A 121,896-nucleotide genomic window follows, 5' to 3' on the forward strand; every position below is an offset into this window, starting at 1 on the left:
ACAGGTTTGGAATGACATGAATTTGAGTTAATGATGACAGAATGCTACCATCATTTATTTTGGTGAACTATGCCAAATGAAACAACTACTATGACAGCAGGATCTTTGATGCTGTTGTTTGCGACCGCTTACACAAGTTGTTTTGTAGACTGGCAGCAGCTGCCGTCCATGCTGACGAATGACTACTTTCCCCTTTTTAAGTGTGTGACACATGAAATATGACTGGGATCATCTATACCTGATCCACTGGGAGATCACCAGAGGGAAAAAAGCATTAACCATGACCTTGAGTTTCTGATGTGCATGCACTGAGGACTCTCTCTTGAACTCTGTTTAACATACGCACACACACCTACACACACATTTGCGGTTGTATATCTGTTCCATTCGCCCCCCTCTCAACCATCTGAAACCTGACCATAAGACTGAGCCCTTTCAGGCACTGAATGAAATAAATAGATGGACCAGGTCTATTTATAATCCTTAAGCGGTGTTTATTCTAAAGTAAGATGACTTAGAAAGACACTTCTCAGAACACTAGTTCAATTTCAGCCATGCACCTCGGAGGCCAAATCCAACTGGAGATGTGCGTCAAGTCTCATACACCCTATGGTGTCTGTTACATTTTGGACCCTCTCAGGCCCTGGCATCCACCCTAAATCCCACCCTCATCACAATACTGAGTCCTATGCATGCAGAACTGTTGCCTGGCTGAAGTTCAACTTCTCCGACATGCTGCAGTTAAGAAGGAGAATGACATTAGTGGGGTAAAATTGCACATTTAAGTAACAGAGCCACATTTAAGTAACCAAGGGAACATTTTGATTGATGTTGACCTTAAAGGGCACAACATTCAAAGAAAATCACCTATAGTGCATGTTGAGCTACTGTAAAAATGTACCTTGCTTAGTTACGTATAATTTACTCTTTTAAACAGTTATCTATAAGTCACTTAAGGGGCAGTAACTTTTTAAAATATCTATGCAATTAAGAGGGGTTTTGAATAAAGTAACAATGCCAATTAGGGTGACAGAATTGAACTGAAAAAAGTAACACAAATGCTACTAGAATGCATATATACATTAATTACTGTTCAAAAGTTTGGGGTTGTAATTTGTTTAATGTTTTTGAAAGATGTCTTTTATGCTCAACAAGGCGGCATTTATTTGATCACAAATACAGTGAAAACAATATATATATATATATATTATGTGAAGACTTCAGATGCAAAAACCTCTAAGTGCCATCTGAAATTTTCTTCTAAAATGAGCATTTTTATCAAGCTTGTATATTTAAGTTCAGTAATTTCACTTAAATGACAACTAATAGGTAACTTTCATTGCCATTTAAGTGAAATGACTGAACTTAAATATACAAGCTTGATAAAAATGATCATTCTAGAAGAAAATTTCAGATGGCACTTAGAGGCTTTTGAATCTGAACTCTTCATATATTATGTTCATAGTATTACAATGTAAGATAACAGTTTTCTGTTGTAATATAGTTCATATAATTTATTTCTGTGTTGGCAAATCTGAATTTTCAGCATAATTAGGCTACTCCAGTCTTCAGGGTCACATGATCCTTCAGAAATAATTTTAATATGCTGACTTGCTGCTCAAGAAACATTTATTATTCTCATCAGTGTTAAAAACAGTTGTGGTGCTTGATATTTTTGTGGAAACAGTTATTCATTTTTCTCAGGATACTTTGATGAATAGAGAGTTAAAAAGAACAGCATTTATTTAAAATATAAATTATAAATTACATTATTAACATTATTAGCAACATTATACATTTCTTTACCTGGCACTTTATTGTGTTTAATTTAATGTGTCCTTGCTGAATAAAAAGTATTAATTCATAAAAAAAAAAAAAAAAATAAAAAAAATCCTACTGACCCCAAACTTTTGAATGGAATATTAGTGTTTATTCTAGTTCTATTCTGAGTAGAAAACATGACTGAAAAGCAAATGTTTACAAAACATTTCACTAAACACACTACACAGAGACTCTTCGGTATATATATTTTGAATCCATTCGTGAACGGTTTGAATGATCCATTTCACTAAGATGTTTCAGACTTTTCAACGTTAAGTAGTGTCATTACTTTCAGTTAGTTACCCCTAAACACTAGCCTGACTACGTCAGACTTCCTACTTCCGCTAATTTCATTTCGCTCCTGTAGTCAGTCTGAGATAGCAGCCTATCTTTCAGTTTTCCACCGGCCTGAAAACAGCCGGGCCAATCAACGAACAGAGGGCGGGCTGAGAGCCGTGACGTAGATGCTGATTGTACCGTGGATGCGTAGATTTACTTCACATAATCTGCAAAAGTCATTCACAGCCATGTTCACTCCGGTATTTCGCTCGATGGTTTAGTTTTTGCATCATACTTGCGTTTACAGTGGAAGTTAGATGCGGCTGAGCATGCGCATAACACACGCCATAACCAAACGTTATGTGATTGGCTTACGGGTAACCAATGATTTTAAACTTCAGACAAGCGCCCCCCCGCGAGAGAGAAAACACTTCTCTATTATGCTATGCCAGACTCTGTATACGAAGCAAAGTGAAGTAGCAGAGTCTGGTATTACCAGGCTACCTAAACACTGCCTCTAGTAATGAAGTCTGGTGCTGTACTGTTTGTGCATTGGTGACAGAAGGTCTGAACAAACCACTTGTTTCTACCTCATATTTCCTGTGTTTTAATTTCATTCAGAAATATTTTAACATCCTTAGCCTAACTCAGAAAGTCCTATTCAATATTCTCTTGCAAAAAGTTTACCATCTGCACTAGTGTTTTCACAATATTTCACTCACTGTAATCATGTCACACACTAGTTAAGTGTCAGACTCTCTATGGTGGATTAATTATCATAACATTGAGATGACCAATGGTGTAGAGCACAATGATTTGGTTATCTCAATGGTATATACACTCTCTTCTATCTGTACACAGATTGAAATAGCTTAATATCTTTGTACATGATAAATAGCGTTGACACAGAAAACGAAATCCACCAGATCTGCCTCTTCTATCTCTCTTGTTTCCTCTTTTCTCTTTTGCCGACCCAGCTGTGGACAGCTGCTCCAAATTACCTAGAGGTATTAGTAAGGGCTCCCCCGAGAACGTGTACGAGCAAAAATTACGTGTCGGTTCCGTGTGGTCTCAGTTCATTTTCAGCTGCGATACAATTCAAACCTCTAATCAACTGTGTCCCCATTCAGACAGGCCAGAAAGTCCACTAACCTAACAAACTGCTTACATTCCCAGTGCTTGACCACATGAACTTTGTTTTTCATGCAGCTTTAGGATAATGGAGAAGAAGTAAAACGAGCGTGAAGAAAAAAAATGCATAGCATGGAATGTATTCATTTTTGGCACTTCCTCCATCACCCACGTTTCCCACCATCACCCTCTGCCTACAAATTAAACAATTTATAAATGTCATCCGATGACAGAGGTGTCACGCCTGAAGCCTGTTTAAAAGAATGTGTTTCTAAGAAAGCCTGAGCACATGCAGACCACCTGGATACAGACGTCAGCCCACCTGAAAATACAACTTTTGCCAATGATCAGAGCAGCAAAAAAAGGCCTCTGTATACAGAGATGAAAATCCAACATAAACCTGCATGAATTCCATGTTGGTCCAGGCTGGTTTATGCTGGTTAGAGCTGGTATAGTGCTGTTCTAGCCGGTGGACCAGCATATGAAGATCTAAAGCAAAACAGAGCTGCTAGAACTCCTGCTTCCCATGTTGGTGACCAGAAAACCAGAAACCAGCAACCAGCATCCCATGCTGGTCCAAGCATGAAAAACATACCTTATGCTGGTGACCAGCAATGCTGGATTTCATTAACAATGGCAATGATTAACTAAAAAAGATCACAATGCGGTCACATTTAATGTGAAATTTTGCAATTTTAATGGAAATTTACATTTATGCATTTGGCAGACGCTTTTATCCAAAGCAACTTACATTGCGTTATCCTATACATTTATACATAGGTGCAATCCCCTGGGATCAAACCCACAACCTTGCGTTGTTAACGCAATGCTCTTACCACTGAGCTATAGGAAAGCGTATGGAAATTGCCTCAATTAAGTATTTTTCCTGATGGACTTCCAGTGGCAAAGAAACTTCCCTATGCAAATTTCGCAATGGTTTTTCGCATTGGGTTCTAGTAGCATTAAACTTAGTGTTAAGTTTGGTAAAATTTGACACATGAATTTGCAGAAGAGTCCAATAGAAAGCCTTTTGGTCTGACAGTGAGCTTAGTGTGGGTGGGTGTTCGTAACAGCAACAAAATAAAACTGAAGATCCACAACTGATGAGGCGCTCATTCTATTTACTCAGGTGTCTAAGCCAGTTTTGTAAACGCTACAATGCAATGTTATGAAAAATAAAAATCGTTATTTAGGGTTGGCTCATTTGCTAGCCAGCGGAATAACTTTGGATGTTAATTTCATTGTCATTACTTCATTCATGGTATTTGGTTGTGTCACGTTTTGGGTTTTGTTTCTTGTTCTTGTCATTGTCATGTTTCTGTGTCTTGTCATGTGATTCCCTGTTTGTAAAGTGATCCTGCCATGTGTCTTGTCATTGGTTAATCGTCTGATCATTGTTCACAGGTGTTCATTGTCTTGTAATTAGTCTGTGTATTTAAGCCCTCATGTTTGCCCTGTGTCTTTGTTGAGTATTGATTGTTCTTGTTCTTGTTCTTGTTCTTGTTCTTGTTCTTGTTCTTGTTCTTGTTCTTGTTCTGAGTTTCCAGTTTCATGCCTTTGTTTTATGTTTGATCATGTTTTGTCAGTGAATGGGCTTTATGCACAGCTTCACTACTTCCTGAACTTCAGCCAGCTCTATGTTTCCTGTCTGCCATTATTGGACAAACTGATTAATCCAGGTGTGTCTGATTATTGTTACTGAGGTCAGGCACACCTGGATTAATCAGTTTGTCCAATAATGGCAGACAGGAAACAAAGAGCTGGCTGAAGTTCAGGAAGTAGTGCAGCTGTGCATAAAGCCCATTGCATTTGGGTTCTCACTTCAACTTGCCTCCAGTGGACTAAATCATCACAGACTAATTACAAGACAATGAACAATGTGAACAATGATCAGACGATTAACCGATGACAAGACACATGGCAGGATCACATGACAAACAGAGAATCACATGACAAGACACAGAAACAAAACCCAAAACATGACAGGTTGCATCTGTTCCCTCTTTCTTTCACCTGTGAAAATGTGACAGCACATTTAGACATAGATGACATTTTCTGTAATACAAAGCTGATATATAAACTGATATGCTACTGTATAATAATTTTACATTTAAGATATACTTTTTTTTTAATATGTAAAATAAAAATGGACAGACAGCTAGTTTGGGTGAGTCAGAGCCCTTCACATAAGACACGTTCTTGCATCTGTCTCACATTTTGGTATGCTGTATTAAATTAACAACAACGTTCTACTCTGTTTTATTAAAAAAGCTATAAAAAAAAAAACTTCCTGTGGCCCACTATGTGAGTGCTTATTGCTGCGAATTTATCACTGTCATTAATCTGTTCTTTTGTTTAAAATTAGAATATAACATGTATTAATTTCAATTTAAGAATCTAAAACAGGACGAAAAATTGACTAGTGTCCAAGTGTTTTAGCACCTGAAGTCTTGTGAGAGTAATAAACGTCAGGAGGATATTTATAGCGTAGTATATGGAGAATGTCCAAATCCCCGCTCTGCAATAACGCACATGCATCTGCTAACCACATCAGACCTGCCCTCTCTCTTTTTCATTTGCTCCCTCTCCTTTCCTATGACAGTAAGGTGAGCTAATAGAAAAGTGTATAGCATCAGCCCCTACTGATCTCCCACCATACACTTTCTATTCATTTACACATTCTCTGGCAGCCCAGCAGGCCCCCATCGCAGGATAAATTTAGCTCACATTCACCTTTAAGAAGTCAAATGAAGTTTGATATCAGCTTTAGATTACTACTGAAACCATTAGATGACAGGTCAGTGTTATCTTGCAAAGCAATGCCACATACACAACGATTTACATGGTGCCCTTTCAATCTCAAGTGCCAAGCCATCACTTCTATAATGATTTGTATCCATGCAATCCTTTTCAGTTACACTTTTACATTATTGATTTCACATTTTACAGTGCTCACAATCTATTTGTCTTCTAAACGATATCCTTATATATCTAACAATCCCCTATCCAACAGGTTCACCATCTGAATGTTGAAAACAAATTAACCAATGTAAAAAAAAAAAAAAAAAAAAAAAAAGATGATTTAAACACCCATGTTTAAGTTTAAATGTTTTATTTATATCCTTAAAAGTATGAGCACTTGTTATTACAAGTATGTTATTACTACTAATAACAGAAACGTTATTGTTTTACGGGAGTAACTTGCATGCAGCGCTATGTTATTGGAGCACGAGGACTTGTTATTGGTGTGAAGGAGTTGTTGCACGGCCAGTTTGCTGGTGGTATTTTTAAAGATTCATCAGTGACCACAACTACTTTTCACAGCCAGCCTGAACCACACAAATCAAAACTTGAAAGTATTGTGTACAGTAGTCCTATGTCTGCCCACATCCAGGGTGTTGAGAGCATGTTTAGAGAACATGAAGAGCATACATTTGAAATAACTTTGCTTGTAAACATGTGAAAAAGAACGAATGAGGGAGTGTGAGAGAAGGGGAAAGAGCAGTATTGAGTGTGTTTGAGAGAGAGAGAGAGAGAGAGAGCATGAGTGTGTTTCTGACCATATAAATCATTTCAGCGCAGCTGCAGCCTGCTCCCCGATCTATCCGAAGATAAGCCTTCTCAAATCTCCCTCCGACATCATCTGGCTCTTCACGGAGTTCTCAGGTTCGTCTGGAAGCATGTGTGTGTGGATTGCTGCAACTGTAGATGGCATTAAATATAAATATACCCAATTAAATTAATGTATATCAGTCTCAACTCATAAATAATTGCTGATATTCACATATTACATTACAAATTAAATACTAAAATACATACATTTCAGTGTCAGTGTACAGTATATATACTGTGTGTGTGTGTGTGTATACACATACACACAAACATTTTTTTATAATATTTTATATAGCACAAACTAAATAATATAGTCTGACTGAAAAATGTGTTTTCTAATTATCACTTTCAAGTCCTGTTTTATCACCTCCAATTTGTCCTGCTTCAGAAAGGACGGTTTGTTTGACAAAAGTACAGAGAAGATTTTAAATTGAAATAGCTTTATTCACATGTAAAGGGCATGTGGGTGGACAGGGTGATTTTAGCAGGGGGGATTGAGAGAGTTCAGGGAGTAAGAAGAGAAGAAAACAGCAGATGGACTTTGGATCAGTCTCACAGTGACTTGGCAGTCAGATTTCATACTTTGCACGTATGAAGTGATTCTCTCTTTTAGTCATACACACACACACACACACACACACACACACACACACACACACACACACACACACACACACACACACACACACACACACACACACACACACACACACACGCATGCACACACACACACACACACACACACACACACACACACGCACACACACACGCACGCACACACACGCACACACACAGTAAAAGTAAAAAGAGACAGAACTTGGAATAGCCTTAATTTGACAAAAGTTTTAGGCAAAAAAAAATCTTTTTCAAGACTAAATTTTCTGACAGCATTTGTGCCATAATGTAATGTACCTTACTGTAACTGTGACATTTGCTAAAAGGTTTATTTAATATTAAATTGTCTATTCTTACAAATATTCTCAGAAATTAAGTAAAACTGGCCACAACTGTCTAATTATTTAATGAAACACAAAAACATAATCAACATAAGGGCTGATACTCACAAGTGTGAAAAACAAAAACACCATGTGTGTGCTTATATTATCAGCACAGGGTTTATAACTGGTAGAAGCATCAGTAATCATATTTAGGCGTTTGTCATAATAAAATGCTGTGCAGTGATTTGTCAGCAGCTCCATGGGCCGGGCTGGGCAACAGAGTGTGTTTTTTGGAGCCTGGCCTTTTGCACGGGCAATATAACACAATAAGGCTACATTAGCCGTTTCTTTTCCCAGTAGAGATATGCTTAATGAGCTGGAGACATCTCCAAACCCAGCGCCAACACTCGCACCTCACACCTCAGGCGACAAGAGTGTGAGTGTTTTTGTGGTCAGGCACATTATGGCTTTAAACCAGAGTGAAATACATATTAATCCCAACATGTTTACAGTCTTTGGAGAATGTTTTAGAAGAACGATTAGAAAAAGAAAACTAATTTTACATTACAATTTTATATTACATACATTTACAGATATACATTTTGGCAGAAATGTCTGTCCAAAGCAATTGAATAAAATGCATCAATAACCTTGCTGTTGCTAACCCTATACTTTAATAATAATACTACTACTGATAATAACAACAACAACAAAAATATAAAATTAAATCTATTAAACTGAAATAAAAGCCATTAACTTAAATGCCATTACATTTTATAGGTTACATTAAAAAAAAAAATTACTAAGTAATGTAGTATTGATTAAGCTACAATGTGAGCATCACTTTGGCTGCGTTCACAGTCACACTGTCCAGTTCAATCCGATATTTGTGTACCTGACTGGAATCTGATCTAAATAATTGGCTGTTCACACTGCGTATTCAACTGTTCAGATGTGATTTGTTTGTCTCGTTCATTTTGTTTATCCCGGCACTCTTTCGTTGAGTTGGTTTCTATGGCAATGATGTTTTTGCAAGTTTTGCAAAAGTGCAAGTTTTTGAAAACGAAACCGTTACTGTCTCTGTGTAAACTACAAAAACGAGAATTTGTGAAAATGATGTTATGCGAAGTCTAGGAGCGTAATTTGTCTTTACAAAGTGACATCGCCAACTACTGGCCTGACATGCATAATACAACGTTTTAATAGTTTTTGCAGATCAGTGTGAACGGGGATCGTTTTGACAACGTTGTCGTCTGTACGCGGAAAAAATAAAGGAAAAACTTTTCCATTTTTAGTGCATCGTTGTTGTGTAAACGTACCCTGAAACAGATTTCCCGAAATAAGATTTGAAGATTTGATTTCAAACTACATAAACGTAGCTTGAAACAGATTTGTAAAAACAGATTTAATGTGATTTATATTTATTTATTTTGCCGTTAACACTTGCTAAATATGATTAGATTCCTATCAGATATGCACAAAAATCTGATTTGGAATGAAGTAAAACAAGGCCTTTTGTCTGCTGTTTCTTTGACTTCCTCAAACAAATCATTAACACCTCCATTTGATGACAACTGCCCAGCCGCTTATGTCTCTTCTACTGTGTGTTCATCTCAACATGCTTATGTTCAGGTCCATTTGCCCATATTACATATGACCAGGAATGCCACTGATCAACACAAAGTCTCAAGACTTATCACAGTACATTTTTAAACACTGTGTGATCAGAGTTACTTTGTCTGTGCCCACAGGTGGCGGGAGATATTACGGGTGGTCATGTGATGGGCGTGAGATGCCAGGGAGGACTGGGCAGCCGAGAACAGAACCAACGGCCTTCAGCCCAGTCTGGAATAGTAGTGTTAACAATCAACATGAGAACAGTGATGTAACCACAAAAAGCATTTATGTCACTTTACTGTACAACTGCAGGAATACACCGCTGACCCAATTCACAAGGATCTCAAATTGCAGTTAAAGAAAGACCAAAGATCAGATATGAATTCATAATCTAATTCTAAGTATTCCTGCACTCAAATTGTATTTGTTTGCTCGGGACCCGGTGACTCTCGTGTTAGCCATTATGACAGATCTCGCAGTCACACATATGCCAGTCTAATCGTAGTCACGGGTTGAGGTGTTACTTAATACTATTTAGTCTCACATGCTGTCTGGATTGATTCTTAATCAAACATATCAAGTATTGACCAATTTGATAATGACACCTAATTAACCTATTCTCAGATCATGATGTAACACTACAATGAATTTTGTTATGACAAAAAAAGGGAATGTTCAAGTGCATCTGCATATTCAATACCTGTACAAATAAATAAAAATGTAATTAATTACATTTCTGATCTTCAAACTGACGTGCTCCCCTGTCACTTCTCAATTTTGTCATGACCAAAAAAAACAACACACACAAAAAACAACAACATGTAATTGTTTTCTAAAATGCTTGGCATAATGGTAATGACAGCAGTATTTGGGACAGTGATTCTTTGTCATTAAAAACATTTACATGTACATTTATATGATTTTTTCTGATTTTTATTTATTTCAGGGAAATTATCAAAGTAGAATTTTTATATAATATGAATTTTATTTAAATGTATTTTACAGGAAGAACATTTAACATTTCGAAACTTTCAGATTAGAAATAAGTCATTAAAGATAGAACTAAGAGTTTAAAGCTATTATTATGTATCCTTTAAAATTAAAATGATTGAGTTTTTAATGAAAAGTATTGCATTTTTCGTTTAAAACAATCTCAGAGGACAGAAAAGCTCCTCTAAGATTGTTTTATACGAAAAATGCAATACTTTTCATTAGAAACTCAATTTTAATTTGACTGAATAATTACACATACACAGACAAACACACACACACGCACACACACACACATCTAGGTGCCTTGATTGTAAATTCTGCAACAACTGTTGGGGGTTGTAATGGGCTTTCCAGGCTAAATTACATAACATGTCTTCAAAAATAAGGTGTAGAACACACTTAATGTGCAGGAAAGATGGCAGAAAAAAGAACATAAAATGCCACCTCTGGACTGTCAATAATGTCCAATCATAATGTGTGTAAATTATTTTAAAAAAAAATTTTAGAAGTACTTGGGGTTCCAAAATTGCACTTTTAATATGCATTTCCTTATGCCATAATTTGGGCAGCAGGATTTAGTGATATAGACAGAGAGAATTTAGTGGGTCAGGATACACGCACAAACCCCAAACATCCACTGACTGACCTCATTAACTCAGAACAGACACTAGGAGAGCTACCGGTCATCCCTCTCGTTAACACGGCCCTGGGGCATGGACAAGGAAAAGAGTGGCAGCTGTCCATAGGGAGCTGAAGCATTCTCAGAGCACAGACTCATCTTCCCTGAATTAGCTTCCGTGACCCTGCAAGACCCTCTGCTGTAGGGAGGTGACCTCCACCTGTCCGGCCCAGATAACAATGATGCTGAATGCCTGCTCAATTGAATCAGATCTGGCAGAGTACATAGCTATTACAGAATATGGCTGGAATACGGCTGAAGCCGTATTATGATTATGTGTTCTTTGAGATAAAAATAGGCCCAAGTGCCGATATGACTTGCAGGTGCTCAGAAACATCAAAAGAATTTCACTTTTGGAATTCATCTGACCCTTCAGGGCAACTCTAATGCTCGCCAGCTTGAGGATTCATTCACTTGAAATGGTCAACAAAGTTTTTTTGAATATGCATAATGTAATAGCAGACTATATGGCTCGGTTCCATAATCTAATAGGGAGCCTTGCTGCCAACATAGAAACCTGCATAAATAAGGCCATAACTGAAATGGAGCTAAATAACTCATTTGGAACACACTACATTATCAGCAACTCATATAAAAGTGCATCATATTAATAGAACTCCTGTTGTGAAGCAAATATGAGACTTAACTCACAGTTTATTCCAATAGTTTGTTGTTAGTATTGCTAAGCTAACAACAAGATATACTTTAAGCAAAAAATATAGCTAGCACACACAAATAGTGGGGAAAAATACCATTCTTCAAAAGAACAGTATTATATGACTTGTCTATAAATTACTATATCACTTATTATATGAGCATTATAAATGTCTTTACTGTCAGTTTAATACCCCAAACTTTTGAATGGTTTGTATTTTCAGCATTTCTCCCATCCACAATTTTAAAATAAGGTAGTAAGGTAAATAATAATTATGCTGCCTACCCTTCAAAATAGCTTTTGTGGGGGAATTACGTCTATGATGCCTTAAAATTCTGCCTAGGCAGCTCACTAGGGTTTGGAACAGAGCAAGTATGAAGAAACTAAGTGCGGGCACAGAGGAGCACCATTAATGGTAGCTGTTCAACCAAACACATATAGGTCTACACTAGCGAGGCCTTTCATTCGAAGAGCTCTTCATTTATAAAAATGATTATTTGTTTCACAGATGCCGCAGATTGCATGTGTCCCTATTATGTCATCCAGCCCACAGAAAAATTCATTTCCTCTTAAAAAATGAGAAAAGCAGGAAGACTGGTTTGTAAAAGTGAAGAGGGCCTCACATGAACCATACTGTGCCTCTCACCACAAATAAGAAATAAAACTTTGGTATAAGAACAAAGCTCAAAGACACAATAAAAGGTTGAATAAAAAAAAATAAAAATAAAAAAGCCCACAGAGCATCACTCTAAATTGGAATTATAATACTTTGAATAAGGGTTATACCAGATTTTACATCCAACCACGTGATGTGTCATATATCAAAGTTATATTATAAAGCACATTTCCATCTCACAGGCCTCAGAGGGATGGATATGGACAGCAGTGCCAGAAACTCCAAGCCTATTACAGACTTTAAATGGTGAAAGTTCATGACCAAAAAAAGAGAGGTTATATATAGATGTATTTCATGCTTTATTAAACTAAATTCAAAGATGAGACTCTACAAGAAGAACTGCACAGACTCACTCTCTCTTTTTGGTCTAGATGTTACAACAGATTCACGGTACTTTTACATGCCGTGCCAGCAGAGGGAGTTTTGAGTTTTCCTTTCACACAGAAGTCTTACTGAATGAATTTCCCCCCTCACAAACTGAGTACAAATATGCAGAGATTAAATGAAAAGAGCTCCTTCAGTTTTGCCTTTCTTAATTGAAAATTTTTAAGAACTATTATTCTAAAATATATTTATCTAAATATAAATATGTATTAATCACTGGGGAAAAAAGGATAAACTGGCACGATTTATGAACATTTCTCTAGTCAGTTAAAATTATGGTGAAATAAAATAAATGTAGATTTAAACTCACAGAGTACAGGTGTTAAATACACCTGTTGCTGGCTGGGAGCAGCGAACACTGCAGATGAGTTTGGTATGGTCAGTTCAGATCACGGGGGCCCCCCTGGTCTCTGTGGATCTCCGGTGTGAATCCGCAAGGATTGCACGAAACCTGTCAATCACAGAAAGGAAAAACATCTCAAGTTAGCTTCTCAAGCCTCTCCGAATCTGAAGGATGGATGAGCATCACATTGGGCTGATGCAGTGACATTCTCATGGTGGTGTTGTAACAAGATAATGATCTTACAATATTACCCTGACATTGAGAGAACATTTTGCACACTGGCACGTCATGAAGTATAAAATTCACAGCATACCGTAATGCTTACTAACTTCACATGATGGTGACCATCTACCTCCTTTCTAGCAGACCACAGCTTTGTAATATTCTTAATTATTTTGCACATTTAAAGATGAGCAAAAGACAAAGAAAACTGTCTTTTTTACGTGTGCTGTAACTAGATGCTTTAAAAAAAAAAACTCAACCAAAAATAAAAAAGTGACATAATTTACTCACTATCATGCTGTTCCAAACCTGCATGACTTTCTTCATTGAACAAACACACACACACACACAAATATTTTGATATGTTTTTTTTTTTTTTTGGTCCATACAATTAAAGTCAATGAAGGCCAATGTTGGGTTTTCTTGGACCCCATTGACTTTCATTGGGACAAAAACAGTTGCTTTTGTGCTCCACAGAAGATAAAGTCATTCAGGTTTGGAACGACATGATGGTGAGTAAATGATCACTTGTCACTGATGAATTTTCATTTTTGGCTGAACTATGCCTTTAAGCTTTGAACTTCAAAATATATTTCCTATAGTTTATCTGTGCAAGAAAATAAACCAGTAAGAAATGTTTATTTTTCTTGAGATTGGCGAGGTTTAGCACGGCTGAATTGGACTGAGCTCTGAGTATACATACGTCAGAGAGGTCTGCTGCCTTCCTGAAGTTAAGCCCAGATTAGGAATGGTTTGGCTTCCCCTGAAAAACAGGGCATCCCACAAAGTCAGAGGCCACGCCACGTGGGACTAACTCTTGACCTCCTTGTGAGCAGAGTAGAGCGTTTGAGGGGGTGAAACAGGGAGAAGATTGAATTTTGTTTCCCCGTCAGAGGAGGTTAGAGGTTTTAGGCCAAAATCAACTGTCCCTCTTTATCTCTCCTCATCTCCTTATTTTTCTCTGCACCAACCCTTGTGCAAGAGTGCAGTGCAGCTGTCCCTTTTCTCTCTAATTTTTCTCTGTCAGATTTCAGCCTATAATTAGCAGAAAGGACCTCAGTGACTCCTCACGAATGTGAATAAGTCTGTGCTGTCCAGAACTAATAGAACTAATCCCCCCTCCCCTCCGCCTGGACATCACTGGGCTGACAGGTTCACAAGTGTACACTGAGTGTGATTTGGTTTCTCAACACCACTACATATCCCCTTAAACCCCAGCACAGTGTACCTTAGCAAGCCCCAAAGCCACAAATCACCGATCAGTTACAGACTCACATGCTCCCCACGCGCTTTGATAAACAGCTTTACGCACTGGATTTACATCTGTGCTAAATGATAATCAATTTTTGCAAGTGAAAGTTATTTTCATAATGAAATACAGTGGCAGTGCTGAATAATATACAGTAACACAAACATAAAAAGAAGTGAAACATTCTATTTGAGAAAAACTTGCATGTGACAACCTGAAGGCAGGGTAGTAGGGGAAAAAGTGCTTAAAAAAAACTTTGAAATAATGAAAATATTTGCCATTTTTACATAAATAAAAATGCTACAGTCAAAACCTAATTATCACTTAACTAAGTTACATATACAGTGGGAAACTGTAAATGATTTAACATCACATCATGCAATTTTACTGTAAAATACTGTCAAAATTATGTTTTTTGCTTGTAAAAATATGAATTACAGTATCATTTATGGTGAAAAACAGTAAAAGGATATTCCTACTCCCTGTGTGACATGCACATTTTATTACATCTTGTATAACTATTTTATATCAGTAAGGGTGTTTTTATTGCAGTGTTGTGTGTCAGTCTGATGGTGTTTTGTCTTCATGTGTGTGACGCTGCATGTGCACTGTATATAATTTGGCTATGTTTTATGGACAGGCTGCTTGAGATCAACTTTAATTCCTTATGTGACTTTCAAATGTGCCATCTGTATTATTATAGTGGTTATCAGTGCATTTTAAGATAAAAATATTTACCTTAAAATATATAGTAAAATATTAAGGCAAATATGTCACACTGAAAGATTGTTATAAAAAAATGTATGTAATTATGAAATTAATGCAGTGTATCACTAAAATATCTCAAGCATGAAAGGAGCTATAAGTTAATTTGAACTTAATTGTTTTATTGTACTATTTTTATTTTTATTTTTAATCATTATAGCTTGTAAGCAAGGTAAAATAAAGCTGTGAGAAAAAGTGTTTCCTTTTGTTATACTGTACTCATCCAGTCTCACACTCAGCTAATAGTATACATAAACTTAACTGAAGGTCAGTAAGGTGATCAAAAAATCTGAAATCCTACCACAGCAATTTCCATTTTGAATACAATTGTGTAAGTCAGCGTGAAAATTTCGACAAATGCAGCAAGCAGTAATATTTCTGTTGAAATGTGATATTTATCCCTGTGTAAACCGTGTCATTCATAACATTACAAAGTCATACTTATTTTCCCCTTTCTCACACTTCGTTTGGGAATTATCCAGGGTTAGGATGGCTTTCTTCTGTTCCACAGGCTTTGTGTGCTTTAGCCGTGTCTCCTAAAGCCTTTAGCTTCGATTTCTGCAGCTAAATTTCACATTTCTGCAAGCAGATGCAGTTATCCACCATGACAAGCAGCGAATGTACTTTAACTTAAGTTCAGTTGCCTTTACCCAGGGTTATTTTAATAATAAATGCAATTAATATGCTAATACAAATACACCTGATATGACTGGGTTTGTTCTTTTGGCACAAGTCATGCTTCTCAATTGCTTAGCTTGTGTAGGGAGCAATGTATTTTAATTCATGTGTCTAAATATAGTATGGAATGGTTGTAAACAGACAAAAACCATTACACTTGTCACAGCAATACAAACTCAATATAAATATAGCTATCACATTTTAAAATATATATATAAAATAATAAAAAAATATATATATTTATATACTATTTATTAATTATATGTGTGTTACTGTGTACTGTGTATATATATACACACACACAGATGCAGGGTTTCCTAGCAGTACATTGTCCAGAGCTTCACACACCCTCAACCGGCTTGTCGTCGTCCGACAGTGCATCCTGGTATCATCACTTCCCCATGTAAACAGCACACAAGCACACGGACGTCCACGTGATGTAAAAGAAAACAGGACTCATCGGACCAGGTGACCTTCTCTTCTGCTCCGAGGTCCAGTTCTGACACTCGAGTGCTCATTGTCGGCACATTCGCTGGTGGACAGGGGTCATCATAGGCACTCTGATTGCCCAGTGGCTACGCAGCAAAGTGTGATGCAGTGTGTGTTGTGACACATTCCTCCCTTAAAGGGATAGTTCACTTTGAAATTAAATTTTGGGATGTTGTAGCTTACCTCAAGGGCATCCAAGATGTAGGTGTCTTTTTTTCCGCAGTAGTTTCAATTTTTATATTTTTAGGTCAAACCGTTCTTGTCTGTCAGTCATATAATGCAGGTCTATGGTCACTGTCTCAAAGAGCATGCACAGAGTCAAGTCAAGTCAAGTCAAGTTTATTTGTATAGCGCTTTTCACAATACAGATTGTATCAAAGCAGCTTCACAGTATTAAATTAAAATAATACAACAAAGTTTGTTTCAAGAGGAATTTATTGATTGATAAAATTAAATTAAGTCCAAAGACAAGAGTCCATTGCATGAGCCGCCCGTGTCCAAATGATCTGAGAGCGCGGGCGGGTATAGATATATACACTAGATGTCGCATTGGCTACTGCGAAACCGTAGCCAATGCGACATCTAGTGTATATATCTATACCCGCCCGCGCTCTCAGATCATTTGGACGCAGCTGTGTTCAAGAGGTAAAAACGATATAAATACTGTTCGTTTTCTCACACAAACCGCTCGTTTCGTGTCTTGGGCCATCAATGTGTACTTACGATGGGGAATTGTTTAATTTGGACGATGGGGAATTGTTTTAATTTGGACTCTGTGCATGCTCTTTGAGACAGTGACCATCGACCTGCATTATATGACTGACAGACAAGAACGGTTTGACCTAAAAATATCTAAATTGAAACTACTGCGGAAAAAAAGACAGCTACATCTTGGATGCCCTTGAGGTAAGCTAAAACATACCAACATTTAATTTCAAAGTGAACTATCCCTTTAACCATCATTACAATTTTACCAGACCAGACGGGATAGCCTTCGTTGCCCTCATGCATCGATGAGCCTTATCGATAATATTCGATTCACCTGTGACTGGTCAAAATGTTATATATGAAGAGTTCAGATGCAAAAGCCTCTAAGTGCCATCTGAAATTTTCTTCTAGAATGATCATTTTTATCAAGCTCGTATATATTTAAGTTAAGTAATTTCACTTAAATGACAATTAATAGGTCATTTGCATTGCCATTTAAGTGAAATTATTGAACTTAAATATACGAGCTTGATAAAAATGATCATTCTAGAAGAAAATTTCAGATGGCACTTAGAGGCTTTTGCATCTGAACTCTTCATATATATATATATATATATAGACAGGGAAAAATAGGTCATGATACTTTGACTGACAAGTTCATATGGAGAGATCTGTACCATGGTAACCAAACTTTGATTGGTAGGACAACATGAGCAGATGGATGGAACGGCTGATTTTCCACAGTGACATGAACAACCCCCACCTGCAAAACTAGCCAGTCTTGAATCTCCCCACACGAGTAAGAGAGCACAGCGAGATGACTTGGCACTGAGAAAATGTATTAGATTCAAGGGACGAATAATTAACTGACGTCAGCTGGAGGATAAGAGCAAAGGTTGAGCTGCAAATATAGCCGAAGTTTTTTTCCTCAATAAATCGTCCGTGGGCATGTAAGAGCGTTAGGAATGGCTGAATATGTCAAGTGGACGGGTCCAGCACTCTGATTAATGTGACAGAAGTCAATGCTGAAATAGAACATCAAACACACATCACAAACAGCAGATCATTCCTCTCTTCTGGGAGAGAGAGCTCCGAGGATACTATAAACAGACGTTATTGGTGAAGACACACATCAGGCGAGATTTGTACCAGTAACCTGTGGTTTTAGACTAACATCTGTGAGAGTCAAACTGTGCAAATCATTCAGGTGTGGATACTGCTTTCATCTGCCAACAGCACTCTTCATTCATGTGATTTTTCAACAAGTTATGATCTGTTACAGCTGTATATTATTGTAGATGAATTGACCTGACAGTTTTTAAAAAAAACTATTTTGCTAAATTTTAAGTAAAAAACTGACAGTTGGCAGAATTTAACCATAAATAAATAATACGGTGAGGCATTATGGCATGGGCTTGGTTGTTTTATTAACAGTTACATGCATTATTCAATATTCAAATTAAGTGATTAAAATCTGCTTTGCTTGACTTACAGTTAAATCTCAAGTGGCCAACTGTAAAGTAAAAAAAGAACACGTAACCTACTGTGACACAAATCCAAAACACCATTATAAGATAACTAAAACATTAAAACAATCAAAATTAAACATAACTTTTTATTTAAAATTGAGGTTGCCCCTTTCCCTATAAATTATGATTATAAAAGTGTGATTCATGTCTTTTAATAATTTTTTTACATTTTACATTTATGCATTTGGCAGACGCTTTTATCCAAAGCGACTTACATTGCGTTATCCTATACATTTATACATAGGTATGTGCAATCCCCTGGGATCGAACCCACAACCTTGCGTTGTTAACGCAATGCTCTTACCACTGAGCAACAGGAAAGGAAATTATAAAAAGTTTTTGAATACATTTTAACAATATTTGGTCCCACTTTATATTAAGTGGTACTATGTATTTACATTGAAATTATTTATATTTTGAAAATACCTGCATGTAATTACAGCTGTAATTAATAATTACATTTGTAATTACACTGTTGACCCTTCCCTTACACCTTAACCCAACCTTAAACCTACCCACACCATCACACCTGTCCCTAACCTTACCCGTATCACACCTCAATAGCAGCACAAGTGTTTTACAATACATCATTAACACAATGTACACTGTACTTATTTTTGATGTAAGTACATAGTACTTAAAGCCACTTAATATGAAGTGGGACCCAATATTTTACCGTAAAAAGTAGGTAATGCACATAATAATCTAATAAATTACAACATTAAATAAAATATAATATGATATTTATAATATATATTTAATACAAAGTATTAATATGTTTATGATCAACTTATCATTGAGTCCCTTTGTGGCTATACATTAACATATTTGGTTGACTAGGAACAGGATACGTAATAAATCTGAGCCACAGCAAAACCGACTGGAATAAGAATTGACTTCAAAAGCATTTAGTATATGTGGCTTTGAGCGGTCCAATACCGTAAAATTAGCACCTTTACGGAAAGACGTAAGCGTCTGGACAGGAACCAGCCAGAGACTTGGGGGATATTTTGGCAGCTGCCGAGGTAGCGGTTAATGATGGAGCTGATAATATTTCTGTTTTTATTGACCTGTCAGTTCTTATCAGAGACTTTCTCTAAAAACATCCCTCGCCTTTCAGCGCCACTCTTCAGAGGTCGAGAAGTGGAGGAGACTGCCACAGGGGTCAAGGTTCAATTGAATTGTTCTGAATTGGCAGGAGAAGATTTAAAGAATATACAGTTTGGAAACATGGAGAAATTAAAGCATACAATTTGAACAAAAGGAGTGTTGTACACATTTCTGACCCAGTGCCAGTGACCTCATTCTTGTATTGTGGTCCTAAAACATCTTCAAAAAACAAAAACAAAAAAAACTGTAGTTTAGGTTTTTGAGTGAAGACTAAAATGAGCAAATGTATCTAATGGCACTCAAAATGCATATTGCTATTGCAAGAGGGCTACTCATGTTGACAGGTCCAAAAGAGAAGACATCATGCAGATACAAATGGCTCAACCCCAGTATACAGGTTGCAAATCCTGACAACTTTGCGCATGAAGTTAGGTTCAGTTTTAGCCTCCAAAATAAACCATCATTCCTTGGCCAGCCCTCATGCTTCATAAAGACCCTGTGTAGTTATCACCTAAAGTGTGAACCCACTGCTCACACTGTGTTTTATAAACAACAGGGCACTGCCAAGTATAACACACACAATTCCAACTATTTACTATAAAAGATTTGATCTCTGACAGTAAACGTAAAAAATATCCTCTCTGCCAAAGGGAAAAAATAGCTCTCTGGCAGGTCCACCTTTGTCCATCTCACTTTGACTCACGAGGGGAATGTGCAAACTTATCAGTTTACGAATACCTTTCTTCTTTCCTCACTGAGTTTTCAAATTATTGTGATTTCAGGTGACGCCAAGAGTTGCTAAGACTCCAGATGATGCAATCTTACAATACTGTCAAATATTATCTTTAAATATATTGTAATATCTTTTTAACATTGCACATTTGTTGTGTCTGCTCAACTGAATACACAACATTAACTAATTATGACACTGAACAGACATTAACTAATTATAACACTGAACAGTTTCTGTAAAGCTGCTTTGAAACCTCTATGAAAACCTCAAAAAATGTGTGGTGAAAAGTGCTAAAAAAAAAACAACACCTTGAAATTAATAAATGTGGAACTGAAACTAGACACTAATATATCCATAATTTTTTGCTACCCAATTGTCTCTAATGATAGTAGTAGTAAGATAAATATTTCAAAAGTCGTATAAAGATGTCTATTTCTAAAAAATATACACTGTATCTATGCATAATAAGTCCATCTTGGTATCTGAACAGACTGAACTTTCCTTGATATCACTGCAGTGGTAAACAAATATTACCAAGCTGCATGACTGAAGAGCACCTCCACCCTTTGTTCCTGACACCGTACACACAGTAAAGATGACCCCTGCAATCAGCTCCCGCCGCTTTGTGCTGAAGCCAGAGTTCCACAATAAATCATGCAGGCAAGAGATTGGTGTGCGCGATGTGGAATCTTCATGTGATGTGATGATATCTAGAACACGTACATGTGCTAGGTGCCCTCTCACATGCCAAGAGGAGCTTCTGTCTCTGCTTTTAGACCATCCACTCACCCGGACCTTTAATGTGAAAAGCTCTTGCCGCTGTAATTTGTAGCCTGCTGAAACTGTCAAGAGATTCAGTGTAGGAAAATACATGGTGGAATGTACCCAGAGGTTGGGTAAATATTCAATATATAAGTGTAGTTTTGAGGGGGACGGGGAGACATGACCCCCTAAATGAACGTTCTTAATCCATGCTGAAAAGAATTGAGCATGAGTAAGTAATGAGCCAGTAAATGAAGCATTGACAGCTACAGGCCACATGCAGGGCAAAAATGAAAATTAGAAGTGACTTAGAACCTTAAGACAGTACAAGCTGATGCTTAGATGCTCAGGTCCAATTAAATTGCAGATTAGATTCCAAAGGCATTCAACTGGATTTGGAGAGGACTGTGGAGGCCACTATCACATTTGAGGAGCAAGCTGAAGCTGATGTGTTTTATTTTTTTGGGACATTGTGGTTTATTCTGATGGAGGCAGCCACTAATAGGCCTTGGTTTATTTGTTTGTTTGTATATAACAATATTGGATATTGTTCATTTTATTTTAAATGCCTCAGCCTACATATTCACAAACATTCAATGATTGGGTTTGGTATGACTTTAAAATGTAAAAAAAAAAAAAAATATATATATATATATATATATATATATATATATATTTTTTTTTTTTTTTTTTTTTTTTTTTTTTTTTTTCTCACCAGGGCAGCATTTATTTGACTGAAAATACAATGAAAACAGTAGTATTGTGAAATATTTTATAATAATTATAATTATATAATAATTTATTTCTGTGATGGCAAAGCTGAATTTTCAGCATCATCACTCCAGTCTTCAGTGTCACATGATCCTTCAGAAATCATTCTACTCAGTTTACCAAAACATTCTAATATGCTGAAATCATTCTAATATGCTGATTTTGCTGCTCAAGAAACATTTAGTATTATTATCAGTGTTGAAACAGTTGTGCTGCTTAATATTTTTTAACAATATTTTTCTCAGCATCTTTTGATGGACAGAAAGGACAGCTTTTGCTTGAAATATAAATATTTTGAAACATACTAAATGTTTCACTGTCACTTTTAATCAATTTAATGTGTCCATTCTGAATAAAAGCATTAATTTCTTTAAAACAAAAAAACAAATTACTGATAAATCAACATATGACCAATAATCCCTACACTGACTCTCACAATCGGCTCACTTCTGGCCATCACGACTGTGACTTTAGCTCAGCAGCTCCACTGGCTGATACTCATCTCCCTCATCATCACTCAACACCAACCCTGAAGCACAGTAATTACTGGCCCTAAACTCATCTCCACTCAGACTTCAGACAGAGACTGTCCACATGCAGCTCTAAATCCCTAACCAGATGTCACAGTGTACATCTTACTAGGTATCTGCATATCAAATAGCCAGCCAGAACTGTCTGTACCAGGGACAGCAGAAAGGTCATATTAGAACAGCTGACGACAGGAGTAGCATTTTTGAAGTTTGAAGATATCTAGGTCTCTGTTGCCAATATTATGATCTGATTGCTTTGGTCATTCAGTGGGCGATTGACTGGCTAGCCATCTTCATAAGTTAAATAATGTTTCTAGACATATTTTGGTATTCAGAGCTGCAAAACATATTAATTAAACAGTGTCATCAGACTGATACTGTCTGAAATAAATGTAACGACCTGGTGACACATGTATGGTGTAAACTATCAGAAATGTGGCACCAGGACAGAGAGAAAGATATCCTCCGATATTAGATTACATTAGCCTTCTCTCAAGTATGGCGATTGCCACATTGTGCCGTGGCCTTCTTACTCTGTACCGTAGTGCTCATCAGAAACCAATGGAGTTTTAATTATGCTGTTTGGATTTAATTACGCTCTGCTTTGCATGCCCGTAATGTTATCTCTACAGTCTATCCATTACTAATGAGATTTTAAAAAATTACAAGCCAGCATAGTGACATAATGATTGCAGAAAATAAGTCTCCGAACGTATAGCTTCTCCGCAGGGCACCGCGCATCGTACAGAAGATGAGAATATAGCAATTTGTCAAGCTGAAGATAATGAGTAACACCTGCTTCTCAGTAAAATGCTGTACACAACCACAGTCACACACTGTATGTGGCCGCATACGCAGCGAGGGTCAGTCGCATTCTCTTGTGACAGAGAACACAGGTGCCAGGTTCACTCAAGCCCAAATATGATAATCCCCACATCCCATGCCAGTTTGTTCCAGCATTAGCCGGCAAGACTGAAGACCTTGCATTGTAACAAGACAATTACAACAAATTTACCTTTGACTTATACGTTGCATTCATTCTAAGCATTTTCTGTTGTATTTTCACTCTTGTGTTGCAGCTGGTTTTAGGTTGTGCAATATAAGCCGATAAGATGGGCTATAAATGCACAGAGAAAAACCATTAATGTAGAATGAACTGATTTTTATCAAAGATATATGTTGATCATCCTGCTGAAGAAGAAAGGTTTGTCTCATTAAAAGTCTGCTGTTCCTCCACTGCCCCATGGTGCTGAAACCGAGGTGTTAAAATGAGGTCTTGATTTATTAAGTACTAATTGTTGGTGTGAATGTCACTGCTCTAGTCTGGTGCGGGTTACTGACAGTCTCCACTGAGTGTGAACTTTTAGCGGCTGGCAGATTCATGGGATGAACCCCTGCTGAGGAAAGAATATTTTTGAAAAGTTGCAAAGTTGTTGCCACCACCCGAAAATCGCCCCTCACGTCCTAGGGGGGTATTGTTTATTTTTTTCACCTCCAACAGGCTAGTGATTGATGAGAGGGGGGCTGTCTGTGAAAAGAACAGAGAGATAGATTGGGGAAGTGAGCAGGACAAGGAGGTGGAAGAGAGGAACAGGCCTAAAATAAGTCAGTCATGGGTTTGGACTGCTCGCAGGTCAGTGGCGAAGATGTGTTCACAAGCCAAACACATAGGCCACATGACAGACATGGCAGGACATTGCTGGAGGCCCAAAAAAAGAGGGGCCCGCAGCTCTATTTATGGAGCAGAAATTCAGCCATGGACACGCACTGTCAGCTCATGATGGATCAGTGAGAGGAGGCCTGGGATGGGTGGGCAACAGGGTTATATTATTGAAGCACTGGGGTTTTAGGGACAACATTTCACCAAGCATGCACCAAGCCCCGTTCATGGTATAAACTTATCATATGTGCTATTATAGCTTTACTAAAAGAGTGTGATCATGTCAGCAACCTGTGTAAAATTAGCTTTATCATATGTGTGAGTATGTGTGACCAAAATGTCCCCCTTGTGGGGACAGTTTTTAAACCGCTTATAAATCAACATGATGGAAAAATTTTCTGTGAAGGTTGTGTTTAGGGGTCGGGTTAGGGGATATAATATACAGTTTTTGTACAGTATTAAAATAATTATGTCTATGGCAAGTCCCCATAGAACATACAACTCTGTGTTTGTGTGTGATCTTACTGTATTTTTGATCAAATAAATACAGCCATGGTGAGCATAGTACATGCACATAAATCCATACATATATATTTATATATATATATATATATATATATATATATATATATACACCTGTGTGTGTATGTATGTAGGCTATATCAATGAGTCTAATTTAATAATTGATTATGATAAACAGATTCCAGAAGGTCATGAATGATGTCATGCTCAATGTGTTTGAGCACAGAGAAGCAAGTTGTTTTCATCGAACAAAGCAGGGCTTCCTCTTACAATCCAGCATTTAATACTCTACAGAACATCATTCTAAAGGCTGCTGAGTCTGTCTCCCAGCTTTCTCCAGCACAGCTGCTGCAGCGGGTCGAGTGCGTTCTCCAAGATTGAGCCAGGTTTGGAATAGCAGTGATGACCCCTGTAGTGAAAGTCTGCAGATCCCGTTACGACCCCCCTTCAGCCGTCCGGCCATTTGATTTATTTATCTGCTCAGAATTTACAGCTTGTGAAATAGTCTCAGTTAACAGCACAGAGCGGGATGGGGTGCAGAGCAGTGCTGGGGGGCAGGTGGAACAATAGTGTCCGCTTCACGGGAGGCGCAAGATCAACCTGTGCGCGTACCAGCGTTAGCAGCTGGTGTATGCGTTCCTCATGTCTGACACACCTCACTCAAGGAGGAGAGTATAAATCCAGTCCGTAAGGAGGAGGGGACGTGTCACATAACTGGTTGTCGTTTTTTTAAGACGTGAGGAAACATCACTCGGCTTGATTTCGTTTTGAAATACAGCAATACCATGAAAGCTTGAGCAAACATTTATAGATAAGAGCACACTGGGCTCTATTAGTGTCACTGACCACTACAAAGCTTCAGCTCCGGCGAAAACAGAGTATTTTAGGCTATGTCTAAAAATGGCGTATTCGTTGCAAAACACTCAACACTACCGTTCAAACGGTCAACACTAGAGTTTTCAGGCATTTTCCAAAAGTTTATTGTCCACACTGAAACGTCAGAAAAGGTTTAAATCGTTTTACTGCGCATACTGTAAACATAATAAAAACTCACTGAGATGATGCCAAGAGAGAGACCAGACATAATCAAGTTATCACGCTATTCTTCCGGCACGACAACTTTATTAGCAAAATATCCCACCACCTCCTGGTGTGTTCAGGTCACACTCAAAATCTCTATCCCATGAATGGTCTAAAATGCAATTGTCCTCTTGCATCTTTGCAGGAATGCAATATGAAGATTGTACAAAGTACCATTTATTTTGAACAACACTATGGAAATGGATACCGGTATAACCATAATATGCTTCACATAACTAAACATGCGTCATTATTTTCGAATACCTCTGTTTTCAAAGTCCACACTACAATGTGAAAACATCATTTGTAATTTACCCACTTAGGAGAGCAACCTCAAAAAGCTCAGTTTTTGCAGGACAAAGACACAGTCTCAGTGTGGACGGAAGACCAAAAGTAGAGAAAAAGATGCGTTTTCAAATGTATCGGTATTAATGCAGACATAGCCTTAAAGGTTAAAAGTGCCATTGTTATGCTATTTTAAAGGCTCCTGATGTTGTTTTGGAGTCTCCTACAACAGGTTTACATGCATCGAAAGTCAATAAACAGTTTCATTTTCTCATAATATATACTGCACATCACCACATTTTTCAATGATTCTCAAACAACTCGACTCGTTTCCGAGCCTGCTCTGATTGTGGTTGGTCTACCGCATATAGTGCCTTGTACACACAGTAAAGACAGCAACGATGATGACAATTTTTTCGGTACTTTAGGCATGTTTACCTCAATAACAAAAAAATAACAAAAAAAACTGGAAGTCATTTATAGAAGTGTTATTGACATTATGCCAGAGCTGCCTTGGTCGCTGTCTGCCATTTTCTGTGAAGTTTGAATATTCATAAAAACAACCATTTTAATAATAAAACAATTTCTATGAAATGTTTTGTTTTCCACAAATTCACAAAAGCAAGCGTTTTGAGAATTCCGCATTGAACTCCGAGATTTGAGAAGCAGTCGTCAGTAAAACGACGTGTTGTGGGCTGGTCAAGTTGTTCGCGGGCGGACAACGTACAACATAACACAGGCGGGCATTATGCAAATGTTTCTTCTAGTGATGTAGAACTGTAAAGCAGTAGGATTCTAATGAAAAACAACTCGTGTGGGCAGTTCAGAGTCGATTCTTTCTTTTGGGAGACAATAACTTTATTTTTCGTGCACTTTCGACTTTATTACTTTGCAGAACGTTTACATTGACATAACAGCTATTACACACTGCATGAAAGGGAATATTCGAAAAACCACAATAGGGGCACTTTAAAGCATTAAATATACACAGACACTCCTGTCCCCTTTTTAGTTCTCCACACTGTGGTTTATTTTGCTCTAAAACTCAGGCCTCTCAGAAGCATAAGCACAGAGCGTGTAGGTCTTGTAAAACACCCCCTCCGCATAACAGTGCTCTTCCATTTTCTTCACTGATATCACACTTTCCAAATGATTATCTCCTTAATTAATTGAAAGGATATGCCACATCATAATTTTACATTTGGTCAATGGGTTTAATTTTTTTATTTTTTATTGGATGGTTTAGAGCAGGGTTTCTCAAACTCGGTCCTGGAGGGCCACTGACCTGCACAGTTTAGCTCCAACCCTGATCAAACACACCTGAGCAAGCTAATCAATGTCTTCAGGATCACTAGAAACTCACAGCTAGGTGTGTTTGATCAGGGTTGGAGCTAAACTGTGCAGGACAGTGGCCCTCCAGGACCGAGTTTGAGAAACCCTGGTTTAGAGAGTGCCAAAGAGAGGGTGTGACAAACTCTTCTTTGACTTTGTCCTGTTGTGAACTAGGCTGAGGTGAGTGTTTGTGCTGGTGGTTGTGGTCTGGGCACTGCGGGGGCCAAAGGTCATAAAGACTTTTGCCTCATAAATGTCTGCTTTGTGCCTGCAGGTCATAACCTCATGTGGCGGTAGGAACGTCTGACTCTATGCATATATTTTAATGTAGGGGCTTCCACTGTTAAATATTTGTCTTTCTGTGCTGTTTGGCAGAAGAACGATGCTGTTTGGGAGTTGAATAGCTGTCAGGGGACCTGGGGATGAAGCATTTGAAATAACAAAGTACCATGTGTTACCATAAATGCCCCTGATCTGCTGGCATAAAGAGATCCTTTAGAGTTTTAGTGTGAAACTGGGACTTTTATGACGAAAATGTTCAGCAATATTTTATATAGATTTTACATCAATAAACAGGCCAGCCAAAATAATAGTGTATATGTTCTGTAATAGCCAACAAAATGCTTTCAGTAGTAATAATTATTTTATTGCATAATAATAATGATAATAATAATAATAAAATTTATAATAATAATAATAATAATAATAATATAGGCTCCAGCATCCCTGCAACCCTGGATAAAGCGGTTTGGACAATGGATGGATGGATGGATAATAATAATAATAATAATACTATTATTATTTTAAGTAAAACAATATTTACGACAACTTAAAATACTTGGATTACATTCTGACACCATTACCATAAATAAGCCATTACACATTTTAACTGACCATATTTTCTTAATAGACACTGCAATTTGATCTCTCTACAAGAAGGTAGTGGTCACAACACTGTAAAAAAAAAAATGACATCCCCAAGTCAAAAATTTCTAGTGACTGGTCAAATCTTTTATTATTTCTCATTGAGCCAATGTTAACAGACTATTGCAACAAGAATTACACTTGGGCCAATTAAAAAATTTAGATGTGAACAGTCACTAGAAAATTTTGACTTGGAGAGGTTAGAAATTTTTTACAGTGAAGGGTTATTCTTCTAATAAGACATAAAATGACTCATATGAGAGGAAACTGTCTGATGAAAGTAAGGAGTAAACAAACAACTACCCACCCCAAATGCCATCAACCCAAAGTGGGGGAGAGTTGCAGGGTTGGGGGGTAGACTAAAGGGAAACCAAGAGTGGAAATGTCATAAATCAGCTGGATTTTAGAATCTGATGACAAACCTAATTCCTGTCTGAAAAGAGCCGAGCCATCCCCTCCTGACTGTCATCGAAGCCGGCCTATAAACATCGCAGCTGTCAGCCAAACTCGCGAGGCCCGCGAAGGACATGCCATTGTACCTCTCGCATGCTCTCTTCCTGGGCCAATTCTGGAATGGTGCTGCTGCCGAATTTCATTTTACATTTTGTCACATTCAACCCCTTGCTCAAACTCCACAAAACTCCACCCCGACAACCCGATCCACTAGCCAGCACCTCCAGCCCCCACTTCATTTGGTTGTGTCTGACCATCTGTTGAAGGGCATTACTTCTTTAAAATCACTTCATCCTCCTATTGCTTCTAAAACAGGTTGTGAAAACTTAATATGGAAACATGGGTGATGGTTGGATGCTGAGAAAAGGAAAGGGGGGATAGTGCTGGGGGAAGGGGGTATACATACAGTGCTAAATGTTACCACTGCGAAAGGTGAGTAGAGGAGCTTAAGAGGCCATTTTCCACTCAACAAATGTCCCCCACTGCTGCCACACACACAGTAACTCTCCAACACAGATCATGGTAATGAGATAGGCCTTCGCATATATGTTCTGTAATAACTAATACAATAAAATATGATATGACATATAAAACTTCGGCTAGAGTTTAAAGAACCTATAGTAAAATGGTAACGTATATAACCTTATTCAGGACAAAGGGAAAGATTATCAACAACTATAATTAAAAATCAATATATATAATAACATTAAAATTGTGGAGTCAGTCAGTTTCTTAAGCAGCAAATCAGCATATTAGAATGATTTCTGAAGGATCATGTGACACTGAAGAGTAATTATTCTGAAAATGTAGCTTTGCCATCACATGAATAAAGAAAATGTTAATATATGTTGAAAAAGAAAACAGTTATTTCAGTTGTAATAATATTCCACAATATTAGTTTTGTGAACTAAAGTTTTATCTTTCTTTTCAAAAACGAAAAAAATTGAACAGTAGCTATAGTGTGTTTGTAATGATGATGATGATTACATTAGTTAAATAATAACAAATATTTTAATACATACAAAATGTATATATATACTTCATTTGGCAGGAAGCAGCCCCAGTGACATTTTCCTGCTTATTTGTGACGTGTCACATCCAATGTAGAGGCCAAAGAAATTAGTAAACGCAGCCTTGGAAAAATCAAAAATCAAAACAAAAAAAGCACCCATTGTCACTACAATCAAACGAAATGAAAATCCAACAGAGCCATTCTGTTTCTGTGGACAGACTTTACAGAGAAACTCTTTTTCGCCTCACGCAGAGGAAGTCTAGAGACCCAACTAATTGCAGCTTCCTTCAAGTTAAAGTGGGACATAAATGCTACGAAGAATTATAGCTTGAAATAAATTTGTAACAAACTCCAAGAAGGGGGCTTCCACCTCATCAGTTTTTTTGGCCTCTGCATTGGACGCGACACATCATAAATAAGCAGGAGAATGTCACAGGGGCTGCTTCCTGCCTAATTAAATAAACGTGTGCTGTGTGATGCTGTGAATGCCTGGTGTTGTGTGTGTACCATACTACAAATATACACACATATTGCCACAACACACATGCACAGGTCACAAACACAAACACATCTTTCTCTCTCTTTCTCAATCAAGCCCTGACAAACATATGAGAATAAACCAGTTCCTGATCTCTTAAGGACTATAATTCAGCCTCTTCTTCAATATAAGATTTGACAATTCATGGAGCAGATTTAAAACATCAGCAAATACCTACTTTATACACTTTTAGCATGCAATAAATATAACCTAACGCTAAAGCTGAATATTTGATTGATTTGCCTCCATATACAGTGTACACCTCATATCCTTCTCCAGTCAAAAGCAATCTAGTTAAAATGTTAAACTCTGTTGGGTAAGCGGTCACCAGACCTGAAAAAGTTGAGCTCAAAAGCCTTAAACTCACACCCCAGGCTCAGAGGATGTCAGTCAACACCTAAATACTCTTGTCTAAGCTCAACGTTAATTGTATCCATCATCACCTGCAGTGATCGAGACATCCGGCCAACACAAAGCCGGTTTTGCCGAGCCTGGAAAGACCAGCACTAGGGCAAATGGCTACCATTGTTTCCATTCTCTACCACACCAACTCCATTGTCATTTTTGGGAGGGTGATTGCTGTAATAGCCTTGTAATTGGCTTTAAATGGATTAGGACCGAGGCACAGCAGTGAGAATCTGGACCGCATACAGCTACACACCCACCACATAGGCTGAGCTGGACACAGACAGTCTCTACATGCCAACTTAATTCAGTGGTGGTTCAAACGGTTTGTAATGGAAACGGTGCAGAATTTAAGTTGATCATTTGCAGGGTAAAAATTTGTGAAAATGATACCATATAAAAAGTACCACTGTACAATTTTTTTAATTATTTATCAAAAGGAGGAGTCCTTTTACCACTACCACACTTACACACCACTGTTAAGAGGTCTGGGGTGAACCAGCCTGATCTTATTAGCATTCAGGTACACACATTTTTTGTGAAATACACTGAAACATACAATATGGACATACTGACAGGATTTATAACATATAATATTTACGAACGCACAGCGTTTTTTAAAGTATATATATATATATATATATATATATATATATATATATATATATATAGGCCCATGAATACATTTGTATTACATTTAAATTTGTTACAGTTTACTATTATATAGATATTTTGGATACCCTAAACTTAAAGGCCTACTGAAGTGCCCTGAAACGTGCATCATTATTCAATGTGTTGACGTAATTTCCACTGAAACAGGAAGACGGGGTGGGACATATTGAACAGCCCCTCCCCTTTTTAAAAATAGCCAACAGCGTGTAGTTTATATTACAGCTCGGCCAGAGCCGTTGAGCTCGGTAAAGCTGCAGTTTCCTCCTAATCTCCTCCATATTGCTTTAAAATATAGCATTCTGTGCAGAATTCCAATGGGTCCAATACTTTTTCTGGTATGTGCGACTCACGTAAATGATCCGCTCTGTGCTATCATGTCAGAGCAGACTGTGTGCACGCTTTGACAGTTCGCGTGACACTGACATGAAAGCAGACTTTATTCGCCCCAATGGAAAGCAAATTTACACTGTCTGAATCATTCCCTACCCTCTATATAGTGCACTATGTGCTATTCACCATGTAGAAAATTGTAAAATTATGTGAACATGTGACCGATTTTAGCTGCAGTTTCAGCATCTATTTATAATGTGCAGCATCTCTTTATGATGACTCGCTGAATTTTGTCCTAATTTGTAAGTCGCTTTGGACAAAGGCGTCTGCTAAATGACTAAATGTAAATGTAAATGTAAATAATGTTAGGGTCTGGATGCTTTAGATTCTAGAGAGCATTTGATTGGACCGAAAATCTGATTAGAAGCTGTACAGAGTGATGTCATCAAAATCTTTGATCCACATTGGCAGAAGTGAAAAACTGCAAGTTTTGAATGCTTATATCTTCTGAATGCAAATTGTGTCATTGTTTTGGAACACACTAGTTTATAGATAGGCTAACATATTCACACTAAAAACCAAAAAACTTCATGACCATTCAAAACTTCAACTTTTTGATGGACTTTAACCACTTTTCAACAATAAAAACACAATTAGGCAAATAAATGTACAGTGAAAATACTTTGTTACATTATATTTCGGTTACTATTATATTCAACATTACGCTGGTTTAAGTGATTTGCATATTCTCCTAAATCTGACAGATAATTACTTATAGTTGTGACCATAACATGCAATACATTGAGGATAATGTCAACCACTGAAGTATGAGATTTACTCATTTCCCAGTTAGTTTTATTTTGAGAACACAACTGAAGGGGTGAAGTTACAGGGGCAAATGTATTTTCCCTCATAATCATGATTCCAAAATGCACATAATAATTATCATCCAGTTGCATTTTTTCTTATGCAGACTAAAGTTTGAAGTATTTTGTTAATTAATACTACAAACATTTATGAGAATGATGCTGGTTAATGAAGAGGAATGATTAATGTACATTTTCAAACATCTCGGTTACAAATATAACTGTAACAGATCAGCCAGGCTCCACCGTCAGCCAATCACAACTTTCTCAATCACCTGAATACTAATCACCCGCACCAGCATTTCATTCCCTCAACATCCCAACCTGCATATAAGCACACACAGTCACTTTGTCTGGTCTCGTGTTGAGCTAGGACTCACTTACCTGTTGACTCGAGATTCCTGAAGTATTGTTACCTTTCTCCAGCGTTTCTCCATCGTCTTTCTATTACACATTGTCTCCAGTGTCTCCTGTTCTGTGTTGTGTTCCATTGAATACTTTAACTATATTGGCAAAAGTTTTGGGACGTATGCCTTTCCAGACACGTCTCCACTGCTCTAGAGTCCAGTGGCGGCATGCTTTACACCACTGCATCCAACGCTTTGCATTGCATTTGGTGATGTAAGGCTTGGATGCAGCTGCTCGGCCATGGAAACCCATTCCATGAAGCTCTCTACACACTGTTGTTGAGCTAATCTGAAGGCCACACGAAGTTTGGAGGTCTGTACAAGAAAGCTTCTGGTGGCCCAGCATGGCAGCCTCCCTCTGATGGTAACACATGTATCCTAGTCATTGTTGATCGTTTCTCTAAGTCTTGTCATCTGATTCCTCTAAAGGGTGTGCCCATGGCCATAGTCACAGCTGAACTCCTGTTTAACCCTTTTTTTCGGTACTGTGGAATCCCTGAAGACGTTGTATCAGACATAGGTCCTCAGTTCATCTCCCAGGTACTGAAGGCCTTTTTTAAACTCCTAGGTGTGACCATAAGTCTTTTATGTGGTTACCATCCTCATTCGAACAGGCAAACGGAGAGGAAGATCCAGGAGATTCCTGAGAACCTCTGCTATGGCCACCAGAACTTTTGGAACCAATTCCTAGAGTAGGCCGAGTATGCGCAGAACTCCCTCCGTCAGCCTCCCACTGGACTTACTCCCTTCCAGTGTGTGCTCGGCTACAATCCTCCACTGTTCCCGTGGTCCGGGGAACCATTAGATGTCCCGTCAGTCAACAATTGGTTCCGAGAGAGTAAGAGGTTCTGGGATGCTGCACTCCAGCATCTGCAGAGAGCAGTGGGCAGGCAAAGAACTCAAGTGGATGCCCGGAGAGCCAAAACACCCACATTCCAACCAGGACAGGTTTGGCTCTCTACCTGTGACATCAATATGTGCCTGCCCTGCAAGAAATTGAGTCCCAGATACGTTGGCCCCTTCACCATCACTCTTCAGATCTACCCAGTCACCTACGCACTACAGAATTCACCCATCATTTCATGTCTCACTGTTAAAACCTTACCACTCACCTGTGTCTGTTTCCCCCACAGAGCCTGGTCCGACAGGGGAAACCCCCTTCCATTGATCCAGGAGGATAGAGAAGTCTACACAGTTAGTAAAATCCTGGACTCCCGGCACTTTGGTGGCTGTTTAGAGTATCTCATGGACTGGGAGGGCTATGGGCCAGAAGAACGTTCATGGGCGACGAGGACGCAGGCAGAGCTCAGGGCCTGGTATTCTTCGGAATACCTTCAACGGAATATGGCCAAGGAATATCCTACCTGTCAATTCAGGGGACACTATACCCCTAACCAGGGCCGGCCCGTGGCATGGGCGTCATAGGTGGTTGCCTAGGGTGCAAAATGACAGGGTGGGTGCCGCAAAAGGGGCAGGTCCAGTTCTACGGTGGTGCTAGATGGTGCTAAGCACCCTCAAATGAAAGCAAGAGCACCCTTAGGTTAATTCTATAATAATATCATATTGTAGAAACTGATTAACACTCAAGTGCGTATGTTTGCGCTCTGGAGAGCATCAAAGGGTTTCTATTTACAATGTGTTTTTGCAGTGTTGAGCAATGAAGCCAGTCACAGACATGTCTGTTGATTTCTTGAACGCCATGGCCAATCAGAGGTGTTAGTGGTGTAAGAGGTGTAAGTTTCAACTCCGTGATCGAACCTGCCTGGCACTATGGTTGCTTCAGGACCCGAACCACAGGGTGCAGGGTGCAGGTGCTCTATTTTCAACCCATTCGAAAGAACAAACAACAAAGGAGCTTATCACAGTGACCGAATCAAAAAACGCGCGCTCAACTCCCTCGAGAGCAGAACATGCTCCACTCAAACGCCAGACTCTATCACTAATCAAGAATCATGCATAGAACAGTCACAAACACATCACTGTGAGTGCCTTCAACTCATGGAAACACTAACTACTATCCCTCAGGAGAGAACAAAGAAGTAAAAGCTTCTTACCCGTCTCTTTCAGTCAGTCTTATGAGTGCATCACAAAGCATGCCTCACAATGAATGCATTCAGTTCCCTGGAGAACTGAACGCGCATGCTCCTTATCCAAACACATAACACACAAATCGTGTGTCCTCAAGTGTCGTCTCTGATACGGGGGCACATACTTCCTGAAGCGCTTGATAGCCTTCACACATACATAAACAAACGGTTCCTGAAGACAAAAGATACTTTTATACTATGGTCGCACCGGTAGTGACGTCATAGGCTGTCACCGGCCAATGATATTGTCGCGCTTAGACACGTGCTAAAGACACCAGTCAAGCCGGAGGCGTTCCCCAAAGCATAGGATGCAGTGCGAGTAGTCAGAGTACCCATTCGAAAGGGAACTGAAAAAGTCCAATGTAGTTGAAATAAATAAGTTAAACAGCCATTAAAGGACAAGTTCGGTATTTTACACTTAAAGCCCTGTTTACAGATCGTTTCTGATGAAATAGAATGGTTAAGATTAAAATTTGGACACATGCTGCTGTCCCGAGAATTTTAGGTTTCTTTCGAAGCCTTGAAACATGGAAGAGAAGTTCTGGAAGGCCGCCTACACATGTTGCTAGGACTGATATGGAGGACTGAAGTTATTCCTACTGCTTGGAAACGGGCGACCATCATCCCGACTTTCAAGAAAGGGGACAAGTCTGAGTGTAAAAACTATCGTGGCATCAGTCTCCTGTCGATCATTGGTAAGGTGTTCATGAAGATCATTCACCGGCGGATGCTCAAACGCCGCGAGGAAGCGGCTAGAGAAGAACAAGCGGGATTCCGGCCAGATCGCAGTTGTTGCGATCAGATCTTCTCCCTTCGCCAACTTCTAGAAGAGAGGATCCGATGTGGCAAAAGAACAGTGTTGGTTTTCATTGATTTCTCTGCAGCCTTCGACAGCGTGCACCGCCCAGCCTTATGGAACACACTACGAGCGGAAGGGTACCCCCCAAAGATCATACGCCTCCTCCAGAACACCTATGAGGGGTCGACCAGCCATGTACGAGTTCAAGGAGGAGTGACAAGCGACTTTCAAGTGAATTCGGGAGTTAGACAGGGATGCAGTCTCTCCCCCAGCCTGTGCAATATTGTCGTGGACTGCATCATGAGGCGGGTCTTCTTTGGACGACGCGGAGTGAGATTTGGAGCCGGGTTCGCCGAATATGCCACTGACCTGATGTATGCTGACGATAGTGTTTTTCTCACCGATGATGATGCCGAAGCCTCCACAATTATCCAGGATATCGTCGAAGAAGCTACAAGATTCGGGCTTAAAATCAACGCTGCCAAAACAGTTGTTATGACATCAGACAACTATCCGGCAGCTGTATACCTCAATGGGATCCAGCTAGAACAAGTCGAGACATTCAAATATCTGGGGTCGACCATTCCAGGTAATAAGATCGCAGCATCAGTCGACATTACCCACAGGAATCGGATCTGCAACTTCGGCCTTTGGTTCGACTTCCTGGTGCATCTGGAAGAAGAAGACTTTAACAACAGCAACGAAGGTCCGTCTATATCTCACTCTGATCCTACCAATTCTCCTATATGGAGCGGAAACTTGGGTACTCTTAGAGGCAGACGTGAGAAGACTGGAGGTATTCCAAATGCGCTGCCTTCGCCGGATTCTTGGAATCACACTCCTCGACAAGATCCCGAACGAGGAAGTCCGCCGTCGCTGTTCTCACCAACTGGAAATCAACGTCTTGATCAAACGTGCCCGCCTCCGATGGTTTGGACATGTTTGCAGGATGGATGAGCACCGTCTCCCATACCGCACCCTATGGCGAACCAGGCCTGACGGCTGGAAAGTATTAAGAAACGCACCTAAAAAGACGTGGATCAAACAAGTGGAGATGGACCTAGCAGCGTATGGTATTTCACCCGATTATGCCAACAAGAATGCGGCTCAGGACAGGAAGGGGTGGAGAAAGATCGTGGAGTTCGTATGTGAAGGCAATTTCCGTTCAGCACCCATGGTTCCATATAACCTATGGCCACGTTAGGACTATGGAATCTCGGGAGAGAAATAAAATAAAATATAAATAAATAATATAAATAATCATTTAGCCTTATAATAGGGTTGCATATACAGAATTCACAACAGCGCCTCAAAAATAAGCATTTCTTACATTCAAAGGCAGTAATAAATTAATAAAAGTGAGTGTTTGTTTTAGAGGAAGAGAGAAATCCCTTCAATTAAAAGAGCGTCTCTCACTGGAGCTCTCCTTACTGCAGTAAATTTAACTTGGCATTCCTTTGTATGGAGCAGGTGTTTGGGATTACTGAGCAAACCCTCTGTCTGAAGAAGGCTTGGGAGGAGGGAGGGTGGTCACAGAGATGGAAAAAAAGGTCCAGGGTACAGTTGTTGTGGGACATATGAACATAAACTTCATGCCAGTCCTATATTAAGATTGGTTTCCTCTCTCAAACTAGTCCACAAACAACCTGGCTTGCTAGAAATGTATAGAGGACATACACTGATTAGGTTAAGAGACAATAATGGAGCGCTTCATCTATATTATTACATTTAAAACTTATTCCACAATGGAAAATTTCTCTGTTCATGCATTTACAATTGACTCCCCTGCACCCTTTCAGCACCTGCTTTCTGTACCAACAGAACAAGAGTGTAACATAAGGATGCTAAGCTAGCCATAACGTTTATTATTTCCTTTAAAAGCCTGTGACACTGTGAAACAAAAGCTGCTCACTAATTCCAGTCATCCTCCTGCTCGCTGCTGTGGTAATTGAGGTGTTAAAGGGTTAAACTCAAAATATCCTGAGTTATAGAGGCACATGGGTTGCCAAGCAAAAGGGCACATAGGAACACACACTGCCTGAGGGGTATTTTCATGTAGCAATCATGCACCCTAACAACTACCTACATTTCATGGACTTAGAGGAGCTTTAAATTGCAAACACAAAGTAGCCCTGCAAAGCCGTATGAACAAAACCCTCAGAGGTTAAAGATCTAAAAGGCTGTGCCATGCCATAGGTGTAGCAAAATTAGGGCACAGCAATTTAGTCTGGGCCGGCCTGTAGGCCTGCACTGCCAGAGAGTTTTCAGCAGGCTCACTACTATGGATTAGTTGTGCAACGATAGTGTTTTGCGAAAATGTTAGAATGTCATTTTTACCTACTCTGAAAGGAGATTAACGTGGAGCTTTTTGGAAAGGTCAGCTTGAAATTTCCATGAAAGCGATGGCCCAGGTGAAGGGCAGAGAAGAATGCAGCGGCTGTTCATCAAACCTGCATTCAGACACACTCCCAACACATATCTACATGCCTCAACACATAGATTGATGAGCGGCTAACATGGGGAGGCACTGGCATGGCCTCTGTTAGGTCCAACTCTACAAACACAATCTTAAGCCAGCCATCATAGTAACATTTTATGTGACACAAGCATTATAAAGGTGATTTATTGTACACATGTGTGTTGGCAGAATATTTCCCAGAATATTTAACTGTTGGGAGGGAGGGGGGGTCTGGATTAGCTCTGCATTTTCAAGCAGCCTGAACGATGGCTGTTCGTGCTGTCCATCTATCGACCGTTAAACAAACTTCCTGTGAAAATAATGAGCGGAACGAATCAAACTGCAAAATGTGGCACAGAGTCCTAGTCGAGGACTGAGGAGGTGCATTGGTTTATAGAGAGGAGAAAAGCGTGCCTAAAGCTGTGTGGTGTTTTTACAGGCCTATATTATTTACGGCTTAGGGATTTACTCAATCGTCAGTGCACTGAACATCCACACGAAACAATTTGTACAGGGCAATACTTGACTATAAATACTTTATCCTCGCTATATCATTTTGCAAAGGCAAAGTCTAGTCACTCACAATTACAGTAAACATGAATCTAAGACCGCAAATTCCGATTTGTATATCAGTTTGTTTGTTTTTGGCGACCAGCTTACATCTTGTTTTGAAGGGGTCATGAATAAAGAAATAAAAATGTCCTTGATCTTTTGACATGTAAGAGGTCACTGTACTATTAAAACATCCAGTAAGTTTCAGAACTCATACTTCCTCATTAGCCCAAAAAACACTTTTATTAAAAACAAGCTCAGAAAATGACTCGTTTCGTTTTTTGTGAAATTATGATGTAAGTGCGATAATGAGTCACAATTTCAGCGCAGGCATTGCTAACAGACTTTTACTGTAAGATATGGACTCGACATTAATGCCACAACTTGTAAGTAACTGTTACTGTGTTCATTCTAATGCCTGATCAGTAATCAGTGATTTCTGACATGTAATGATTAATGTACAGTCAGACATTATTTGTCTCAATATCGTTTCTTGCTGTACATGCATCAGTAAATCAAGCAAGTGACTAAACGGTCAACTTCACATTTTTTCTCTTAGTAGCATAAAAATAATATGTTATTTAAATTGTGATTCAATTATATAGACAGAAAGCAATCAAAGAACCGTCACTGTATAATCGCAGGAGCTGTCAATCTCACAGCGCCAGTTTATCAGTGACTGAGTTCTGGAGTCCCATTATAATCAATGACGCTGTCTACACTGCACAATCAATCTCTTATTTACATTTGTGACTGCACTGTTAGTTAAGATGAAAGCGTTTGTGAGAGTGCAGAAATTGACCAGGTCACTTCATTCATGTCTGTCATTGGCTAATGCTCATCATCACTGCAACCTTTCATGTGACTGTAGTAGATCTAAATATAATGCTATAATTCACACTTTTTACAATTAGTTAATCTCTAACAGCTGTACATTTACACTATACACTTGGCAAAACAACCCACGGTAGTCGTGCTGTCCAACAAAAGTTTAGGCCAAAAAGGAAACAAAAACGGTGCAATTTGCAATGGACTGATAAAATGATAATACAAGATTTTGCTTTCTTTTTCAATGACGATACGATTCACATAGACAGACACAATATCCGATCTGTCCACTTACATGGCAGATGCAAATGCACATATCCGATTCATATCAGATTTATTTCCACATTTCCACAATGTGGCCTGAAACCAATATGAGAATACTGGATGTGCTTTTTTTTCCTGCTTACACGTTTGTGGGTAATCTGTGCAATCTGGGAGGACAAAATTGGAATTGGGTTACTTGAACCATGTAATGTAAATGCAGCCTAACATACTTAATGTAACAGTAAAACAATCATTTGGAATAATAGCAACCAAGGTTGCTTGCTACATTGACCAAGACTTTCCATTTCTTTTCCACTGTTTAGTTATGCTGTGTCTATTTCATTAAAGGGATAGTTGAAAATTCTATAATTTACTCCCCCTCATGGCGTTCCAAAACTGTATGACTTTCTTTCTTCTGCAGAACACAAAAGAAGATCATTTGAAGAATGTTTCAATGTTGTTGTTTTTCTTTCATAAAATGGCTATGTAACGGTCATCAGCTGGAGTGCCCTTGAGAGCCGCCTGAGGGCACTCCACATCAGACTATCATTATTCACTCACAACTACATTTCCCATAATTCACTGCCCGGACTCATCATCCCTGATTATCGCATTCACCTGTGTCTCATTATATTGTTAAGTTCACCCCATATAAGCCTGGTTCACTTTTTAAGCCTGGTTCACTGGTTCTTGATCTCTGCCCGTGTCCTGGTTTTCCCGTTCCTGCCTCACCCTCTGGATTTGTCTGATTGTTTGGATTGCCTGCCTGTGTATTTGACCTTTGCCTGGATTCTGATTCTGATTACGATTTTGATTTACTTTAATAAACTGCATTTGGATCCTCAACCTTCGTGTCTCGGAGCAGTTCATAACAGAGACTTTGTAAATGGTTACAGAAAAATCTTAAACAATATAGTCAGTAGTCTAAACTGTTTCCTGAAAATGTAGTAACATGGTCGCACCTTCATCGTTCGAACCACATTGGTTCAACCATATAGAATTGTAATTGATGACTTTGTCACACAGGTGGTGGAGTAATAATTTATGCTAATTAATCTGTTAAAGATCTTATTAATGTCATATTACTGTTGTAAACAATAAGCATGGCATCAAAGGACTACCTCACTATTTTTGTTCTCCGATGTTTTGCTTTATTTCCAGATGTTTACGTCAGTTTTGGGTTCCCTCATATGTCATACTCTGGGGTTCACCCAGGGTACTACACCACATGCACACTCTTTAAACATGGCACTTTCATTCTCTTGACAAACTAAAGACGCAAGATAAAATTTGTGTGTATATATGGCTCCTTTGTTAGGTACACTTCGCTAGTACTGGGCTAGACACACTTTTTCCTTCAGAACTGCTTTAATTTTTCATAGCATGGAGTCAACAAGATGCTGGAAACTCCTCAGAGATTTTGGTCCATATTGTCATGATAGCATCATGCAGTTTCTGCAGATTTGTCGGTTGCACATCCATGATGCAAATCTCCCATTCCACTACATCCCAAAGGTGCTTTTTCATAGCATGGAGTCAACAAGATGCTGGAAACTCCTCAGAGATTTTGGTCCATATTGTCATGATAGCATCATGCAGTTTCTGCAGATTTGTCGGTTGCACATCCATGATGCAAATCTCCCATTCCACTACATCCCAAAGGTGCTCTATTGGATTGAAATCTGGTGATGTGGAGGCAGTTTGAGAAATGTGAACTCATTGTCATGTTCAAGAATTAGAGATTTTGAGCTTTATGACATGGTGTGTGTTATCCTGCTGGAAGTAACCATAAAAAAGATGGGTACACTCACTGTGGTCATAAAGGGATGGACATTTAGCAACAATACTCCGGTAGGCTGTGGCCGTTTAAACAACGCTCAGTTTGCATTAAGGGGCCCAAAGTGTGAAGAAAAAAATACAAAAGTAAATATCCCCCACACCATTACACCAGCCTAAATCGTTGATACAAGGTAGGATGGATCCATGCTTTCTTTGCTAATGCCCAATTCTGACCCTAATATCTGAATGTTGCAGCAGAAATCGAGACTCATCAGACCAGGCAACGTTTTTCCAATCTTCTATTGTCCAATTTTGGTGAGCCTGTGTGAATTGTAGCCTCAGTTTCCTGTTCTCAGCTGACAGGGGTAGCACCCGGTGTGGCCTTCTGCTGCTGTAGCCCATCTGCTTCAGTGTTGCTCTTCTGCATATCCCAGTTATAACGAGTGGTTATTAGAGTTACTGTTGCCTTTTATCAGCTAGAAAATGTATTCTTTAGTGAGTTCAGCAGCTGTGGATTTATGTTTTTTTGGAGACAATCCAGGTTAGTACCTGGACATCCTTTTCAGACAGCTTCCTCTTGCATCAACATATACTCCTGTTGGATGGTACTCTCAATACACCACAAAGACTTGCTGTCCTGGTCACATATGAGCCAGCGAGACACTCACCAACAATTTGTCAACTTTTGAACTCTGATATGTCTCACATTATGTTGTGTGGATTACAATATTTTATGTACAGCTGTGCTATTGCTCTGCTAATTCAACCTTCACACACTGCTTTTACTGCTGGAATGTAAAATTAGTGAAGATTGGCCACCTGGCACGCATATATAGGCATGAAACCTCCAACACTATATTGGCCAGTCTTTCAGTTTCATTGTCAAACCCCTGTGTGTGTATGATATATATGTATATATGTATACACACAGTACTGTGCAAAAGCCTTAGGCACGTTAGTATTTTCACCTCCCAAAAATGGTTTTAAGCCAGTTATTTGTATCTTTTGCTGTAGTGGGCCAGTAGGAAATGTCAGTTTACATTTCCAAACATTAACTTTGCCATTAATTGTAATAATCCAGTGAGATATTTGTATGGACAAGGAGTCTGACAACAGCCGATATGGTCCACACATAGATCTGATCTGACCATCATCAAGTCCATCTGGGATTACGCTTGAAGAAAACTGCAAAGCTACAGTACTGTGTAAAGTTTGAGGCACTTGTGTTAAAATGCTGTAAAGTGAGGATGCTTTCAAAAATAATTTCATAATGTCATAACTTCTTTTAACTAAATCAAATCAATATTTGTTGTGACCACCCTTTGCGTTTTAAAACAGCTGTTGTCCAGGTACACTTGCACATAGTTTTTCAGGTAGCTTTGCAGGAAGGTTTCATCAAGTCTTGGAAATGTTGCTGCAGTTCTTCTGGATTTAGTCTCTGTCTGTCAAATTTTTTTTCTGTTTCTTCATGTAATCCCAGATGGACTTGATAATGGTGAATCATTTCACTGGATTATTACAATTAATGGCCAAATTAATATTTGAAAATGTAAACTGATATTTCCTACTGAAACACTACAGCAAACGATATAAATAACTGGCGAAAATACTAGCGTGCCTAAGACTTTTGCACAGTACTGTATATATATATATATATATATATATATATACATATATATATATATATATATATGTGTGTGTGTGTGTGTGTGTGTGTGTGTGTGTGTGTGTGTGTGTGTGTGTGTGTGTATAGTACATACACAGGGGTTGGATATATAATGTACTGCATGTTAGCTTGCTTTGCTCAAGAGCATGATCAATTTAAGTCCACAGGTTAAACTAACAAGAAACTATGCTTCTAAGTTACCACGGGCCAAGAGCTGTAGTTCCAACCACACAACTTTGGGATGCTGTGTATGAATGTTGGTTATAACTATGGTATCGGGTAACCAGTAGAATCGCTTGACTGTTGGCAGCAAGGGAACATGCGACCATAGTTGACTAACAATGCTTTTGGGAAATGCACCCCAGAAAGCAGGTTTCGCAAGAGATGTGTTTTGACAGTTTGAAATTTTAGCCACACTCTTCGTACTTGACATACGGTTTTAGGGATGGTTAATTCAGCATCTGCTTCAGCAGGGTCACTAGCAGGATCCATGGGACTAGGCCAGGCCGGACTTCTCTCATTAGAGGAGGAAGTGCCTCAGTGGGGTGTTTCTGTACTCAGCAGGTATGAACCACAGGAAAAAGAGGTCTAGCCCTGGACTCAGCTGTTTCCATCTGGAGTTATCGTTTCATCAGAACCACTTGCTTTGAGAGGGTGTTGCTATCTCAAACATCTCTTCTCTTCCCTCAAGAAAAAAAAAAGGTTCAAACACTTCCTTTTGACCGGAATGTCTACATTTTATTTAAATAGAAGAAACTATTAATGGTTTAAATCAGTTTTAAAATGTTTTACTTGTATGTTAGCTTCTAATAAAATGTGTCAAATTCCTGTGCATTTGAAGTTAATAATAGTCATAAAAAGTCATAATATTGAGGTCAATAAAACAAAATACATTTGATTATAATTAACATGACAATGTGTACAAAACTAAAGTAGCCTAAATTCACGTTTATTTGTACGTTTCTGTCAGTCTGAGGTGTCGTTGCTATGGGTTGCGTCACCTGCGTCAAGTTGCGTGTATCTTGCTTCGGTCTTGACTGAAGATGTCAGTCTCCGTTTTACGAGGGTCTAAAACTCCGGAGTAGTGTGTGACTGTGGATGGCTGGAGTAACCGTAGCAAAAGTTATGCGTTTTAAAATAAAAACGCACTAGTGTAAACGTAGGTATCCCACAGTCTGCTCGGGAACCGATGCTCTCGAGCCAATATGGTTCTTTGAGTATATGGCTCGACGGCAGGAAAAAAATAAACCAAACAATTTTTTATTTTTTTATAAAAGGTAGGCTAGTGTGTCGATTCAATTAAAAATCCACATATCACATATTTTAAAATATTACTTAATTCACTGAAGCCTGTTTGTCATGTATAATACACCGACCAATCGTCATTTTTGGCACAACAAGTTCAAATTTCATTGGACATTGTGAAGTGGAGCGGTAATTTTCCGGTCATTTATAAATAAATCGTTAGAAAATGACATGGACAGACGAATTTACATTTATGAAGCGATCTGAATCTGCGTCGTTGAACTGCGGATGTTAACTGACTACAAAGCACTGCACAAAACCAGCACCAAAAGTAGCATTAATGGTAAGGATAGTATTCAAGTCACTTGTATTTAGATATTGATACACCATTTGCCATTTGATGAAACTATCATAGTTTGTTAAATGAAGCCTACAGGCCTTTTATGTGAAGTGTAGGCAGACAACAACACGCTAAATGGTGACTTTCTTATTTTAACATTTTTGATAATTTTGCAGCAATAGTATAATAGTAGGCCTACAGTAACATATACTGGTAAAAAATGTGCACACACATTACTATTTTTATGTTTATTTTTTAAATAAGTCCCATATGCACATCAAGCCTGCATTTATTTGATACATGAGAGATACATTCTCTCTTTTTGCATTTGTAATATATATATATATATTTTTTTTTTTTACCCCTTAACAGATCCTGTATCAATTAAGTAACTTTAGATTTGATAAAAAGGGGCAGGTCTTTTAAAATAATATTTACATCACTATACCATTTACAACATCAGCTTTTTGCTCATTTTAGAAAACTGTTACAAACTAAAAATGTAAATTTTATATGAAATGCTGTTTTTCTTAAGAATTATTCTCACGTCTGTTAATATAGTATAACATTACAGATTTTTGGCCATTGTTATTTTTTACATTTTTATTTTAACATTCTTTATAATCTTTCTTATATATATTTTTTTTTTACCACACAAGAGATCTTGTATCAGTTTAGTATCTTTAGATTTGAGGAAAACAGGGCAGGTCTTGAAAAATATCTACTTATAGGCCTATCACTATAATATTTACAACATTAGCTTTCTACTCATTTTAGAGAATTCTGTTACAAACTCATCCATGTCCAGTTCATGTGTCATTGCTTTTTCACTAGCTAAAAACACAAGGTTTTCCTTTCGGAACAAGAAATCTGTGCATGTTGTGTTTTATTAGGCTACAGAGTGTGGTAATCAAGTTCACTAATAGTTAGTTAGTTCTAAAAAAGTTAATTGGCTGTTACTGTCGTTATATTGCTTCATAATTCAGCACGTCCGTTTACCTCAAAGGTAGCGAAGTGAATGAGCTTAATCTGTCTGGGAGAAAAAAAGAGGGGGTTGGGAAGAAACCCAACCTAGCGCATGTTTACATTGAAGCTTCATAGGTTAATAAAGATTTGACGGAAAACCTTGCGGCTCAGTTGGACTCTTGTCATGTCAAAAGTGAGGTTTTATGGATGTTGGCAGGTCGCTATCTAGGCTACTTAGGTCACTGTCGCTATGGTTACTGGAAAGAGAATACGGGCGTGACTTGACCTCAGTTGTAGGTTCAAAAGGCTACAGACAGTAGGCCAATTCGAGACTGCTGTAAGTTGTTGTGTGAACTGGATAATTCGAGACTCACACCTGTAAGTAAATGCGGTTGCAAATCCCAAAAATTGACAGTGTGAACTTAAGTCACAGTCAACTTTTTAACGATGTCAAAAAGCCAAACAAAAACATGACTGGACTCTGCGTCTGAATCACTGATCTATATAATGGCAATGCCATTCTATATAGATCAGTCGTCTGAATGCTTAAGCCAGCCTTGTTTACACTTAAAGGGCCCCTATTATGCTATTTTAAAGTTTCCTAATGTTGTTGTGGAGTCTCCTACAACATGTTGGAATGCATCAAAGGTAAAAAAAAAACGGTTTAATTTCCTCATAATATACATTTGCACATCACCACATTTTCAATGACTCTCAAACGACTCGTCAAATTAATCAATCTCTCTAAATCCCTCCTTTCCGCGATATACTCTGCTCAGATTGGCCAGACAGCTCAGTCTGTTGTGATTGGCTTACCGTGTACAGCACGTCGAAAACAAAACCGCCCAACGTCAGCTCTGCTTGTCCTGAGGCTTCCTACACGGTAAACTAAAGACAGTAATGAACAATGGTTTTACCATATCAATGCGAGCACGAGTCCGATGATGAAACATTGGAAGGACTGTTATTCAACCCGAACCTCCATCGCAAGGCTGACTCGAGCAGGACGCTACTCAGTGAGACACTACTGAGGTACACTATGAGATGTTGCAACTGTAATTCCTCACCATCAGCATTAACAAGTGAATGTCCATCAAAAAAACGATTATTTTACTTGTACTAATTTATTTACCGAGTATGTTTCTAATATATTGCGGTGAACACGTGGAAACTGTATAACAGTGCTGAGCTCTAGCGTGAATGATCTGATGTAACATAAACGTTGGTAAAACAAATGTTTCCTCAAAGAAGTGAGAACGACAGACAATCTGCATTAATAGACACAGTTTTAGGTAATAGTGGTCCACAACTGATCAACAGAAGTATTTCAGTAAGACAGTGATAACATGAGTTAGCCAGTTAGCAGGAGACCTTTTTTTTTTTTTTTTTTTTTTGGCATAAGCAGATGCAGGCTTTAACAGTTCATGTTCCGAGAGCCTATCGTGATCTGCAGCTACTCAGGACTAGGTATATGGGATAAGTGACATTAAGCATCAGGAGATTACAATTTTTTTGCTAAGGAGGTGTTTGTTTAGTCTCTTCTTGAAGGCCTGAACATTCTTTGAGGTGATTTCACCTACTACAGTACAGGGGAGGCAGTTCCAAGTTGTTACAGCCGAATGAAGAAAGCTCCTCCCCAAGCATTTGGTGTTGGACTTGGGGAGTTTTAGGGCGTGACTTGGTCGTGCTCTTCGAGTGGTTCGGCAAAGGAAATCGGGTGGGGGTAGCAGAGCTTTGAGATCCTCTGGACAGTTTTCAGTGTGCATTTTGAAAAGCACAGTTGTTGCTGCAACCGTTCTACGGTGGCTGAGCTGGCTGATTGCATATTTCCTTAGGGCAGTGTCCTCATCCTCCCCAATGATTTTCAGTGCTTTTTTCTGTATGTTGTCAAGCTGCCCAAGGGTGGTCTGTGATGCGTTCATCAAGGCAAGGCATGAGTACTCCATGATACTCCTGACTTGTGCCTTGTAGACATTGGCCCTACCTTTGACATCAAGCTTGTTGGCCAACCTGCGCAGAGCTCCAAGACGCTGTCCAGCACGCTTGCAGATGTTTGACAGGTGATTAGTCCATAGCAACTTCTTATCGATACATAGTCCCAGAATATTCAACTGCTCAAAAAGGTCAATTCTGGTTGCCCCAAAGAAAAGGTCCGGGCAGGATGGAGGCCTCTTTCTCGACAGAACCGTAGCCTTGCATTTGCTGGGCTTGAACGTGACCTTTCAGGTATCAGCCCACCTGCGAATATTCTCCAGGTCTTTATTTAGGGTTGCTGCCACATTGGGACCATAAAGTGTCGTTACTGGGGCGTAAATGGTGGAATCATCCGCATATAGAAAAATGCTATTATCGCACTGTTCTACAACATCGTCTATGAAGATGGAGAATAATAGCGGGCCGAGAATGGATCCCTGGGGCACAGAGGCGTTGATTGGTTGAGGTGATGAGGACTGACCAGAGAGCACGACCTGGATGGACCTTCCTTCCAGATAGTTCTGTAGCCAAGAATGTAATGGCCCAGTTATGCCTTTTGCAGAAAGCTTATCCAGAAGGCCGTTGTGCCAAACCTGGTCGAACGCTCCTTTAATGTCTAGTGCAACAATATACACCTCACCTCCTTTGTCTAAGATGTTGTTCCACGTCTGTGACAGAACTGTAAGGAGGTCTGCTGTGCAGTGGTTCGGTTTAAATCCATACTGTTTATTAGAAATTAATTTATGACGGAAGAGGTAGCCCTGGAGCTGTTTATGAACTGAGGATTCCATCACTTTGCTAAGGACTGAGAGGAGGGATATGGGACGATAATTTGTTGGATCTGATTTTGAGTCTCTTTTATGTATTGGAATCACTCTGGCGTTTTTCCATTGTTTAGGGAACACGCCATGTGAGAAGAGAATTTGAAAGAGCCGACTGAGGGGGCTGGCCAATTCTGCTGCACGTTCTCTGAGGACTTTTGTGGGTATTTCGTCAGGTCCCGTTGCCTTTGCTGGGTCAAGGTTGCGAAGAATGTTTCTAATGTCTTTGGGTTTTAAGTGCACATAGGCAAAAGAGGATGTTGGTTGCTGGCACTGAGGCAACGATTGCGCAGATGCATCAAGCAAAGTACACTTCTCTGCAAAGGTTTGGCAGAAGATGTTAGCCTTTGCACTGGCACTGATGTGGGTGGTACCCCGGTGTTCGATGACAGGGATGTCTGTGAAACCACTTCTGCCTGAAAGTGAATTTACTATGCCCCACCATTTTTTTGAGCTTAGTGAGTTATCTGCAAGATCATTCCTCAATTTGGTGTAATACTCCCTTTTTGCCCTCTTTTCAGCTTGATTGAAAGCTGCTCTTGCCTTGAGGAACTTCCGTTTCATAGCCGGGTCATCGGAGGTCTGTATGTTGTGATAAAGCTTTCTTTTTCTCATGGCTAATCTTCTACACTCTGCGTTGAACCAGGCTTTATCTCCGGGCTTTTGGGAGATGGTCTTGTTGGGAATATATAATGCCATGGCATCTATGCCTATGAGCATTACAGACTGTGCTCTATATTCGTCCATCACTGAGAATGTGTTCTTGTCAAGGTAGTCCAAGATATCACAGGAGGCACTTGGGGGGCGGTAAATAGCACCTATCAGGAGTGTCCTGATTTTCAGAGCAACAGTGAACCACATGAGCTCAAAGTCATCAGGGTCTCTAGCTGGATTGTGATAGATGGATATTCCTTCTAGACAGTATACTGCAATGCCACCACCATTTTTTCCAGTGCGGTCTCTACGGCAGTTGAGCGAGTAGCCAGGGATCTGGATGGAGTCAGCCCCGTCTGGAGTGGTGGAGTCAAGAAAGGTCTCGACTATGATGACTATGGAGGGTTTCTTCACTGTGCAACAGTTGGCAAGATCCCCAATATTGGACCGTAGTCCTCTGATGTTCACTTCAAGGATAGTCAGTTCAGATTCGCTAATTCGTAGTCGTGGTCCGTGCAGTGGTCGGCATTTGGTAATCCGATTGTTTCGAGGCTTTCTTTCTAGATTTGTAGCAGAGGTTTGACGGCACAGGGGGAGCTAACCCCTGTGCCCATTGTACACACCTGAGCAGTGCGGCAGGAATCAGTGCATACATGGCCTGATCCGAAAGCATCATGCCTAAGCAGAGGACTCATAACGGATCGGGCCCCAAGAAGGAGCCACTTGGCCAGGGACGGGGTGATCGCACTATTAGTGATCCCTACTACCCCATAAACCTACACAATATAAAACACAAAACTAAGTATTTTGAACACCATCTTTCAAGAGCAGGCGGTTTGCGAATCCTGCATTGAATTCCGAGATTTGAGAAGTAGTCGTCAGTGAAATAAAGGGAAAACAGCAAAAGTTTAGGATTATACTGCTGTGATATAGTGGTAAAGATTAACTTTAACCACTGATTCTTCACATGCTCGTCCATGGGAAGTGAAAAAAAAACTGGCTTTACCTTCACATTGTAGAGCACAGCGTCTTCTCGACATGATGCTATCCAGTATCCACAGGAATCAGCTGCAGGTTTGAGGTTCAAGTTTTCCCTGGTGTCTGCACGCGCAATAAGTGGGCGGGCAATATGCTAATGTTTCATCTTGATGTCACAAGGAAACGGCTAATGACTCATTTGAAAAACAATTCATTTGATTGACTCAGAGTTGACTCTTACTTTTGAAAGATAATAACTTTATAAACGCTGCACTTTCAGATTTAAAACTTTGCAGGATGTTTTCATTCACTTAGAGCTATGTTACACACTACATGAAAGGTCATTTTCAAAAATCAATAATAGGGGCCCTTTAAGTAAATTTAGAAGACAACTAGAGAAACACCTACCAATCATAATGTAGTGAAAATTTGCACAATCAAGGAAAACATCTCCCCTGTTGATTCAATTACGTAGGCTACGTCACCTAGGCCTAATGCATGATTGCCCGCTAGAGGTCTCAGAAAGACACCCACCAGGTGCAAAATAAAACAATTTGATTGGTTAATAAGTCTGACAATCTGAAATTAGATTATATTCGCACTGTAGTAGAGGGATTCGCTGGAGATCCTGAAGGGGTGGAGCTTAGTTTTACTTGTAAAAGTCACGCAATAAAATCTGATTGGATAAAGGTTTCCAACATTTGTTTGAGTATGTACAAAGTCTGCAGGCGGTGAGGCAGATGACATGAGTAGAAAAATGATCGGAAAATAAAAGCTAGTCTAAGCAAAGCAGAGCGAGCAAGAAATAATAATAAAAAAAACATTTATTTATTTACACTGTCAAAGAGACAGATAACAGATAGGCTACTGAGTTTTAGGTACTGCAACAATTTCTTCTTCATGCATAGGCCTACATGTGTGTGAGTGAAATGCATTAGGCAACTCTGCAATGATTAAACAAAAATGCACATGTTTGTAGCCTATAAAAGTGCCATAACTCCGAGTCCGACATAAAGGTAGGAGCATTACATCAGTTATTTACTGAAATAACAAGTTTAGTGCTGGTTGAATCATGTGGAAGAGAAACACAAGAGGGCAATAGTTTACCAGAAATCGTATCTTACATGGCCATACTTCAAAACAGCTGTGCGGACACTTCCCTTTTCCCGAATAAACCTTTTTAATTCTTTCAGACTGAATTGTTTGCACTCATTCTGATTTCTATCAGGCTGATGTAATGGCATAACATTTGTTAAAGGTCAATATCTTGCCAAAATTATTTATTAAATACTAATAGTCAAAATGTGTTCAAAGAAAGAGAATGCAAGCGATTCAGTTTTTTTAATTTTTTTTAACAACACAGATAACCTAGATCTTTGATGTAGGTTAACATAGCAATGTAAATATGAATGAAATCTCTTTAGTAGGCTATCTATATTTTTACCCTTTACACTTCTACATTCAGATTTCCTAAATGTAGGCCCTACCTGTCCATTCTGGGTGTGAGAGGCCATGGTTAATTTTTACAGAGGACAGGCAGATTTGAAATTTTGGTAGAGCTTTTATTTTTAAGTACTAGACAAATAAATGCGCATAATTATTGTAAAATTTGTCCAGACAGATGGAGATGTGCCAAATTATGAAATCATGCACTCTTCAGTTGCATATCCAGTCATTACTAGCTGCAGTTGGAAAACAGGTGTTTCTAATACAGAGAGATGTCTCCACGGTCTTCTACCCCGTTTACTTTCTGATGATGATTCAGATATGATATTTCATGGCTGGAACTGAGCACATGATGGGATGTGATCGGAGAAAGAAGAAAAATAAAGAGGAACAGAGAGAAAGAGAAATTTTTTTACTCACTTCTGAAGACATCCATGTAATGGATGCTGATTGTGCTTTTAAATCAATGAAGTCTGTGCCGGGATAATGAGGACCAAAGCCCAGACATGAGAGAAGTGATCATAAATACTGTAAACGTATTTAAGATCAGACATATTAAAACCAGATATGTAAAAATTACCCACATCCAGCGTCTAACATATTCCTCTCTTCCCACTCCCTCTTGCCCCAATTCGATCTCTTTAAACAGGTGGCATATTTATATGCATCACCACAGTGAAAAGGATGAATTTGAGCCACATGGTCTTCTCTTTCTTCTTTATATCAAAGAGAACAGCAGGATCAATCCTTTTGTTTTTACACATTTATTTTTACACATATTGACTTTCAAATAATTATTTTCAGTTTCTCTTTATCTCAAAGCTCATGATTATAATAAAGGGGGAAATAAAGAGGGCATGAGATAGATTTGCATTTGATTAGTAAAAACTTTTTGTAGGACTAGTAATAGTTATCAGATTGTGAGGATTAGAATCCTTTTGCTTTCTGTATGAAAATACATGTATGGATTAACACATTTTTAATTTATTAAACTATTCAAAATATAGGCTACATAAATATTCACTTTTGTAGGTCCATATTTTGATCTGTGATGATTTCTGATTTCTGATCCATATACTGCATGATATCATTTCAAACCACAACCAAAAGCAACAAAACATGCTTGATTTTTTTTTTAAAGAAACATAAAGAGGACTTATAATGTTTATTTAATGAGCTTTATGTGCTTGGCACTTGTATTTACAGCCTTAAAAGCCTAAAACAACATTTGTTTATTCCTCCCACACTGGTTTTAATTCAACATACACTGGCCATATAATTGCTTAGCATTTAAATATATTCATTTACAAACACTCCAAAGCATATACCTTAATTACCTTGTCTTCCTATGGTTTTTATCCACACAACAATTTAAAACCTATGTGCTTTACGTGCATTCACTATTGTTTATATGTTTATGTTCCACTCAGGATATGGTTAAGCCATTTCCAAACCAATAGGCAAAGGTTCAGCATTTCAGTAACAGATTGTCAGAAACACACAGAGACCCTGTTATTACAGGAGGATTTAACTTTGCCATCCTGAGAGAGTCAGTTTCCAACATCATATCGCAACCTCTATGACAAGCATTGTATATTATCAACAACAAAAACGTCATACTGACAACATTTATTCGTCACAGTTTTGAAGATATGTTTAGTTCTGGCTGATGTCTCTGTTAATGTAGGACAGTTATGGGGCCATTATTGCTGTTATTATTGCACCAAATATGAATCCTCACCAGAATCCATCTTCTAAAAATCGGACCTCATTTGACTTAGTTCAGTTTTGCACATTGTTGAGGTCGGCGGGTCAGCAACAACAACAGTCGAGTTTGTCATTTTTAGCTTGTATATCCATTTGCTTTTGACGGCATATAATGTAAGAGATGAACACAGGTAACACTTTAACTCCATTTTAGTCTGATGAGTTATATGGCAATGAGATGACAATAGTCCACATTGAACGGCTGGTGTCTCCAATGTCACAATGGTGAAATGCTCATGCCGATATTTCAGACAATTTGAGTAATAAAACTCTGAAAACCCTGTAACGCTGAGCAAAAAACTGCAGCAGCTGTTAGTGTTTTTATCTGTTTTTGGTTTATTTAACTTTTTCAAGCACTTCAAACCATGTGCATGGACATCTGTGAAGAGGAGCCATACTGGCGGCCGTCACAGCTGCCGGCCCCCTGTTGGCTGCCCGCGGGGTTGCCGATCATGTGCATACTGTCCATGCCGCTGTTGGACAGGTATTGGCGTTCGGCAAATGCTCCGGCAGAGGAGGAAGAGCACAGTAAGCCACCCTGAGGCTTCTCTGGGCTGGCAGCCAAGCGCGGTGATGCCGGGAAGTTGTATCCGTACAGGTTGTAGGGATTGTGAAGGGAAAAAGCGTTGTATGTGCTCTGCTGCACGTGATGATGGCTCCCAGAGAACATATGCGCGGAGGACGGGGATGAGCTGGATGAAGCTGATGACCCAGAGGCGGAGCTCGCCCCTGCCTGCATGACGTACTGTAGCTGGGATGCGGGAAAAGAGGCCAGCTGACTTCCATACGCATCCATCTTACCCCCGCCGCTGCAACCGCTGCTGTTACCAGCAGCCAATGAGGCGTGAGCCCCTCCCTGCATTCCTGCAGCGATGAGAGAGGAAGTCCTCTGAGGCAAGAAGGAATCGGAGGCCTGGGCGGAGGTTACAGTGCCTCCTGTGGTCTGGAGGCGGCCGTAGGAGCCGTCAGCCAGTCCTCCGTAGCCCTGCAGGGCAGCCATGTTGCTTCTGGCACATGCGGGGTACTCGGACAAGCCCAGGTTACACAGCTGGCTCTCCCTGCAGCCCACATTGAAGGTGTTGGGTGCCAGATGGAAAGTAGGAGGGGAACAGGACGGGGAGAGAAGGTGTGTCGCACCGGAGGGAGATGGAGTGCCAGTGCTGGAGGTAGTGGGAGAGGTGCCAGTGCTCCCTCCTGAAAAACACAGTCAGCAAACATTCAGAAACATTCAGAAACATCCAAACCCCAAAGACACACTGTGGATACACGTTCCTATGCATGAAGAATAAGTGCACACTCAAGAGGAGAACGGTGAGACAGAGCCAGCTCTGAAAATAAACGCACTGTCCAACAATCACACAGAGCGTATCTCTTATTTCATCCCATGGATCACAAGCAGTCACTGTGGCTCCTTAGGGAGAGCATTTCATCTGGTTACAAGAGAGGCCTGTTCAAACCTGGCAATAAGTGCCACAAATTAACCCATAATGGAACGCATCTCCACAGTGCTATTCTACATAACAAAAATCTTCATTCTTTACAATTTTGTGAGATTTTTTTAAAAGGGATCATTTAAAAAAACCTGTATGACTTTATTCTGTGGAACACAATAGAAGATATTGTGAAATGTCAGTGTTTTTTGTCCATACAATAAAAGCCAGTGGGGTGTTTTGGACACATTCATTGTATGGACAGAAACAGTTCTTTAAAATATAAATTTTTAGTGTTCCACAGAGTAAAGAAAGTCATACAGGTTTGGAACAACATGAGGGTGAGTAAATAATGACAAAATGAAGAATTTTCATTTTTAGGTGAACAATCTCTTTAAGGTATTTTTTATTGTTAAAACTGCAAACCCCAGATCATTCTAAAAACTGAACTAACAGAACCCGAACTAACTTTCTTCTTCGCAGACTTATGTTGTCAGAATGATTGATTGGACGAACACAGTATGCAGCCTGTTTAAATAATGGCTTGCCTCGCTCTTGCACATCAGTTGGGCTCATATATGCCTGATTGTGCCATTCAGTTTGACCTCAATAAACTTAAGACCATGAGTAACAATAAAACACTCTTCTTCACTCCAACAAACACATTTTCTGCCATTGACATTTTGATTTTCCCTTAAACATCGAAACAAAATACAGTGTGTAAAAGTTTATCTGATTATACAATATGACACAATATTTAATGAGGAAAGTGCTGCATTGCACAGCATTGTTTCACACTGTATGCATCTGGCACCAAAATTCACACACTTTTGGGGTTAAAAGCAGGGTTTAAAGAGGCGATAACCAGAGGTTAAGCACAGTATGAAAATCCCATTACATGTCTTGTCAGCTAAAACCATCTCAGGGATACTGTGACAAATGCTGAATTCAAATTTGGCTTGAGTTTGAAAATATGCATGTCTGGTCAACAGAACTCTGGCCTTTTTCTCTGAGTTTGACATGCAGCATTTGGGCATATGTTCATAGAGGGAAAAAAATTCACTGGCACATTTTAACAGTGAATAAGTCAAACACATGGAGCTGAATGATAGCGGTGGGATATCTACCACATATTTCTTTATTAATGAGAAACTGGCCAGCGCTCAGTTTGTTGTTTTGAAAATGTAGTCTGGTCTATGGCTCAGAACGGGAAAGAAACTAAATAATTCAGAACTCTCTTGGCTGAGGCTTGGGCCAGCTCCATATGCGTTCGATAATACAGCTGAGTCGAGTTCTGGTTCACTCAACGTGGTTCTGTTCTGTTGGCTAAGGGAAAGAAGACCTCGTGGTGATGTCATGTTTTTCCCCTGTTGTCAGGCTGGGGTGAGAGAGGCTTCAGCAGGGCTTCGGCAGTGCTTCGAGAACAACTAATTACTCCAATAGATCTACATGTACTTCTTGAGGGCAATCGGTTTGGGCTGCGGGGGTGGGGGTGGAGGAACCGTGCGAGAACTTTAATTAACATTTAATCTGTTTCGAGAAGTTTGTGATGACAAACAGATGTCTACTCAGACAAAATACCATGCTCACATTACTCTGACCTTATGACGAGAGAAACAAATAGTTACATCAGCATTTGATCATCTGGGCAATAACTAGCTATGAGTAAGAGACTGAGCTAAAGAGATGATTTTAGCAATCAGACATCCGTCACAGAAAAATTCACAGGAGGACTTTTACTTTTGAATAATTAAATCCGTCATCATTAATTCGCTCTCATGACATTTCAAGCTTCGAAATAAAAACAAAAATACCTTAAAAGTGGTCGAAACACCTTGTGTGCTATATGTCAAGTCTTCTGAAGTCATAGAATAGCTCTGTGTGAGAAACAGGCTGAAATTTATGATGTTATTTACTGAAAATGTATAAATGGTACTGGATACTACTTTACTGGATCACTGAATCAATAGCCGCTTTTCCACCGTGCAGGCCAGTATGGATATGGTTTCATTTTCCACTGTGTGAGGCTGATAATAAACCTCTTTGGAATGTAATACAAATGCGTCAGTCATTACATTGGTAACGCAACAGTTTACAAACGATATGAGATGTAAATAGCGCCTGCGTTATGGAGGACGATCAGATATTTCTTTTAATTTTATTGTTCATTTGTGTTTACATCGCTCAAATAGTGCGCTTAGCCAGTTTCTTGAGTAGAACTGGAGAACTGGATCAGTTCGATTAGTGAGCAGATTGAAAAAGATCCGACTGAATTATTTTATTTTAAATCACTACTACTGACTTTCAGTAATGAATGTTACATTTTTAATATTTAAATATATATGTTTTTTTTTTAAATAATGAATGCATTTTGGCCTCTTTTTCCATATAAAGCTATAATATGGTTTTAGGGTGAACTGTTCTTTTAAGGGACTGAGGAAGTGAAATAACATTTGATCTGTCAAACAGATGTATAGACAACCTCACTTGGACACAAAAACCCAAGTTAGTCCAACTCGTCCCACCCAGTGCAGAGCTCCTTACAAACTTAGAGTCATTCATAAATCCTCTGTGGTATATGATTATTGTGGCCACACAGTAACTTTAAAAATGATTTATGAAGCAATATTTTGAAATGCAGAGCCTCTGTTATTCAAGAAGGCATGTTATAAACATCTCCAGTCACAGGGACCATGCACATACCTTGCTGTTTCTGCATGTTCGTGAAGTCCTCGAATGTCAGCGTCCTCACTGGAGGTCTCCAGAAAGCATACGTCTCCATTATTGCCTCCAACCCAGTCCTGCACAAGAGATAGTGACAGAGAAAGCCGGAAGAAGAGATGTGAAATGGCAGAGAAAACAGGTGAGACGGTCAGATTATGCACATGAGAAAAAAGGGAGAAAACGAGAAGGAGAGTTTGAGGAAACTGGAGCCCATAAAAAGAGCAGGTTTTTACTGTGCACATAAATCTTGGTCATGTTTCATCTCTGCTCTGTACATGGGTCCCCTTCCTGTGTGATTTACTCCTCTTTGCAGCGCTCCCTGCATCAGCCCTCGCCGTGCGGCTTAACGGGCAGTAATTCTCTACTCCTTTCTGCTTGTTAGTGAGACGCTCTAATGACTCGAGCACTGGCTGAGACTGAATCCAAATACTGCTCACCAAATGACAGATTTTTCCCATTAATATCACAACTAAAATATTGATTTATATCTTGGTTAAGCATAACTGATTCCACCGATCATCAAAATCTGACATTACAACTTAATCTGCGGTTTGCAAACCATGGGATGAGAAGGATTCAGTGCATAAATGAAACTGATTACTTTGTGACAGATCAACTGTTTTGTTGTATACCAAATTTTTGCCATTTTTATTGAGAGGGCAAGAGCGTTTTATATATATATATATATATATATATATATATTATCTTACTCCTGAATAATCTTTTCATCTCTATTTTTCTGCAATGAAAATCTAACGCTAGTTCATAAATCAGGCGGTCTATTGTTTGAAAAATGAAAAAAGATGTCTCAAATATCTGTGGCGATAATACTCTCCAGATGGAAGTGCGCTTTCATGTGCTGAGGGTCTGTCTCAGACTTTCTCGCAGTATTCTGACTCGCATCTTATATAGACGGAGCAGGGAAGTGCATGGAAATACAGCGAGAGGGAAAGAAAGGCGAGTGAAAGGGTGGGCGAGATTGAGGGAAGGGAGTTGAAAAAGCGAGAAAAGGAAAGAGAGGCATTTTTCTTTCCGTTGCCCTCAATCAGAACGCTTTATCACAGATCGACCAGGTTTTCTTGGCAGCTGAATGAGGGAGTGATTTTAATGTAGCAGGACGTGGAATTAGGAGGGATCTCCTGGGGTTCATATCCATATGAAAGGACACTGCCGAGATACGTGTGTATTTGCACACACAGCATGGACAATACAGAGCAAGGGTAAGATTTCCTGAAAATCTACCTGTTTCTCCCAGAGTCCCGGAATCCTTTGGCAAATGGGTTGCGGTCGATCTTTAGACGGGTAATCTGTTATAAGAGAAGAAGTCCAAAACAGACTCATTTAATAATATTTTGACATCCAGACACTTCAAACACATATTCATCATAGCAATTTAATACTAAACATAACAAAACGTCTTTTTTCAATGTTTTCCTTTTGAAACTGATGCATAATGTGGTTTTATTTTGGGATTCACAAAATATTAGCACTATATTATTTACTGGTCAAAATAGAGATTTTTATTTATTTATTGGTATGGGAATATTATTGAAATATTTTATATATATTAACACTCACTTAAGGTTCATAGAAGGTTTTTGAACAAACTAATAATTAAATAATAACATTGGGTCACCATCCTAAAATAATTGCTTAAGTAATTTTTTGACAAAAATTATTTTTTGAAAATGAAGTCATCTCCTCATGATGCTGGCCACCTCTGGTAAAAATCGCCCACATCCTCAGTTGAACTGATCGTGCAATTCTACCCCTGTAGTATAATGGCCTATGTCAAGAGTGTGACTTAGGCCGTTTTATTTTGCCTAAGTCAAAAGACAATGAGACTTAAGCAATTTTACAAGCTTTTCAAGATGCTGAACCTCAATTATTGGTTCAGTTTTTTGTGTTTTCTGAGAAACCTGAAAAAATGACTTGGCCAATTATTTTAGGGAGGTAATGATTGTTAAATGTAATCTTCAGCAAATCTAAAAATGTATTTCCATTTATCACACTGAAAATCATAATGTTGTGATGCCTAAATTCACTTGTATAATATAAAACAATTGATTTTAGTGTTTGTTTTCGTGATATTATAATTTTGATATTGAACATATTGTTGGCTATCATTTTTATTTTAACACATCTCTAGTTGTTAAGTTGTATTATGCCCATTAAGACCTGAACTATGCATTTCATAGTCACAGTGGTGCTGTACACTGACAGTCAGTAATGGACCTGTTGGTTCTGGTAGGCTGTGACCGTAGTGAAGACGGTCTCTGGGAAGCTGAACGTCTTTACTCCTTCCCCTGTAGGAACAGGTTTGGTTGGAGAAAGCTCGCTGCTGAAGTCTTTTCGGATCACGTGGACACGGGGCTGATACTTGTGCATCGAGTGCAGGATGATCTAGAAATAAAGAGAGTTATATCATCAACTACTCTGCCACAACCACAAGAGCGCACTTACACAGCTGTATGGATTAAATGTCAGTGGCATAATGAGGCTGTGAATATCAAAGCTGCTTGGACCAATATGAGAACATGCTGTATCACAGTGTGTACACATGTTGATGAGATATGAATCAGGCCAGCTCGAGGGTGAGTATCTCACACCGATGTGTTGGCGTCAGAGCATGGAGGCTGTAGCCTTCCCTCCGGCCCTTAGTCTGTTTCTAATTACTCCCAGTGTCAGCGTGCGTCTCCTGGGTCCACCGCAACCGAGGAGGTCAGGCAAGAGAAGAGAGGCCTTTGCAAAATGGCTTGATGACAGTAAATTTAATATTCCAGCTCCCCCTTCTATCCAATCAAAATGCACAGCACAGGAGAGCCCAATGCTGCCCAAGGCCAGACAACACCAGCTCAATGAAGACCGACTACATAGAGGAAGTGTTCAAAGCCACACTGCTGTAATTTCACAGATCGGAGATATTCAGGATTGAGAACATCGTCTGGGGCCAAAAAGGAATTTTTCAAGGTGATATCGGAGCACAAAAATGAAACATTAGAAGTTGACAAAGTTCAACTTTGCTGATCCAAACAATAAATGACAACAAAAGTTTCAAAAGATGTGCATGTACATACATACATACATACATACACATACACACACGCAGTATATACACAATATTAGAATTTTAGATTTACATTGCATAAAATCAGTGTGTATATATGTGTGTGTGTGTGTGTGTGTGTGTGTGTGTGTGTGTGTGTGTGTGTGTGTGTGTGTGTGTGTGTGTGTGTGTGTGTGTGTGTGTGTGTGTATACACATACATTCACACACTGTGTGTGTGTGAATGTATATATATATATATATATACATACACACATACATACACACACATACATATTATATATATATATATATATATACATACATATTATTTATATATATATGTATGTATATATATATATATATATATATATATATAAACTGTAAAACAAAAGTTGCTGCCTTAAATTTAAGTATAATCAACTTTGATGTTTAAGTCATTTAAACTAAAATTACATTAAACTGAAATTTGTTTAATCTTGCATTACTTATAAAAAAAGTTTATGCAATGTAAAAACGTTGTCATAACTTATTGATCATATTTATATATATATATATATATATATATATATATATATACACACACACACACACACACACACACATTTATTTTAATATTGAAGTAGAAGCAGCCCCTTATTCTACACCAATAATATTTAAATCATCTTTGCGATGAAACTGGAATCTAAATTATTTTTGTTCAGGAGGAGGACCGTGAGGTTCATATATTCCACGGCGGCGAGGTCCCACACAGGACGTTCCAGGGTTAACTTCAGTTCCGGCCCTCGCTCGCCCTCCAGGCGAACAAAAAATAAAGTCTCTCTTTACGAGGTTGTGGTATAAGAAAAGTCCCCTCTCCTCTTCCTGAAAAAACACCAGCCTGCTGCAGTTGTAACACCCATATGTTATTACATTTGTCAGAATCCTCGAGTGATAGCATCAGTGACTCGAGTCAAAACAGCCCCATATGCAGAGGAGATGCCAGTAGAGCAACGAACTTTGCAGACGTGGCCTAAAGCAACTATTTTACCTACACCAACCCTGCATCTAAAATACAGATAAACTGTATCTTTTGGTAATGAATACGCAGCATGTCACGTGCAATTATTCTATACTTCCTCTCTGCTCACTTTACAGCACCATTCTACTGGTCATGGGCAGAGGCATTAAAAGTGGATGATCACATTAGTCAAAACAACATTATCTTGTTCAAGAAAATTAATAATAGATATAAATAGATAAAATATTGACAAAATCATTGCTTTATGTTGAGAAAATTTGCTATTGATTATACAGACAACTATGAGTGCGACATTCACATTTTAATTGTTTGCATGCAATGAAATTAAGTTTACTTAATTAAAAATCAAGAATTGTTACATAAGCTTACAGACCCCAAGCAAAACTGCATAACGATCACATTTGAGTGAATGTCAACTGTATGGTAAAACAGGGATTCAGCTTGAATAATATCTGCCAGCTGGGTTTTGATTAAGAGAGTTAAAATAATCCAACTGGACAATAATAGCTCTTTTCAAAATTACTAATATTGTTTTTATATTTATACACAGGGTTATGGGACCCCAAACACTGAGAACAAAAAGGGGAATCTCAACATGAGGAAACATTAAAACAAAACATGAGGGCTAAGCCTTTAAAACCATACTGAGCAAATTAAGCACATTTATCTTGTGAGTCTCATTTATCTGGATAGAGTCGGATGTATCACCTCATTTCTCAAAGTCACTATCACTACGATGATACATAACCAAAACGTGCTAGGGATGAGAGTGTCATCTGATGGTCTGATAATAAAACCATCCCTGTGCACTCACTCCTTCAGCACAATACTGCAAACCAGAGCCAGGCACAACACAGTCACACTCGAACAGCGAGAAAAGATGCACTGGACACAAAAACCAAATCGGAGGACATACTTGAAAACAATTCATATGTTGGGGGAAAAAAATAATAAATTTCCAAACAATAACATGCACTTACATTGCGCTGTATTCAGCTGTTGTTCAGCACAGACGCATGGGGAATATCAGTCAAGTACATTCAAATTATAATTTTTCCATTTTTGCCAGTGCTTCAGAGAATACACTGAATAATGGTTTTCTTGCTTGAGAGAATATACAGATGTCTTTTGGGGAAATGGGGGTTGTTATTCATCAACTGGTGTATGTTATGAATACAGACATGTGGATAAGCAGGTGTATGCAAAGTCTTCTAACTCAAACGCAGACATTTAATGTGCAGATATTGCATTTGTTGATGTGTTGGTGGCTTTATCTTTTTTAGTAGTAATCATATGCATGGGTCAGTAATATTTAAGTATATTATGCACATCAAGGCTACATTAATTTGATCAAATGTTGTGAATTACAGTTTTCTTTTTGAATGTATTTATTCCTGTGATGCAAAGCTGATTTCAGCATCATTACCTCCAGTCTTTAGTGTCACATGATCCTTCAGAAATAATTTTAATATGCTGATTTGCTGCTCAAAAAACATTTCTTGTTATCATCAATGTTGAAAACTGCTTAATATTTTTGTGGAACCCATTTTTTTCAAGATTATTTGATAAAACAGAAAATTCAAAAGAACAGCATTTAATTTTTTTAAATAGATGTCTAAATAAATGTCTTTACTGTCACATTTGGTTTATTTAATGCCCCCTTGTTGACGAGAAGAATTAATTTCTTTAAAAATATATATCTGACTGACCCCAAACTTTTAAACGGTAGCACGTATGTAATATATATAAATACTGACATCATCCATTGTAATCAAATGTGCACTCACATGGCCTTGATCATCCAGCTCATTGTTGGTGAGTTTGAGTTTGTCAAAGCTGACCACTTGTCTCATCCAGGTGTCTCCTGAAGCCAGTGAATCCGGGTGGATATAGACCCTGGGCGGCACTGGGGAATCTGCGTTTCCAGCCACCATCCACTTTGAGCTGTGATACACATACCTGCAAATATATGGGCATGACTTTCATGATACTCTGTTAAAGCGGCCCATGAGTGTTATTATTTCCATAAAATTACTCATGTGCTCTCACACCCAAATTTTGGATGTCTGTCACATCCAAACAGAGCATACAAATTCAAGATGAGCATAATATCCTACTGAACTTGTTTTGGACTGCAAATAATAATAAATGGTATGTAAAAGTATGTTAACATTACCATAATTAATGTTAAGCATTAAGAACATTCTGATACATGGGTTTTTAGGCATTCCTAAAGTGTTGTTTGCAGGGCATTCCCTCAGCTGGCTGAGACACAGCTGGATGCCTTTAGTTCAGGCCATGCACACACTTGAAAGTGCTTAACTGCGTCGCCTCTGCCAAATTCATCACCCAGCTCTCAAATATGGACAAAACTCTCATTTGGCCCCTTTTTGTTATTGCTTGGCAGCATTAAAGATCCTCTGTGTCTGTCTTATTCTCTCCCAGAGCACCCCACTACTGCGGACATGAAAACGTGCACATTCACAGCTATTAATCTGTTGGATCTAAAGTTTTATTTATAAAGCCAAGGGCATATATATATCTGTACAAAAACGTGTGCTTTAACACAAACACTCACACGTTGTCTGTCCCACACATACACATATAGTGCCAGGCGTTTTTGTAATTTCCTGTTTGGAGTGCTGTTTAGGGTTATGCTCTATGTAGCAGGGAAAGTGTTAAAGAAAAGGGAAACCTAAGACCAAAAAGGACTGGAAATTTGATTAGCCCTCTTTCATCTTTCATAAATCTGCCATCTGGCACTAGCACAATCAATAAAGATCCAACTTTATGTGACACCTTTTTGGACAGATGGTGGAGCGACTGCCCATTAGAGTCCAGCAATATTTAACACATGCAGTACACTGTACACACATGCAGAAGTATTTACATACATTTAATGTAAGGACCCTTCGGTCAAGTACAGAAGCAAAATAACAAGGTTAAAAACTAATCTGCACATGCCAATTTTCCTAGTAGTTCATTACAGATATGCTTGTGCTTTCTCATACACACAACACAGCAGCAAATAGACCAAGTCATTAATCGGGTTACTTTACTGACAGAGTAAGACCAGACCAGAGCATGTGCTCAAGTTGAGTCTGCACCATGTGCGTTTATTGTGTGTATTATGTGCATATATGAAATAAGAGAAGTAGAAAGCTGTACAAAGGGGGGGAAAACAAATAAGAGACAAACAGGCCAACACCTAGATAAAGAAACACAAAGGCAGCCAGCGCACGTAGGATATTTGTGAATTTAGCTATAGAGAGAGCCTCCAACAAGGATCCAAAAATCTGGGCCGCACCGCATTTTCCTACTTCTTCTCTCAAATATAAGCCATACCGAATGCCCACATTAAAGAGTACAGTAATTCAAGTAACACGTAAAGAAAGATTTAACAAGTCTAGTACAAACTCTATGTCCCTTAAAAAGGGCAGTGCGCCTAAGTAAAGTGAGTAAATTCCAATAAAGCCTGCGTTTCCAGACCCGAGCCCTCGAGACACATGAGGCATTCCAGTGACAGCTCTTTGCTCCGCTAGCAAAGCCTTGTGGTAAATTCCCCAGCCAGGAAGAAAATCCTATTTAATTTTACAAGATCTTTTGGCTTCTAAAATCGTCCATGATATTTGGGGGCTCTAAATGGCTGTCTTCAGGGCCAGTCCTCGAATGGCTGTGGTTTTATTTTCAGTAAATGATTACATTAATCTAAGTTTAAATGAACTGGAAGATTATCGTGTTGTCCACTTAAGTGTCACAATGTAATTAACATAGTAACATCCACAATGTTTTGTATTGTTTTTTTTTATCATTACCTTTCTAAAGTATAAAATATAGAAATATGAGAAAATATTTGGTTTTGCTGTATTGTTGCAGAAAATTATTGAAAAACAGAAACACATTTTTATCTAACTTATCTATCCTCTTTTGCCTCTAATCTACGTTCTGATTTCAGTCGTTTTCAGTTCTGTTTTCAAACGTGGGACTAAAGCATAAACACAACTCAAATAGTTTCACTGAATATAAACAGAAATCAGATGCGTTTATTGATTTATAGTCATTGTAGGAAGAAACAATGAGAGCTAGCCTATTGTATGTTGATCATTATGCCTCTTTTAATTAAATAAAAATCAACTTAATTTGGGAAGACTTAACAAACTTGTAATGAAACATGGCACATGTAATTATGGAAAGGACAAGTGCACGACAGCAAGCCGTACATGCATGCAGGCTTTAGTTGTATTCAAGTAAAGCTTTTCTGTAAGCATGTGTGATGGAAAGTTGTCATGGTGAGAGCATAATCACAGGGATACATTACACCACCTTCAAGGCTGATACGGCAACTCTGTCAGGATTGCCGTCAGTGTTGCATATTCATGTAAATCTCCCACCCCATTTCAAGAGGGTTCAGTTTTCCAGTTTATAGACAAATGTCCAGTCAAATTTGTTATTTTCCTCTTTACATGCATGCTAACCGAGCTACACTCTCTGTGCTTACCTGTATCTCTTGTTGTCCACTGGTACAATGTCCATAGCAATGTAATACTGCTGATGTGGATCCAGTCCGACGATTTTAACTCTCATAGCAGGGAACATTCTCCTGAAACAGAACATTATTTAAATTATTGCATGTGTTCATTGAACAAGTCCAATTGCATAAACAGTGATGCCATTGACAATTTTAAATTTTTTTTAAGAGAATAAAAATATTGATACAAAAAGCAAAGTTAAATAAGACAGCCAATTCATTAAATGTGTAAAAAAAGATAGCATGTGTTAAAGTGATGTCTATTATATTGAAATATACCAGTCTGACACCAACAAAAGCAAAAAACATTATAAAATAGAATAAAATAATTATTGTAATTATTATTTTTGAAAGTATCATAACTTGCTGACCATTAGCAAGTAATAGCAGGATTTGGTCAATTAAAAGGATGTATAAAAGAAAGAGTAGCAGACAAATCAAAGAACTCAGAAATGTCTATAAAAAGTTATTAAAGTTATATAAAACAATCTAAACTGAACAAAGGGGCCATGTCTAAAAAGACATTTTGGGCTAATTCCTCATTTTACACTTCAAAAGCAACTTCTTTGTCTTTTCATTTTAACGTCATAAATCTCTTTGTTCATAATGAGAGAAAAGTGTCTGGTCGCTCACTTCCACCCCCCACACCTCTAAATTTATAGGGTTATTATTAGCAGGGCATAAAATACACGGGGCTATTCATGAAGTTGTGTTACACGCGTTCAAATCAGAGGAATTATTATTTCAGGCTCCATTTTTGACTAAACATATACATAGGAGGAGCCTATAGTAGGCTATAAAATGTTAAATAGTGTGGACACACGTAACTTTGTTTGATAAAGGGCTCTGGTGCAAAAAATAAATAAAAAATTGTTTACTGTTCCAAAGAAAAATTGCTATACTTACAGCAGTGAGAAAAATCAGAAGAAAGGGTCTATTGATGATGAAAACAGGCAATATATCAAATGTTATTGAGTGAGAAATATCTATAGGCTAATGCTAGTTTTAGAATTTAGATCCACATTTTTTCCTAGATCCTAGATTTTTTCCTATGTCTACCAAAGCACATTTTAAACGCTTTATTCTCTGTAAATTGGGGAAATAATTAATGAAATGTTTGCATAATAATGTAAAAAAAAAAAAAATCAATTTAAATAAGATGTCTAAGAATTTGTCAATGGCATCATGGGCTCGTTTAACGAGGTCCATTTTTTTTTTTTTTTTTAGCTATAAGCCAAAACAGAGTTCTATTAATAAGCTCTACTTTACAGCCTCCCAGGCCAGTGCAGTCAGGAAGTATAAGTACACGTTTACCCTGTGTTTTAAAACAAGGAATTACGCCAATAAATGGGGACATATTATCATGTTGGTTTGATCGTAAAGTGTAAAAATGGCACGGAAATACCTGGCAATCCCCCTGAGAAGAAAAAAAGGGGGCGAAAGGTCTTACTGTGAACTGTGCAGGTTAAGTTATATGCTCGGTTTGGGCTGTAATTGACGCCCAAAAGAGCAAGAAAACGAAAAACATATTTCAAATATATTAATTAGAAACAGTTGTTGTTGTTATGCCGTTTCGCCCACCGTTATAGGGTTGAGTAATGTTGTGAAATAGCCATACCGTAGTTTGCTATATAGGTTGTGGTTTGTGAATGTGACCGCTGCCCCCATGTGTAACACATTAGCGCCCCAAAACAGTGTGTTTTCAGTCCCCGCGCGCAGTCACATCCCTTTGCCAAACAATGTTATGTTACCTTGAGTTTATTTGCGCGTGCGTGTGTCAAAAAGAAGAGGGGGGAAAAGCGAGTAGGCTGGTGCTTGTAGGCCTATGGGTCAATGACAAATGTTCGAATTTTAATACCGGTAAATAAAATGACTAGAACTGAAATGTAATAGCTGTTTTAATACATTTTTAATTAAAAATGTCAAGTTGATGTTTCTGTTTAAATGAAATAATAATAATAATAAATGTCAAGTTGTGTAGGCCTAACCATCAAGTAAAAATATTTAAATACGTTCCTTGCACGTTGAAACCACGCGAGTACACAACTTCAAAGTGTATACTATTTTCAAAAAAGTCTTCAAACTTATCAAGATGTAAAAACCTTTGCTTTTGAAGTGTAAAATGAGGAATTAGCCAAAAATATCATTCATTTTGAAAAACACAATAAAATCTCTAAAAACATAGCCTATAACTAATAATAACAATAATAATAATGACCTTTTTGTTTAATGATTTTCTTTTGGCTCGTGGCACAAAAAAATGGCTTGCTGCATATTGGTAACACAACACTGATTTATTCATTAGGTCTATTTAAAAAAAAAATGCTGCTACTGTCTGACTTTACATATCATAAAAGGTTTACCTTCCTGCCTTTGTGATGATCATTTCTGTACCAATGTCGTGGAAGCGTTTCCACAAGTCAGCGCACTGCAGCTCCACCTGGATCTCCTCCATAGAGGCTGAGGGTGAAGGGTCGCAGGCGGCAGGGGTCAGGTCCGCCGGGGAGCCGAACGAGCAGGACGTCCTCTCCGCCAGACCCTCGCCGTCAGAGCCCGGGCTGGCCTCCGAATCTACACCGAGAAAATCAAATCATTATAAACGCCAACAGCAGGAACTTCAGGAAGGAGCCCTCGGGAGGCCCGTTGACAATATTGAGCGGCAGAACCAGATCACCTGCAGCCGTAAAGGATAACGTCTTGGATTCACTCAGACCATCATAGGCCTTAAAATGTTATATTTAAAAAAAAAATATATATATAGCAAAATAAAATAATGTGGAAACTCTGATTCAGCACATTGGCTGCCGAATATTTATTTTTGTTTTCTGAAAATTCATCGTATATGATGTTTTTGGACACGCATGTAGCAACAGACTAATTATTTATTTTTCCAACGACAAACCTAGGCCTATTGTAATTATAATAATCACATAAAAAAAATTATATATGAAAATAAAATGTAGGCTATATCGTTGCGTTTTTTGATCGCAAGATATTTATGCCCTTTTTGTTTGCTGTTGCGCAGGATCTAAATTTGCTAGGCTATTTGTAGTCTGACTTAAGCATTTAGAGCGGTTTACAACGACATTTTTTCTATTAGAACTACCACAACAAAAAGCATGCACTTAAAAAAAAAAAATTATAATAAATTTGCCAAGCGTGTGTGCACGTTAGCCTACGATAGGGATAAGATTAAAGAAACGTAAAAGACGTAAAAGTAGAGATATTTCAGGCCTTGCCTCTGATGCAAAGCATGATGAGTGTGAATGAGTTAAATAGAAAACTCACAAGAAATCGATTTAGGCTATTATTTACAGATTTTATTATTCAGGTGATCACGCAACCTTCACGGGCTCATTGAAATGATGTGGATTGTTTTGGCTGTACATGTCATGCAAATGAGGCTGTGCAAGCGTATATAAACTGTATAGGGACTGAACAGCAGCCCAGGACAAACCGCCATCACCCCGTGCACAGAACCCTCCGAGGCCACGGGGCCACGGGGCCCCAGAGCCCGAGTTAGAGAGAGTCAGACTTTTCATCAACCTCATGAGAGATTCAATCAGCGGAATTACAGTAATGAGCCCCATCGTCTCTTTCATGCGATCTCTCAGGCATGTCCTCAACTCCTTCCAAACCCGTCAATGTGCTGCTGTCAATGAGACATTCCACAAGACCCTCTGCCAGAATTACAACACAACAAGAATACCAGCTACCAGCGTCAGCTGCACACACTACAAAGGATAGTTTCAAAATAAGACAGATAACAAAACTTCACCTTTACCCTGGACATTATAACACTGCTGACAAATAAGTCAACTTTCCCGGAGGAATAACTTAGGACTATTAGTCAATGCATATAAAAATGGAATGGAAACGGCACAAGTTGACGCAATGAAGCAAAAAAACATAATTTAGTGTTGTAGCATAGGCTACTAATAATAGCAGATTCATATTTTCGTCTGCCCGTTAATACCGCAGCACAACACTTTAACATAAACAAATTCATTTTTGTCTTCTGTTGACTACGTTATAAATGACCTATTTTTTTATTATTATTTTTTTTTATGGGACGGAGGCGAACTAAGCATGAAATTGCAGAGTAACCCAATCCACCAGGAACAGAACCACCTGTTTCTGCTGGACTTCATTCAGTCGCATGTAAGAGGGAGGTAATAAAAATAAAGATTAAAGATTAAGACTCCCTTTAAACGTACACATCTGTCGTCTTTCATTTTGACTTTGTCTCTCTGGGAATTATGCAAGCGAAGGGTAAAAATGTGTTTTGATTGACATAACGTCATTTAGAAAAAAACGACAAAAATCTAACAAGGACAGATTTTAGCAATATTCAGTATGCTATTTATTGAAGAATTTCGATATTTATTTTAAAGTATTGAATAAAAACAAAATGCAAATAATCCGAGATTTTGACATCAAAACCATGCACAATGGTCCAATTTGAAAGTAATATGTTCATTCAATTTTATATACTTCTAGTTCTTACTATAGTTGATGTCACACAGGAAATCCTGTCTTTGTTTTACCTAAAGTATGATTCATTAAAGGAAATATCACATTATTTTATTTGTTAATTTATTTATTTATTGCAAACGTTGTCTTAGGTTGTGAAAAGCACAATAAGCAATAAAATCCCAATTTTTCAAGGTGACCAAGATGGAAACAGCACATAGGGTGCTGTAAGGTGCCAGAATTATTTGGGGGTCAAAAACTGATTGGTTAATTATTTATTACAAATTATTTAATTTAAAACGAATTATTAAAAACATAAAAGCTTCTTGTTGATTCGCGCCTTGGCAACCTGTTCCACTAATAAGACTTCACTCCAATGTCTAAAAAGATTTTGAAATGCGAGTATAAAAAGAGTCCCTTTTCACTCTGTAATTTAATCAAGATGGGATCTTCCTGGAACTATACATGTTGTTTCTCAAAGACGTAGAAATGTTTCCATTAGTGTTCACTGAGTCGGAAGAACAAACTGACTCAAATCCAGAATCATGTCATCCGTGTCTGTTTAGGACATCAGCCTCGAATAGATGAGCAATTCATCTGTATACGCTTGGCGTAGGCAAGATAATATCATGATCGATGTATTTAGATGAAAATATCAATAACTGAAATTATTGATAAACTCAATAATAATTGTTTTAATTATTATTATAATCCGCTTTGTATCTAGGCCTATTCCCATTGGTCGTGTATCGACAAAGATGTTCTGTTCTATTATATTCATGAACTCTCTCATTGGTTAAATAAGAACATGAAGCCGTTAAGTTAGAGAGAAAACGCTTTAAATATGTTATATAATTTTAATCTTTTGAATCTGAATCAAAACAGTTACCATGCAACCTGTACATAACATAATAGGCTATAGGTCCACGTTTAAAGGTAGGCTATAAGCAAACACATGTTTCTGTAATTTACATCAATGGTTTACAATTCGACATGAACTAAAGGATGTTTAATTCTTTTTTGCTTTAATTGACAACATTTTCTTTGAATACAGCCAACAATCCGTTATGGACACAATCAGGCCTTCTGTGACCTGTTAACCTGTAACGCGTAATCTCAGAAATCAATTCAGATCTTGTTAATTTGCCTATAAAAGCAGCCTACTAAAAAGCTGTCTGACAGTTAAAATGGAAATTATAGCGATGCTACTCACCTGTTGCAATTGTTTTCCACTTCTGAAATAAAGCTGCTCTTTTGTTTCAGTATAGCCTGACTAACTTTTGTCTGTGCTCTCCATTATTTTTAAAAAGTGAACAGTCATATTTATCCGGCGTCAATATCAGAATGATCAGTCAGCAGCCTGATGTTGTGTGGAACTTAATGGTCTGCCTAATGGCAAATGTTCCTGAAGCGAGACTAATGAAGTGATGACTAACGTTGCAACAGTTGAACTACAGCGATGAAACCGAGAAACACACACACACACACAGTAACAGTAGGCTATGTGCTTGAGCGCCTGTTCGCGTGAACTCACAAGAGCGCTTATCTTTTGTCTTTTATCTGGAGAGGAATTAGCATGTATAAACTGACATCTGCAGAGTAGTTTTAAACTCTACGTTCATGTTTCCAATTAATTCCAATAATATATACTCTTTTGTGGACCTAATAAAACATAAGACCACGATTTAACAATTGTTAGGCCCTCACATCGAGGCTATTAGTCGATAGGCTATTTATGCATCACCAAATTTTCATTCACTTGCATCTTAGTCTGAATTAAAACACAAAAACCTTTCTAAGTTAGAAAAGTTATAGGCTACTGTTGTTGTATTCATTTGTCTAGTATGAATTTCTAGTATTTTTCTTTTTTATTATTTCCCTGACATAAAAAAAACCCCGTCATATTTAACTAGTTTGCGCAAAGTAGGCTAATTTAAGAATAAAAAACACAGTTTGCTGTTTCATAGGCTATTTAAAAAAAAGTATTGCTTTATAGAATTAAAGTGATGTTTGGGCCAACTGCATAAGCCAGCAATTGTCTATGAAACATTTTAGTCCAGTGCAAAACGTTAGTTTGTAAATGCGGTCAAAAGTTATAGTTATGGGATGTTTACGGAGTGCATGGTAATTCAGTTTGCCATGTCATCATTCACTAACCCGGATCGATATCCAGACAATTAGCTGGATCCTCGCCGTCTCCCAACTGTTCGTTGCTCGCGAGGCTCTCCATAGACAGCTCCAGTTCTTTTTCTTCCCACCCCCGGAGCTTCCGCTTCTTGTTTGTCCCGATCAGGGCTTCTACCGAAAAGGCGTGCGCTCGTGAACTCAGCGCGGCAGCGGATCGTCTCCTGTCACTCATCTCTCCCACTGCAAATCCAACGGAGGACAAATAGAAACTCCGTCCGGGCGGCAGGCGCAGGAATGCCGCACGCGCAAAATGTTTATATCGGGTGGATTTAGGTCTCCGGTGACGACGGTAATCCAAACCCAAATCTAATGTATGCCCTTTAAAGGCTTAAAAATAAAAGAACCCATTCCCAACGATGAGACTTTAGCTGAATACCTTTTCCCGAGAAGTTAGTTTGTTAATATCTCGATGTTTTGCGTCTCCGTCCAACTTCTCTACGTCTCTTTTTCTGTCGTTGAGTTCTCTCTGATTGATATTCACTTCTGGAAAACTTTTTTCGAAGCGTTAAGGGCAACCCTCTTACTGTTTGTCAAACCCAGAGCGACCAATGGGAGACGCAGGAAGGGAAAGAACCAAAATATGTTGTCCAATGGAACAGGAGGGAAATAATGGTGGAGAAACTGTGAGCTGGAATTTGGAGATGGCCATTTTACAGTGAATTAACCTCATTCGATTTAACAAGCAGATAAATGGCTATATGTTCTGAAATCATTTGTTTTTGTTCCATTAGCGGGGGGGAAAAATCATGACTTTTTTGTACTAAATTAGGCTAAGTCCGCGATAAATAAAGTTTTTGTCTATAAAGTTTTTATCATTTGTCCAGGTGGGTCAGCGTAAAATGTCTGGTTGATTAAGAAACCTATTTCACCTTTAAAATGTTTGGTTGCTTATTATTAAAATTGAGTAGACTAGACTAATGGCTACAATTTATTTTGGTGACATGTCTATTTAAGCTTGATTGCATGTTGATGCACTTTATTAGGCTATCAGTTCGATTATTCACTGAGATTAATATTAAACTTGATACCATATGGAAAACTGGTCTAAGACTTTTAAGTGTCCCATAGATTCCCCTTGAAGTTTAGGCCTTAGACTCCGCAAAACATTCGTTTTTTTTTTATAAATACAGATTTCCTCTCCTTCTCTATCATCACCATGCGTGCCTATAGCCTCATGTCCCCAAAGCACAAACACCTTCAACATGAGGTTTTACCTTCGTCAAATAAAAAGGCGATCAATAGGCTATATGACACGTTAAAGTGATTTTTTTAATTATTTTTTTTAAATAGCTTGGCTACAATGCTGATTGTTTTATGCTTTTCATTGTTCTTATGTTTCATGTTTTCATCAAGATTGTTTCAAACAATTAATAACATTAGGCTACTATATTAATATGAAATATTACTAGCCTATTACTGTTGTGTTCAAAGAATAAAAATAGCCTACGTGCATTAACGTGTATAGCTTATTTATGTTTTGCTTATTGTAGACAAAAACTAAATATATATATATATATATATATATTAATTTAAGCTTTACAGCCGGCAAGAAGCCAAATAGCCTACTAAAATAAAATAGGCTAAACTAGAAATTAGTAATGACCTATAAAGTAGTTGGATTAATAAACTAGAACAAATCTGATGAACAGCTTAATTCAATTACATTTCAAATTAAATTAAAACGGTTTTAGGGGAAATATTATTTAGAAATGCTAAATAAACTTAGGCTACAAAAAAAAGACATTCAAAGTTTCCTTACGGCTAGTAGTAAATGATGCAGATAACTTTCTACTACATAATAGATATTTAACTGCGAATTAGTTGAAGCACATAGACCGCGCTGCACCCAATTATCTCATTTACACCGCATCTTACTCACTGAGTTTAACCCGAGTTTAAACCCTAAGATCAACATCCTGTGCGATTTTATTTCGAAACATTCAAAATCGTATCAACTGTTTCATTTTCAACAATAACAATTAGGCTAATGAACTTTGATAGGATTCTAATTGCTTGGCGTTGATAAATGGTTATCTCCGTGCGTTATTCTGAATGCTAAACCAATACCCTTTTTAATATCTGCTCAAATTAATTGTTCACTGATTTATTAGTGCATGATGCGATGATCTTCATTAAATAAAGTGTGGATTAAATATGGCTAGTTTAATTGCACGCAGTTCGCAGTTTTGAATATCACACCCAAAATTATCATTAGGCCTATTATGTTAGCTGTTTATTATTTAGTAGGCTAGGCCTATTTAAATATTAATTATTTGTAGGCCTATTTGTTATTTTATTATTAGGCTGTACTGTTATGAAGAAATGGACAGACGATTTGTTTTGGAGAAAGAGAGAGAGGAAGCCTCACTGTGGGACTCTGCTTTATTCTCGCTGGATGAAACTTTTCCAAAATACACGGACTAGCCTACTTTTTTTTTTTTTTTTAAGAAAATACAAATAATCAGGTTTGACAGCAGAATTACATTGTTTCGTCACTGAATGCAATAGACCTATATTTTAATGATTGTTAACGCTTAATTAGAGAAAAAGGCTGACCCCTGACTTTCATAAACAGAGCTCAAAGGGCTCTCGGCATGCGCATCACATAAGCCATTAACTAACTCAACACACACTTGAGCGCGCATCGCTTGGTAGGCTATATAAGCGCTGCATTCGATTAGCACACTGTCCATGGATTACGATAAAACACCTATATGTCGGACACGTTTTGTTGTCATTTTACAGGTTATTTATTTAACTACCGCAATCCAATATTGGCAAGTGAGCATGCTTGCACTTTGCGTATTATTTCTATTTAACTGCTCATATGGAGTCTATACCAACGTTACAACGCTGGCTGCCTGGCACATAACTCACCAGCTAAAAATAGCGTATTTGAACAAGGCGAAAATGAATGACACTTTCAAAGCAAAGAGAAAAAACTGTCAAATAACAAGCGTCTTTTCTTCGCCATTCCGACAGCCTATAGGCTATAGAGAACGAAAAAAACATCTCTAAACAAAGAATCATTTTGCTGGACTGATCATTAATTGCCCTGTGGAACGAATAAACTCCCCATCTAATCCTCCCATATATCCTTGAATTCAGAACGCAGCTTGGAGAATAATGCATGTCTGTGCAGTGTGACGATAAAAACGTTTCCAATCGCAATTTAAAAGAATCAGAGAAAATGAGTGTACAGTTAATAATGTTCTCATGATTTATGATGACTTCTTTTAGGATTATTTCATCGAAAAGTAGGCAGAATCGGCTGAACTCATTATAAACCGGAATTTATATGAAAAAGACCTCGGATTTAAAATCGTATCCAATTTAAAATTACAAGCATAACTCATTTGAAAGAACACTCATTTATAACAACAAATCCATTCTTGGGTTATGAATTTGAATATCAGCCTGTTCATCTGTCAAATTTTAGTTATAAATATAGTTTGTATGTAGGCCTATATAAATATTTTTTTTTGATTTTTTCCTAATACACTTCTGGCAACATTACACTCCTGGCATATTAAATTCATGTATTTGTATTTTAAATTTTTTCCTAATACACTTATGGCAACATTACATTCCTGGCATATTAAATTCATGTATTTGTAACAAACTTTTTAGGGATAAATGGGTATAAAATGTTGTATGATAAAGGTTCATCTTAGACTAAGTTTATCAAGACATTAAAACATGAACCATTTCTAATTTTATCAATTGCCTTGCCTTAAAACATATAATTTTGCTTTGGACAGACAATCTTGAAACCTCTTCACAGGTTCATTCCTATAGGTAAAAAAAAAAAAAAAAAAAAAAAATCAGTGCAAAAGGCTACAATTAAATGATTATTCTTACATGTGTGTGAGGTCAACTGAGCAGACTTTGCCAAGAGTTTTCCACAACTCCAGGTCTGGCAGGTTCTCCTGCTCAACAGTTGTGTGTTGAGGCACGGGTGAGATTGAAAAGGATTTTGAACACAAGTTATTCATCTACCAATTAATTCATAAAAAGAAGATTGTTTATTGTTGTTTAAATAAAAATAAAAAGGTCAAAAGTAGGCAACAAGATGTAATTAAACAAAACTGAGCATTTGAACAGACATGGGCAATATATGGTGACAGTGGTGTAACTTTACTTACCAAAAGTTTTTTTCACCAGTAAGCTAAAAGAATCAAGACAGACAAAGAAGAGTTTGTTGCATCTCAGTTTATCAATTGCCATAATAAAAGCCCACTAGTTTCCTGACTTCCGTCATCACAGGAACCGCCAGGCCGCGAGCCTTCTCTGCTCCTTTGGCTAACAGACTCTCAAGATGGCCTCTGTCGGCCCTCAGTCTTTGGATCTCCAGACGAATGGGTTGCAGCTTTTCTACAACAGCCTCGGCGACCACATTCTTGTACTGTCCAGTGTCCATACCTTTAGCCAGCCGAACCACCTCCTCCACGCTCTGTCCGGACACAGCCGCGTGCATGGAGACTAGGTTTGATACACCTGGCCGGCTCTCAGGCTCATAGGTCACTTCAGAAGTCAAGTCAGTCACAGCTCTGCGAATCTTAAGGGCAATGTCATCAGGTGTATCGTTCAGGAAGACTGTAGATAACTTTTGGGGGTCTGACTTGGACATCTTAGAAGATGGATCCCTGAGAGATTTCACCTTTCGAGTGACACCTGAGAGTTAAAAGGCAGGAAAAGTTAAACATTTCATCTGCAATCTCAGAAAAAAAAAGGCACAAAAGCTGTCACTGGCAGTTCCCTTTCAAAAGGTACACCTTTGTACCAAAATCATACATATTACTAGTAACTAAACCTTTTAAAGGATACCGTACCAGTTCTCAGAGTGTAGTCTTTCCTATTCACTATTGTTAAAAAGTTTGGGGTCAGTAATATTTTATTTTTAAACATTTTAAATCATTCTTTTATTAAACAAGGACACATTAAGGGTCAATGATTTTCATTGATCAGAATGTGACAGTAAAGACATTTATAATGTTTCTGAAGATTTCTATTTCATATAAGCCCTGTTCTTGGCAACCTGGAGGGGGAAAAAACACGGTTCCCACAAAAATATTAAGCATTGATAATAGAATAATAAATAATAATAGAATGATTTCTGAAAGATCATGTGATACTTAAGACTGCCGAAAATTCAGCTTTCCCATCACAAGAATAAATTATATTTAAAATATATTAAAATAGAAAACAGTTGATTTAAATTGCAATATTACTACTTTTACTGTATTTTTGATCAAATAAATGCAGACTTGGTGAGCACAAGAGACTCCTTTCAAAAACTATTTAAAATAGCATTTCACTTAATAAAAGAAAGTCACTGACAAAAAAGGTGTGTCAGATGTTGAATTCAGAAACCGCTATGATAGATTTAGTTCAGTAAGGGATTCGCCTCATTGAAACTTAACTACTTTTTTTTTTTTTTTACTATTCATTAAATGAACTGGCTCATTGGTTCATGTAATAGGTGATTGAATCATAGTGCCGAAAATGGTGCAGGAAACATGCTAGTTAATACAGATTTCTCTGAAATGCTCCTTTTACAATACTGCATAATCATTTCAATACAAAAGTAATCACAGAATGCAATTTTCCACTTTTTATAAAATCAATTTCAGTAAATTAGCATTAAACAGTGACCACACTCAAACACTCCTCAGATTGAAATTAATATCTCAGGAAAGCAACACGGTTGTGTAAATATTATTTCTTTGTGAGATCATAACACAGATGGGCTCTAATGGTCGGATCTTTGATTTGGTTTCAGTGCAACAGATATTGTTTGGCTTCTTCAGCTTTGGCTCCAGAATGCAGGCACAGTCTTCCTACACATGTAAGAAGAGCGATGTGAACCGGTCCTTTGTGAAGTCACTATAGGGAAACCCCCCAAATCCATTATCACCCCATCACTCAGATAGAGGAGGAAGAGAACATTCCTTTAATCACAGCTCCATTGCACACATGACTGGCTTCATATTGTGTTTTTATGATGGCGATAATTATAGAGAATGAAAGACTGTAGCTCAAACCAATGGTCCAACATGCCTGCCATGTGTGCGCACGACTTATTATGAGAGTGTATGCAGTTGTGCGAACGTGTAACACACAGAGAGGAAAGCAGGGAGCTCGAGCAGACACTTGAGAGCACCGACTCATTTGTGTGTTCGCTGAATGACAATCGTAGAGTAATTGGTCGTACTTTTCCACTTAATAGAGTTTGTGTGCAGGTGAACCTTTATGAGAAAAACAGACTGATTAAAATGGGAAGGTAATGTCATGAGATAAATACAAGAACTTCCAAACATACTGAGCAGGGCACGAGGCTCGGGGAAGAACTCTCCATACTGGTTGTTAAAGATGCGGGCCAAGTCCTGGGCGAGCTCCAAGTGCTGGATCTGGTCCTCCCCTACTGGCACATGTGTGGATCTGCACAACAATAATATCAGTCTCTCTCAAACAAAAAGCTGGGAATATAACCGCACTAAGAACAAAACACATCAAGAGCAGAGCCGGTCATACTTGTAGAGCAGAATATCCGCTGCTTGTAACACTGGGTACGTATAAAGCCCCACACTGCCTTCATTCTTCTCCATGCTCTTCATCTGCAAGGACAAGAAATGGAGGATTTACCACTGGAAGGACAGAGAGGAAAGTTTGAAATAAATCTAAAGCACCTTTCATTACATTTGGCTGCAACTGTCTGTTTTCTTATTACAATGAGGTCTAACATCAAGCGCGGTCTCAGTGTCCCAGATCGGGCTGAATGAAGGAGTTTTGCCACATTAACGCACACAGGCAGCATCCAAAGGCCACTTTCCACCACGTTTCACATGCACTCAGCTGTTGAGTAAACAGCTAGGTGTTTTCCCTGCAGCGGTGGGAGGCTTCTGGCCGAGCGCTCCGTCAGCAGCAATATAAAAGGGTTGTCCTCTCTGGGTGAATCACAGTCATTATCAAGCCCTGTCTCTCCCTGCCAGGTCCGCCAACCCTCACGACCGGCACAGGAAAATCCTGTCGCCGTGCCACATAGACAACAAACAGAGGGAGGCTTGAACATTTAAACTGGCAAGCTACCATCTTCGAGAGGGCTCTAATAAATCACGCGTTTTTTTATTTAACACGATCACGAGCAGATACAAATAAAACGTTTTTCAACTGAAAAATGCAGCAAAAAAGTGCTGTAATTACCTTCCATTGAGGCAGGTGCCGTAAACGTGGCATGCTGGTAAGGCAACCTAGGATCCATGCGAGCTCAGCATGTTCAGCGACCTGCATAGATCAATTGTATAATAATTAGATTTTCACAACAAAAATTACATGGCACGCATTTCTTTGTACGATCAATTTATTTATTAAGAAATAAATTAAAAGTGCAATTCATTCATGCAATGCTTTGAACACACTTTTTCTATGAGAAAGTACGTTTTTACATTTCCTATACATTTCATTTTATTTTGACAAAATCAGAGTGAACTGTCCTGATATTAGAGAACTGTCCTGATACATCCTGACGATTCTGGATGAATTGAGAATCAGGATTTTTTTTGTTTCAAACAGAGAACATGATTCTCCCACGATTCTGAACTGACACAAAATAACATTACATTTACTAGAGGTTCTGACAAAAAGTGCTGCAGTCTATTTAATTTGAATGAATTGTTTTTGTTTTTTAACGGTTTGAATGAATGATTCAATGACTCATAAATACTTCACTTGTTTCATTACTGGATGAATAAGTTTTTGAACTGATTACTGATAACTGATTCAATGACAAATGCACCTGCAGCTTTACCTGATGTCACGATGAAGAAAAAGCCTCATTAAAAGATTGAATTTCTCCATTTCAGAGTTAGAAAACCAAACAGGAAAGGCTATCATATAGAGAGTGTGTCGAGGACAATAAGTCTTTTAAAATATCAGATAATTTGATGTTCTCAGGACATGGCAAGGTTAGTTAAGGTTGCAAAATTTAGTGCAGCTCCACAAAAACAATGATATTTATAAATTCATAATTCATGATATTTTATATAATATTATATATATATATATATATATATATATATATATATTATATTATATTATATTATATATATATTACTCTTGATATGTACAGTGACAGTACATTACGCATAAACTAGGCATCTTCGTAGCGCCCCTGTGTGGTAGTGAAGAGAACAAGATGTCCCCCACCTCCCAACAGGTGCACAGTAGCACAGTAAGGATGCCTCTCTGCATCCAAACTCAAACTAGTCTTTCTCTCATTACAAAATCATGAAAGAGCTTATTTGACTGCTATTGTGAAAATCTGCACAGTTCCCAGAAGAGTTCCCAAAAGAGTTCCCAGAAGCATGCACACACACAGATTCGAAAGAAAAACACTCCTCAACATCATTCTGCTTCAGAGAATTGAACTTTATGGGTGCTGGCGACACGGCCGCCATCTCTCATAAACTCTCACAAAAGGATTCTCGAGGCATCTGATGTAAACCCCGAGAGGAATGAACATAAAATGTGATATTTATTACAGTTAGCTAATCTATGTGTGACGGTGAGACAGCAGATACAAAGATGACTGAGGGGTCATGGCAGAAAATTTGATATAGTGGTGATGGTGGATATCTCAGATGACTACATTTGTCAGATTTGTGCAATCAATTGAGACACAGAAAGAGTAAGTAAAACAATACAGCCCTAAATATAAACTGTTTATTCCTTTACCCCAAATACACATATATAACACGAAGCCCTGTACTTAAGATCCGATTGATTTTAGCTTGTCACCATTTTTTCAATGAAGCCAAGTGTTTTCCTTGGGCCAGGGTATTATTTTCACATGTGGAACAGTCTTGTGCTCGTATGTTCGATGGGAGGTCTTCAGTCCTGCCAAGATATGTGGCATGAAGTTAAAACGGAATAAAATCAGGGGGAGTGCGAGTGTGTGTGTGTGCGAGTGTGTGTGCGAGTGTGTGTGCGTGTGCGTGTGCGTGTGCGTGTGTGTGTGTTTTCACATGCTTGCTGCAAAGTTCCAGTGAGAAAACACACAAAACCCTGACACACTTTTACTCTGCTGCACAACACACACAACCACACACAGTTGAAAGCATATCAGGTGGCTGAGAGGAAGAACGTGTCCACACTTATTATAGTTACCCTTCAAAAGTGGCTCAATTCGAGAGAAAAAGTGCTGGACAGCTAGCGAGTTGCTGTGTACAGTAAAATCTATTATTATCCTCCTCTTTCTGCTTCATGTGGTCACTTTGAAGTGAACCGTGAAAACGAATCTGTGTGTTTTCCCCATCCCGAGAATTTGTAGAGATAGGAATCGGTTTGGTAGAATAAGCATTTAAACCTAGACTCCATTATATAAATATTTGGCGATGGAAAATATGTTTTAGCTGACTGCCAGTAGCTCAGCCCAATAAAACAACCGGACGCCTTTTTAGAATGAGACTTCTGAAGTTATTTGAAAGGTGCCTTTGACGTTATTTTACATTGTTTAGGCAGCAGGGATGAACAAAGATCTGCACAGTTGAAAAATATTATACTAGTAGCAGTTATGCATGGTTTAAAGGGATAGTTGAAAATTCTGTCATCAATTACCCTCATGTCATCCCAAACCTACATTACTTTCTTTCTTCTGTGGAATGCTTTGGACTCCATTTACTTTCATTGTGTGGATAAAAACAGTTCATCAAAATATCTTTATTTTGTGTTTATCAGAATAAAGTCATACAGGTTTGGAACAACATGAAGGTGAGTAAATGATGACAGAATATTCATGTCTGGATGAATGATCCCTTTAATGTGATTAAATACATCTTGGAAGCAAGTCTTCAAAGCAGGACTCACTTGAGACTGCTGAAAGAGGACGGAGCGAGTAGGGTCAATGCCACAGGCCAACAGGCTAGCGGCCATGTCCAGGATGTTGTCTCGCAGTATCTGAGGGTCCTGAGGCTGGGTGATGGAATGAAGGTCTACGATGCTGTACATGACTGTGCTGTACTCGTCCTGCAGGGCCACCCAGTTCTCTAGAGCTCCCAGATAGTTCCCCAAGTGAGGAACACCTGTGGGCTGGATTCCTGAGAAAACCTGCCCTTTAGGGAGGCTCTGTAGGTAAAAAGAAAAGAATGAGACAAAATCGGTTTAAAAGAACGACAAATAGTTGTAGGAGAAACAAAAGAAAGCATAAAAGTGAATGTAACAAAAGTTGGTGGTAAACCTACATGAAGAAACGGGACGCCTTACACAGTTTTATGAATGTTATCAAAGCGATAAATCCAAAGTATGCCTCACACTAACAGAGCACCCTACCGGGTGAGAAAGTGCTAGAGCGGAACAGCTCCGCAGCCAATGAAAACACTCCACAGTTCACAGCCAGCCAATAGCAGCTCTTAAGAGTGACATAGTTGTGGAATAACAATCACAGTAGTGGTCCTACCCGAAACAGCAATAGAAGAAAGCAGTGTGATGTTGTAAACCCATAAAGTATATTAAAGATTGGGAAGAATAAAACAAAGAGCTGATTTTAAAATGCTTGGGCAGAGAAGGAAGCCTCTACTCTTTAGTCTTTATGGGGGGTAAAAAGAGAGAGATTCTTGCCTACAGACCTCTGGACAAATATTGTGTTACTAGAAGGCCTAGATGAGACATGTTTCTGACAGTGGTTGGTGGCAGTAAGCTCAGGCATTGTTGATGCTCTGAAAAAATAATAATTCAAAACTTCCAAACTCTAACTTTTAAAACTTCAACTTTCAAAAATAATCTAGTCTTTAAGAAAAGATCACCACTACAACATAAGAGTATTTAAACACGGAAAGCACACTTGCATGAAAATAGCCGTTAACACCTGCATCACATGTATGAGGTAACTTCTTTCGGGGTCATTTACATTTCATTTACAATCTAAGATCTATGGCTGATCTAAAATCAGTTTGGCTTGAGGGAAGCCTATAGCCAAGGGAATACAATCACTGATCCAGTGTCATTAGCTAGTTAGCCTATATATAAGGAAAGAGTAGGATATTTATGCCATTACTGGGTGAGTAATTGCAGTGCAGTGGCCTGAATGCACAGGGCCTCTCTGAGGTGTCAGAAGTGATTTGGGGCAGAACGGAGCCTGGTTCATGTGTTCTCTCACCTTGCGCTGTTCCCCTCTTCCCCTCCGGCCGATCATTAACCATCCAGACATGGTAATGGTGTCATTTGAGACAATCACACATAAGCTGAAACAACACTAGTCCCAAATACCGAAGGAATAATCAGCATATCGTACCTCCCATCTACCGATAAGAAGGAAGGTCTTAAAAATCAGATTTTTTATATAATTTTTTTGGGCAGCTGGTGTGATGATGGGTGAATTTTATTCAACAGGTACATTACATAGTAACCCAAAAAATGCCTGTTTTCAATGTCATTCTTCATTATTTATTAAGGAAGGTTGTAACAATGATAGGGACATCAGTTAAACAATACAGAAATTCCTAATTCTGCAATCTTTATTTATATGTGTGGATGCCATAAATAAAAAAATAAAAAATACTACAGCATTTTTAAAATGTCCTTGTTTAGTCTAAAGTCAATTGAAGAAGCTTATTTATTTTATACATTGTACATGAAACTATGTATTAATGCAATTTGACTTCATAGTGAAATGACTTTTCTGAAATGTACAAGCCTTGAGGCTCTAAATTGTAATTTGTAAATGCGTCAAGAATAAATAATGCTTAAATCAAACACAGATGTTAGACAGCATCCCTGTTCATTTAAAGTCTAATGTGAAATAAAATACTTTTAATTTTACAAATAAATCATGATACACAATACCATTCCCATTCTCACCTACAGTAATTTCACCCATTTACTCAAATTTACTGGACTTGCTCTCTCTCCTCAGCTGTCCCACCAGCACATACCCATTCTTGATGACACCTGGCAGGAGCAGTAACTTCTCTCCTAATGTTTTACACTGACAAACACAACACTGTTGTACCACAGTGCAGCAAAAGTAGCAAAAAATTCCTACAGGTCTACCATATGGAGTACACATTAAACCGTATGAGTGTGCGCAAGCTGATAGGGTTACATGGTACACCTACGGTCCCTGTTCTTACACTCATGTAGGCACTTTGTAGGAGGATTTAATTGTAAGAGTGTCTGTGTGTGTTCCAGTAGATGCAGGATAGAGAGAGCTAGTCTAGAAAAAACTAGATACAGTATATGAATAATACTGGCTTTTCACTCAACTGCCAGTGAGTGGAGGTCCAGAGTATTTTGGGTGATTCCATCTCAAGTGGCTCAAAAATTGTAAAAAAAAGTTCTGCATAAAAAAAAAGTAAAAAAAAATGGTGGTTTTGCAAAACCAGCAGAGAGGTCACACACAAAAAGAGGTCAAGAACCTCCATTTGACCACTTGACATGGACTGACCAATTTCTATAAACATTTTGAAAGTATTGCAGGACAGTTAGAGCGATGGAATAACAGTAAAATTAGACTCCAAAGTCACCATTAGAGTAGACAGAATAACAATAACACTTAAATCTTCATTGCAAACAGATTAGGTTAGCTGTAAAAACAATCTAATATTTTGCAATTATACTAAAGGTTTTCATGCTCAGAAAGGACTTATGTTATAACCCAGTGGTTTTCAAATAGAGGGGGGGAAAAACACTTTATTTCATTTGTTGACGTCAAAGGCTGTGTCCAATCAAAATAAACAATTTTCATCTGTCACTTGGTACACTCACAAACCCTATAAAATAATAAATACATAAAAATGATAGAATCATTTCATTGTTTGATTTATAGAGACCTTTTATTTACTGTTTTATTTAGGAAAAGCAGTGGGTCTCCACTATAGATGTCCAAGTTAAAATTGGACATGGACTGACACAATGAGCTTGTAATTAAAAACTGGCCACTGCTATGCACACACTGCGAAAAAATCCACCTAATAAAAAAACCACCCACTGAATTAAAAAATTAAGTTCAGCTGCTGCCTTAAATGAAGTACAATAAAGGGCTACAGTCATTTCAACTAATTAAAACATATATATATATTGTGTAGTTGTATCTCTTACAACTTAAAAATAAAGTTGACATTAGTTCAATTATTTTGATTAATTTAAAGTAATGGAAAAACATTTATTTCCATGACTTACGGATCATAATTTTTTACAGTGAGGAGACATTCACCAAGAAACGATAAGAAACCTAAAGAGCCATCGAGACCTTGACGAAACAGACAGCCTAAGCTGGGCTCTGACATCTCGGCAGAGACGGCCATCTTTGCATGCCAATTCCAACACTACCTTTCACCACCCTTTATGGTTCTGCAGGAAAGCATCAGCAGCTCAGTAAATGTGGAGAAGCTCTCCACAGGAGCTGATATCAGAGAGGGAGCGTGAGGCCGGTTCTGAACGGCACCTCTGACCCTCCCGCCCCAGTCCATTTGTCCCCCACTAAGCTTCAGACACACAGAACCTACTGTTACAGTGTCTATCAGCATCGCCTCACTCACCCTATTAAAACAGACATCACGCTGAACAGCAGAAACACATGCCTTAATCCTGCCACTCTCCGCTGGGCTACCCAACAAAGCCCCGCTTTGGTGAAGTAAAGAGCAGAAAATCATTTTTATGCACCTTCCCGTGCCCGAAACGGTGGGGAATGTGTGTTTTTGCCGTACTGAAACACACTCAGCTTGAAGCGAAGTGCGAATGACTGAAAATAAAACAGGAACGAGACCCGTTTTGAGGGGAAAACACATTAGAGAATATGAGTGACAAAGCCAAAAAAGCAGAGAAAGAATGAGCAGGAGACAGAGGTATTTTGTGGGGAGGAGGGTGGTGTACAAGAGGTGGCAGGGGGGCAGGAGACGGAGCGTTTGATTAAATCTGCGGTTGACGTTTCGGACAGGTGAGATTGATGAGGTTCCTCTACGCTTCACACTGTGCGGAGAGCGCAGGGAGAGGAACAGAAACTCGCAGTGTGGAGAGCCAGGGCTGGGGGCCCTCTCACACCGTGGGGTCCCCGGGCTGATTAATGGGGCTGGAGTCCCTTCAAAAACAGCGCTCCCAGCAGAAAGGGCCGCACCGCGCTCCAAAAATAACCAGGACGGGACAGACGCTCCACTACGGACCGCGGCTCGGAGGCCAAACCCTGAACCGTTTAGGACCAATCGCTTTTGTTTCAATACAATCCTCCCTATGCTGATCGCATTACATATAAAAAGACAGGTTACGCTTAGTCTGACATGAAATATAATTATTTGCAAGCTACACAGAAACGGCTGCCGAAATCTTAAACCAAAACCCAACGCCTGGCATGGAGTAGGATAAATGTCTTGCATGGATTATATTGTGATATTTGGATACCCTTTATAAACTACACTAAGCAAATAAAGGACTGTGGAAGAAATTGTATCTTTAAGATGTGTGTGACCATCATATGACAATAAAAGAGCACACGCAAACCTTATTCTAATGTATTGGAATGGTAAAGAGTGTGGGTACGTGACAGGAGGGCCTCCACTCAAGGATAAAATATGATGAACCAATCTAAGAATGTTCCACGTATGGTTGAAAATACCATCATTGGCCTAGAAAGATAACATTTCTGGAAGTCAAAATTATAAAAGAGGAAGGATGCCCTGCCACTCTGTGTGACTGCATGACTGCTGGCCTTCTCTTGCAAGAAAATAAACCTCATCAAAGACTATTGGAAATGTTTGTCTCGTATTCAGTGATATAATTTTGTTTGCCTCCCCAATTTGGCGTTGTCGGCAGGATTCCTTGGATGTGCCTCTTGGACCAGAGAGCGGATGGTGTTTGGCCACCTGGACTGAGCAGTTCCAGCCCTACCTCGTAAACTTAAGAGACGAGGGGCTGACCGCCAGGGTCCAGGAGAGACACCACTGGAATCACAAAAAGAACTGAAGTGGCGTAAGATGAAACTGGTAAGAGACAAAGTCTAAATTATAAAAGGTACCAGAGGGGGATTGACTCATGATGGTCAAAGGAACACTTTGGTGACTAGTACGTGGATACTAGTCTTAGTATGGGAATACTAGTCTAGATTAGTACGGGGATGCTAGTCTAGATTAGTACGGGGATGCTGGTCTAGATTAGTACGGGGATGTTAGTCTAGATTAGTACGGGGATGCTAGTCTAGATTAGTACGGGGATGCTAGTCTGGTGGTTTAGTTAATCCACGGTACTGTAGTGGGGGAAACCCAGAGGGTCTGGCTGATCAAAACTGTGAGCAAGTGCTCTCCTTTTTCAATTGAGGTGAAAATTGATCTCTCTAGACACGTCTACAGTTAAATAGGCGTGCCGGGAGGGGAAAAAAACACAGAAAATACTGACCATCATGGGGAAATCTTTTGTTTGCCACCACAGGACAAATCCACTTCGACCTTTTTTCCCTTTTGAGCCTCGACAGGAAAATGCAGCGGCGCTAGCCTACTAATGACAAATTAAACACATAAAAGTCACAACGAAGCAGAAATAACCTGCACACACCTCATAAATTTATCAATGTGTAATTATGGTAACACTCAGGAACTCATGAGCCAGGGCCTAATTTCCTGCAGAGCTGACTGTTGGTTTGAGCACAACCCAGAAGCTTGATACCAGATAGTGGGTGCAATTCAGTTAACTACGTCAGATTTTCTGTTACCATAAGTCTACAGGCCAGAGTATGGCACAAAACTCCAGGTTTACTCGACAGGAATTTAGAGCCAAAATACACTAAATTATCAAAAATATTATGAGCGCTAGAGGGGTCTGGAGGGGTTATTCAGCACATATTGCGGTCATCCTTCAGAATGATGAACTGAATTACACAGCGGAGTGTGAAATAAAGTGCTTAGCTGACATGTAAAAACAAATCGTGTAATTAATAAATATAATCAGGCCCAGCTCATGTGCGCCCCCTTTCCTACGGTTTCCTCTCCGGGCGGCTCTGGGAGTAGGTTTAATGGTTTTAGCTGACATGAGAGTTAGAGCATTTAGACCTGAAGAAGAATTAAGAGCCGTTTCCTTTTTGTGCAACACAAGGCTGAGATGACTGATATCAGCCATTAAGACCACAGGCGATTAAGGGCCGGATAGGGAGCTTCATGTTTTATAACACAGCTTGGAGCGAAGGCCCACTGCATCCTGCTGCCTCATGCTGCAACGTATGGAAGGATAATCAGGGAAGTTTCAGGATGTGATTGGAACAAAAGCTTAAAACTGACATGAGTTTTATTGTCTAAATAACTGCATAAAACACTTACACAACAGGGGTATTTCAGCAACTCCAGAAACAAAACAAGAGTTTTCAACACAGAGTGAAAGGTTAATGCTGAATTTAATTAGCATTTGTTAGTCGAAACTTGCTGATGTTGGTGTTAAGAAAATCCAAGTGACTAATCCCCTTATTGAAGTGCTCCTTTTATTTGCTTTGCCAAGTAGATTGATTTGAGACCCTTTTTGACATTTTATATACAAGATTTATTTATAAGCATAGATTTCATTAGGTTAAATTCCCCTTTCACTTATTCTTGGTGAGAAATCTATTTGAACTATTCAAATCTGTACTCATCTCTGGGTTTTCACACCATGATTAAATGACTTTCCATAACCCTTCCTTTGCCAGGAATACACTCCATGTTTTGACGCACATCACACCTAGCAGCATTGTGAGCATCCGCACTAGCACGCAGTCCCCCCGACATTTGGAGAGAATTAAAACAAATGAAAACCAACACCTCATTTCAAATGTTGTTGCTGGTAATAAAGGACTGTTGGGATGGTTTTGACGTCTTTCTGTAACCTCACTCCCACAGTCGCAGCACTCTGCACTTTAGCGTCCCAAACGACACACTGCCTGTAGTTAACAAAACAGAGACTGGCTGCCAGCGGTGGACGCACATTCCTACACGGCAAGTGTGCTGAAGCCATCAAATAAAACTGGTTGTCAATCAAGTCAAGGCAATGGGGGCTTCACATGCTTAGTAAAAGGCACACCAGTTATAATTTACTGTGCTTAGGTCCAGTTAGAGTTACATACACTTAGGGAATTGCATTGTTAATTAACTGTTCCTTAAAGGAGCATTTCACCCGTGGGAACATTAATCTTTATTGAAAGTGGGTCATATATGAAGTCGAAATGTAACATAAATTTCGAATTTGGTGCCTTCTTAACCGAGGAAAGACAGAAAGTAACTTTAGGGCGCATTTGTATGGAAGACAACAACTCCCACAATGCACCACATTGCACAGCTATTAGTGCATGGTACCGGGATGTTCAGTCTGCGTCCGCGACAGGCAGGTCTTCTGCCTCGGCTGCAGAAGCCGCAGCAGCCATCTCCTGTTCCTCAGCTGCTCTTCGCTATATTGCGGCTCGTAAAGGGAGCCACAAACATCTGATTCGAGCATCAGACTTTCGAAATCCTCTTCTTCAATATCATACTGAGTACCTTCCGCCATTGTCATAACTTCACATCTGGCTCCACAGCGCCTGTTAGCTTAGCTTCCAAACAAGATGTCGGATATTGCTTTTAGTTTCTGCAAGTGAAGTGAAATGGAAAATGAGGGAATAATGCACGACCATTCAAAAATATGACTGGGTTTCTAACGATACAAAGCTTAATGCAAATGGGTGAAGTGTCCCTTTAACATACTCCAGTTCACTTTGAGTACCGGGATTCCCGTATAGAAAAAAAGGCTGTGATGGCTGTTATAATCAGTGTTATTTTAGGACGGTTCCTAACAATGAGACATGGAGCAAGAATGAGCAAGTGAGTTTTGCAAGGAGGGTCAAGATAATCTAAATAAAAAGTGGTATAGGTTTAGATTTTAAAGCTGCCGTCGGCAAGTCTGGCAGATTGGGTCGATTAGCCAAAATTTTGAATGTTTACAACTCTCATGCCCCTCCCAACTACCAGCGAGCACCCTCCCATCGAGGTCGTGCTCGTCAGTGCGTCACTGTGCGTGTGTACCTGATTTTCTGTGAACGCGTCCGTCTCTTCAGCATCTATCAACACCATGGACTCGGAGGTAGGCTGCCCTGGCTAATCTAGCCATAGATAGCAATAACCGAGGAATTGGAAGCTTGTTAGTAGATTTTCTCTCCGCCATCACGCTTCATGCAATCTCCAGGCGAACTTCAGGCGTGGCGTGTGCATGTGATATTAACGTGCGCGTGCATGTGATATTAACGTGCGCGAGTGAGGGGGGATCTGTGGCGTGTGCACGACCTGTGATTGACAGTCAGATCTCACACCCCCCTGCGCTGATTGGACCTGATGAAGCGGGAGCGCTGGATTTTTGCAAAACAAATAACACGCTCCAGGTGGAGTTAGAAGCTCGGGTTTTTTTCTAAAACCACCTTATTTATGTTGTTCTGTCGGATTATAGTGTCGATTACACTGAATATGATAAAAAAAATGTTGCCGACGGCAGCTTTAATAAAAAAAAGTAGTTAATGTACAATTTCTGTAAACTACTCAGCCACCATGAAATCAAAACTGATCTTTTTTTTAAATGGAATATTGCAGTTTTATTATAAATGAATTATCCATGCACATCATTATTTTTAAATGAATGTGCCTTCGTAAAATAACTTCCCCTCCATCTTGCAGCGACATCTCTTCTCTACTGGCACGAGGGCGGGACAACCTGTCACTCATATGACATCACAGCAATAGCAAACCACAACCATCCAAACAATTCTTATTGGACAAAATCAAGTCCCGCCCAAAGTTGTTTCTTGTTCAAGAAGTCTTCACTCTTTTTCTTCAATTGGATACACATCACAATAGACCTTAGTCAGGTTAGACACCATATTGAATTTAACACAGAAGAAAACAAGGCTGTGAGGGATAGACTAACAGTCTTTACAATGGCAAGCACTGTTTAAAGGTCTAGATCAGGGGTGTACAAAGTCAAACTCGGTCCTGGAGGGCCACTGTCCTGCAGAGTTTAGCTCCAGCTTGCCTCAACACAAATGCCTGGAAGTTTCTAGAATGCTTAGTAGGACCTCGATTAGCTAGCTAAGGTGTTTAATTGGGGTTGAAGCTAAACTTTGCAGGACAGTGGCCCTCCAGGAGCAGGATTGGACACCCCTGGTCTAGATCAAGTCATTTTCAGAACTCACAACTTTCAAAACTGTTTTAAGGAGTTGTTCTCAACAAGTTTGTTTGTTTTTCCGGAAAGACGTATCATGTAGCCTATGTTGTTAATAAACTGTATAATCCATTGAGTGCACTGTACTTCAATTCCTCACAGCCTCGTTTTTATTCCTGTCAAAATGTACATATGGCACTAGCCGCACTACCATAATTAAGGTCTACAGGGAATTCTATAGCTATCACAACTTTCATTTCATGCCGACTTGAAAATATTCCAAGAAAGTTTCTGTGCTTTGGCGAAAATCTATACAATAAAATTCAAAGACCTAAATGCTTAAACAGTATTGTAATAAAAAATTTGAGAATTTGTTGTGCACTAATCATACAAGGTAAACATATATTTCATGATTTCACACAAATCATGAAAGATAGGCTATTCAACAGAGAAAAACATAAGATTCGCCACAACTAATTTGCCAAGCCACAGTACTCTAAGAATTTTTTGGGGAAAAAACTAATTTTTAAAACTCTTTTCTAAAACAACTAAATTCAGCACAAGGGAATAGACAGTCTTTGGAATAAGGGATGTCATGAACAACACAACAAAACATTTCCCAATCTATGTTTGAAATTAAATGGAATTCACAATATGATGCTGGTTTTCCAAACTCTGCTGCAAAAAGTGTAATATTTTATAGAATCATGAGATAATCTTTATGTTGTTATTGTGATCACACAAAAAGTGAAAGATTCTTGGACATGAGGGGGGGGGGGGGGGGGGGGGGGGGAGTGTTTTTTGAAAAGGCTCTTATGTTCACCAAGGCTGCATTTATTTGATTCAAAATACAGTATAAACAGTTATATTATGATATAGCCATTAATCCAGTCTTCAGTGTCACATGATCCTAAAGAAATCCTTGTAATATTCTAATAAATAAACTTAAATCTTAATAATGTCTGATAGTGTAAATGGGTGTTTTGTGTTTGTGCATATAAGCTACATTTCTGCAGCACCACAGACCCTAATTTACTCACTGCAGTTAACCATGTCAAGATACATGTAATCCTGGCTAAATAAATGTTACTGCCACTAATATCAAACTATTCTAGACATTTAAAAGCTTTAGCAAAAAGGTACTTACAACTAACAAGCAAACTAAAAAAAAAACTAACAATAGCAAAGCGATTTTTAAACAATGCAGTTTTCACACATTAGTCTATATTTGAAAAGACTATATAGGCTACTGTTATGTGTTTAGATTGACAATTACACTTGTCGGATACTTAAGTTTCAATGCATTACAGAAAAGAGGTTTCCACTGAGGGTGAACATATAAGAGATCCTCCGTCAAGCTGTCAAGCTGTCAAACTGGCAAATAAAACAATAGTAAAAAGAAAAGACCGTCTTACCATTGTTCCCGTCGCTTTCCCAGCTTTAAATAATCTTCGATGGGAATTACTTGTGTGAATAAAACGAAACAGAGATTTCATGTTACACTTCACGGAGAGCGCCATCTTGAATTAATCATAAACACACAAGTACGGTGTCCAATAAGGGACATTGGGCAAAACAGATCGGTAACTCACTCATATTTCAGAAGGAACTGCTCATGAAAATCCCACCTCGGCGATAATATTGGGAGACGGCGAATTCCAATCAATGTGAATATCTATATAGGAATTCGTCTAACATGTTAATGCCTATATATTTATATGCCATACTCACTCCGAAGGGCAGAGAACTTGAAGGGAGCTGGGCACTTGTGTCTCACTCACAATGAAGACGGTTACTTCAGTGTTCGTGTGAGGATCAATTTGAACTTGAAACGGACAAAACGAACAAGTAAGCCTGTATATATTAATTTACACCATGTTTGTTTCCCTTGTAAAAGAGATTAATTTTGTAGTTTTAATATCGGGTCATCCCAGAGTGTTTAACTAGCCTATCTATCCAATAACTCAAATTAGGAAATCAGTCTGTTTTCAGTTGATGTGTGAACAAAACTTCACAAAACAAAACATTATAACGTTGACATCCAAAAACCACAGTAAGCTTTGCTACTTTTAATGTGAAAGAATAGCCCGCTTTAAAATTCTGTTTAAAATTCAAACAATGTGTTTTGGCGCTCAGTTGCGACACGTGTCAACACCTATCATATCTTCTTCTTTACTAGTTATAGCACGAAATAAACATGAATAAACATCAGAAGTATGTTGAAAGATACAGTACAAATTACTGAAATGTATCATCTCATGTAATTGCTCAATCAGTGGTTCAAACTGAAAAACGTCAATAAAACAGCTAGGCCTAGTAATTTAACAATATTACTTAATGTCACATTTCTACCTCAGGAAAGCTATCAATGACCATAACCCATTGGTTAACTAGAAAAAAATAACTCTAACATTTTGATAAATATATACACAAGATTACAAATTCAGTATAAGGCTATTATGGGCTGTTGTTTAAATGTTGATATTTCACCAATAAAAATTTAGTAAAAATATAAGTATATTATTAAAAAGTTGATATAAAAACTGCCATAGGTGTCATTTAATTTTTTGTACAACTCAGTATTATTTGAGAGTTAATTATTGAATCAATTTAATTAATTGATTATTAGCCACATTTTTTTTAAATAAACTATTTTCATTTCCGGTTTCGGTTTTTGCCGAGTGCATCCTGAATTTTTATTTCAGTGCATCAGTAGTATAAATGTATTTACACAGGTATTACAATCCCATGAAAAACCTGAGTTTTTTCTGAGGTTCATTCCTTAATGTGCTTTATGTAAGAACATCTATCAACAGGTTTAATGCAAGTCAAAAATGCAATTTAATCTGCATATCAGCCTAACAAATTGATTCAAAGAATTTAATTTAATTTTGTGGGTTAGATAAAGTAGATATGGATTACAAATGCATGTTACCACTTTTTTCCAGTGATACATTTTAGTGTGCCTAGGATTTTTACTGGCCCCCACTGGCCACCCCATTAAAAATTTTCTTGTGACATAAAAAAACATTAGAAAAATAATAATGAATAGGCCTATCTATATGTATACACACGTGACCATAAAATTACTTCCTTGCACTAGTCAATGGCAGTTAGTAGGCCTATACTTCGCTATAGAGAGATTCAGGTGTTCACTTTTGTTTGGAACGTGCCTACAAATGGCGTCCCCTTCCAAAAACGCTTTACCACAACAAAATCTCATGAACGAAGATTTAACCCATTTAGAAAAGAAGAAAAAAATTACTTAGTTCACCCCAAAACATTTATTCTGTCATAATTTACTCACATTCATGTTTTTTCCAAACCTGTATGAGTTTATTTCTTCTGCTGAACACGAAAGAAGATATTTTGAAGAATGACAGTAACCAAACAGTTGATGGGCCTCATTGATTTCCATAGTATTTTTTGTCTGTATTTTAGACTGTCATATTCTACAACAAAAGAAAGTGAAGATAAATGATGATATAATTTTATCTTCCGAGTTAACTATTCCATTAAAACCACCCTTCGAGTTAATCCTTCCTTCACATTGTAAATGTTTATTATAGGCACACTCTATGCCTAAATACTTACAGTAACAATTTTAAAATACAGCAAGTATTAAAGTCCAACTCTAGCATTTCATTTGATGTAATTATCGACCCGCTGGTTTTTCTAACGGGACAAACAGTTCTGTGTTTTGCAGTATTTCTGTATTCCCTTCAACCACATCTGCTGCTGATTCTCTCACCTTTGCATCTGGTTGTATTCACACACATATTCTATATTCAAGACCGTCTCCTGCGGCACTGTGCACTGTAACACATAGGCCGTGATCAAGCAGCGTGTCTATACCAAAACCTCACTTTGTGTTTGCATCATGCTCTGTGATTCCCGCTCTCTCTGTTGGCTGTTAGTGCCTTTGGCATCTATTTCCTGGCCACCCAGTTGCATTGCCTTGTTCAGCGCATTTCTGAAGAGGAATTTATCATATGATAGCCTAATGATGATGATATTTCTCTTGCTGTTCCCCGAAAAGGTGGTTTTACTACAATATCTTAGCCCCCCACTTCATTTCTTAATTTAATGAGCTGCAGCAAAATAAAATGTTTGTGGTGCTTGGAAAAACCACTAATGCTTACAGTTGACATGTTGTGTGTGTTTGAGTATGTGTGACAGAAAGAAAGGGATGGAGAGACAGAAAGAGAGAGGGTGGATGCAGAGACAGAACTGGCAGCACCCTACTGTGATAGACTTTAGGAAAATAATATGGGGCTAATCTCTGTGTTTGAGTGTGTGTGGTCCATGAATAACATCTCCAACTTTACTGAGGTTCCTTTGTTTTACAGAAAGAATATTAGTTTATTTATATGTTTAAGCAAATGAAAATCCAAATAAATTTAACTTCAATAGAGTGTGGTTAAAAATAGAAACTAATGTGCTCAATATGGATGTATTTTTGGTTAATTCAAAAATTATCTTTTGATGCATTTATTTAAATAATGGTACAAAACTGATTTTTTTGTGTGACAGTTGAGCTTTCAACCAGAGTTCAGAACTGGCCTTCTTTTTTTTTAATCTTTTTTTTATTGGTAAATAATTGGGATGAATTGGCTATGCCAAACAAGAAGTTGAACTGGAATCACAGGAAGAGAAATTAACTTGCAATTCAACACAGCTATATAATACATTCTTGGAAATTAATTTCTCCACCCTGGTCCAAAAAGTTACTTTATTAATGTTGTGATGTAATGGAAGGAGCTTCAGATCTTTTCTTCTATATGGTGATACGTCCGAGTGTAGCTGATTATTAAAAAAAAACTTGGACTTGATTCTATCCATTGATTTTTGATGGTGGCATATCTTAATGCAAGCCTGCAGTCGATTGTTAGTAATAGATTTAGAAGAAGAGGGTCATGTGGACTAAATGATTGGAGAAGTCTGACATGCATCACCAGAGGGAAGTCTGTGGTTTTACCAGAGGATTGAGTTATGACATTTTAATGAAAAATTACGAGCTCAGAAACAAAATCATGTATGAAACGCATACATGGATCAATCGTTCACAATAAGATCAATAACATGCTGCATTTAGAAAATAGATAGGGGGAATTGTCATTTAATGCCAACTTAAAAAAAAAAAGAAATATTTATTGCTATAAGGCCCATAAACCTTTCAAATCTTCAAAATACAAAAAAAAAAAAAGCAAAATTCAAATCAAGGATTTCTCATGCCAACGTTCAAAGTTGGCTTTTGCTTTTCTTGTCAATTTCGTCAAATTTCAACCTATTGTAATTGTGCTTTCTTATGTCCAAATTCAAATTGCAAATCTGCCTCATGTTGGCTTCCTCAATTCAAATTCAGGAATTTAAAATCGAATTCTATTCTGACACATAACCCTTCTATCAGCTGCTTGCTGAAAGGCTGCCCGTCTGCTGCGTGAATGTCGACCTCTTTCATCGCCCTCCCCGATCACTAATTGTTCATCTCCTCACCGCAGATCTATCTGCCCAACCACCCTCATGGATCTGTTCTAAAAATCCTGGCCAAGTTTCAAGTAATAGAACCAGGGCCTATTGACCGCCCCTGATGTGCTGTGGAGAGAATGGGCAGGGTGACTGTAACCAACAGCCCACCTGTGATAATATATAGAGGCAGGGGGCCATGGCCCACCACGGGGCAGGGCTAGGAGGGCACGGGCCTGGGGAGTGCAGGGACCTCAGCCTGCATCAACAGCTCCCTGACTCGCCAGCATCCTGACACTGACAGACAGGCCTTCCCCTCTGACACTGCAGCCCACGGGGCGCCTGCCACCCAAGTCGATGGATGGATAGATGGATTGATGAGAAGATGGATAGCTAGATGGATGACTTGGCTACTCGAATGAACAGTTCCATTTAATTTAAAAGTTCTAAAGAGCGCCTTTGGAAATTTCCACGTATTTTAATTATTTTTTCCCCTCCTACTTCGGTCCGTTAAGGAAAATAAACAGCTGGTGAGAAGTATTTTGTGTAAAGCAATGTTTGCTCCTGAGAGGAGAGTCTGGTTTCCATTACAGCTAGGTCTGACTAGCCTGCAGCACCGAAAGACACAGTAGTCCAAGCAGACAGGGCCGGACTTTGGGTGGGCTATAGCGGAGTTATCTCTTTCAGTGTTCTGCTTGAGAACGGCACACTTCTGCTCCGTTCGCTGAGACCCGAGGCTTCACGGCGAGCTCAGGCCACCAGACGTCCCTCTCAGCTGTGGGGAACATGTGCTGTGGTCCTCCTGCCTGTCAGAGGCAAATGCGTGACTGTTTTCAAGCAGCCAGCCGTGTGTGTCTGTGTGGTGCTGAGGTGGGAGGGGGTCGTCCCTCAGGAGGGATGTGTTTCAGCACCTTGTCTCCTTCTCTGTTTTAGCGCTGACAGAACAGGAGGGAAGGAGTGACAGGGGTGGAGAAAGGGTCCCTGCTCTCTCACTCCCATCTGCTGTCTTCACTCTCCCGCTATCATACAGTAGAGCACGAGTGGGGTTAAAGATCATGTTTAAGGTCATGTGCTCGGAGAAGCTAAACTACATATAATTCAGGAGCATTTTGATCTCAGCCAGTAGAGACTCGCACACACAACTGAACATCTTACACTATACTGTTCAAAGGTTTGGGGTCTGTAAGATTTTTATTGTTTTAAAAATTGGCTCACCAAGGCTGCAAATATTTGATCAAAAATACAAACAGTAATATTGTGAAATATTATTAAAATAGTTTCTAAGTGGTCCTTTAGAAATAATTCTCATTTGCTGATTTGGTGCTCAAGAAACATTTCTTATTATTATTAATGTTAAAAACAGTCGTGCTGCTTAATATTTTTTTACAAAAACTGATACACGTTTTGCAGGATTCTGATTATAATTGTCTTTAATGTCTTTTTTGATCAATTTAATGGGTCCTTGCATGAAATATTAATTTCTTTAAAAAAATCTTACTGATCCCAAACATTTGAATGTTAGTGTACATTTTACATTTTTATTTATACTTCTAAGTGTATTAAGGTAATGAAAAAGACTTTTAAACTTTGACCATATCAAGACAAGTTGCGCACATCAGAAGATATCAGGTGGCTGCCATGACGGAGATCGCAAAGAAAGAAAATTGCATGCTTTTGATTAGATGTCACAGTCAATAAATTGACAAGCTGCATTTTTCATTTTCTTTTATTCTTTTTACTTTCATACGTCTTTTACATAATTTTTTTGGTTTGATGATTGCATGTTAATTATTGGAATAATGATTTCCAGTCCTCTGAATCCATAATGATGTTTAGAGCGCTGATACTGGAAAAATTAGACTTTTCCTAATTTGACCACAGAAAACACTGGTTATAAGTGGATGGACATTATTATCATGGTCTCCTTTTTATGTGAAAAAAAAAAAAAACCCCACTCATTTAAATGGAAATTTCACTCTAGCATATCCAAAATTACCCTGTTATTCCAAAACCATGTTTTTTCAGATTTTTTTTCTTCTCCGTGATAGATTCAGGATGTAGGAAAACAATTGCTTTAGACAGTGATTCTTTCTTTCTTTCTTTTATTCTTTCTTTTTTTCATTCTTTCTTTTATTCTTTCTTTTTTTCATTCTTTTATTCTTTCTTTCTTTTTTTCTTTCTTTCTTTCTTTCTTTCTTTCTTTCTTTCTTTCTTTCTTTCATTCTTTCTTTTATTCTTTCTTTCATTCTTTCTTTTATTCTTTCTTTTTTCATTCTTTCTTTTATTCTTTCTTTCATTCTTTCTTTTATTCATTTCTTTCTTTCTTTCATTCTTTCTTTTATTCTTTCTTTTTTTCATTCTTTCTTTTTTTCATTCTTTCTTTTATTCTTTCTTTCTTTCTTTCTTTCTTTTATTCTTTCTTTCTTTTATTCTTTCTTTTTTTCATTCTTTCTTTTTTTCATTCTTTCTTTTATTCTTTCTTTCTTTCTTTCTTTCTTTTATTCTTTCTTTCTTTTATTCTTTCTTTCTTTCTTTCTTTCTTTTTTTCATTCTTTCTTTTATTCTTTCTTTCTTTCTTTCTTTTTTTCATTCTTTCTTTTATTCTTTTTCTTTCTTTCTTTCTTTCTTTCTTTCTTTCTTTCTTTCTTTCTTTCTTTCTTTCTTTCTTTCTTTCTTTCTTTCTTTCACACATAACCTGATGGGTTAACTAGTTCTTGCACTTCCTGACTCAGCAGCATGAACTGGTGGCAGATTCTGGATAGACCAGCGAGATTTGGTTTATTTTGGCCATGCATACAGCTCTTTGATGATTAAATCATTTATTGGTTCAGGCATCATTACATTAGGCATTGCTAATAGCCCCATCACACTTCACGCATACCAAACCGATGACTGATAGACTACCACTGCTCAGTTACACATCAAAATCCAGAAGTTGGGTTTCCTTCTTTTGTGAGGAATCCAATTATAGCTATATGTACAGTCATGAAGTCAAATACAATATCATACAATCATGCCGAAGTCTGAACTTCAGACTATTCAGTATCACAGCACTTGTTTCATGCATGGTGTATTGTTTTTGTACATTACATATCACATACTTTCTCATGTATGTTGCATAGCTGCACAATTCACTGTGGGTATAAAATATTATATTCTAAAAGTAAGGAAAATGAGGAAAAAATGCAAATGTAATATTTTATAAGATGATAAAAGGTATGTTTAAAGTCACTATGAAATGAAAATGGATATTTCTTGATTTCTATGGAATATTGCAGTATTTATTGTGATCTATTCATGCACATCACTGTTTAAAAAAAAAAATATATATATATATATATATGAATGTGCCCTTATAACCTTAAATCAAAATAACTTCCCCTCCTTTTTGCAATGACATCTCTTCTCTGATGATGTGTTTACTGGCGTGAGGGCGGGACAACCTGTCACTCGCATGACATCACAGCAATAACAACTACAACCATCCATTGATCCAGTCAATTCCCAATGGACAAAATCAAGTCCCGTCCGACATTATTTCTTGTTCGAGAAGCTGTTTCACTCAGATATACTTCACAATAGGGAAGAAAAGGCTTGCAGATTCCATTTCATGCCGACTTTAAAAGGAAAGGAGCAACAGCTGTCATTATAGGTGTTACTGCTGTGGAATAAGAGAAAGAAGGGAGGAGAAAGACAGACAGAGGAAAGGAGGCACTGTAACATTGGAACAGGACTCTGATTATATCCAGATAGCCTGGTTTCACCACAGTGCATCATTACAAATGTGCCCCCTCTTCTGAATCTACTTTCTCTTTCTCTCTCACACACACACACACACACACACACACACACACACACACACACACACACACTGCTGTAAGCAGTACATTATAAAGCATGCACCCATGTGTGTGTGTGTGTGTGTGTGTGTGTGTGTGTGTGTGTGTGTGTGTGTGTGTGTGTGTGTGTGTGTGTGTGTGTGTGTGTGTGTGTGTGTGTGTGTGTGTGTGTGTGTGTGTGTGTGTGTGTGTGTGTGTGTGTGTGTGTGTGTGTGTGTGTGTGCGCCCTTTTTAGGCCCTGCTGCTGTCAGCAGACTACTCTTCAGAGTATGTAAAGGGTATCACTTTACATTGAAGTCACAGGCCTGGAACCAACTCTATGCAGCAAACCCTGTAATTTCTATTTGCATCTTATTTCAGCGTAATCTCTTTACATTCTTCACGGGAAACACAAAGCTGCTGTTGTTGTTAAGTGGGGGGAGACCATGGCATCTTTTAGAAGAAGGTACAGAGATAGTTAAATGGTACAGTATGTCTCAGTTTAAGGAGGATTTACATTGTACAGCCCATGTGTGAACAAAATCAAGGAAACAGATATACTGTAGCAGCCATCCACATTGTGGTGACAACTGGCTGCTGAAATTCAGAGAAGACATTGTCCACATTATAATTTGCTGCTGTACTGTCATAATTCCAAATGTACAGGAAATGCCATGACTGCAGGCGACACAAAATCACTGAGCCCAAAATAGAAGCACCAATATTCTTTAGGTTCATGACTCTTGACTCTCAAGAAAATTAGCTGGTTCAATGAGACACAAGGCGACGACAAAAACCTCTTTTATCGTTTGCATGTAATTAGAAACATAATTAAAATGCACAATATGTGGCTCTGAGAAAAAGCAGGATCTGCTGGCTGGTTTACTGCTGCTTTTCTGAACAATTAAGTGGGGAGAAAGCCAGCCGTACCCACCACAGCTGGAATCTTTTTTCATATCCTAAAGACGGCTGTCCAAAGATTAACACTAATTTAATAGAACCCATAAACATCTCAGATGGATAAGTAAATAGTCATTTGACAAGCAGTGACAAATATAACAGCACCATTCATTTTCTAGTATAGCTTCTATATGTGTTCATTTTTACATTTCACTATAATGATGATACATATATATTTGAAAGAAGTACTATACCAGATATTTTGGTTTATTGCTGGTGTATCTACTATTAATATAAAATACATAACATACATGGTTTTCTTTGGAGTGACAGGCCTAATACATAAAATAAAGTTTCCATAAACAAGATTAATAATAATATTTTTGGAAAAAAATATATAGAAGAGAGACATTATCCCATTCATACCTGAGAAAGACTTGCAGTGTGCTAGTCAACAAGCTTTCTATGCTGCAATTATTACTGCAAAATGTAAATCTTAAAGCATAAAAACTGAATTTACATTTCCAAACAATTTTGTATTACCTGCACATTTTTACAGCTGGTTTTTAATTTTGTTTAAAGATCATGTGAGCTTGTGCCCAGAACCTGCTGGTTATGATAGCTCAGACCATTAACTGAAAATATGAGGCCAACATTTCCGTGCCAATCTGAATATGTATATTTTTCCCCATTAATGAAATCACTATGTGTATTCAACTTTTAAACATTTCTAGCTGCTTGTCCAAGTCCTGCATTTTACATGAAGGTTAAATAGGTGTGAGTCTTAAAAAATAAAGGCATGAGCTACTGTGGTCTTAAGAACAAACTTTCAAAGTGTTAAAATATCTGACACATTTGTAGTTTCTTTCTTGGACACTAATACTTCCCAGCATTAGGAAGCATGCTGAGTAGTAATAGGGAAGGTAATATAAATAAAAAATGCCTTGGAACATTCAGATCGGTTGAGACAACGTAAGCGGTAACAGCACCATCATACATGATCACCATCCTGAGGGAAAATATAAAGGATTTACAGGACAAAATATTTTTTAAATAAAAACTTAGATTGTACACATGGTTTATTATGTGATTTGTATAAAATTATAGACCATCATGTAAATTACCAGATGGGGACTGTTCCAGTGTATTTAAAAAATGGCACAGTGTACAGATTTAGGCTACTAAGGAAATGTAATTTTAAATTAAATAGAGATTAAAACTGAAACTTTTTTTTTTAATAATGAAAAATAGTGTAATTAATAAAATAAAAAATATATTTTAAATGAAAAAGGAACTAGTATTCAACTAGTTATTCTAGTAAAAAATCAAATGCACAATTATAATCCACTAAGAATCTTTGAACTTTCATGTATGAAGTTAAGCTCCACAGGTCTGTTTTCTTTTCTTCAAGAAGATATAAACTTAAAAAACAAAAGCAACACAAATATAGCCTATGGGTTTCGTATATGTTTTTGTGCAGAGATAGCATTGTTTAAAGCCTAATAGCCTACATTATGAACTTTATTTCACAGCCCACACCAGTGTTTTTTTTTATTCTAAACCACCTTCTTAACCACCTTACAACCAATGGTAAACAAACTCTTCCTCACAGCTCGGAGGTCGTGGGTCAGTTGCGTGATCATAGGTCACCATCTAGTGGAGAGAGACTGTAATCAGTCATTCAATACAGACCAAACACAGAGGATCTTGCTCTAAGTTAATTAGCCGTAAGAGCACTGGTATAATGAAGCTCATCTAGACCGCATTGCACGGGTGAATGAGCCGACAGCGCACTGCGCTAATGGAAATGATAGACATGATTAGCCTGTAATGTACGCTGAATGAGGGTATCAGATATCATAGGAAATGCAAAGACAGCACAGAGAAGGTGCATTTATGGGCCACTACATCTGTGCATCAGCATCCTAATGAAAACGATCTTCATTCCTGAGCAATCAGGACCCGCAAGGCAGAAAACAGGCTGCGCATTGCGGAGGCGCGCGCGAGAGTGACCAGCGTTGCCTTGGAAACCGAATACTCAGCATGTAAATAATGTGATCTATCGATGCCATCTGGAAAAGATTGGGCCTTGGTGCCGTAACTGCCTCTCTACCGATATGTGAGGGGATCCATTACCATATTTATTTGTGCTGCTAAACTTAGTCCGTGAATGGGATTATGTAGTGGCGGATTGAGAGTATATCCTAAACAAACAAGTATATTAAATCAGGATTTGGAGTATAGCCTGAACAATAATGGATTTACAAGACAAGAGTGTTTCGCCCCCTTTTTCACAAGCTCTCCATTTTTCAAAAATTGAATCCAGACTTTTTGGGGGTGAGTCTTTTTGCTATGAGAGCGCAGTGAAGGGGTGGGATCTGGCCACAGTATTTATCATATTTGAAAAATCTAGTTTGATGGGGGAGGGGGACGAAGAGTAAAGAGACGCTACTCCATCAAACTCGCAGTCTTGGTCAGAATCGTACACGAGTTGCTTGAGGCACAAACATGAGGTCCCGCTCCAGCTCTGTAAAAATGGTAACTGGTCTCATCGAGCTTATTTTTCGACAAATGCAATACTCTTCCTTTGCTCTTCCAGTCATATTCTGATGAAGCAGCAGTCCATGTGTTCAAAGTAAGGACTGGTTGAAGTGGTCTGGCCCACAGACTGACAGCAGCCATGAAAGTGAGTTTACAGTGGGCTCACTTTATCTACTGTTCAGACTGCTTTTCCCATTTAGATTCCCTCCAGAAATCCTCGTCTCCTGTCAGTGTCACAAAATAACAGATTCTCCATCCCTTGGCCTCTGTTTTTATCTAGTTCTTTACCCTCTCTGTGCAGATAAACGTACTCATTATGAAGTCAAGAGTGATGAGTGGTCACACAACAGAGACGGAAGCGAACAAATGTCCTCTCTGAAACACTTCTCAAATTATAACTTTCAAATTTGGCTCTAAAATAGCCTACACATGGAACACAATACTTTGTATTTGGGATCAATCCTTTTTTTCTTTTTATGAGGTTAAAGCTACAATATAAGATTTTTGTAATAAAATATCCAAAAATCCAAAAAAACTTGCACAGTGTGATATATTTCCTGCAGTTGTGTACTTAAAATATCCCAAAAGTTCACAAAGATTTTTAAATTCAGAGAAATTCCCATTTTAAATAATGGCTCGTCCCTGTCGCCCTGTCCCACTTGTCACCTGTCAATGACATAATATCCGCGTAATACCTGGTTTCCGCTCGTACTGCCATAGTAACCATGGCGACAGACGTGGACAACTGCGTTACATCTAGCGGCACGCTCACGCTGTTGTCGTTTCGTTCAAACGTTATGGATCATGGCATGCAGACTTTGGGACAAAAGGAGAACTAAAACGAGGATCAATATCAGCGTGACGTTTTTGAGATGCCGAGAGCTCCACGTCCGTGACAAACTTCGACTTGACAGAGACGCGCAAATGTACATTAAACTAATCAATGTTATATAGCTCAAAATGATGAAATATTAGAATATGATCAGTATGTTATTCTAATGTTGATCTGGCTTACTGCTAGTCTAAACTAACACATAGAATAACATTATAACTTTCAACACACTCAACTGCAGTTTTTAGTATGATAGTGTGTAGACCAAGTGAAACAGCGCTGCGTCACCTCACAAGTTTCATTTGTCTAATAAACTGACCTGTGTGAGTAGTAATTCAGCACTTGCGGGTAAGTTAGTTCGGTAGAATGAAATGTCCTCATTCCTTTATATCCGCGGGACTCGCGTGTGGCGCTGATATCTGTCTCTCATTAGCAGTCGCGCCCTGCTTCATACCACAATCATGTTAAAAACATCAATGTTTTCACTCATCCATAAACATTATTAGATCCTTGGGCAAGTTCCATAATTCTGCTAAATGCGTCATCAACATACGCCTTTGTTATTGTAAGAGGTTAGCGACAAAACCTCTATATATGTAAAAAAAATAAATAAATTACATTTTGTAGCTTTAACAAAATACACACACCTATGTTTTCAACATTGATAATGATAAAAAAAAAATTATTGAGCAGCAAATCAGCACATTAGAGTGATCTGAAGGATCATGTGACATTGAGACTGGAGTAATGATGCTGAAAATTCTGCTTTGCCATTACAAGAATAGATTACATTTTAAAATAGGTGATAATAAAATAGAAACCGCTTATTTTATATGGTACTGATATTTCACAATTTTACAGTTTTACTGTATTTTAAATCAAGTAAATAATATTGGTGACCATAAGAGATGCCTTTCAAAAACAAAAATGTACTCACTCCTAACTTTTGAACAGTAGGGTATATATAGTTTTTTTTTTTATGTTTTTTTATCAGAATACACAACATTTTGAATTTGTCTCAGTAGAAAAGGATGCATATAATGATGTCCTTTAGCTGCAAACACTTTCTGTTTAGTAAAATTGGTTAATTTGCTGTGCATTTTCAGTGCTTTGGCTAGTAATTAAGGCAGTACTTCCTTATCATGGCATGCTTGTTATAGTCCCTACACACGAAAACCAGAGAGGATCCGGAGATCCTGCAGACATGCTGACACAAAACAGAGATTGCTGAGGAGAGATAAGAAATGATGGATGGTAGTAGACAAACACCTGCTCCTGTCATCATTAAAACAAACATCTTCCTTTGAGGGGGAGGGGTATTTCATAGTCTGTCATATCCTCTTTCACATCATTCCTTCTCTCTTGTTCTTTGTATTTCCCTCCCTCTTTCTCATCATCTGGTATTGATATTTCTTTCTCTGTCCTCAACTTACCTATCAGATGTGAGTAGTGAGGATTGTAGAGTAGATTTTTAAAACTGTGTGTCTAGGACATTAGACCCATTTATCTATAAATGGAGTATTTGAGTATTTAATTATCAAATTAAATATTTGAGAGGATGGAGCATATAAAACAGCAAAAAAAGTAGTAGGCTACTTTTGTTTGAATAATATTTCATTCAGATACCTGTACTGATAATGGAGAAGAGCAGTATGTTCTGAATGGGAAAAGTGGCGCTAATTAGGGCCTCTTGCGGGCCAAGAGGAAGTGGGGCTGCCAGGTCTCCTTTCCACTGCGATCCCTCACCCTGAATGGCTGGTCGGGACCGCCCCGGGGTTAGGCCACCTCCCCTGGAGCTCCTAGGGTGTGAGATGCCAAGTCCAATCTCTCTGACCTAGACAGGGGACAGTAGAGAAGATAGGGGTGTCATGCTGCTGTTTCTTCTGTCTTAAATTACATGCAAACCTGTTCATTTGTCATCCTTTTGTAGAGCCATAAGGTAGGCTGGGAAAATTATTTTGTTATTGTCAAATGACATATAAAAGATATGTAAAGGCATCTGGAGGTTGCAACCATATATGGTAAATGCAAAGGTAAAAAATATGTAACACACATCGTACTTAATCCTGAACCTAACAATATTAAACTTAATCTCTTAATTCTCCTGGCCCAGTTGAATATGCAGAAACAACTGTGAGAAAGCCAGGTATTTGTAGACATATAGGTGAATTCTAGCCACACAAAAAAATCTGGATTACCCTCGATTTCCATTGGTTTCCGTAGAAACCAAAAACGCTTTTATAAATTATAAGTTTTATTAGGTAAGCAATTGTTTGGATACTTTTATCAACAGAAAATGAATAATTGTTATATAGCTCAACATGGTTAGTCTTATTGTTTGAATCTCTTGTTTTCTTGATTTACCGTGAGTAACGTGTGTGCCATGCCTCAGAGACAACACTAGCCTAATCATAACAAGCTTTATTTGTAGTAACAGTAATACAGCATTTTCTCCACCATACAATGGCCTGGTTTCACAGACAGGGCTTAGATTTAGCCAGGATTAGGCATAAGTTCAATTAGGACATTTAAGTAGATTTTATAAATGTGCCTTAGAATAGAAAAACATTACTGGTGTGCATCTTGAGACAAAACAATGGCACTGAAATATTTTAAGATATGTCAGTGCAAGTTGCTTTGTTAAAACAGCTCAAACATTCATTTTAGTCTGGGACTAGACTTAAGCCTTGTCTGTGAAACAGGCTTTGATTGTTTTGACCAAGTAAACCACATGCCCAACAATTTTAATACATCAAATAAAGTGACCTGTGAGTAGTAATTTGCAGCATTTACGGCTGTTTTATTAGAATGAAATAACGAAAGGAGCAGCAGCGGCCGACTGCGGCAGAAGCATAATAAAACCAGCAACGTAAAATGTCCTAGGCTCTCAGCCCTTTCTGGCTCCATACCACAGTAACGTTAATAAAACTTTAATACCTATCAGATTGCTTTCCATCGGCTATCACGGTGTCATCCAGCTATGCCTTAGTTATTGTGCAACCTCTAGCGGCGAAACTTGCATACTGTGCCTTTAAACCACACTTGAGGAAAAATGACAGACTCCAAGTAGCCTCAGAAACAAGCTATTTGTTAAGCCAATTTATGTATAACTGTGACTGTGTGTGTTTGTGGATGGTCACTCAAGGTTTCTCTTTATTGGACCCCAAAAGGTGCATTCACGCCATGTCGTAAAATTACATGATTTCAACTTGTAGCCTAAAAAGCGTTCACGTCCTCGTAGAGCTCGTAATTACAGCTAGTAAGATGGAAATTAGGTGCGTTCGACTTTGGCTGGATGTAACTGATCGACGAGCGTTGTCACTTGCAGTCAGGGAGTAGCTGAAAATGGAGACATTAAATCGGACACTTTCTGCTTCCTGTAGTGACGACCGCACTATGTTTGCATACTTTATCAAAGTTGAAGCCGCTCTTGAGAAGCAATAGGTGCAACCTATTGGAAAGCCCGGATGAGTAATTAGTTGGGTTGGTAAAATAACAATGTGATGTATCCAAAATGAATCCTCCCCCCTGTCAGCTGTCAGCAAACCAAAGACAGGTTAGCGCACAGTACATCGATGATGTTCAGAAGATGTCAGCGAAAGATGTGAGACCATTTATTTTGGTAGAGCTATGAGCTCAGAAATTACACTTGGCATCAGTCTTTCTGCTAGACATAAATCACATAGTAAGAAAAAAAAATCATATATGGAAAGGAAAATTGAGTTCAATATGCCTTTTATTGTTGGGCAAAGCAATTGTAATTTGATCACAAAGCCTGCAGTGCACACATGCTGGACAGACTGCTGTCCATCTACTTCACAGCACCTTTTTGCTCTGCCCAATCTGCCACACAGATGTGGAGCTGAGCCACAGTTGCTGCGTTCATTTCTTTATTTAGAGGGTTTAAAACAGATAAAAGGCACAGTATGATTTTACTGTCCAGGCAGGGTGATGGGTTTGCGAGGTTTACCATAAAGCGATCAGTTGGGCACGGATGATGAGACACATGGAGCGATGCAGTTATCACCGCTGAGACCTGCTGGTCTTTCTAAACTTAAGCTGTCTAGTAAGAATAAACTTTGTGGGAAAGCAGAGCTGACTGTAAACAGGCATGTTTATTGCGTATATTCATCCATCATATATTATTTTGTAAGGGTGAATTCTGTTAAAAAGGTAGCTCCATTATGCTGTACTCATCCTTAAGACATCAGGGTATTACTGTCTCATATGGAGCCGTTTGGAGAACCCTACAAAGCCTAAGGTCACTGCTGATATATTTTGAATCAGAATATTATTTATTTCAATAACAGCAGCAAAATTTATATAGCTAAAATATTGTCCTATAGTCTTCTGTCTCTCCTTGGGACAAAAATGAAAATATATACAGTAAGTTACGCATATTTAGAACTTTTTCTTTGAAACCAGAATTATTTTGGTTGCATTAAAGCAACCTAGCAATTTAAAATGACAGCTAAGGTCATAAATAACTATATGCCAGCCAAATCCTGCAGAGCCCTCCATGTGCATAAAAATGGCATTTGGAATTTGAGCTCAGTGTGCAAATAAATCTCTTATCTATGCTCCTCTTTCGCTATTTCTGTTTGAATCTCTCATGCTCTAAAAGTATCAAATAAATAGTGTGCATTGATTATGAGCCCTTGAGTTTTTCCTGTTTCTGTTCTGACAGGAAAGCCAGAAGAATACCAGCAGTCCAGACTCCTGAGCTACAACACCAGACTCTCATCAGTGTTGGTACCAGACTCAACAATTCTGGCACGTGCACAGATCAGTAAGTCAGTTGATCTTTTTCCTAAACATATGCACACCTATTATTACCCAATCTCTCTATCACATTTCACACAATGTGGAGTGAATGGGAAAAAGCTGGACACTAGAGATATGCAGATACTGGGTGGGAGCAAAGGAGAGTTTAGGGTTCCAGGAACACGAGTATATGTGGTAGAGAGGAACAGAGAAGAGTTTCTCTATCAAAGACCTTTTACTTCCTCTCATAAATACCACATCGATGAATAATAGCCCTCCCTCTGCTCCATGGGCACTGACTCCAGCTCACAGATCTGGACAGCATATGAAATCAGTAGTACGCACCGGGCCATGGCTGCAGCTGAAATCTCCTCGCCTTTCACTCATCAAGCAGTTCATCTGATGTGTAGCAGTCACACTGAGAGGTAGTGTGTACCAGCATATGCATGAGGCGTAACCATCTGTAGTCGATCCCACATGCACAACACACACAAACAGGAACTGATATCATTATTGCCGTTGAACATGTGCGGGTCAAGAAATTATTGAATGCTTCACACAGCTTTGGAATCATTAAAAGTTGTGCTATTCTTAAAGAGATTGATCATTTCAAACAAATGAAATGAGAAACAAAAGTTGGTATTATGAGAAAGTCGCAATTATGAAAAATAAGGTTGCAGTTGTCAGAAATTAAGTTGCACTTATGAGAAATTGTGAGATATACAGTCAACATTATGAGAAATACATTCATAATTGTGACTGAATGAAAAAAAAAATGCACTGAATGAATTTGAGAGCTGCAAAAAAGTGATTTTCAGTGATTTGTGGTAAAGGCCCAAATATACTCACAACGAAGTTCTTTTTTGTTTTTCGCTTAGGGGTAAAACGAAGTTTGAAATATACGTGACAAGCGATATACTGTTGGCGAACATCTGACACCGCTTGCACTGCTGAGAGCGGCGTTTAGACGAACATGTAAATGTGCTGCATGCTTTCTTCTCAATAACAAAATAAACACACAACAAAATTGAGAAAACAGCAAGAATTTTTTTTTATAAAGCATAAGAAAAGCATCTGATCATAGCAACGTGGATATGTTTGCATTAGCTCTGCAATCTAGTAAAGTCAAGTCACTTTTATTTACATAGCACTTTATACTATAGATAATTTCAAACAATACTATTGCTTAAAATCAAGCAACTTTACCGTATTAAACATGAAAAACAGTATCAGTGTCTCATTTCATCAGAAGTACAACTTCGTAAAGCAGTTCTACTGTAAAGCAGCTCTCCAGTGTTTTCATGTTTTCACTCACGGACGTCTGACCTCTACGGACTGAACAGGAGAAATTAAAGATTTCCATGTAAAAGAAGGCGAAGCCTCCATGCACACCTACCTATAACGTAATCGCCACGGACCAATGGTAGTACGAAGGTGTTTACCAGCCGAAACTTTTCCGGAAAGTTTGCTTTGGCAAGCTTTTTCGAACTCCCAAACCGAACTCCTGATTTTTTTCGAAATGACGTCTCATCAGTTTGTTCTTCATTTTGCTTGAAGTATATTGGGGCCTTAACGGTGGTTGATGAGGGTGAGCAACCCTGGTGAAAAAAAACATGCTAAGTATACTTGCAGCCAGACTAATTATCAGTATACTTCAATTGTGTTAATGATTAGTTAACTTAAAGTGTGCTATTTTGAAACAACTAATTTTGTACTAAGTATATTTTAGTTGTAATTAAATTGTAGTTGTAATTAAATTGTAGTAAAGGATCATTTTAAGTGTATTTAGTGTACTAAATTGCGCCAACTTCAAGTATACTTATGCCTGGCTCACACTACAGGAGTTTTAGGCCGATTTATGCCCGATTTCCCCCTCCCGAGAATCTGAGAAAAAATCTTGTCGAGGACCTTGATCGGTTCCGATGTTCGGCGCAGATTATCTGGTAATGTGAGGTGTTCACAGATCGAATCTTGCACCTCCCGATCTGCTCTCACACAAATCGGGCTCGTCCCGATCATATCAAACATGTTTGATATTTAAGATTTTAAATCGGGATGAGCAAGTCTGTGATTACGTCAGTGCTGTCAAAATAGCCAGGAAACAAGTAGGGCTGTCGTGCTGAAGGAATTTCCCTTGAGATAATTTTGAGTGACTCAACTCGATATGCGTTTTTATCTCCATTTATTTATTACTAAATAAATGAGTGCGGTCAGCAGGCACAAAGACGAGTACATGTTCAGTAATGAAACCGAAAGTATAAAAGCGCGTTAAAAAGAAGTGGATTAAAATGAAGATACAACACGTCAAAATAAGGGTCGGGGGTCCACATAATATAATAAACACAACATAAACATGACAATGAGCTTGTTAGACCATTGTTATATAACAGTTAATTCCTTGAATCTCACTTTACGAGAGGCTTTCTGCTGATATTTTTACCAGTATTGACATTGAAAGTCTCTGCGCATTAGAGACTGTCACTCAGTCATTAAACTGTTCATTCAACTGAAATGTAAAAATGCGGATGCATTCACAGATAGGTGCTAGATGTAATGAAACAAGCTGTTAATTATTTTAATATTTAATTTAAACTTTGAGCTCCACTTTACAAGACTCTAAGCAGGACAACGCTGAAGCTGATGCGTCACTCCATGATCAACGCCGGCATTGATTTATTGTATTGACCAGCGCTGACGCCATTCATGAGAAATATCCTTAACCCCTTCCTCATCACCCCCAATTTTGGCAAGTGCTGCATACATGAAATGCCCAAAATAAAAAGGTTACTGCTCATAAGTAATTCTGAATAGAAACATAACACAGATACATTTAGAAAGCCAACCCTTGAGAGTTTATAGTTCAAGACTCAAAATTAACCAGACTGTTATTAATAGTGAGATATATAAGCTCAAGCATATTTTGAACTAAAATAATCCAGGATCACCAGTGATCCCTGACAGGTAATTAAAAGGATGATTTTTGAAAGATTTCGCTTTCCTTGGTCAGGGCTACCTTTTCACCAATAGGCCTATGACTTGATATGAAGGCACACCCGTCGTTTTGGGCGGCCAGGGGGCTGTGCCCGCCCTCAAAAATGCTTGTGTTTTTTTGTGCTATTTGTTAAAATATTATAATGTTATTTTTTTTTCCATTTAGGCTATGTTGATTATGAAAAGTGAACAGCACGAGTAAGATATGATGTGCAATGTATCGGGAGACATAGAGTGGGTCAGACATGATTTTGACCACTTCATTACGTTTTGCTTTGTAGAAAGCCTTTCTTTAAAGTGAATTTCGTTTTGTATAAATTGTTTCTTAATTTATATAATTTTTTTATCAACCAATTGCCAATTGTCTGGAAGCAAATATAGCAGACAATAATCATGCAACATGACATAGAGGCGCCTGCGCTGTCACTTGCATTGCTCGTGAACTGGAGCGCATCTCATCATAAATTAACCGAAACTCAGTGTATGCCTCACAGACATGAGAAATACATCGAATCTTGAAATGTCTTTAAACGAAACAATTCAAAACGAAAAGAAATAGGCTACTCTCTGATTATGTAATCCATGTGCATTTCTCTCTATATAGGCGCGTTCACGGAGATGGCGATCGTCAACTTCATCTTTGCAGCCGACAGAAAACACTAGTTTATTAATAAAATCAATGCACGCGTCACCGGATTTACAAATGCACATCTAGCTTGTTGCACGCTTGTTGTCGAAATAACGAGATATTATGTTGAAATAACATTATTAGCCTAATAATAATAAATCTTTAATCAATATTTGATTGAATGCTGAATGCTGTGCTTGGTCAATTTAATCAAATTAATACTTTAATTGTGACAATTAAAATAATTGAATATTAAATATTAAGTGGCCAGTTTTTGTAATAGTATGGGCTCGGGTATGGTCGGGCTTGATTTTTTTGGGCCCGATCTAAGCTCTTAACTCAAAAGTACCGGTAGGTTCAAAGTCTCTGTGCGTGTGTATGTGCGTGTGTGTGTGTGTGTGTGTGTGTGTGTGTGTGTGTGTGTGTCTCATGGCAATGAGATGTCCCATTTGTTTCCATGCTTTTCCACTTCAGATCTGCTGCGTGAGATCACGTGAGGCGCTTCCTCTGGCACGATAATCTTAATAACATTTTGTAGTGTGTGGTGCACCGCGATTTTCAAACCTTGTAGTGTGAGCATGTTTAAGATTTGAGGGACGAAAATCTGCAAAGATTCTCCTTAAGTGTGTGCTGCAACCAGATTTCAAAATCGGTTAGGATTTTAAAACTCCTGTAGTGTGAGCCAGGCATTAGTATACTTTAAGTATATGCCTGTGTAGGGACTAATTACATGCTTGATTAGTGATATTAAAGTGTACTTTATTTGTGTTATAAGTACATTACAACTTCATTACGAGTGTCTTCAAAACATACAAGCAATATACCATAAGTGTATTTATATATATATCGTCGCTGTCCGATGAAAACCGCGTATGTCCATTTTGCCGATTTTGAGATTTTTCGACGGATAGAATGTCCAGGTTCATTTCCATATACAGTATGCTTCACATATCTAAATGACCAATGAAAAGTTGTGAAATCATGTCATCTGATTTCCACGTATATCCATTTGGTGTCAAAGCTGTCAATCACGCCGCGTATCTCCCGCTCTGTGGAGGCATCTCGCCGGTCTAAGCGTCTCTGGAAGCTCCGCATTGGATAGCCGAATAATTCTGTGAGGTAAAGTATCAGCAAACGTTTGTTTTTGACAACTGTTCAAGTTCATTATATATTCGCAATATATTCACAACTGTTATTTACCGGTAAATGGTCTAGAGTCTAGACGAAGTAATTGTCACTGTTTATTGTGGAGATGTTAACGCACGGGTCTGTTAACTTAAGCAATACTATAGTCTAATATTTTTCTGACTAATAAATTACTGACACAGTAAAGGGTAGATTTAAATAAAGAATAACGAATTTTAAATAAAGAAAAACATAATTTAAATAAAGAAAAAAACAAAATTTTAAAAAAAGAAAAAAATGAAATTTATTAGCCTAATAAAGAAAAAACAAAATTTAAATAAATAAAAATGACATTTAAATAAAGAAAAAACGAAAATTAAATAAAGAAAAACCCGAAATTTAAATAAAGAAAAACGAAATTTAAATAAAGAAAAATAAAATTAAGTTAAATTAAAAACGAGATTAATTTAGATTGATAACGGCTAAAAAGGCTATAGCCATGTTTGGTCCGTGTACTTTTTCGTTCATTCATTATTCTATTTCGGAATGAAAGATGAAATGTAAAAAAAAAGGGTGCAGCTTGTTTTTTTGTTTTTTTGGTTTAAAAGAAAAAAAACAGAAATGGCTGTTTTTTTTGTACATAGCATAGCCTAGGCTACTTTGTTATGATTTTAGTATCATGATTAATAAATGCACGCACAATTACCCAGCTAGCAAAAATTGTGCGGGCCGAGAGCGGCCCGATTAAGGCTAAAACAATCGGCCAATCCTCGGCATGAATCTAGGTCCGATTGCTCTGCGAGCGCTCGGTTTTAACGCGGCCCGATTAAGGCTAAAGACACTCGGCCGAGCGCTCGGTTTTAACGCGGCCCGATTAAGGCTAAAGACACTCGGCCGAGCGCTCGGTTTTAACGCGGCCCGATTGCGGAAACCCGAGTGAGAGGACGTATAGCTCGCCTCCAATCCCGTTCCTTATTTGGGCTTATTTGAACTTTGATTTCCATTCATATCAGGTTAATACTAAAATTGCTTAGCAGCCGTTATTTATGCAAGATAAACAAAGTAAAACAGCACAAGGAAGACAGGTTTCATGTTTAATGCATTTTTTATTGGACCACACTACAAAAATAGGATAAACACACTTTTTAATAACAGATTTGAATAGAATAGAAATATCACAGCATTAATGTAGAATCAAGGAGTTCAAATACCATTTTCCAATATCAACATTTTTAACTTTGAAACATTTAATTCTGGCCCACTGCGTTTGAGTTGTCTACGCACACACACTTTTTAATAACAGATTTGAATTGAAAAGAATAGAATAGAAATAATATCACAGCATTAATGTAGAATCAAGGAGTTCAAATACCATTTTCCAATATCAACATTTTCACTTTGAAACATTTAATTCTGGCCCACTGCGTTTTTGAGTAGTCTACGCACACACTTTTTAATAACAGATTTGAATTGAAAAGAATAGAATAGAAATAATATCACAGCATTAATGTAGAATCAAGGAGTTCAAATACCATTTTCCAATATCAACATTTTTAACTTTGAAACATTTAATTCTGGCCCACCGCGATATTTGAGTTGTCTACGTTGTCTGCCTGTTCGCCCTCTGACTTCGGCCACCATCCCTATCAGAGGCTAACCACAGACACCTGGTGATGAGCAGCTCTGTTTCCTCTTCTGTAGAATCTTTGGTCAGGGCATTGCGGCGGACTGCATCTGAGAAAAACACAAGATAGAAGAGGGCAGCATGACCACGTGATGTTACTCAGCAACAACCAAAACTTAATTTGGATGCAGGGCTCTACACTTACATTTCTTTTTAATTTAAAAAGTTTAGGAGCACAGTCAAATTTAGGAGCACCTTCTGATCAATGACAAATTAACCTACCCATTAAAAGGCGGTATTTGATAAAATGACTTGCCGGGGCATTTTTTTTTTAAAAAGCGCATTTTCTTAACTAAATCACAGCCTTTGTGATTTCATGATAGCACTATGCTATATTATGATTGTAAATGGTTTTAAATAGATCGCGTAGCCTTAGAAAACGGTGTAATAATGTTATTCATGGATTCTCGTCTGTGGAATACGCCACTTCCGGTATTTTGCCGGTTACTCAACACGGGTAAATTGCTATTGAGGATTTTTTTTAATCGAGTGCTCGACTTTAATCGAGGAATCGTTGCAGCTCTAGTTTCAATGGAGGGTGCACCCATAGAACCTGATCAGGTCAGTCGCACTGGTGCTCCTAAATACTTTGTCACCGTCACAGCCAGTAAATAAATAAATAAATAAATAAATAGGTTGCACTGTAGAGCCCTGGGGTGTCACCACAGTGCAGTTATCCAGCACTGACACTCACCCAGAACCACACTTTTAATGAGTCTCGCCAGCGAAGTGTTCATTGCTCTTTTCAGGACCTGCCCCACAGTGTCTTTAAGAGTCATGCCTCCGACCATTCCAAGGAGAACAGTCTGAAACAAAGACATGTAACTCGTTAGTTATTTAAGGAATATAGCATGAGTGAGAGTGGGGACTGACTTTTAGGAATGATCTGATTAATGCATAATTTAACTCACCAAATTCTTCTTCTCCTCTGGATTCTTTAACGTCTCCTCCAAACATTGTAGCTCCTCAATAGTTGAAAGTAGGAGCCCAAAATGTGTTGGGTCTGGCGTGAAGTCTGGAACTGCTGGAGATTTGTAGGAGCTGCATCAGGATGAGCAACTGCTGCTCTCTGATAGAATCAAGCTGGATGAGGATCTCCTTAGCAATTGCTGTAAGACACAAGAAAAAGCAGGCATAACAGATTAGTAGCAAAACATTGTACGTAGATATGTCAGAGTAAACCGAGAGAGTTCACTTTGTAGAATTCCTACCTGTAGGCACAGCCTCCTGAGAAGACCTGTCTTTTGTGTCTTCCATGGTGTTGCTTTCCATGGTTGTGTTGACATTTCTGCCTTTATAACTGAGGGGATTATAATCAGAGGAAGGTTAAGTTTAAAATAAAAATGTTGAATGTAATATATTTTTCTCCTGGTCCTTATTTTAAATAGGTCATAAAAAATATCAATATTATCGACTGATATGAAACGCTTACATCATGATACAGTTTTCAGTCATATCGCCCAGCCCTAGGGTAGCTAATAAACTTTTCAAACCTGTCTGTACAGACCGCATTTAGCCAAAGGTAACGTTAATGTTGATGTTAGCTATAAAGTGCGATTTCAGTTTGCGCCATAAAAGTACAACTAGAGGCCAATTCACACCGCAGACAAACGCCAGCAAACACCAACAAAAAAAAGTCACCAACAAAAGTTGGTCGTTGTATTCAGAATGTTATGAAAAATAAGTGTCATGTTCACACTGCCCCAACAGAAACCGACAAACTCAAGCACCCACGGAAAAACACGAGATATTCATTCATTTTAACCAATACAAGTAAAAGATTGCAGCTTTCAGACACAACTTTCTTCTCGTTTTATATTGTTAAATGTCGAGAGTGCATCTGTTACAGGCCCCTGTGCAAAAGGCCATTAAATGCACTTCACGACGTCATACACAGCGTTCACAAAATGGCGGACGGTCTGCACATAGATCTTCACAACCCAGAACATTAATACACAAAATATTTGCAGCATGAACATATGTTGTATCATACCTGTAAAACCAGGAGCAAACGTGTCAGCGTAATCATAATCCCCAGCAACTGTGAGGTCGCCGGCGCAGGCGCAGCTGCTCCTCTACCGTTATAAGAGTCCTCAGTTCATTTTCATAATAAGAGTCCCGATCTCACTCAGCAACAGACATGACCCAGCTTTCAGCAGACCAAAGTCCCACATCATTCCTCTATTTACATAAGTAAAATAAATATTTTCTTACAGGATCAAAATGTGCACATACTTTAGGACAAAACGTGTTTGTTGGCGTTTGTCTGTGCGGTATGAATTGGCCTTAAGCCAGCTAACATTTGTTCCACTTTATTTTCTTCCACAGATCAAAGACTGTGCTCGTAAATATTATTCACGTAAATTGCATTCAATAAAAATGGTGTCTAGCCTAGCAACTAATTCTTTGCCAACTAGCAGAACGAAAATATGAGCTGCTAGCGCAAAAACAGCGCAGCTAACGTTAGTCAATGTTAGCTTCGTTAACTTCGCGCCATAAAAGCTTTCATATTACCCCCATTTGCACTACTTTACTCAGACAAAAATTTTATATTGTTGTCCTAATTAATAGAATTCGAGTTCTGAATTCTTTCTTTTCGTTTCATCTAGGGAAGCACTGTCAAATGAACATGAACAAAGTTTAAACGGATCGATAATAATCAACATTTAATCAGCAACAGTTCGAAATATGTAGGTCGACGTAACTCGATTGAAACTATGCTCGGCGTGAAATGTTGATGCTTTTTAAGGAAATTGAACACAACTTACCTCAAGTTCACTGTAATGACGCAGGATCGAAAAGGGATGATTTTAAGTCAGGCGTTGAGTTTTATCTCACCGAAAGTTGTGCACACGTCTTGTGTGCTGACGCTCGCTGCAGCAACTGTTGAAATCGGCTTCATACCGGTAAACGCATCTGAGCCGAGCGCCCAGAGTTTAACCGTCACTGCTGGTAAACATTTGAAATAGCCAGTAAAATGAATTTTAGACTCAGTGTTAATTTTAGACTACCCAACTACTCAGCCGATGCGCGACTGCAATCACCGTGACTGTGCGAGTGATGTCGAGCGCCCATGCATTTTTAAAATACACGTAAAGAATCTTCATGACAACTAAATATTTTTGCTATGGTTATAAATATTAAAAATTGCTCTGTGCAAAATGACTCTATTATTATTATTATTATTTACCGCATATATTTTGTTTTGGACAACGACATTCGACGAGTATAACATACTAAGATACAGTCAGGAATTTACGTCAATTTTAAAATAATTTTTATGTTAATTATTGCTACATTAAAACCATCCTTGATTTAACCTAAGCCGAGTAATTTCCAGAAGTGGTCCAGATCATACAGCAGAGCCGACCAGTTACGGTGAACATGAATCGGCCCAGTGCTTTACAGCCGTAACAAAAATGCATGTGCCAGAGCGAGCTGCGGGCCACAATCGGCCCGGTTAACACACGCCGATGCCGAGTCTGAGCCGCAGGCGCCGCGGGGCAGCCGAGCTCGGGCCGATTATACATGCTATCTGGGTATCCGTTAACTTGATTTGAAGCCTTTCAACTTGTTTGTGCAAAATTCAGAATTAAATGAATGTGCAGCAATTTGTACAAATAGAGTCTGTAGGTCTACTACTATACTGTTGAAAGTATGAAAAGTGAACAGCACGAGTAATAGGATGCCACATTTGAGACGGGTCAGACATGATTTTGACCACTTCATCAAGTTTTGTTTTGTGAATTTTGAAAGTGAATTTCGTTTTGTATAAATTGTATCTTATTATTAATAAATTTTTCATCAGCCAATTGCCTGTAGTGGATTTAATATAAGCAGCAAATATATAGCAGACAATATAATCATGGAGGCGCCCGCGCGGTCACTTGCATTGCACGTTAAGCGCATCTCATCCTAACTTAACGAAACTCAGTGTATGCCTCACACAGACATGAGAATGACATCCAATACACAAAGCTTGAAAATTCTTTAAACGAAATAATTCAAAACGAAAAGAAAAAGGCTACTCTCTGATTATGTATGATTATCATAGCCTAGCCTATTTTGTGAATTGTTCATTCCCGGTTGGCATTGGCACACATTTTGCTGCCCTTACAAAAGTGCCGCTCTAGGCAATTGCCTAGTTCGCCTAAAGGCTGGTCAGCAATGAGTGTATTTATTCATTGTCCCTTCATATATCATATGAAGTTTGCAAGAGACATTTAAACTGAGACGTATTTAATAAACTGAGCGTAGCCTATTCATCTGTCAATATGAAACGCGACTTGGCCATTCTAATGATCGGAAGAACGCGTATCGACCACCGTTACTGTAAAATATGCACGTATGTCCATTTAAACTCGATTTTGGTCAAATGTGGACTATATCATTACACGGGCAAGAATATGGTTACATTTAAAGATGCCGTACCAAGTATGACAACGCTACGTTCAGCTGCTTTTGAAATTATGGTGTTTTTTTCACTTCCTGAAAAGTAACCGTTTTGGACATACGTGAGTTTCATCGGGCAGCGACGATATTTTGCCCACAAGGCTATTGTGGTGTGATATATTTGAGTAAAAAGTATAGGCTCATTAATACCTTTGGCTTATTCCATATACTACAAATTGCATACTTTGTCTTCAATAACAAATGTACATTATTAGACAAATAAAACTTATATTGAAAAAATACTATTGTTTACTATTGTGTATTTTGAAAGTATAGTTTCAATGCATTGTTACAATGATCATTTCCAGCACACAGTTAAAATATACCTAAAATATATTTGTGCAAATAAATACACTTTTAAAAAATAAACAGAATTTT

At 38.4% G+C, this 121,896-nt stretch overlaps 2 protein-coding genes and 2 long non-coding RNA genes across 5 annotated transcripts; 1 reads left to right on the plus strand and 3 right to left on the minus strand.

The window, feature by feature from the left end:
* Positions 1 to 53,169: 53,169 nt before the first annotated feature.
* Positions 53,170 to 73,681, minus strand: tbx15 (T-box transcription factor 15). 2 transcript variants are annotated; one of them, XM_082176729.1, is made up of 8 exons: positions 73,163 to 73,681; positions 68,896 to 69,103; positions 66,503 to 66,604; positions 63,792 to 63,963; positions 60,174 to 60,341; positions 59,181 to 59,245; positions 57,918 to 58,015; positions 53,170 to 54,978 (listed from the first exon to the last, which is right to left on the minus strand). In XM_082176729.1, exons 1-8 carry the CDS (start codon positions 73,362 to 73,364, stop codon positions 54,143 to 54,145), a joined length of 1,851 nt encoding a protein of 616 aa, XP_082032855.1. In that variant the 5' UTR covers positions 73,365 to 73,681; the 3' UTR covers positions 53,170 to 54,142. The 2 variants fall into 2 exon arrangements, with proteins under 2 accessions (XP_082032855.1, XP_082032856.1); XM_082176730.1 differs by lacking the exon at positions 73,163 to 73,681 and adding an exon at positions 72,219 to 72,771.
* Positions 73,682 to 77,198: 3,517 nt separating this feature from the next.
* Positions 77,199 to 93,886, minus strand: wars2 (tryptophanyl tRNA synthetase 2, mitochondrial). The gene is made up of 6 exons (XM_082175723.1): positions 93,733 to 93,886; positions 83,057 to 83,314; positions 80,396 to 80,476; positions 79,727 to 79,809; positions 79,515 to 79,633; positions 77,199 to 77,866 (listed from the first exon to the last, which is right to left on the minus strand). Exons 1-6 carry the CDS (start codon positions 93,835 to 93,837, stop codon positions 77,409 to 77,411), a joined length of 1,104 nt encoding a protein of 367 aa, XP_082031849.1. The 5' UTR covers positions 93,838 to 93,886; the 3' UTR covers positions 77,199 to 77,408.
* On the plus strand, positions 88,116 to 91,052 carry LOC309503033. The gene is made up of 2 exons (XR_014207472.1): positions 88,116 to 88,260; positions 88,329 to 91,052. It is a non-coding gene; the product is annotated as an uncharacterized lncRNA (long non-coding RNA).
* A 9,942-nt stretch (positions 93,887 to 103,828) lies between the features above and the next one.
* LOC309503032 lies at positions 103,829 to 111,103 on the minus strand. The gene is made up of 3 exons (XR_014207471.1): positions 110,984 to 111,103; positions 107,501 to 107,708; positions 103,829 to 104,154 (listed from the first exon to the last, which is right to left on the minus strand). It is a non-coding gene; the product is annotated as an uncharacterized lncRNA (long non-coding RNA).
* Positions 111,104 to 121,896: the final 10,793 nt, after the last annotated feature.

This window comes from Leuciscus leuciscus (genome assembly GCF_965113295.1).
Source record: "Leuciscus leuciscus genome assembly, chromosome: 7".
Taxonomy (NCBI): Eukaryota; Metazoa; Chordata; class Actinopteri; order Cypriniformes; family Leuciscidae; genus Leuciscus; species Leuciscus leuciscus.

What these genes read in the sequence shown, in the direction of transcription:
- tbx15 (XM_082176729.1), bottom strand. Translation starts at nt 73,364, where the DNA reads ATGAGTGACAGGAGACGATCCGCTGCCGCGCTGAGTTCACGAGCGCAC. An exon ending in AGCTGGATGATCAAGGCCAT is followed by an intron (nt 60,342 to 63,791) that starts GTGAGTGCACAT and finishes CTTTATTTCTAG; the next exon opens with ATCATCCTGCACTCGATGCA. An exon ending in GAACATGCAGAAACAGCAAG is followed by an intron (nt 54,979 to 57,917) that starts GTATGTGCATGG and finishes TGTGTTTTTCAG; the next exon opens with GAGGGAGCACTGGCACCTCT.
- wars2 (XM_082175723.1), bottom strand. Translation starts at nt 93,837, where the DNA reads ATGGCGCTCTCCGTGAAGTGTAACATGAAATCTCTGTTTCGTTTTATT. An exon ending in GGAAAGCGACGGGAACAATG is followed by an intron (nt 83,315 to 93,732) that starts GTAAGACGGTCT and finishes TTTTACCTACAG; the next exon opens with AGCCTCCCTAAAGGGCAGGT. An exon ending in CGAGCCTCGTGCCCTGCTCA is followed by an intron (nt 77,867 to 79,514) that starts GTATGTTTGGAA and finishes TTTAACTCTCAG; the next exon opens with GTGTCACTCGAAAGGTGAAA.